The sequence below is a fragment of the Thunnus albacares genome, chromosome 5 (genome assembly GCF_914725855.1).
Source record: "Thunnus albacares chromosome 5, fThuAlb1.1, whole genome shotgun sequence".
Taxonomy (NCBI): domain Eukaryota; kingdom Metazoa; phylum Chordata; class Actinopteri; order Scombriformes; family Scombridae; genus Thunnus; species Thunnus albacares.
In genome coordinates this window covers 7,837,216-7,954,713 of record NC_058110.1, presented here as the reverse complement: position 1 = coordinate 7,954,713, position 117,498 = coordinate 7,837,216, and the positions used below count along the sequence as shown (strand labels likewise).

Genomic DNA, 117,498 nt, shown 5'->3' with positions numbered 1-117,498 from the left:
CACACACATCACACTGTGTAAATGTTGTAAATGTTTTATACTTGAAATTCAGTATGTTTTGTGTGTGTGTATTCATGTTCCTGGGAGGAAGCTGGTTTAAAACAGGAAACTTTGATTGATTTAGCTGCTGTTCGAGGCAGACGTTACACTGAAGATCAGATCAGATTAAAGTGAAATTTCCAAGTTTCATGAATATGTGTCATTCTGTCATCTTTCTCTTAAGCTTAAGAAGGTTTATAAGATGAATTTCACGATCATCTTAGCCTTAAGATGCTTTTGGGAAACGAGGCCCAGCTCTCCTTAACAGACATTGACTAGTAAACCAAAAGCTTCACTTTCAGGTTCATCACCATCTTTACCACAACATTACAGTGACACTGCGTCACTCTGGTTGCTTCACCAGTCCACCTGTCAATCTCACTCTCTCCATCTTAGTGTCACTAAGGGGGGGGGGCATGTTTCAGCCCATAAGTACTACTCAAACTACTACTTTTCAACAAATGTATACATGCTTTGTAGTAAAGGGGTTGGAACAAGTATTTGGTACAAGTCTTTATACCAGAATAATAACTAAATTATCTATCAAAATAAAAATAAAAAATCAAACATGGAGTGGTTACATAATTATTAATAATTCATAATTTATGGCTCAAAATACTGAGCCTTAAGCAAAAGGATCTCTTTTTTTTTATTTGACATAATTGTTGGCTTTATCAGAGAGGAGGGTCTATTCCAATGAGGAGTGACCATCAAGTAGTGTGTTGGTGTTGGATAGGTCACTATGACCTCACAGAGCGCTGGCCAGGATACTGATAGTCATCTGATTAAACGTGATCTGCATGCATGAGTGTGTACGTGTGTGTCTGTGACGGAGAAAGTGAAAGAGTGTCTCTGCATGACAAACTGAGCATGCACTTGTGTTTTAGTATCCTTGTACTGTGTGTGTGTCTGTGTGTGTGGTCCAGCTGGCAGGTTCAGCGGTGTTTTCCACCAGGTCAGTGACGTTGTCATCCAGCCAGGAACAGAGCAGGACTCAGGCAAGGGGAGATACGGCCAATGACTGATTAAAACAAAGACAACACATTCACATTTCCATTTAAAAAGTGTGCCAATACTCTCAGTGGACATATTAATCATATTTAAATATGGTACAGGAAGTTTCATGTCACGTAAAAGTGAATGTTTTAGCATTACTTTTCAGACTGCATCTTACCTCAACTCAGTTAATTCAGTCATCCCAGTAAATCTCACTTAACTCATCTCATAACATTTCCTTCATCTCAAAAATGAACAAATCTAAATCAACTGGATTTAAATTATCACATTATTTTGTCAAATCATTTTTGATTTTACCTCACTAGATTCAATTATTTCTTGTATCTAGTCTGATAAAATATCATCTAATTTCATCTCATCTGAGCAAATTATATCATGAATTTGTGTATTTTTTTCTGCACTTTGAGATTATTTCATCTACATTTTCTTTCCCACTTTTAGCATTCATGAGAAGTTATATTCAACACTGTGATTTTATGGAAACAGTGAGATATTAGCCGTGTTGTTTAGTCTAATAACTGAGCCTCAAAAGAAATGTATATTTATTCTTCTGTGTTTCCATCACACTGCTACAGGAAACACAGCACAGTAGGAGCATGGTATTCAGTGACACAGTAATTTAGTTTAGAAAGAAAAACAGTAACAATACAAGGACAAAGAGATGAAATCTTGGCGTACCAAAAAAATAATGTTTTAGGCTAATTAGCCTTGCTTTTTTTCCATGAGAGAAACTCTGCTGTCATTGTTGGTCTTAGGTCCTCTCATGTAGGATCTCTGAGCTCTGGTTAATGTGTGCATCTATACTTCTTTAGTGTGTGCATGTGGAGTTACATATTCTACCCTTATATGCACTGTGTAACGTCTTCAAACAGGGGCCTATATTACAAACCAGCCTCACTTTATTTACAGCTCTAGTTTAACAGCATTATTTGATTAGTACAATGGGTAATGCATGTGTACCAAAGTGCAAGATCCCTATAAAAACATGTTCTCAAGGATAGTACGGCTTAAAATAAGGTTAAGATAAATGAGACAGTAAATAGACAGCAGCACTGAATAACATTTTACTCGGAAGCTCTTTGGCTTTGGGTCCATCATCATAGGTTTTATTACAGCTGGGGGAGGTTTGAGGGTCTACTGTAAAACTCAAGGGTACACTCATTTATGATTACTGTCAAGTCTTTCTTTTGCAAGCGGTATATTTCACAGACAAGCATTGTGGCAGGACCTGCCAAAAATATTTTGTCATAATTCAGAGAAATTAGTTGTCTGTTTCAAATGGTGCTTAAGCAAAATAATGTTCTGTATTTTTACATATATTATGTACTTCGCAACTGACATGGATCATCTTGGTCTATAGTTGGAAAATTACTCTATGCATCAACATGCCTCAAGAAATAGTGTAGAAAACAATGAAACCAGTCCAGCAATTAGTTATTGGCACCACAAGCTGCTCCACTGTGGTGTGGTTATTTGGCTGTATCTGTATATGTACACAGAGCTACACACTACACAACATTACCTCCAACAATGTTATTGCACCCAAACCCTTACAAAAAACAAGCCTGTGGTATGTGGCAAATTAAGTCATAGTACTTTGTGGATTGTGGAAGCCTGTGACATTCTCTCTGTGTGCAGGGTTATGGCCGAATCATTTGCCCCCTTGTAAGGATCCAGCTCCCACAGTATCTGTCGCCATTGTCCCACCGAGTCCCATAAATCCCTAAACAGGATTTGGACTCTATTCTCTGCTTCAGGTTAATAGTTGACTTTTCGGTTTACAGCAGAGGGCCTCCCAGGTCCTAGATGGCCTTCCTGATATTAATAAACTGAATTTGATGTTTACCCTGCAGTTTGAGGCCATACCACACATGATGGCCAGAGAAAAGATGTGCAGTTTTGGTTTGATGCTATGATTGTTGTGCTTGGATGGTGCCTTTCCAAATACAGCTCATTACACTTTACTTACTCCATTACATGTGTTCCGTCATCACCGGTGCAATTTTCTCCACCGACCACTCCCCCTCCAACCACGCTCATTATTGGAGATTCAATCATGAGGAACGTTAAGAAAAAATTCTGTGCCAACTTTTTACTTTCCAAGCGCTAAGGTGACTGATATCCTGGAAAAGATTCCCAGCATCCTGGCAAAGTATCCCCTCACCCAGGATGTTATTGTTCATGTTGGTTGCAATGACATTCCAAGTCAGACCTCTGAAATACTAAAATGTGATTTCAGCTAACTCCTTGACTCTTTCACAGTCCACAGTAAACAGATCTTTATCTCTGGTCCCACCCCTCCACTCAACCGCAGTGTGGGTCGTTTTAGCTGGACTCTTAGCCTCCACGCCTGGCTGCAGTCAACCTGCACAATCCGCAAAGTAGCTTTTATCAAAAATTTTAACCTCTTCTGGAAACGCCTGTCCTTCTTCTGTCATGATAGCATCTACCCCAATGGCCTAGGCTCATGCACTTTCACTGACAATTTATTCTACGCAATTTGTAACTCTCTCTCAATCGGACTATCTCTCATCGAATGTCTTCATCCACTCCCAGTGATTCCCAGTCTCCACCAGCAAACCTCTCCCTCCTCTAAAAACCACACTAGCTCCCCCTTGTGGTTAGGAGCGCCTCCTACTGCCTCCCTAGGCATATGTAACTCTACACCACTTCACCCGTTTTTATCCACAATAATTGGGAATAGGCCTAGAAAATTCAATGCTAAGGTTGCCAGAAAACTCAGATACTTGCGTGCTATTCCGACCTCTTTGTCTATGTAGGCATCAACTCCAAGGAATCGTCCTTTAGAATCATTCTGCATTGGCCATTTAAATACACGCTCTATTAATAAGGGCACATTTCTTTGTGATGTTATCATAGACAGATCTTTTTATTTTTAAGTGAAACATGGCACCAACCAAACGACTTTTTAAATCTAAATCTGTGTTTTCCTTCTGGCTACAATTACATTCATAAACCCAGAGCCACTGACCTTGGTAGTGGTCTTGCTATCAACCACCACGCTACGTTTCCTGTGTCCGAAATTGCGGTACCAGATGTAACCTCTGGTTGGTTTACCTATATGTTTTAACAAGGTGAAAAATTTTAGTCATTGGACTTTTGGATCTTAAGTTAGCTGTAGCCTACTGGACTGCCTTGACTGCTGCTAGCTTAGCTAGGTTGTTTTTTGCCTGGTGGCTAGGCTAGCCAGTCACTTGTACTGAGGATTTTAAGGAATTTTACCTGTGGATTTTACTCCTCTATCCCTGGTTGAGGGGCTTGAGTGACATTGGTTGAGTATTGAAGATATGAGTGGTTTCTGCACTTTAAAAAAGCAACCTCTCCAGTTGTGGGTTTCCACTCGAGAAACAGGACTGCTATAGGCTTGTTGCGGGTCTCATCAATGATGGCTGTAGCAGATGAAACCTCCAATATTAAGACTGAGCCCCTCTTTGTGCTATATGGATCTGATGAAAGTGACATCATTGATGATCTACTATTCTCCAACTTCTATGCACCGCTCCAGGAGTTAGCGGATAGCATGCCCTCCTTACCTCTACCTAAGCTCACTACCCCAGAGAGACAGCATACGAGTCCTCGGTCCCACCCCAGGAAGTGCTCTGGCCCCGGCTCTTCATCCGGCCCCTCATCTGACTCCTTCACTTCCATCCCCAAAGCCCATTGTCCTTGGAGCAAGCAGCGTCGCCTGTCAACCCATGTAGCCAAGCTGGTTACCCCCTTAGCTGTTCTCAGTTTGCCTCCACCTGCAAGGACCACTGCCCCTAGTCAAGTGCCACCGCCCCCTGCCTCACTGAGGTTAGCTACTTCTGTCACCTGCCATCTTCCTTCCAACCTTGCACTTTACACCGACGGCGGTAACTGTGCCTGAAATCTTGGAATTCAACGACTCCATCATAAGATTTGTTAAACTCCTGTCCACCATCACATATTATCTTGGTGGAAAGGTTGAGGATTTAATTGAACTTGCTCCAATGCTTAGGGACCTTCACTGCTCAGTCCACACTGTAATAGTACACACTGAAACTAATTACGTCATGTCTAGACGTCATGTCAGCCAAGCTGCACCAGGACACTGAATCACTATATTGCACAATTGAGAGTCTGGGAAAAAGCTGTGTAATGCCTGGCCTACTCTTTCAAAGAGTGTTGGATGTTTTAGTCGCCTTTTTTAGTCTCCACCAGAGGCTGCTAAATATCTGTTTGGGAACAGGATATCATTTTATTAGCAATTTTGATTATTTCTGGACTAAGCAGGACTTCTACAAAATGGACAGGGTCCACCCAAATAAGAAAGGAACCAAGCAACTAGTCTCTAATTTTAACCATTTTTCCACACTTCACTTTCCACCCTTTAACTTCTCCTCAGAAATGCATGTTTTACAACAATGAGGATCCTGCTGGCCTTTTCTGTAAATTTAAAACTACCATTCCCGTTGTGACCAGCAATACAAGGAACAGGTGTTCAGCAAGCCATCTCTCTCCCTGTATGGCAACACCATCCAATCTCATTCACATTCCCTGTCGGCCTATGTGTCCTCCACTGCCCCATGCCGAAATATCAAATATACTCAAGACAGGGCTGCTCAATGTAAGATCGCTGTTAACAGATAACAGAATCATGGGTACAACCTGAGGATTTTACTCCTCTAATTGAAGCCTCTCCTCCTGGCTACTCATTTATTCACCAACCTTTACTTTTGGGAAAGTGGAGAGGGGTAGCTGTTTTCTTCAGAAATAATTTCAATCTTTCTTGTATTGACTTAGGTCCTTTGAGGTACTTCTATTTGAGGTGGAGGAAGCACCGGTTAGCCCCGGTTTCACTACAGGCACTACACTTGCTACAGTGGGTGAGGAAATAAAACCAATGAATCAATAAGTACAAACACTGTTGATTTCTTCCCGTGGAGAGAAACATGCAGACTATTTTGGTTCAGTAAATTTCAGCTGTCAGTCAGCCTAGTGAAGGCAGGTTGGCCTGTGAACCGAGATGCTCAACACCTGCACAGCTGTATAGGAAAGGGGTGTGCTAGATTTGTAACACAAGACAAAACAAGAGCATCATTATGAAATGGCAATAATCGTTTTATCTTGATTATCTGGTTTTCATAATCATTGGAAGCCAAAATTGTAATCGAAAATAAAATTTGATTAATCGCACAGCCCTACCAGGAGATACTGGAGTGACAGCACTCCAGTATCTCCATCCTCTCTCGTCTCAAACCTTGGTGTCATGTTTGACAGCTGGCTCTCATTTGTATCACATATCAATAACATCACTGAAACCTCATTCTTCCACCTCTGCAATATTGCGAAAATAAAACCTTTCTTTTCACCTCTTAATGCTAAAAAATTGGTACATGCCTTTGTTACCTCTAGATTAGATTGCTCTAATTTGGATAACTGTAATGCTCTGTTTCAAGGTCTCCCATCATTTATAAATAGTAAAGTTTAATATGTACATAACTGTGTTGCCCATATTCTCACACCCACCTCCTCAAATCAACATATAACTCTAATTTTATTTAACTTACACTGGCTTCCTGTTCACTCCCACATTGAGTACAAAATCCTCACGTTAACCTACAAAGCTGTTTATGGATCTGCGTCTCATTATCTATGTGACCTTATTCAAACGTACACACCCTCCCGCCTGCTTCGCTCTAGTAGCCTACCCATTCTCCACCAACCCCAGTCCAAAGTATGGGCGACAGAGCCTTCTGCTGCAGTGCCCCCTGACTCTGGAATACTGTGCCTGAAGAGCTCAGGATTGCACCCAGTCTTCTTAGCTTTACGAAACTTCTTAAAACACACCTTTTTAAGCATGCTTTTAACAACACCTGTTAGAAATCTTGTTACAGGAACTGTATGCCACCGTCTGTTCTTACAATGTTATGCGCTTTTATGCCAAATGTTTGTGGTGTTGTATCACTGTTTGTACTGTATTTGTATCTCTGTCTGTTGGCACTTTGGGTTTAGGAAAGCGATTTACAAAGAAAAAATTATTATTATTGTTGTTATTATTACTATTATTTTACTGTTTCAAGCACTGGAACAAACACAATTCTAAATGAATGCTAATGTTGCTCTGTGCCTGTTAGATGTGTAAATAAGCAATTGTATGCTAACACATTTATCATAACAACTTCATAAGGACATAATATGTCAGTGATGTGTTTCAGGCATGTTACACTGCCTCCAAGTGGCCAAAAAACAAACGAATAATGCAGGTTTTAGTGTATTGACAATAATATGAAATTAAATTATACGCATTATTTGTCTCTTCTCATATAAGTGTGCATTTAACAAATGTAATGATGCATTCAGAACTTGCGTTTCACTTGGCATAGCAAGCAGATTTTGTCCCACTACCAGCTGGAAATAGGTGCCAATGTCAGTAGTATGTTCGAGAGGTCAGTTCATCCATCCATCTAACACTTCCAGAGCTTTCAGAACGTACTGATGATGATTGTTGCCGTCATCAGATTACTTGATTTCTAGATTTCCATGTAGGTTACTGTTGACCTCAAATGGTTCTTTTTTCACCCCTGACATCTCTCTTAGTGCTGCCATGAGTTCAGAAATCCCACTTGTGTACAAGAAATATCACAATCTAATGGGCAAACTGCCATGAAACTCACTGAGTGCATTCCTGCTCCTCACAGAATGAACTCTCACAATTTTTGACACTCTGTAAGCTCTCCTCTTGTGCCATTGTCAAGCCAAAATGTCCATTTTACACACAAGACATCTCATAATCTAGTAGGCAGATTGCCAAGAAATGGCTGTTCATTCCACCAGATGTTTTCATGTTGTTGCATATAGGGAACATTGCATTGAGTGAGCACATAATGTCACAATTCCTGCCTCAGTCCTGTGTCTCCCTACATGTTGCCACTTCCCTAGTGGCTCTCTCCCTCTCGCTCCCTGTGTGTGTGATTGTGTGAGTAGAGACAGGTGTGCTGGAGTCAGAGGAGAGCCACACCAGCTGCAACCTGTTCCATAATCAAGACCTCTACTTATAATCAGCCCTGCCAGAGCCACACTGCAAGACTGTAGCCTCGGCTCAGTTGGTCTATGATTCCAGCTGTTTCTCCTGCATTTATCTTTTATCTTGTTGTTGTTGTTGCCTGCCTGTTTTCCTGGTCTAACCTTGTCTCCTGTTCCCCGCAGTCCCATCTGCTCTGACTCCTGTCCCTGTCTCCTGGTCCCCGCAATCCTGTCTGCTCCAGCTCCTGTCCCTGTCTACTGTTCCCTGCAGTCCTGTCTGCTCTAGCTCCTGTCCCTGTCTCTTGTTCCCTACAGTCTTGTGTACTCTGGCTTCTGTCCCTGTCTCCTTTTCCCCACAGTCCCGTCTGCTCTGTCTCCGGTCCCTGTCTCCTGCCCTGGACCCTTGTTCTACTTTGCTTTTCCCCCCACAGATTCCGCTCTGGACCTGCCCAGCTACCAATCCAACCTTCACTAGGTCTGCATCCCATTCCCCCCTTCTTGCAATAAATACCTTATCCAACCATGTCCCTGTCTCCTCACTTCTTAGTGTCTGCACTTGGGTTCACCTGCTCTGCCCCCATGTAACATATAAACATCCAGGCAACAAGCAAACATCCAGCTAAAATTAAAGTGCTGACTGGGACTGATCAGAAAGTCATCACCTCCTTGTCCTGAGAAGAGTTTGGGCTCAATGGCGACAGCACATAAGCCAAGTTACCCCAGTCATTAAAAATAAAGTAACAGTAAATAACATCCTGAATGGCTGCCATAGCTGCAACACACACACACAGTTTTCTCTTTCTGTTTTTTTTTTTTTTTTACAGAGATCCTGCCATTATTATGCCATATACATTCAGCATCTGGTTTCCATTTGGGTTGTATGGAGAAAATGGTGATTGTGGTTCTTGTCAGCCAAGCTTTTTCCTCCTTTGTTTCTGTATTTCTATGGTTTCTTTTCAATCCTCTACATAGCAGGATGAAGTGCGTGTGTGTGTGTGAGTATGTGTGTGTTCAGACTAGAAGAAGAATGACAACACTGTAATGCCTCTATCCTCTGTTGCATCCACCACAGAGATGAAGAAAAAGCTGAGGAAACTGTGGATAATTAATTCAGCAGAGAACAAAAGCTACTTTCATTATTAGATTTCTCTGCTTTTCTGTCTCCATCTGCTGATCTGTGCTGCTTTTGCCATATAAACCCACACTCTAACAGACACTCAACTGTGGGAGCATATTTCAGGGCTCTAACACAAACATGAGAAAGAGAAACAAATAATAAAGCAAGACATGAATCAAGAAGGAAAAGGAAATAAAAGACAGATTTACTCAGATTCATTTAATAATCTTTTGCCTTATGTAACTGTCCCACCTTAATTACCTGTCCAAGGTCATTTTACCCCAAATTGTTTTGCAGAGGAAGCAGAGAAAGAAGATCACAGTCCAATGCTTGATCCCCTCTGGCCAGCCTTGGATTATGAGGGCAGTCTGGCTGATTTCAACATTCAGCCATATCTGTTACAGTTTAACAGACCACATGCGCACTGAAACATACATTCATATGGGCCTGCATGAGCACACATAAGTGAAGGTGCACTGCTTCAGAGATGAACCTCCATCAGACAGATATTAAAATGTTATGAGTTATTGTATTACTGTTCTTCAAACCAGATAATATACTTTAAATATGTTGTTGTTCGCAGTTTGTGTTTGTATTTTTAAAAAAACTCATTGCCACTAAATATAATCAAGGCAGCAATTGTTTCTCATCAAAATGTAACTAGTTTATTATTTGGTAAAAGCAATTAGTAGTATTAAATGTATTTTGTAGACAGTGGAGACCCTGTTGTTAAATTTTATAGTAAAGCATGTAGCAGTAGCATTGTTGTGCAGTGACTCTTACCCTGCTTTCACCATTATTTTCAATGTAGAGTTCGGTGGCACTCTCACAACCTGCTTATTAAGCCATAGCTGCACACACTAAAGTTTTCAAGAGGTAGAAGGGTCGTCCGTTAATCACAGGATCAATGGTTCGATCTCCAGCTCCTCCTGTGCACATATTGAAGTGTCCTTGGGCAAGATAATGAATCCCAAATTGCTCCTGACAGTAAGGCTAGCACCTTGCATGGTAGCCTGCTGCCATCGGTGAATGGGCGACTGAGCGGAAAAGTCTAAAGAGCTTCAGATAAAAACTGAATATAAATGCTTTTTTTAAAAAATAAAAAAAAATGCTGCTAAGGCTCAAGGAAATTGCACATTGACACCAAATGCTGACATCTGCATTCCAGCATTGATAGGGGGTTATGATGGTGCCAATTTGATCAAGAGGAGAATGGAGGAGAACTTTGGGGTGTCCTGGTGAATGAAGCTGACCATGTAATCACACCACCTCGATTTGAGTCTACCTGTTGACCTTTGCTACATATCATGTTCCCATTCTATCTTTTTCCTCTCATATACTGCATCCTATCTAACAAAGGGCAAAATTCCCCTGAAAAACACTAAAACGTATGGAGATTCCTCGTGTCATTCGATCAGCGAAGAGAAGATGGGGATTAGATTAGAAAATAAATATTATGATTGTGTGCATTCCGATGTAGTGCGTAGCTTCCTAGTTAGCTGCTTTATAGGATAGTTTTATGTAACGCATTTCATCCTACACTCTGCCTCATGCAAACTATACAATACACATTTGGTATGAAAACGGCATTACAAAAGGGGTCAGGATGGACAAGTGGGTGAACAAAATATCTGACTTAAACATGAGAGAATAGTGTGTCTTTGTCACACTTCATTTCCTGCTTATTTGTACTGCATTTATCTAATAAGAGGGAAAAAAATTGGCTCCCAAATCACTCCCATCAGTCAGCAAAATACTCATATGGGCTGTTTTAAAATGCATGAAAAAGAACTGAAATGATCCACTGCTGCTCAGGAATTCCTTTGTTGCCATTTAAATCAGCTAATTTAGTGAAAACCTGTTTCTGCTTCCTGTTTTTCCCCAGCAAATGATATTACTTCTGCTTCCTATTTGTATAACTGAAGCTTCAATCTGTAGCCAGTATATCATGCTGACAGTGTTTGTCTAGACATGGCCTATCCAGAATGCTCACTGCCATTAATTGCTCTGAGAGAAGTTTCGAAATGCAGTCCGTTGGTTACTTTCTTTTGGTTAGCTTTTGTTTGTTCATACTGTTCCTGTGAGAATGAGATTTTATGCTTCACTAGTCGGGGTTTCATCAATCATTCATCAGCTCTGTATTTTGTAACAGACACCATAAATGCAACATCATGGCAGAGAGAAAATCAGAGAGACAGAGAGAATCATTTCTCTCCGTCGTCCAGTGATGACAGAGAAATGAGTGTTGGCTAACAACAAACATGGCAACAAATAGTCTCCCATTCAATTTCTATTTCACACACGTGCACACGTGTACACACACACACACACACACACACATACACACACACACACACACACACACACTCATACCCAGACAAATACACACTGTTAAGTTTCTATTTAGTTTTTCTTTTTCTTATCTTACCAGGCACCACATCATTTGTGCTGGAATCTGAAAATTGGACCTCTGAACATCTCTGACTCCTCTGAAGAGTAAACAAGCTTTTATTGTGGCTGTGGAGGAATGGCTGGAGGAGGAGGAGGCTAAACAAACAAAAGAAACAGCAAGGAAAAAAACATCTTCAGAGTGAGTGCTCATAAAGAAGAGCTTACATGAACTGCTGAGGAAACACTTTCATAAGACTGGCTACTGTTCTTTTGTATTCTCTGTGTGTGACTGCGTCTCTTTTCATGCGTCTACTTTTTTTTTTATTTTGGTGGAAATGCTTTGGGCTGATGGCATCTGCAGAATGTCCTGCAGGGAGGGAGCATCAGGAGTCCCATGAACCTTCAGACAAGGGAAGGTCAATAACTATCACAGAGAATCACAGGAATGAAACAAGAAATGAAACAAGAGATATATTTCTACAGGTGCACTCACAATTATTATATTAGGTTTCTGCTCCTTGCAGGTTATCTCCATATTTCTGTACACTTACTATTATGATTATTTATCCTACGTATCCAGCGTAAGTGGTACATTTTGTTGAGATAAAGGTGTCAGTAAGCTGCTTGTCAGTTGGTTGAACAGCTTCTGAAATCAACCAATCAACTTGCTGATGTGCAGGTCTGCATGACGTGTTGTTGAGATTTGGAAAGAGTGTGCGCTGGCTCCTCTGTGGGCCTCTGCGACTCATGGTTACCCACAATACCCTTCTCTGTTCCTCCTCTGTAACTTCACAGGGATGTTTACGAACCTTAAGTCCAGCTTCAAGCTCTCTTTTTTCTTTCTTTCATACAATTACTCCTGTCATTTATGTGTGTAAAAGCAAGTGCAACACTATGAATGAATGACTCATGGATGACGTGGATGTTTTCAATGCACACTTTCATGTTACCCCATTGGACTTATTTTAAACAATGTCGCCACTTTCTGAGATCTCAGCAATTACTTTAGTTTGTTCAGTGTTATCATACAATAAACCCTGGTTTTCCTTTACTTTCCGATGTTATTATAAGTTCCCATTTTTTGAAACTTTATCAGGAAATGTAACAAAAGATGTCATAAATATTTCAAGTTAAGAGCTCAACTTTATTAAACCATAAATCTGGTGATATTCTACATTTTTCTTATTGACAACAAATCCTATGAAAAAACCAAAACCAACAATTCACCTGACTAACAAGTATTATGTACGTATTCAAAGCCCAATATAGCTTATACCTCTGAGCTGTAGAGCTCCACTGTTATCCCAAAACGATTTAAAAACTAGTGCTGTTCCGATTCATTTGTGGGTTCGAGACATTATTGGGTCTGTACTAGTCCGTATTGCCTCCAAGAAGTAGCCTTACACTCACTCTAAAGTCTGACACTAATAAAAGCCCTCACATTCTCCCACATACTTCATTTTACGTCATCAAACTAGCTGCAATAAAAATAGAAGCATTACAACCTTAAACTATGTCAAAAAACTTACTTGAGTTCTGTCTGACAACGTTTAGCTTTCAGTAGTGCAGGTAGTGACTAACTGACATGTTTGTCATGCACTCACCTTGCTGCTGTGCTGAGACTGTTCAGAACTAAAAACCTGTAAACTCAACTCAACTGCTGCTGTGCTGAGACCGTTCAGTACTAAAAACCTGTAGGCCTATACTAGACTTGACTGCTGATACTGATACCAGCTTTCGCTTCTCCAACCACATCCCATACATGCTGATTTAATGCCGTATGCCGAATAATACCGAACACCGTTCAGCGCTCGGGAACTCGCCAGATTCGTTCATGTTCCAGACACAGTTTGTTAGCTTGTTAGCCCTTTGACAGTAGACTCAGTGCTTGTAAGTCTGTGGGTACTTTGCTGCTTGCGGACTGGAGATACTCTCTGCTGCAGTTTGGTTGATATAATAGTTATACTACTTTAGTGCCTGTTGATGATTGTTTTGCATTTTGATTGAAATGTCGTTATTTTCTCCAGGTCATTTCTTACTTTATCATGATACAAATACGAGTTAGTATTTTTCTTTATTTACTGTAAAAATCATACACATGTAGCATCAACACAATTATCACTGTAAATAAATTAAAAAAGAAATTGATTTAAGTAAATATAAGCTGTATTTAGCATATAGTCTAATATTTTGGGAAAATAATGAATCATAAATATATTTACTACTACTTGATGCACACACATCTGGTTGTTAGTGTGTCCTGCATTATAGTGTCCTGAGAGGTGTGCAACACTCAACACTTGATATATGTAAAGGTTTGGACTCGAGTGTATTGAGACAACCTAAACATTTCCCAGCACTATTAAAAACACAACAATGAGCCACACTGTTGACCTAGGTAACATGTTCCTTAAGTATTAGGATTTTCTAAAGCATTGTTGGTTTCAGCCTTTTCATGTGATTTGTGGACAATAACAAAAAGGTCCCTGTTGTTCTTGGTCAATTAAGATAAAATCAAAATAACATCATCATAAGTGAATCAACATAAAATCACAAGCATGAGGTAGACGTAACCAAATCTAATCTAATATAAACCTTTGCGTCATCATCATCTCATTTGTCAGGAACATCTGTGGAAAGTCTTGTAAGTTTCTTTTTTTGTTGTTTCAACATGTGACATAAAATAGACAACCCTCAGATGTGCTAATTGCTTCCACTTTTTAATACTGTACAATAAAATATTCACCAAACGCCCTGTTGTGTCTGATTGTTTCCACCATTTGACATATATAAATTGCTTTATTGTATCACTGAGATATTTTCTCTCTAGTAACAAGTTCCAGAAAGCCCTGCTGTGCTTTTTCGGATTTATTTTCCACAGAACCTGTTCTCAGAACATTTTCAAACATATCTTATACATTTCTGATTGCCTCTGCTCTCTTGCTGTTGGAGGCACCCTGCAGGGCATGTCTGAGGGTGTCTGGGACCAAGTGGTTGACCACAGCAGAGTCCTGCCAAGCCATTGTAATGTTAAAACAACCACTGCATTCCTTGCACTGCAGTATAAGCACTGAGCCAGGCTTGGAAAGTTACCGACTTGGGGCCCAAAATCTTCTTGGAACTCAGATAATAGCTGTTCTGTTGTAAGACTAATAGATAAAGATTACTTCTGAGTGAAAAGTGAACCCAGAGTTTTGTATTGGTGCAGAAATAGTATAGTATAATAACACTGGCAAGCATCAGATTGAGATGTGAAATACAGTTTTGACACTTGGATGTGACTCTGTACTGACTGATCATTTTAGACATTGTTTGCCAAAATCTCCATGCATTCTAGGAATGAGCATGACCGTCCAAATACCTAGTGTTCAATCATCTACTGTACCAGTGTGCCAAGACTGGGAAGTCAAAAACCAACAAGTCTTAGAAAAACCATCACCTCAAAGCCGTTCTCTAATTTTTCTCTGACCCAAGACTCTATGAATGCAGCCACATGAGGCAAAATTGTACATAAAATGTGTTAGAATTAAGTATTAGCTGGGGAGATGATCCCAGTGATGAAGAGAAGCCTCTAGTTCACCATGCTCACAATTTCTATAAAGTGCAAGCAAAGTCTGTTGAATTTTCAGGGCAGTAACTCACATCATTGCAATATCACATTGGAACATTCCCTTCCCACCCATCCTGATTTTGGGCGTGTGTATCACCAAAAAAAGAAAATAAATAATGAAATTTGAATAAACTGGTGTCAAAAATCAGGTTTTTTTCTCACTATAATAAGTGATTTATTAGACTAATTGTTACTTTGGTCGACCAACTCACATGGCATTGATTATCATGTGAATGTAGAATATGTACAGCTTCATTGTTTGGTGTCTAGGCTCCGACCTCATCACTTTCCACAAGGGATCACCAAGTTCAGCACAGCAGAGAGTGGGGAGGGATGATAAGTCTACAGGTGGATGCTGGGCTGGAGTCGGGGCTTATTCCCTGTGTTGATCCTGCACATTTTCTATCATATGTTGATGTATCAGTAAAAAAAACAAACAGTTTTTTGTCAATGACAGTGTCATTTTTCTGAATTAATCACACTATATGTATTTTCAAAATAAAGTGGGGACTTTAAATTGAATATGACTACTGTCACCAGTGGGGCACCATGGAAAATGATTCAGCACTAGAATATATGTGTACAGCAGTGTATTGCTGCCACCATAACAAAAATATTTTCACAGAAACTTATATATTCCATGTTATTATGACATATGTTTGTTATTATTGGATGCCAAATTATTCCATTTTTAATGGGAAAGTTGTCATGATACAACAAGATAAAGTGATCTTGTAAAAACTGAATGATCTCGTATTCATTTTTATTTTATTATGAAAAATATCTTGTTAAAATGATGCTGCCGTTAACATGTGTGGCCGCAGTCAGTCCTGTTTCGAGTACATGATGGTATAACATAATTTTAATAAATCTTTATTGTACAATTTTTTGTTTACAAAAATGCAATGCAAAATGATTATTTCAACACAGGTAAAATGGTCTGAAAATGACTTGAGCTGGCTGGGAACTTTTAAGGAAGCAAAAGTTGATAATATATGCCACTGAGCCAGGTACCTACTGTATCTTACTATTGAGCTGCTAGAAGGCTCACAAAACGTTGCCAATGGGTCATTTTTAAATAAAAAAAAAGACACACTGGCAAAAGAAAACCTTTTGCTGGCTGCATAACTGTGTGTGCGCGTGTGTTCTCCATCATACAAGTTCCTCATAAACCTGAGATCTGAACCTGTGACCTCTTCAGTCACATTTCCAGCCTGCTCTGCCAGCCCTCTCAGGTCAGTGCCCAGTTGACTAACAAACTCAAGCCAATTCATTATTTCTGCTGTTGGCAGCGGCTCAGTACCACGCAGGACCTGGAAACTAAATATCTAAACCTGAAGCTGTTTTACGTATATAGCAGCATTTATAAGCCACTAGTGGAGCTTTTACTGTAGTTTTTCTATTCTGTTTTGAATCACAGTTTCTGTAGTAGGCGATGTATTTTCCTGCAGTAAAAAGGTCTTTGTCAGGCCAGTGTGAATGTTCTCTGGCATGACACATTTTTGTACATTTTATCTCTCTTCATATCTTGCATATATAGTCATATGCAAACACTCATAATCACACACATTTGATTTGCATATAGCATGATCTGTAAACACATGATCTGAATGACTTACTTTGGATTTTAGATTGCACCAATCTTAGACTGTAATTGGACTTAATTTCCTGCACGTTGTCCAAATCAGATACTGCAAGTTTGACATTACACACACAGTCAGAAATCTGGCAAACACACAGTGGTACTTTGTGTCGGCTGTAAGCCTGGTACAAATCCCACTTCAGATATCAGTTTGGGGCTCCTGCTGTGTCAAACAGTGCATCTTTCAGGTGCAAAGACAAGAGGAGGATAAACCTATCTAATATCTTGACACATAAACAGACACACAGTCATCCCTCTCTCATTTTATCTCTCATTTCCCTTTTCTCTCGCAGCCATTATCTTCCCATCTATCTGGCATGTTAGCCAAGCCCTTCAGACTGGCCACACACTCACACACTCAGCCCATTCACCAGATCAAATTGAATCTTTTTCATGTAATTGCTGCAGCGTTGTGTACTGCCAAGTGTTTGTTTGAATTGGAGGGGCTTTTGGTGCGTTCACTGTAACAGATAGGAAATCTCATCATATCTCCTTCTCCCAACGTGCCTCCCTTCCCCTCCTCCAAAAAGGTCCAATCCCATACCCACTATGACCTACAATATAATATAAATAATAAGTTCTACCATACTAAATAAACTGTGCAGCTGACAGTGGCCTTACAATGTATTTTTACACAACTTAGATTTTTCATCGGTAAGCCCACTTATAAAAACACTCATTAATATCCATAAATACATCAAGGGAATTAGTCAAGATAAAAATACTGGGTGCTGAGTGTTAATGGAGGCTTTAGGGTTCTTAGCTCTGGGTGAAGTGGCTGGTTGTTCCCTTCTAGGGTTTGGCTTTTGGGGAAATCAGCCTGATTAAAGGGAGCAGGAATGAGCAGCCACACCGCCTCTCCTCCCTGCCTGCCTTCAAGCAGGGCTTTGAGAGCTTTGTCTGCACCATCAATCTGGGTCCATTAGCTGCTCCATCCTGCAGACAGACTGTTATTTAACTTTACTGGATGTCCATTTTAAAAAGAGTGTAGAGCTCTAAAATCTTTTCACAGTCTGGAGCCTGGATGAAAAATAGTCTAGTTTCTTACCACTGGACTCAAATATTTCAGTTCTCTTTCCATTGCTGGGCTTTCACCAGAAGCAGGCCTGCAACCCATCTTGCGTTCTGGGCAACAGCAGCAAGGATTTTAGCTGGTTAAAGAGAGTGTCACTGAAAACCTGGACTCAAGCTGCAGTGTCAGTAAACATTCAATTCGTTATCATTAGCAAAACACTTCAAAACATTTAAATGGAATTGCATGGCAAAGTAAATCCATGCTGATTTTTGGTGTCAAGTTCAATTTCGGTGAACTTTAACTTGCAAATTTGCACCGTTGACCAACAGCAAACAGTCTTGCCAGTGCTGACATTTGACATTAAGGAGAGCCGGAGAGTCCAAAATAGAGGAAGCTATCGAAGCTTATTAGCTGTGTTGCACCATTCACTTTTATTTACGGTTATAGTTAACGTGCAAAAGGCTGTAACTCACCTAAAAGCTTTAATTCATGTTTCAAAATTAAGTTATTGGGTCAATGAATAAGCCATTGCCACCAAAATGATGCATTCCTTTGACATTGTGTAGAACCAAGGTGGTCAAAATGTTTTGTCAGAATGACAGTGGACTCTGGAGGTTTGTTCCTCATCTCCTAATTTCCAATTTCTAAACAGTCTTGTCTTATATGTTTTCACTGACACTGAATGCCTACTGGACCAGTTATTTTTCTGAAGCTAGCTGACTGCTATTGTGCATCAAAGTGAAAACTCCTCAAACGCTCATTTGAACAAAACAAGATTTCACCTTCTACTTTGTAAAGCAAAAGATTACTTAGATTAGCATGTAATATGAGCAAAAATAACTTTATTTTCCTGCAATGGTCACATAACATTACAATACAGTAAACAGAAAAAAAAAAAACGAAAATTGAAACAAAACATATGCCGCAACCATAATCTGCACACTTCTGCTGTTATGTTGTCACAAGCAGCATCCATTGCAGCAAGCAAAGACATTTGATTTTGTGGTTGATGATCGTATACTTTACACCTCTGTTGCCCCCATCCAATGTTCATGAAACAGGCTCCTCCATGTTCAGAAACTGTAGTAATGCTGTTGCCCTTAAGCTCCATACTATACCTATACTCATGACTTAGGGAAGAAAAGGGTTGGTTGTCACATTCATTAGATGTCGGTCCTAGAAGGTGCTGTTAAAAAATGTTGGTACTGAAATTTTCAGAATTGGGGTCAGAGGTTACCTACAAGGTCACTTGACATTAAGGTGAGAGGACTTTTAGTGTTTTTCATGTCAAAATTTAAATATCCAGCTCTTTGGTGTTTCTTTTCTAGGCTTTTACACCATGGGTTTATAGTTTAGTTTAGTTCTGTAGTTTAGTTGTTTTTTTTTAGCTATGCTACAACATGTGGTTGTTAGCTTTGCCAGTAGCAAAAAATCCCAGTTGGGGATGCTTGTCACGTTCTCTTTGGGGTTGGTTATCATATGTAGGCATATACATGCATGCTGTGATATATCTAGTACTTTCTTTCTTTTTAGATAGAAAAATGGGCAGGAATTTTGTCAGAAAGACAAACAAGGGTCAGACTCCACCAGATGTAATGTTCAGGGCAGTCAGAGAAGTGAAGCTGCACAATATTGTTATATAAGGATAGAAAAATGCACTTATAGGAATGATTTTTCCCATTTATGTTCTCTTGATGCAGGAGATGTGTTAGATTGTTGCATTTCAATGAAATTAAACATTTTAAATTCATTTTTAAGATTGCCGCCATTTTTCATTTTTCCCCATTAAAATAACATAGGGACAACCAACCCCATGATGGGGATATTTGACACGAAGTGCACGAGACATATTTGACAGTCCACATCTTTTGAACAGAATCCCCTACACCTGTAGGGCTAACTGGAAGCATATGCCATTGGTTGATCTAAGATTTGAGAAACTCCCCATTTGTAAGTTCGAGTTTTACCTGACAACAAATGTATCAATTTAGCAGACTTTACAACCACTATATATCAATGATATTTATAAAACATGGGCTCAGTAAATTTTGACAATTAGATGGACTATTCTGCATGTGATGACTTACACAATGAAAGAATTCTAACATATTTTTGAGAGTAAAACTATTCAACTGAGAAGAAACAATCTATTTTGATCACAAAGACATTAACATAGCACAAAAAGTAAGGAAATTTGTGTTTGGTAGATTATTTCTTTGTTGTAACAATGCTTCTTGGCAATAAATCTTATACCGTTGGAAAGCCTGTTTATTTCCCTTTTAAATGGTGCCACATTTGTAAGGAACATGCATTTGTGGGATGAGCTGAGTATGTGGGTTGTGCCCATGAAAAATATGCCAAATTTTCTTTGCCAATGCCAAACAGCTTATTCTACCATTGACTCTTGTTTTGTGTTTGGTGGATTGGATGATTGAAGTTTGAAGAAACAAGACATATTGGCAATTTTAACAATTTATTCATTTAACATTCTTCAACCAGCATTTGTCAGTTTGTGGGGTTTATCAGAGACTACCTTCAGAATTTGTGAGTGGAGAGGATGGAATGGCTCTGAATGGATCTGCTTGGTCGTGCTGTTCGTGCCAGAGTGACCAACATAACCATGTTAGCTGACTTGCGACAAATGCTGGTTGAAGAATGGGATGCCATCCCACAGCAGTGTGTGACCAGGCTGGTGACCAGCATGAGGAGGAGGTGCCAGGCTGTTGTGGCTGTGTATGGTTCTTCCACATGCTACTGAGGTTCCTGTTTGTTAAATGAATTAATTGTTAAAATTGCCAATATGTCTTGTTTCTTCAAACTTCAATCATCCAATCCACCAAACACCAAACAAGAGTCAATGGCAGAATAAGCTGTTGGACAGAGAAGATTTGGCATATTTTTCATGGGCGCAACCCACATACTCAGCTGTGCTGCTCATCCCACAAATGCATGTTCCTTACAAATGTGGCACCATTTATCCAATGGTATAAGATTTATTGCCAAGAAGCATTGTTACAATGAAGAAATAATCTACCAAACGCAAATTTCCTTACTTTTTGTGCTATGTTTATATAACCAATAACTGTTCAAACTGTAGACAGTGATACTTCGTCATCTCCCTAAATTTACTAAAACATTTGCAAGTGGTAACAAAGAATGAGAAATGCTCTTTCTGTTGTGCACAAGTAACAGAATGTTGTGAAGAATGTCACATTGTTTTGACTACCTCAAAAGCCATTTGAGAATTGAGCCAAAGCAACTGAGAAAAACTGTAACCTCTACTGAAGTAAAACATTGTTCCACAAAAAAGCAATGGTTTGCAGACAGTTATGAGACAGAAGTCAATATATAGGCTATGTCTTTTGAATAAACAATGTGAGTTTTTGAGTAAATTATTGTCCCATTTTTGTCCCCAAGCTAAGCTAACAAACTAAAGAGTTTACAAACTGACTGTTAGCAAACTTGTTAGCTTGGAGAGCTTTATTTTCCCTCTTCAGTAACTTTGTCTTGAATGAAACTGTGTGCAGTAATGAACAAAATGCTATGGGGAAGAAAGAAGTAAACAGAACAGCACAGAGAAAAAAGAGAAAAGCTCCAGGAGCTATTATGACTTACTAGTTCAAGTCCAGCTGGGCCAGCTAGCGAGTTAACCGTTAACTCACCAGCTACAGCAGTTTCAGGATCCTGGTATTGTGCCTGCTCACTCACTGTCACAATGTCATGGCTTAGTGAGGCACTTGAATAGAAAGGAGCCATCGTTAATGTTATCACTAACACCTGTGCTTTTCATACTATAAGTCAAAACATCTGCTGTGAAAAAAGTCAGTACCAGGACCCTGAAACTGAAGCAGCTAAATGGAATTCAGCCATCTCACTCCTAATTAGCCACTGATGTGACACACCTGGTAGATGCCAGGAGAACAGTGAAGACATTGAAATTACTGAGTTGCACCACACTACAATGATTACACGAAGGTGAAGTGAAGGACACTTTTAAATTGTACAAACTGCTCCACAATGATTCATACATCAATGGTACAAATAAGTCTTTTCAATTAAAACATTGTCCTGAGAGCTATGGTGACTGACTAGCATTAGCATGTTCCTGGCTTGCTAGCTAGTGTGTTAGCAGTTAGCTCACCAGTTTCACTAATTCACCAGCGAGCCCTGTAGTCACTATGTCATTAGCTTCTAGCGGCAAACTACTCTCTACCAGACACTGAAAATGGGATCGCTGTTATTAGTCTTTGGAGATGTTTCTAAACAAATTACTGAGCTCAAACTCTTCACAGTGAAGAAACTTGTCACCCATTGCAGCAGTGTGACTCATTGATATGTTTTTAACAGTTTGTGGAGGAGGACAACAGCACAGAGGACTACAATATATCAGGCTTTGGATATACACACAATACTTGTTAATAGATCAGTTCATTGGTTTGGCTCTGTACATGAGATTTGTTGACAAAAAAAAATAAGAAGAAAATAAAATTGCCAGCCGTAACCCTTTAAGCTAAAACCAGACAATGAGCAGTATTTTCCTAGATAAGTGAGCTTCTGAATCATCAGCTGTCCTGAAGTGGAGAGCAAAAGTAGCTGTGGTTATGTTAGGTGAGCAGGAATGACAGTGGCTCTGGTCAAACAGCCAGAGTTTAAACAAAGATGCTCTATAACAAAAGATGACACATCACAAGCTGCACCAATGGTATGAAATGGTATAAACTTTCTGTCTCCTAAGTGGGCACAGTCACCTCTCCCCTCCATAGACACAACCCATGCTGACAGGCCTTTTCAGCCCCACAAGCTTAACCTGCCAGCACCCAGGCTACAACCACAGCCTCTGGTGGAGTTTAGATATTCAAAACAAGGTGTAATCAACCTTGGTGTTTAATCTTTATTTGAATTGCATTATGTTGATTATATGAAGTGTGAAGCATTTTGCATGTGAAGGTTGATTTTATTGTGACTTTGTTCAAGAATATCTCTGACTCAGTCAGTTTGTAAAGAGGAAATTTTATGATGCTCCATGGTGATTATATAGACTTAACGGAGGCCATGTCATTTGCATTGTCATTGTTCTCTACATATAGAGAGAGATAAAGGCTATTTTGATATCCATTGACAATAATAATGTATATTCTGGGTGACCAATCTGTGGTTTTTGTGACTTGTTCACACTGAGCAGGTATAGAGAAGACGGTAACCGAGTTAAAATTAAGATTATATGCCTATTCCCGTTTACTTTACGTCATGGTTAGGTAGTGTTACAGTTGCTTATATCTCGCAAAATCTTTTGCCCTGTTGCTGCTTTTGGGAGGGGACTGAGCTGAATCACCAGCTCTAATAGTCACAGTTTGCCACTGGTAGACTATATTGTGCCATTGACTCCATACCAGTGGTGGACTTGGACCTCTTATGTTTCAATAGTACTTCAACATCATCGCTAAAGATTCACTACTGAGTTCTGACAAATATGTTCACCAGACGTTAGTTTCAGTCCATTTCAAAATCACCTCCAAAAAGAGCAAACATTTGCTAGTGATAGCAGACTAAAAACATGGAAAGAATATCAAATAGTTCCAGTTTTTAAAAAAACAGATTGTAATTGATAGAATGGTGCCAATGGACACCAGAACATACTGTATAAAACCCCCTGTTCAAATGGCTTGAAACTCTAGTACTGGAGGACACAGATTTGATACACAGAAGCAGGAGAGGAAGGTTTCAACACTTCAGCCCCTGTGTATCACAGTATGTGTTAGTTTGCATAAGTATTTGCCTGCCATGCAGACGGCTCTTGCATCTGGGTTTATGTGGCTTTTTACTGGGAGCGGGTGCTTTAATATTGAGGCCTGGGATAGTGTTTGTTATAAAACAGTACCTCTCCTGGGATATCTGCTTTCTCTGTTACACAGGAATGTACAGAAATTGAGACCTTGCGAAGACTTCAGGGTAGGGCATCCAAGAGAGAAGAGAGAGGTAGAAACACACACAGAAAAAAGAGAGAGAGGGAGAGAGAGAGAGCTGTATGAGTGTGCCTGAGCTTTGTCTTGAAGACAGAGCTTTAAACACTACCACATGCTACGAATCCCGCAGCGAGAGAGACACACTGTGTGTTTCTGTGCACCACACATGGTTGCATCTGTGCATGGCAGAATGTGTGTTTGTGTATTTTATGCTCACTTATCTTTGTGTGTGTATGTGTGTATTAGAGTGTGAGAGAGAAAGAAAGAGTGGACTGTAGTTTTATTATCCACTGTTGATGGCTCAGACCAATTATAAGACTGATTAGGTTGTACTTGGCAGAAGACCATGTGCTTGCCTGCTTAAAGTCAATAAGAAACACAGCCAAAAAGTAAAAGCATTGTTTAACTCAGTCACTCACACATTCAATACAATGCATATTACAATGCACAATAGTTCTGTGGGAGAATTATGTAAGAGGATGCATGGCCACTCAGAAAATGTGTTTTCCAGAAACTGTCATCATCATCCCAACATTTCCTGGTTAGTGTTACAGTTTCTTCTGTGGTCGGCCTATTTTCTGCCCTTGTGTATGTGCATACATGTGTATGTCTGAGTGTGTTTTATCTGCTTAATTTTACCCTCTTTTATATGAATGTCAGACAGGCCCTTGACATTTCCAAGAGAAACCATTCATTCAGTGAAACGATCCCACATCACGCTCCAGAACCACAATGAGATGAGAAGATCACATCCAGCACATCTCACAGACAGATTTTGTCCAGGACAGTCAATAGAGAGCCCTTTATGTAAATGGAGTAAAAAAAAAAGAGTGTCTATTTGTTGGGGAACGTGTGCATGTGTTTATGTGTGTGTGTGTGTGTGTGTGTGTGTGTGTGGGAAGGCTCCCTCAAGTGTTGTATTTGACACGTCCTATTAAAACCAGCTGAAGAATTCATCTGATGTGCGGGGCAAGTTGACACAGACCAACATACTTGGATCCTTTCTTGTGAACTGTATTATAGGGCTTCACAAATATTACAGTTTTAAAGCAACATTATATTTGTATTATTATATCTTATTCAGGTGAAAATAATTCTCTCAAATCTCAAAATGGTCCAGAATTATTTCTCACAGCCAAACTTGAATTCAGGCTTGTTGACCATGTTTTTCAGTCATGCAGTACGGAAGTTAGTTTAAATTAAAAATATGTGGTTTCTCTTTTTCTATGGGGATATGTTAGAGAACATATATACTTCAAGCACGTGACAGCATAGACACCAAAATAGAAAGGGTTCTATGAGTAACAGACTTTGAGTCGCTAATATTTTTAGTGTAGCCACGTATAGAAAACAAAACAAAACAAAAAAAAGACCAGCCGTGTAAAAATAGAGATGAGGGATGCCCAGCTTCAGTAGCAGCTTCAGTTGATTATAATGGCCATGCGCTGCATCCACGTCTATTTCTGCCATAAGTGTAATGTGGAAGGTGTCGCTTGTAGTGACAAACCCACAGAGAAAATTACAGCATCACCCAACTCTGAAGTTCACCTCAGCTCTATGGAGCATTTTAGTGCTGCAACTTTACTGCTTTGTTTGACTCTCACCACTCTGATAGCGTTATTTCCAGATGCAGCAGGCAGCTGTTTTCACCAAAAAAAAAAAATCAGTTAAACCCACTGTACACTACCTGCCTAGCACCAAACAGCAGACAGACAACGTTAACAATTAGCTCGTGAACACAGTGGTGCATTTAGCAGTTCAAGATCCAGATAATCAGAAGTTGATGGAGACCAAAAACAGGGCTAGCAGGAGAGGGAGTATGGCAAAATTAAATTTGCCAGGTGTCCAGAAACACAACTGTCAAACTCTTGGATATTAGAGATTTTTTTACGTTGCCCCCAAGTCGCCAAAAGATAGGTATAGGTAGATAGATATTGACAGATATTATAGTCAGATTTGCTCTGCAGTTAAGTTTACTCGGTTTGAAGGGTCAGTTCTTGGTCGTAAGTCTTGATCTCGCTATTCCTGTTGCAAGTGCAAGTGTGAGTGCACTTCAATCTGCTCCCAGTGACTTTGTTCAAGCGTATGGGGTGTAGGAACGGAAATGGATATTAACCCTCATGATTCATAGTTAGCATTATTTTGATTATTTTATGACGTGTTTGTTCTACAAACTATGAATGGATGAATATAAAAAGGACTATTATGCATGCTGGGAAGTGTGCAAATAAACTAAACGTCGACAGTATCAACCCTGATTGATTTATATACAAAAAAAAGATAAGTTGTTTTCAATAAATCACAGTACAATGTTTAAAACTGTACAAAGCATTTAGGTGGTTACTTCGCATAAATTATATCATATTTCCCACATACATGGTACTGCTCAACATAGTTTTAATTTCATATTTGTTAACAGACCAGTGTTACAGTATTAAAAAAGCCACTGTACTAGCGTACTATGATCCTTTCCGCAGAGTCCCTCTCCATCTTTAAGAAAAGACTAAAGACCCAGCTCTTTTCACGAACACCTACGCACTTGATGGACTGAAAATAAATAAATAAATAAAATGAATCTGCTTCTATGCATTGCTTCTGTGCCATGCCTGTTGTCACCTACGTTCTATCGGACTTAAACTTAGCTTTATGGCACTTCCTCGTGTAGTTCTCTCTACAAGACTAGATCTTTGTTGTGTTGTAACAAACTCTCAGATGTACGTCATTTTTAATAAAAACGTCTGCTAAATGAAACTGTAATTGTAATTGTAATTACTACCACTAGTCTGAACTACAGTAATGTAAATGGTTGACGCAAGATGACAATGAGAAAATAGATGTGTTTGTGAGTGAAGTTTTTACAGACCAATTGTACAGATCTGGTTCTACCATATGAGTAAGAGAGTGTGTTTATGCAGCTTTTCTTTGCCAATGATTATATCAAGTAAGAGCCTAAGGTCCTGCTGGCACTCTGAATGCTACTTGGCGAAGAAAAGAGGAGGTTTCTCTGTTATACTCACAATAAATGGCTCTCTTTCTTTCTTCTCATCGGAAACATTCACTTTGATGGCTTCCCAAAGTGTGAGTCACCACAGACAGAAAATAAAAAGTGGTTCAGTGACAGTTCTTTTGCGTCATTTTGTGTACTTACGCTTGGACTCAAACAAGCAGATTTCCAAACAGAAACACCAGACGTGGTCAGGAAACCTCATTCAAGGTTGCACTTTCACACTCACAGCAAAGACACACACACACACAATACATTCACAAACAGCACTTATTCCTCACAGTTGGTAGGTCTTCAGAGTTTTCACTTTGAGAGCTGAGAATGCTGAAGCCCTGCACCCTCAGGGCCCACTACATTTCCTGGTGATCTGAGTGTTGGTCAGCTTGCTTGGCAAAATTTGTTTTGCCTATGTTTCGTGTACTCTCAGCAACTAAGGAAACAACCTAACAAACAACTCTTGCAAACACTATCGAATTTATTGATTCTTGATCTGTGGCCTTCGTTTTGAATGAAGATACAGGTAGGAAATGCATCATGTAATTGGTCAGTCATGGACTGAAGAAAACAGACTTTATGGTGAACTAATGTGGAGGTGAGTTCAGGATTATTTACAGGGAGAAAAGAGGTGTTAGACAGGCACCTAATAATATCAGGATGTATGGATAGTTTAATATGGTAATACTGACATTCCGACAACATAAAAATACAAATACTAACTGATATGCAGCTGTTGCACTGGATTGTTTTGTTAGGCCTCAGTGACAGCAGAGTCACAGAAGGCTGGTTGTAAATGTTTTTTCCTCTGCTCTGTTTTACAGCCTTCCCTGCTCTCTGGCCTGCGTCCCTTTGCTCACAGCAGGCTGCTGGGTCTGTGGGAGGAATCAAAGACTCTGCTCACTTCATTATATAAGAGCACTGCTGCTCGTTATCGACATTTCTGAACTGTCTCTCTGTCTCATTATAATCCACAAGTTGTCAAGTGCCAGCTAGGCACTTGACAGCATACAGACTGACCTTTATTATTTTTATTAGTAGTGCTGTTATTAGCAGCGTTGGCAATAGATGTAGTAACATTAGCTCCATTATTACAGGCAAGGTTGTAGTACTAACACCAGCGTTAATTTTGAGCTATATGACGAAAAATATTCACCCACGACCCTTTTTCATGTTGAAAACGAGACTAAAACTGAATTTTTTTTAAAAAAGCCATTTGACAGAGAAACCATGATAACATTTTTGTAAACATTTAAAATCTAAATGATAATGTTAAAAACTGAAGAATAGACAAATTAACTAATCACTGTTTTAATGCAAAGTTTATTTACCACATGCATCTGTGAAATCATGACCTGACTCCTGTCTGGTAAAACAGTATCCTCAGCCGCCCAAATCGCTTTCCAGAAATTGATTTAGCTGCTTTACTGGTTGCGCTATTAAGCAGCATCTTTCATTTTAGGAACCATATGTCTCTGCCAATAATGTTAAGCTAACGTTAACGGTTCTTGGAGGATAAAGTAATAGATTTATGGATTAAACTGATCTATAATCCCACTGACGGCAAGCAAACCAGAAAAACAGGCAGTCTCTCACTGTTTGTTTTTCAAACAAGAGGCTTTAACATGGTCTTCAGTGAAAAGTGATGACACAATACAATCAATCTTTTGTGTATTGTCTATTTAAAGAGTTTTAGCTGTTGTAGTTGTCAAAAATCAAAACAAACAGTAATCAGCAATTGTTTATGTATTATTTTAAATGAACTTCCTTAGTTCCAGTAATATTCTCAGTAATATTTATTAGACATTTAGTGTAACAAGAAAAGGAACAAGTAACATCCTTTTTATTCTCATGTTCATTGAGAGTAAAAACAAAGAAAGTGGTTATACATCTTGTGAAGAGGGTGCTGCAGAAATAAAGTAAAAATAGTGCAAGACTTAATAAGTAAATGCTGGAAAGGGACAGAGAGGAAGCAAAGGAAAGCAGTGAGTCAGCCAGTAGAGAAATGTGTGTGTGTGTGCGTGTTTTTATGGGTGGGCAGAGTAATCCTGATAAACTACCCTACGCTGGCTGCTTCCCTGCAGGCAGGACAAGTCAGTTGACCCTTCTCACACAACCCGGCTGACCCCGACACTTTGAGCCTCTCCACAGATGCTGGTGCAGCGAGCACCTCAAGACCCTTTTACTATCTCACAAGTTCCCAAAACGCCGAGCACAAGACTCTTTGACCCTGACGCTTGAACCCAACAACTTTACAGTGCCGAATTACGTCACTTGAACCCCTTTGCAGGAGAAGAGTTTAGGGAGAGGTAGAGTTATCTCTCCTATTGCCATTAGCTCATTCATACTCAGCTAGCCCTCCACTGATATCTTTGAATCTTACAAAGTTATTGTTACAAATTAAATTTCTTTTCATTAACTTTTTCTTTTTGACTGGGAAGTGACTCTTCATGACTCTTCAATTATATATTTTTTGTTCCAAACAAGGTCTTTCCAGGTAAAACTAAAACTGAAGTGGAAGTGATGCGTCCAGTTTATTTTCAAAAAAACACAAGAACAGGCTGGTTAGAATGGATGGTGATTGTCTGAACTGACAGGAGAGAGCACCACCTACAGAAACTCAAACTTCAGTGCCACAAAAAAATAATTATTATAAATTATAAATAATTATTTTAATAATAATTAATCAATCCCATCAAGTGAAAGGTGAAAGGTTCATTTAGTGTTGTGACATTATTCTCAAATAATTATTTATTACTTACATTATTTTCTCTCCAATCTGTTACAGTTGAAACTAGAGCCATTATGGGGCCTTTTTTGATTTTGAAGTTCCAGAACTTCCAGAACACTTCACTGTATTTTGAGCTCGTCAGAGAATGAGGAGTGTGTGATGAAATAATACTCTTGAGCAAAGGTGTTGGCACATACAGCAACTGTGTAAGGAGCTCCAATCATCCATCAAACTTCAGTCGGATTATGCAACATGTGCCTCTAGCGGTGTAGACACTCCACAGCAGTGGCTCAACAGATGGCCCATCTCAACTCATTCAGTGAAAGCTGACACACATGCCCACTACACATGCACACACATTCTGAATGCACCCACAGGCAGGCACATTGAGACAAGGACTGCTATATCCTGCCACTGATAGCCATGTGACAGCTGTTTCTAGGAGAGAGTCTGACAAAGTATAAATGAATCTGAGAGTAGCGGAAGAATGCTGAGGCAGTTACAAGGAACCAGTTCGCTTTGCTGATAACATATGAATTAGCATCAAAGATGGTGACTGACAAGACCCCATGGGCCAAAATGGGGCTTTTTGAGGCAAAAGTTTGCTCTTGGTCACCTATTGGCCCCCACACCTATCTACCACCCCCTGTGCATTGTGTATGTACCCTGTCAGCCCCAAGGTCCCATTGAAATGAGAAATTAGAATCAGAAATAGGTTTATTGCCAAATAGGTTTGCATTTTGGTGCATAACAATCAAAATATACACAAAAATCAAGTAATCATGAATAATATAAAATGGAAATTTACAATAGAATATGTAAAATACATTGTAAAAGAGCACACAAGTGCTGTTATAAATAGCAGCGTCATTATGGGCTCAGAGACCAACAGTACTCCTCTGCTAAAATAACACTATACCTTACTCCAAGGTTTCTGTCTGTCAAACAGTTTGCAGTAAGTTGATTAAACCCACTATGTGAGCATAACCTCCACTTAAGTAATGAAGGGATTAAGACTAAATTTTGACTCAGGGATGCTCTACAAGACTGGGCCACAAGATTAGCTAATGATGAAGATCCTGCCTTACTGAATATTATATGGGGATATTATTGTACCAATATTACATGCAAATGTGCGTGGAGAGTTGTGCAACTGTGTCTCAATCTGTCTGTACATAATCAGATTTGTAAATGTGTAAAAATCTGTAAATTCATGCTGAAATCTGTGAATGTGTACAGGATTCTGAAAATGTGTATTCTGATTTGCAAGTGTATTGAGACTTGTGAATGTGTATACATCGTGCCTATTTAACATGTATAATATTTAAGTTGGATGGCTTTAGAAATGGTTAAATTATTATTATTTTCACAATAAGTGTCTTTAATTAACTTTAATAATATAGTATATAAACAAAAATTGCTCTTCTTTATGTTTTTATTTGTATTTAACTCTGCCTGCTTGCTTTGCTTCTTTCCAGCTAGAAAGCACTATGTAGTAGCAGCAGAGCTAGGAAAGCCACTCAGCCGAAGCTATGGGAGTCGTGCAGAATTGTTGCAAATTATGGTTGTATTAACCGTAGAGGTATGAATAACCTTTCTCAGCTCACACTTAAAACAGTATGACTTGAGTAAATTAGTTAGAGCTTCAGAATTTCCTTGTTTGAAGTGACTTTAGCATCAGTGGATTTAACTATAACCCACAAACATTAGTGTTAGCTTGTTGTCCTTTGCTATTATTAGGAGCTAAATTATTGTTTTTGTCAAAACAAATTTGCAGCACTGAAATGTGTCCTACAAAACAGGATAGGCATAAAGATATATTTTACAGAGAAAAGAGCTAAAGAGTCCAAGTAGAATAGTAGCTACACGTTTGTGAGCTTTCCTTACTTAATGTCAACAGTGCTGGCTGAGACTGAGTTTAAAGCCTTACAGCTAACATTTTCTTGTTTATTGTTGCTATTAAATGCAGTACAGTGATATTAAGCGTTTTTCAATTATAGTTCTAGACAGTTACTTATAAGGGAGCGGTTCAGCAGATAATTACTGGTACAACTTGCTTTGTAACATATGCATCATCAAATTGTACCCCCTCAAATAAAATGTACCGCATGACACCCCTGGCTATACCTCTGCCATGCTTGAGATTTATAAATGTGTGTGGCAATTTGCCCGTAACTCCAGGTTTTCTTCGCCCTGTGCCAAGACTCAAAAGCTCACGCTGCCAGACTGTCCCTCCTCACTGCCAAAGGCCGCCAAGCGACCAAAGCAACAAGGCAGGTCCCAACTACAAGCAGAAACGGGCACACCTACGTTTCCACGAGATCTAGCGCTAACAGTGTAACCTGCCAACCTGTAAAGTTTTAGCAGCACTAGAAACTGCTTGCACATGCTAACGTTAGCTAACAGACTGAACAGTATTGTCACAGTTTTTCCCCTATAATATCATATATAAACTATTCAGTTTGTTGCTAACAGCATTACAACGGACAATGGTCTGTATTTTATTGCTAGGGGTTTGCTAACATTAGCGCCCAGCAAGTTTCTATAAACAAATGTCTGTCAACAAACTGTACAGGTCTTTATGTTTGTGACAGCTGCTTACATGTTTATCTATATTTTCAGTAAGCAACCTCTATCAGACTAATCCTCACTGAAGACATGCTGTGCCCCTCCCATGTTCCGTAGGTGCAGGTCGCTTACTGAAAATATGGTTAAATATGCAGGCTGCTGTGACTAACTGGGAATCCACATAGAAAGAGAGGTGTGAGCTGGACAAGAGCATGTTCTGTCCACACCAACTCAGACCTGTCTTCTGACGTCTCTGCCCACAGAACCAGCTGTCTGTCAGCAGCAGCCCATGGGGAGCGGAGAGGACAGCAGCTGGCCAAACTGTCTTCACCAGGCTGACTGACAGCAGAAATTTACTGAACCAAAATAGTTTTTGTGTCAGCTCCAATGGAAGAAATCAACAGTGTTTGTAATTGATTCACTGATTTTTTTTTCCACGTCCACTGTATCAGGCGAGGGGAATCTGCCTGTAGTGAAACAGGCAAGCTCACAGGCAGACTGGGAGCCTTAATTAATATATATACATACCGTTAATAAATTCAAAACATACTGTACAGCAGGAGACTTGTGTGATTTAATTTAAAGCTGTCTGTGCACTAAATGTGCCAGAGAAGAAAAAAATAGACTTGCAGTGTAAAATAACATGGGGCCCGTGAGATGCACATCACTTGTGCGTATAAGGTTCGTATAAGGACTCAAGAGGTTTTATGGCTTTTTCTCCAGTCTGCCTCCAACATGTGATGCAATAAGACATATGGGAAAGAATCATAACCTGCATAAATATCTTGGCTGCGTCCAAAGAGAGACAGTTTCTAATATGTCTATATGTTTTAACTGTCTTTTTAACATGTTTCTTAAAATTCAAATTTGGATCCAGTGTCACACCACTGTCTGTGTCTGTCATGTTATTAAATAGACTGTTTTCACAGCAGAAAGTCATTTTGACAAATAAAAATGCTGTGAAGATCCTTTTCTGCTGTGAAAAGGATCTGTTGGCTTACAGTGGGGGTTTGGGGTGTGTGTGTGTGTGTGTGTGTGCAGACTTACGATGGAGGAAGGGGAGGGGGGATGTTGTCAGCTCAGGTGTCTCGGTTGGATGCTTGCCGCTTCTTCCACCTTTTTGGTTTCCTCCCTCACCTGGGTGGCAGTCTTAGTGCTACTGAGAGTTTCCGTATCTATGTGCTTTTTCAGCATCTCTAGCTCTGGTCTTGTTTCTGTTTCTCTTTTGATGCACTTGTACTTTAGGCAATGCACATGTCATGGAGATATTTTTGTAAGCCAACTGTTTCTTTGAGTCATCCAACTCTTGGCCAAGTTGGATTCTCCTGTTTCTCTCACAGGAGTAGTTGGCCCTCTCTCTACACCACAGTTCACTGACCTTCTGAAATTTTTTATGAAGTGCATCACGGTCTAACAAGGCCTTCTGCAGAGTCCTGTTTAGTTCCTGTTCTCTTGCAGCAATCTTGGTTGCTTTGAGGGATTCCATGTCTATGTGTTTTTGCAACTTCTTCAGCTCTTTTCTTGTTTGTTTTTCTCTCTGTGTACTTGTCATGGAGATCTTTTTGGGAAGCCAACCGTTTTCTTGCTTCATCCAGCTCTTGGCCAAGTTGGATCCTCCCAGTTCTCTCACTGGAATAGTTGGCCCTCTCTCTACTCAATGGGTCATAGAGCATCTGAACCTCTTGATGAAGCTCATCGTGTTCCATCAAGGCCTCTCTCGCATAGTCTTGTCTGGTGCCTTTCCTCTGGGGGTCCCGTGGTTTTTGAACTTTGAAATCAAACTGGCCACTTGATTGCAGAGAGACTGACGTAGTTTTCTTTTTTTAGTTTTTTTTTAGTTTCTCCATCTTGGCGTCAAGTTCCTTGTTGTGACTCTCAGCACATTGGAGCAAAGGTAAATAATTCAATTTCTTCTTTTTCCCCTGTATGTTTAAATTCAAGTTTACAATGTGTGATTTAAATGTTAAAACAAGGGCTGCTACTACTGTCAACATTCAGGACAGGTTTAAAACCCTCTATTATTCCCAAACTGATTGACAGGCCAAACATAACTATTTCACACAGCAGAGATGTTGTCATTGATGATCAGTCGAGAATCACAAAATGTAGCTTTTCATCTATAAATTCTGCTCAGTAAATATCTTACAAAACTGGATAAAAAAACGTGTATGTGTATGCTTGTTTTTTATTTTATTTATAAAATGTTTGAACTTCCCTCTAATGCTAACTTAGAGGGAAGTTAGCATTAGACTTCCTTTGCTATATGATTAAGGGAAATGTTGAGGTAATGAATATGATTTCCACAGAGCATGCAGGTTCTCTGGTCACTGTCACAAAAAACCCCCAGTTAAACAATATAGAGGGTTTTAGTTATTGTATCGTATTATTGTACCATAGATTTTGTCACAATTTAATAATTGTACTATTTGTGTCAATAAAGACATTCTTGTCTTTTACTGTAGTTTTCATCAGTGAAGATTTGATTTAATTTAATATACTCTCCTTCATCATGAATGCGCTTGATAGGACAATAGCTGACATCTAACATGCTCACAATGACAATGCTAGCAAGTTGACATCAGGTGCAGTATATGAGATAATGTCATTTAGAAACAAAGAACTAATTCATGCTCTTGCTTTAATAATTTGCGCTTTCAGATGAGTAACTCATCCTCTTGGTTTAATAATTTGTGCGCTTAATTAAGATTACTTAATTAGTGCTCACAATTTGTTTTTGGCATGAGGCAGCCGCTTTCAAGTGCTGTCTTTCGTTCTCTCGCCACCCAAAAACAGCTTTGAAGCCCCTGATTAATGAAAAATACAGTAGCGGTATAGGTTAACTGCTCCTCAGCACACAGGACAACATCTGAACTTGAGGCTTTTTTTCACATTCCAGCTCTGAAACAAAAACCACAGTTTGTGTGGCTTTCATTGGAAGAGGCCCACACATGAACCTCTCCTATATCACCATACCTTTCATATATGTTGAGTTCAGTCACTTTCACTTCACTTCAGAGTCTGTAATGCATTAGAGTAATGAATGTTACTCATTATGTTCATGTTAATTGTTTTTTAAATAATTGTTAACAACTATTTTCATTGTTTAGCTCATATGTATTATTAAATACCTGTAGCCATCACACACCAGCAGGAATGATACAAGGGTCTCCAAATTAAGAATACTTTTTTTCATGCATGTGGGACAGCAGTGGCAACTGCATTAACTGTTCATGATTATTAATTATCCTGTCAAAGCAACAGGATCGGTCAGGATCTCCTATAATGCTAAACAACATTCTGTTCTTTTCTGCAGACAGTTGAGCTGTAACACAGAGATTCCACATTTATCCATGTGAAATCTTTTGGAATAAAGCAGCCATCTTCAGGATGAGCCCTGAATGCCATCAAATCTGTCAAAACAGTTTTATTTTACTGTTGGTAAAAGTCAAATATTACTAATGTGATCACTCTTGCATGTGCGTTTTTTTCAGTCCATGGGTGATCCCATGGATCCCATGTGTGTATATATATTCAAATTTGGTGAATGGCTTTGTGCAATTTGGAAGTGTCCTGTATATGATGATGTGATTGGGGAATGCCATCTACCAGTACCGTGATGCAAGTCGATGGAAGTGGAGCTGCACACATTTACAGTGACAGTGAGTGCAGAGATTTTGAGAGGGATATCTCTGCTGACTGGAGCCAGCTCCAAGTGTGTGGGGTAGCTCCAAATGAGTGAGAGATAGAGAAATTACAGTGTCCAATAATTCTAAGGCCTTTCTCAATCTTTGTTCTCGTCTGTACTTGTGTTCTTGTGGACTTATGAAACATCATCAGTCACAGCCCAAGTAGTATTCCAATTCAAAGTCCGCATTTAGCTAAGTACAGTCCAAATGACCAGTAGTGTTCTTGCTCTACCTGATTTATCGAATATACATTGGACATGGGATAGCCAGGTATCCCAGAATAGATTTCGTACCAACAGGCAGTAATGGCAGAGATTTTGAGGCTAAAGGCTGCTGTAATTTTTGTCCAGAACAGAATGTGACAGCATGTCATTTTATTATGTTTTGCTATTTTTTTACATGAGAAAGTCACTATTTAGATTTCCCATATTTGGTCAGGAATTTGGAATATTTGGAAATTTGATATTTGGAAATTTGCTCCAGTGTTTTCAGAGATGTGAGGACCCATTGGCTGGGTGAGAGCGGTTGGTTATCTCAGCCGCTAGCAGCCCAGCTCCTGAGATGATCAGCTAGTCAATATCCATCAGCATCCCAGGGAGAACAGTCTTATCTCTGCAGCCTCTTTGGTAATTTACTCCTGGCTCTGATGCTTCCGTAGCATTTGGATATATATAATAAGATTAATTATATATATATATATATATATATATATATATATATATATATATATATATATATATATATATATATATATATATATATATATATATATATATATATATATATACATATATGTACACACATTCTAATTATATCTTTTTGGAGGATACACTTTGATCTCACAGATGACATAATATTTGTTGCTGCCACATTAGTTTGTCTGATGGTGAAGTGAAGCTTCATGTTTTTCTTGGACAGTGCAATAGTGCTGCCTCTGTGGAATTTGGGGTCCTTGTATGTACAGATATCATCACATTTCAATACAAATCTATGTATAAAAACATTAAAATTAACAGATTGATCTATATTAAATTTCATTTTATTATTTATGTACATAACAGATTGGATTTTTATTATAGCAACATTACAGATTGGATAACATAATTGACTGCATCTCACTGTCAGTTAGGTTATTTTTTCTTCTGAAAAAGTCTTTTAGTGGTGACTAAATGACCCGGCTATTAGGCCACAACAAATAGGAGACACACCATGATAACGTTTAAACCGAAGATATTTTATCAAACCAGGCATAAGAATAACTTAAAACTGCATACTAAACCAAACAAACGGGTGTCTGAAGGGAAAAGGGAGAGAGAGTTGCTGCAGCAGCTGCATGGCAGAGAGAGAGATGCACTGCAGCCAGGCTTGAAAAACCTGGGAACACCCCAGGGCCCCCAGGTGTTCCATGTTCCTCAACAATCTAGCTGCAGGGTGAACAAAGAGACAGGTGAACCACACAGCAACGCAAAATGACTCAGCAGGGGTCATCACAGTGGACTTTTGAGATTAGATGATTTTGTGACAGTACAGTGACAAGAACACTGCAGTTCCAATTGCAAATGATGGTACTGTGTCCTTCTGTCCACCAGAGTTTGGATTTCTGAGTTGAGCCTGCCAAGTTCGAACTTCCAAGCAGACAAGTATGAACTTGACGTACTCTGTATGAGAAAGGCCTCTAGTCTCAAATCCTGGTTGAGCATTCATGTGGACTAATTACACAAACCGTCAGCAACAGATATACTGATGACACGGATTTGTGTGTGCATCATGTCTTAAAGCTAAAACCTGTTATTGTTAATCTTAGTTTGTCTGATAGTAAAGCTAGCTAAGGCATGCTGTGTAAATTAATGTGTAAGCTAGGTAACGTTAATGATTATTTAGACGTTTAATATGACTTTTGCAAAATAAAACAAGGTATTTAAGTTACTATAAAATGGGACTCATGCACTAACAACAGCATGATGTTGATGCAGCAGTTGGCTACAGCATACAAACAGCATAACGTGGCTGCAATAACAATTAGTAAAGTATACACTTTCATATAAAATTTCAACGTTTACATTAACACATCTCACAATGTAAATGTTGTTTTTAGTGACAGAAACCATTCTTATCCAAGTGGCTTTTCCTGTTTGCTGCATTTACCTATGCTCTTTATTTAACAGTTTACTGTGCATTTTTATACAGGTAATTGATAATTGTCATAACTGTGGAACTCATCTTCACAATGCACACACACAAATACGCACAGTGAGGATAATATCAGGAGATAGTCCTCATATTAGCTGTAATGACACAAGAAGGTGTTGCAAGAGTAAGTGAAATAGTTGGTATGTGTGGGGATGGGAGGGGAGTGGGGTGACTTAGCCTACTTTCAGGGACACACACCAGACTTAAGACCAGTTGATTTGGGACGGCTTGTTGAATTGGGGACAAAATCCGTGTCCCCAATTGGAAAAAATCTGGTTTTTGGGACAGTGGTTAATGTTAAGGCTATGTTAAGGTTAGGGTTAGGCAAGTACTGGTTATGGTTAGGGTTGGGGTAAGTCTCCAGGAAATGAATGTAAGTCTATGTAATGTCCCCATAAGTGACCTAGGTAAACGTGTGTGTGTGTGTGTGTGTGTGCGTGTGTTTGTAGACAGAGTGAGACGGGAAGATAAAGTGGGTGAAGTGGGAGTATCACAAGGCCAACAGCTGCTGGTGTGACCAACAACAGGTGCTCCAAGGTAAACCAGAGGTATACCAGACATATCTCTTTGCTCATGCAGCTACACTCTATCTGCGCACGTCAGATAAAGTGTGGGTCCCTCCAAAACAACTGTGAAGAAGTTCATCTTTGGTGGCAATCTGTAAAACTATTTGAAAGATATTTGGCATTAGCATAAAAACAGTTTCAACCTGCCTTAGCCTGACAGACAGCAGACAGACAAATGGATAGCCAACCTAGTAAATAGCGGGCCAGGACAGGTGTTTGACAACGTAAACAGATGGAAAGAAGACAGACAAGTAAGCAGTCAGATGGAAAGACAGAAACGCAGACAGACCTCTGACTAAAGGACTGCCATGATAGCGTGGCTGGCAACAGGGGACAGGGACATTTATTTATAGCAACATTACAAGTTTCCATGATAGTTTCCACCACGCAGGCCAGAGATTCTGGAAACACATGGCTATCTATCAACCACTGTGCTTATCATCACACAAGTACCAAAGCTACTCTGTCGGCAGCAGCTTATGAAATGCTGCATGGACCAAAACACCCACCGCCCTGAATGACATGCCAGTAATGAATTTTTTTCTTTATTTCATTACCAGTTGATGTAATCAGTGGTTTGGTGTAGGGTATGTAGAAGCATACATTACAGATTACTACCCTCTTTATGCATTCTGAAAAAAAGTCAAGCTTTTGGCAAACAATCCTGTCGGTAAAAGTTCTGGTTAAATTACTGAAAATAAATATCAAATTCTTCCATAGGTCACCCGAAGCTTATCATTTGCTTCTCCCAATTGCTTGACACAGTATACTAAACAGGGCCTACTCTTACTCACATGGCGCACTATAGCGTTGGCATGAGGCCCACAATATCACATAGCATAATACGTGATGGCAAGGAACACTTGAGCCAGCAATCTACCAGGAACACATACTGTAGGTGATCTTAGAGTCTAAACCCTAACCCTAACCCTCTTTTTATAATGTGCAATCAAAAAATTTTCAGAACCCTTAAATGTATGCAATAATTTTGACATGTCATAAGTATGGTTATTCTCATGGTTTTTTTGGTCTATGGATTTTACAAAAGTTCTAAATCTATAACCCATTTGCACACATGCTAGGATGCATATAGTTTCCTGTAGCCTCCATAAACAACATTAGCTTGTAGTAGGAGCCCAGTGTAGTTGGCTGTATTGTGAACTACTGTACAGTCTTTTGCACGGATTAACATACATTGTAAACTCAGTTCTTGGTTTGTGCCATCTGTATCTGTACCATCTTTCACACATAGTCCCCCATAAATTACTGGGATAACCTTCCAGGCACCACTAGTGATTTTCACTATTCACACATGCAGCTACATTCATAAACATTTCCGCCTTATCCCTTTTCACACATGCCATGGCAATGCCGGAATAGATGGGCTGCAACACTTATGGATGCCAACCGTCATAAAACTCAACAGAAGAAGAGGGCAAAGCTCACATAGCTCTGATCAAACTTTCAAACTAGGCAGTCCAGATTAAATGAATCAAGATTATGTTACTGCATTGCCTATTTCTCATCTCAAATGTTTCCAGAAACATATTTTAGCGTACTGTTTAGCTATAGTATGAGAAAGTTTGTGATGTGGCCACCATGTTGAAAACAGACGAGCCAAAACCAAGCACCACTGAACTCACAGTATGTCACCCACACATCAAGTCTTGTGATTGGTTCGCTCACTCCACGTGAAAGTGTCTTTCGTCAGATGCATGTAACCCTTTGCATGCTTATCCCTGCAATGTTACTGCTTTCATTCACAACACAGCTGTACCGGCATTTTCCCTGAAATGTTACTCGGTCTTGAGGTGGGAAAATGAAGGTACAGATTTCCCTGAATATTGACCCCTGCTCCCATTCACACATAACCCCATGCGGGAAATGTTCATGAACATTTCAGGGATAGACTGCATGTGTGAAAGGGGCTTGTATTTGAATGTCTGATAGCTTTGCTGGAGTTTTTTGAACCACTTGCTCACTGATCACTGGTAAACTGAACAATGCAAAGAAAACCTGCACCTGCACTCTAGACTTGATCTTCCATCATTTTTGTGCATTTCAGTTCTGTTTGGTCCTTTAACAGGTCACATAGCTGTATTGTGTTCCCCCACTCAATTACATTTTCTGAATTCACATCAACACCCAAAACCAGTTGGCACAGGCAATGAAGATGTCCTTGCACCAGTGCCATTTCAGTTGGGGTCATGTGACTACTTATGTATCTACTAAAATTGTATAAATGGATGAGGAAAAAGCAGAATATGTATTTGACCTGGAGAGAATCTGTATAGGATCGAAAGGTTTTCACATAAGAGTGGTTACCTCCTACATACATTAAACTGACAAATGTGACCATGGTCAAGCCCAACAATTTGAATAGAAGTAATATTACAGAATCACTATAAAACACAGCAACACTGGAGCTGGTGTTGCCTGTCTGTGATACTACAATATGTTTGAAAGAAATATGTCTTTTTATATGGTGTAACTTATACATGAAGTTCTGGCAAGTCTCTACTTTTTACCCACAGCACTTCTCCATAGTTCAGAGCAGCTCTGTGGTGCAAATAATGCCTTCTGTTGTGTGTGTGTGTGTGTGTGTGTGTGCGTGTGTGTGTGTGTGTGTGTGTGTGTGTTTGTTCATGCTAAATATGTATATGCTTGCACACCATCTCTGCATGAAGGCGTTAATGAGGTGCTGAAAATGTCAGTGTTCATACAGCCATGGTGATCTGAAGCCAAAGAACACCACATAACACATAAAGTACATATAAAAAAAACATAAAATAGAGAAATGTATAGGGAAACATATGGGAAGGCAATCTTAGTCTTTCCTGGTTTTGATTATAGTTAATATGAGTTAAAAATAAACAATGAGGGCCTGTAAAGCAGATTTCCATAACCTCCAGGGTCTTTCCACCTCTGAATAGAAGGATAAAGCAATCCTTAACTATAACATGGATCATGTTACTATAAACCTAAATAAGACCAGGACTTAAAGCCCGTTACAGATAGATCATCCTACAGACCACCATGTTGCTGATACCACCAAGACTCAGTGCACCTCAAAGTTTTTTTTTCTTCCTACTTTAAGATCTTGGAAAAATGCTCTTCATACTTGTCAACTCTAATATCGCGAACATTTTTACAAGCCTCTTTGTTTTAATTGCAGCAGTTTGGAGCAAGTCTAAACTGTCCACATGTGCTTAGAAAAACAAAGCCTCTCCACTGGGGTCTTTTTTTAGCTTCAGTATTATGTTGCAAGTGGGTGAGAATTTTGCCAGGCATTTGCCTATTTTAAAAAGTCCTAAAAGTAATAAAGACATGAGTTGAGCCTTTTGAGGGTTTTCTTTCTCTTTAGTCCATGCTACCACCTAGTGGTGAAATTGTAAACTGTCTTTGAGTCTTGACTTGAGTCTGATGAAATTGAAGTAACACAATGTACAGTCAAGTGTTGGAGGTGAAATAACTGTTTGCTAATTAGTGTCCTTGCTCAAGGACACCTCTGCAGCTTAACTAGCAAGGACTTGAATGCAGTTGTCAGATAGAAGATCTTGACAGTGTCAGTGACACCAGGGAGACTTGCAGAACCGACACAAAAAATGGAATCTATAGTTGTCAGGAAACTGCAGCAGTGTGGTCCAAATGATTACCATATGGTTTCCCACAAAACTATCTGGAAGTTGATTTATCTACAGCCAGTGCTATATTATGTTCAATGCCAGTAATTCCAAGATATTCTGTTAATTGATTCAATGCATTTTGGAGAGTTGAACTGTCCATATGGTCATCTCACCGCGGTAAATTCACATTATATCCAAGAGCATATTATGGCTTAGTGAGGCACATGTTCCACCCTCAGTGCTGTCAAGTATGCAGCAATGAGTACACTGATGTGTACATCTAAACATCTTATTTCTGTACTGAGTTTGGTGTTGGCTGCATTCACCCCTCTGCTGGATTTAGCTTCTCCACCTAATCACCAGGAATGGATAACAAGAGTGACAATTCATTTCAGGCTCCACATTGTCATTTTTTGTTGAACTTAGGGCAGTCAATCAATCAATTCAATCAATTTTATATTAACAATGGATGAAATTCCTATGTATTATTTGATAGGGATACTGGTAGTGATGAACCCACAGAGAATAATTACCAAACTCTGCAGCTCCTCTTAGTTCTATGGAGCGTTTTAGCATCTTTCAGCTCACTGTTTTGGTTTTACAGGCTGCAACTTTGCTGTTTTGAGTCTCACTCATTGCTCTCATCAGCATAGCTTCCAGACATATCAGCTGTTTTCAGCAAGAAGCTTTGATAAACCACTGTATTATCAGCACTAAATGTCAGACAAAGTTAATGATCTTAGTGGATAATTTGACAGTTGAGGAGCCAGATATTTCCTTCAGGTGTTGGAGGAGACCAAAATAGTGCAAAAAAGAGCATGAATGTCGGACTTACATTTACCAGGAGGCCAGAAACACAACTCCAAATGAATGCTAATGTTGCTCTGTGTCTGCTGAATGTGTAAACAAGCCACTGTTTCCTAACATACTCACCTTATCAACTTTATAAGGTGATAATACTGTAAATCAGTGCTTTCTTCACGGCTTACCAGACTTACCCCCTGAGTGGTCACAAAAATCAAATAATGCAGATTTAATAAGAACTTCATAACTTGAGTTGATGACACAATACTGATTATATTTAGGACAGTAGTGTGCATGTTAACACATTAAATGATTCATAATAGCTCATGCTGTAAAAGCACAAATATACATTTTAAAAAATATTTCTTATATTATTTTACATTAAGAAATTATTATGCTGTTATTATTGCTGTGTATTGCATTATTATTTATGTATAGCCACATAACAAGAGGCTGAATACAGCTATAGCACTTCAATGCAATAGCTGACACACTATGTTACACATTACTGGTACAGCAATGAGTTACAACCAGCAGTCAGCAGCTGGTATGTTTCAGTGTAGAAGTAAAAGAAGAAATTCTCACTCTGTCACCCACATGAGTCAAATACACAAGTGGGGTATTCTATTTAACCACAGACCACTAACGTCTTAACAAAATCACCATGACATAACTGTTAAATGTCACAGCATGCGCACGGTGTGGTGTCAGTATTATATTATAAATCAAGACAGGGCAATGAGTCATTTTTGAAGCCTGGTTTGGAAAAACTGATTCACATTTAGGCTGCATGATGCTCATCTGTAATGAATCTGGCTCCTGGAACTTAAGATTAACAAACTGATGTTCTTAGGAAGATTAAGAAATCTTGAGTGCCCCACCACTAACTGTGAATTTGGCAGGAATTCTCTAAATACCAACAAGCCTGTTGTAAAGTATATTCCTCCCATGAATGAAAATGTGAAAGTGCTGTAGCTGCCTGCTGCTGTCACCAGCCTACCAGAGATGGAAAATGACAGGAGGGATATCCTTATCTGCCAATGCCATGAAATTCAAGAGGGTGCCCCGTGATGCATGCGCACTAGCTCCTACATTGCACACATACACGCACACACTCACACTCACAGAGAGCTCAACGCACAAACATAGGTACAAAAATGCATGAGCAAACGGAAAGTGCAACATACACATAGCCTTAATATAGAGAGACACTTCCACTCAAATTCATACATACACACTGTTATTCTTGGGAGCTTGCTTCCGGCTCAGCTGTGCACACACTCATCCTGACAAGTTCTGGAGACAAAGGTAAGAGCAATAAATCAATCTCAGCCTCAAATACAGCAACTTACCTCCACTGTGTTTATTATTGGCTTACTTCAGTTGTGTTCAGTCTGAGGAGGACAGCAGATAATGTGCTTTTCAACCTTAGTGAGTGTATGTTGATTTATGTATGTGTATGTATGTGTATGTGTCTTCATTATCTATTCTCAGCTTTAGTTACAGGCCAGCAACCATGGCTGTGTACAGCTGCTTCATACACTACACACTACACTTAGGGGGAAGACAGTCATTGATTTCACTCATGTTTGCTCCCAAATAGGATCCTCACGTTTGTTAACAAAAACTGGAGTCCAGGGACTTCCAGGTGGTCCTGATCAAAATAAGAAGGAGCTGCTTCTAATATGTTCTTTTCCTATGACTTTGTTTCTTTTGATTGCCACTCATCTCACTGCAATACAGCCATGTTGATCTCAATAAGTTAGGTTTTGGGGTCTTTGACCTGAAAGATTTCGACCCCCTGCTCTGTGAGTTTCTATTGTTCAAGATTTTATGAGTCGAAGTGAGAAAATGCATCTATCTTATACTAAATTGTAATGAAACACAGTTGGTTATACAGTCTAGACTTGGTGTAACATTAGGATTCATGGACAGTCTATGAAACCTGACACAGTTTCAAAAATGTAAGTAGCTGCTCACTTTCTCCGCTGGGGGGCGGGGCTACACGCTGCTACAGTTTCACTCCAGTTTGTATCCAATCAGAAAGCGCCGAGTCGTGTAACCACGGTTACCCGAGCAGTGCTATTATGGGCTGTACACATGGCAGCCTCCGATGGAGGAATGCATGTCAACATTAGGGTTTTACACTTCTACTTTTCATGTTTCTGGTGCGCAACTAATGGACCGTCGGATGAAAGCGGATATATCTGGAGATTTCCGGGACTCTGTCGTCGATATTGTGTGTATTCATATTTTCATTCCAAGTTTGAAGCATCAGTAGTGTAATGTCAGTCTTTGTGGTTTGGATTGAATTGTGATTGATGGCTCATTAACGCTCCCCGGTGATGTAAACGGATGCATGAGTGCTGGCTGAGCTGCTATAAACAGCTACCCATCGAGTTTTACAGTCATTTACAGGAAGATTGTGTTGACTCAGCAGAGGTCCATTGTGCAATTTGCTGCACTCAAGAAAGTCTGCTCTGAATCTTCTTTAACATAAAAAAACACAGCTGCTGTCAAATGAGGCAAAAGATCATCCATCAGAGCTTCAAATCAGACCATAGAAATGTTATGTCTTCATTTTTAGATAATATTAATAGCAATGAGAAAAATACTTGCAATAGTGAAGTTGGTATTTTAAATGAGAGCAGGCTTTCTTTTGATATATGACTCTATTTATTTAACATGTTACTGTAGAGATGAACCACAATATATATCCACAGTGGAGTTGATACTGTAGATATAACATTAGATTGATTGATTTGATTTATTGATTGGGACAATGTGCAATTTTAAACATTAAAGATGCACTGTACCAGAGTTAGCTCAAAGCTAATTTGCATCCGTAGTCCCCCACAATCAAAACATACAACAGTACAAAGCAAAAAAACACACATAACACACCATACAAAATACAAAGCTACACACAATAGTACATCACATACACCCACAATGTCAATTAGAAATTAATAATGTAAACTTGTCAAATTAAAAGCAAGATTACCTGCGCTAATGAGAAGACCGTAGATGGAGTTTAGACTCAGCGGTCACACAGCTGATTGGTTTTTAGTAGATTTTTTAATTTGGCCTTGAATGTATTGATTGGACTACAGTTCTTCATATCATCAGGTAGGGCGTTCCACTGAGTTGTGACTTTCACAGAGAAAGCTGACTGCCCAAATGCAGTGCAACGAAATGGTGTGGTGCAATCTTGTATAGAGGATATTCTAGAGGATCTAACAGAACTTACTGAGAGACTGTACACAAAGTCACATAGTAGAGGAGGGACCAAACCATTAAAAATTTTACAAACTAGGCACAAATTGGAGAATATCATAGAAAATCATAGAGTTTGAATTGTGACATCCAAGGCAAAATGATAAATGTGATTGTTCATTAGATATTTTGATCACAAATATATATTATAAATACTGTGATGCTGTGATGTACAGCCATTGCCACAGTGTTTCTAAAAGCCTTTATGTAGTGAAACAGTGATTAGCAATTAAGTGTTAATGCTGTTCACCTTCTGTAGGCAATCTTGAAAAAGCAAGGAGACATGTTTTCATGAATATTTGTACACTTTGTGATAGGGCTGGGCAATATATCGATATTATATCTATATTGTGATATGAGACTAGATATTGTCTTAGATTTTGCATATTATGATGTTGCATAAGTGTTGTCTTTTCCTGGTTTTATAGACTGCATTACAGTAAATTGATTTAAAATTTTCAGAACTTATCAGATTGTTCCAGGTGTGCTATTGTTTGCGTTTACCCACTTAGTCATTATATCCACATTACTGATGATTATTTATCAAAAATCTCACTGTAAATATTTAGTGAAAGCCACAGTAGATATGAAATACCATAAGGTAAGAGGTAACTGTTACACACAACTTCAGGCTATGTTATGAACCAAACACATAGAACAGGAGGATCATAAATGGTTACATTGTTGAAAATATGACTGATGCAAGAAATTTATTTTTGGGCTGTGTACAGGGAAGACTTGCATGTTTCAAAGCTTTCACTGGCAAACACTGTACATTTTACCTCATATATGGAACCCCTAAACAAAAGGCAGTAATAACGTAATCAGATGAGTCAAACTCACATGGCTGAATACATTAATAGGTAAGTGGATAAACTCATGTGACAGTAGCTAAAGCATTTTTCATCAACTTATTGGAAGTAAAGGAAATAAAATGTTTGTACACTTTTATCAGCTGACTGGAGGTTCAAGGAAAAGTGTATACCATATATAGTTTTATTTTTGACTCTATTACTGCCTTTTGTCAGTTTCCAGGTTCTGTACTCATATAGAGTAGATTTGGTGGGATACACTTGAAACAATACCTGACCCCCCAAATGTCCCTTGTCCCTTTTCACTCTCTATGTATCCCCAGATTAAGCCACCAACGTCCCACTCATCACAACCAACACCGCCATCATGCCCACTGAGGAGATACCGTCACAACAGACCCGCAAGAGGAAAAAGAACAAAAAATCACGCTCCAAGGGGAAGAGCCCTGGTGGGAGTCCCAGTGCCTCCCTAGGAGGTACCTTAGAAGGACAGGATGACCTCCTCCTACCCCCGGTCCTCCAGCCGCCTCCTAAAAAGCCAGCAGAGCAGAGGCCAAAAATATCAGTGGCCAAAGTGGAGGAGGAGTCATCCATAGCTATCTGTCTACAGGTGCTTTTCCCCTACCTGCTGGCTGGGATGGGCATGGTGATGGCCGGCATGGTGCTGGACAATGTACAGGTGAGTGAATACCGTCCTGGGGCTGATTTTGAAACAGTGGAAGCACAGATTTCAAGGTTCATTCATGAACTGAGTACCAGCTTGACAGTGGATATTTGTTTTTACATCTTTTACATCAATAACTTGTAATGCAAAGTCGTCATAGTTCATTTTTACCCAGTAGTGATGCTCAGTTTGAGTGTTAGTGTGTGTTGTATCTGACTGCCATTGATAAGTTACCTGTTTATCAACCTTATGCGACCCATCCATTCTTTTCCATTCCATTTCTGCTTTCGTCTCTTCTTGTCTCTTGTCCCGCTATGGTAAACACAAGTCAAAAACCTCTGACCCACTTGGTTCACATAGCCTAACACACATCCACATTCACAATAAGGTTGTATGGCCACTGGCATGATAGCACCTATGTTTTGGTGCACATTCACCAGATAACCCTTGCTGATTCTACAAGGTCATATGGCCTGATGCCACCACAGATATTGGTTCAAAAAGATGGCACAAAATTATCAATATAGCTATCTTCAACTAGCTTACTTTGTGTTGTGGCAGCACAGTACAGCAATGATGCTAACAGTACAGTGATGTATGTTAAGTTATTTGCATTCTACACAAAGGAATGCAAAACCAGCTGATTTATGCTTTCTTTTCACTCAACTACTGAATAGAGCGAAAAGTTTTATTCTGAGTGAAAAGTTTTATTCTAATCAGTCACTGTGACTAGCTGATCCACTAATAGTGGCCAATGTTTATGACCGTAGAAGAAGGTCTCTCATTTTTGTCCTTAAAGCTAACAAATGCTAAGATGCAGGCACATGGTGATAACAAGCAGCAGATGTCAACCCACACAATACAACACACTCCCTTTTCCGGTGCAGTCAGAAAGTTAAAAGACAACATATTGCAGTGAAGCGCTTTCTTGTTGCTGGGACACATACAATAAGGTGAATTGTGCTTTGTGGTTTGAGTGTTATTTGAAATATTGGCACTGACTGGAATGCCTGTCAGCCAATAACGATCCATGGTAGGGACATTTGCAACCGGGAATATATTTGAATAATGTTTGTCAAGTTAGAAAACCAGCTGATCTCAGCCATTGTTAAAGGTATCAAAAGGTCCTTTGTTCTGTGCCACTGGAAAGCCCTCTCTAGTGTGCCACTGTGTTTGTGTGTCTAGTCGGCATTCTGCTTCTTCTCTTTTAATTGATGTGAAGTGGGTACCTGTGTGTGTGTGTGTGGTCCTGTTTTGTCTTTATCCTCTGCAAAGCGTCCCTGGTATTTGGTTTGTAGCCAGTTAGGCTCGGGGAAATCAGACACACTGCTGTCTGCTTTATGATGAGCTGGTACCTCTCTCCTTTTTCCTCCTTGTCCTCCACTGATTAATGCACACCTAACCTCATGTGGCTTATTCCCTTCACTCCATCTGGTGCTCATCAGTATTGCCTCCACCCTCTCCTCTTCCCCGATTAGTTTTGAATTTGGCTGGGTGCTGTGTCTCAAAGCGCAGGGCACGTAGAAGGACATTGAGAGTAGCCTATCTAATTGGAAGGGAGATAAAGACAGGAACACTACAATATCAGCAACTGGGCTTTTTATGGTAGCCTGTGGTGGTTGTGGATCTGTCCTATATGTTACGTCCTTCACCCAATGCCTGCCTATGGGCTTTTTCAGTTTTTGAACCCAGTGGTTTGTCATTACTTTCCAAGTTATGTCTCACTCAGCTTTACTGAACTTGGGTTACATAACTTAGTTATTCAAATATATTTCTGACGCTTCCATAACATTGTTTGTTTGTTTGTTTGAAATGGACACAGGGGCCTTGAATCAGTCGCTCCCAACTCTTTCAGACTGAACCACTAAACTATTGGTCATTGTCACTCCAAATAAATGACCGCACCAATGATATGTTCTGAAAATTAGGCATGTGGTGGTAAAATTAAACATAAAGATGTCCATAAATCGTCACCCTACCCCGAAGCCAGAGACGTTTTATGCTGTGAATTAGGGCTGTGCGATTAATCGAATTTTATTTTCGTTTACGATTTTGGCTTCCAACAATTATGAAAACAGGATAATCAAGATAAAATGATTATTGTTTATTATTGTCATTTCGTAATGATGCTCTCGTTTTGTCTTGTGTTATGAATCTAGCACACGCCTTTTCTTTACAGCTGTGCGCTTTAACGTCTCCGACAGGCATTCAGCGTCTCTGTCCACAGAACCGGACATATGTCAGAAGCAGCTGCTGACCAGTGGCCGGCTAACCTGCCTTCACCAGGCTGACTGAAAGCTGAAATTTATTGAACCAAAATAGTCTGCATGTGGGCTCCACGGGAAGAAATTAACAGTGTTTGCACTTACTGATTCATTGGTTTTATTTCCTCACCACAGAGAGCTGGGGCTAGCTGGGAGGCTACAGCATGACCGGAGGGAAGCAAAGCCAGTTAGCCTTCGCTAGCCTCCCAGCTAAAGTTAGCCCCGGCTCTCTGGAGCCTGCGGAGGAAACACCAGGACCGTCAGGATGTAATAGTCCGTGAAAGTGCTATGGTGTTCGGCTACACAGATAGGAAACTCCTTGGCTGACAGGATGTTTTGGTTCATAATAGTGGTTGGCAACCAGCGTATTAGGTGCATTACCGCCACCCTCTGCTTTGGACTGTGGACCAAAGATTAAATGTTACACATTAATCCTGTCAAATAAACTCAAAGACAACTACTGCTCCACTCACTTGGCAGGTTCATTAAAGTTTTAATGCTGAGCTCCTGAACTCCAGTCTTCCTAAGTTCTTCCCTCATACATTGTCTTTCTTGATTATTAGGAGAATCTATGATTGCATGTGTAATAGTCTCCTCAGCCAGGTGGAAAAAAATATGTGCATATATCAGCATCGGCAATTAGCAAAAATGAGAGTCAAAAACTAATCGTGTTAAATAATTGTGATCTCAATATTGACCAAAATAATCGTGATTATGATTTTTGCCATAATCAAGCAGCTCTACTGTGAATGTGGAGGAAACAAATGTTATGCCAAACTAGTGCATACAAATTAAACATGAGGAGACTGTGTAGATGAGAGAATGAAAGAAAAATTAACAGTTTGTGAGACTGTGCACTCGCTTTGGTTCAACTTTTTTCTACCTACCCGCTGTGGCTCATCGTATGACCATGGCAACCTCAGAAGCTAAAATATAACAACACAGGAGCTGAGTTTACTGGTTTCTGAATTGAATTATATCCTACATCTTTTCACCAGCAGACATATTGATAAGGACAAACAGTCTGGGAGCCATAAGGCTGGGCAGCAGCCTGTTGCCGCTGATTAAAAATACAGAACGTTGACGTTACTGGATGGCAGCTGCGGTGGTAACCACTAGCTGTCTGAAAGCACAACAACAGTAATATCAGTTCCACTTGCATCTTGAGTCTTGAGTGGAAATAGTTTTTGTCAAACTGCTATTTCTGAGGTCAAGAAGGAACTTTTATGCTTTTAGAAGTCCTAAAAGTGCTGTGGATTCAATCATAGCAGCTACCGAATCATCACCATGACATGACAAAAGTGAAATCAATAAATATGCTAAAGAGCATATGTGCATTATCACTCTGCTGTTAGTTTTTGTGCACATCTATGTATTTTATTTATTTATTTAGTACATCTTTCACTTTTTTGTCTTTGTGTGATCTGTTCATTTGATGGCTGTTGTTGACATGTTGTGTGGGGTTTGTCATGACTGATGTTAGCAGCTCTGTGTGCTTTCGTGGTCCAATGGACAAATTTCCTTTCAAGAACAATAAACGCTATCTTATCTTAAAAGGAATTTACTAGTGAATTGGAAATCAACTAAGTCTCAACAGTATGTGTTTATATGGTCTTACATGTGGAGTTAGATAATAAGGAGATGCAGTATAAGGGCCTGTGACAGGATCACACTGCAAATCTAGCAGGTGGAACGGAGGTAGAGATGGAGGGAATGGATTTAGAGAAAGAATGAGTCACGATACAGAGGAAGATTAAAAAAAGAGGGATGAGAGAGGAAGGAATGCACAGAGACCGGCGACGTAGAAAGAGGGATGTCACATGGCAAGAAGGAGGTAGGATGAGAGGCAGACACGCAGCAAGAAAAAGAGAGAGGGGGAGTGTTAGTGTGAGCCGGTAAGCCGGTCATTTCCCTCATGAGTTTGCATGTCAGGCAGTCCAGACAGCCCTGCCTCTTTCTATGCTACGTCACAGCAGAGCAGAGCGGAGGGAGCAGGACTACCCTGATGCTGACAGGAGGAAAGGAGCACTCCAGCCTGCTAGAAGCCGGCTGCTGCATCTTGTCAGCGGACCTTTTTTAGATCTTATTACATTACGGAGCTCTTTTTGTTGTAATCTTCAACCTTGCTGTGAGCCTTCCAAAAGAGAGGAGCTGGAATGACAAAGACCACATTATCACAACTAAAAGGATCCTTCTGCTTCTAACTCTCAAGACCTTTTGGACTATTCTTCATATCCTCGCCCCTACCGGTCATCCAGCTGTCACAGCGAGCACCACTATCATTTGCAGGATACAGCTGTGCCTTTACACAGGAGGTTAAGGAGATTTCAGATGGGATCAAATAGATTAAACCAGCAAACACTAAACTTCATTGAAAGGATTGTGAACTATATCAAATGGATACTGGAGTAGATCAAAGCAACTGTACTTGAAATCTGAACTCTTCATTGTCAGGTTCAATGTCTTTAACCTGTGTGTGGATGTCAAATCTGTCTTATTGACCTTTACTTTAAAAAAAAAGGTCAGTTAGAGATACTCTGACACTTGCATTAAAGGCTTGACTTTTGAACCTGTTCACCTGCAGACATGAAGAGAGTTTAACTGAAGATGTGGAGCATCTGTGCGTGTAGAGAACATTGTGACCTATGAATCAGAAATGGTGTTAATGATTGTGTTCCCCAGTGGAGCTGACAAATGGATACCTCATCACTGCTGACTCACCACTGGGCCAAAGATGCCATGCTCTGTTGCCCTCCAGTTTAAAGCCTTTAACTTTGATTTTGTCTGAGAAAAAAAAATAATTAATTGGAACAAACACATCATTAAGTGACAATCTCTTGCTTGTTTCACTTGATTTTTACACTCATTGAAGACATGGCAGTAGCTGATTACTTTCTTTCTCAGTTTTCTTCAGATGTCAAAAGGGTTAACGTAAGCTTTTACATCTGCATCATCAATAATGATTCAAGAAAAGCTTGCCTTTGAAACTAGAACAATGACGCATTCACCAATTCTGTCTCCCAGTTCTTCAAGAAAGGCCTTAGTGACTGCTTGAAACATTTGCCCTTGGCCTTTTTTTTTAACCAAAAATATTGATTGGTTTCTTGTTCAGCATTCACCTGGCTCACTTCTCAGTCCTGAAGACAGATGAAACTCAGACAAGTTTTTTGGACATATGAGAAGCGGATTTTTTGCGTCAACTAAACCCACATCCTTTACATTTGCAATGCAGTTACAATTACCATGGGATAACCATACATCGAACTTAGTACTCAATTAACCCTTCATTCAACATGGTGGTGACTCGACTGGAACTAGAGCTACGCTACCAGGGCAAGAAGTTACGTGGCGTGACGTGGAAGTTGACACGCTCAGAACATGGTTTCCTACCAGAGAGCTCCTGGCTCATTGCTGCCCAGGTCATAGTGCCATACCTGGTGTCAGGTCTGGGAATGGTCTCCGCTGGTATCGTCATGGACCTCATACAAGTATGAAAATCTAAGAAATATTATTTGTGAACTTTTTGAGAGATTGATAGATGATGATGGATGAATAGGGCTAAGTGTAAGAGTAAGATAACTCTAGTATTGTAGTGCAGTACTATAAATAAAATGTTATTTAAATATGATTTTTTTTATAACATAATCCTTTTTGAATGCTTACTGTACTATGTTTCACTTTAACAAGAGAAAAGTCTTTGAGGATGAAGACTATGGCCGTGTCCGAAATCACTCCCTAGTTGACTTATTCACTACTCTCTATATAATAGACAGTTAATAATGAGCTGTGAGATTTTGCTAATCATCATTTTGCATCATTACTGTCAGCTGTGGAGTTGCACAACGGTAATTTTCGCCTCTAAAGAATGCGGCGCATCACATTGAGGAGTGTTAGCAAAAAGTAGCGTACATGCCATGGACGCAACTTTTTTTGTTCCATTGGGGATTTGAATCCCTCTCTGAATTTGACTGGAGTTGCTGGACTGTAAACCTCAAGTCCATTTAAGAGCAGGGTAGAGCTGCTATCATTGCTCTAAACTCTGATTGAAAAGCATATTATTTCCCACACTATGGATGTTCCAGTCCTGAACAGGGATTTGTAACCTGTAAGTTAGTTAGCTAGTTAGCCTGGCATACTAATCTTTGCAGATTATTAGAAATAAGAGATAAATGCAGTGTTTAAACCAAGCTGCACACTTTTGCTTAAGTGTTTCAGGTTTAGGAAAGAGAAAAAAAGACAACACCCTCCAAACTCTTGAGATACTGCGTATCTCTCTTTCTAGAGCCCATTTCACACAACTTCAAAGAGCTGAGAAATCCAAAGCTTGACAGGTCAATCATGCCTAGTTACGTTTTCTAAGCTGCTATTGGACAATCGCTGCTTGAGGGAGAAGTTTAGTGAATGGTAATTTAGCAGAATTTTGATTTAAATCAGAAATTGATCAAAGAATAAGTAAAGAAGAGCATGAATCTGAACAAGCACATTTCCATACTTTATGGTTTTTGATACGGGTACATTTTAATCTGTACCAAAAACGTACTGAGGTTCAATACCCAGATGGATTGACTTTATCTAAAGAGTTTGGCATGAAGGAATGGATGGTACCTGATGGAGTGAATAAATGCAAGGTTAGGTTGGATATACAGTTGCTGCTGAGGTGAGAAAGGTCACAGTTAGCATAATTTCATATCTACAAGGACAAATTAGGGTCAGCTTGACATTGGCCTTTTATTAAATATCGTACATTTGCCAGTCAATCTCATCCACCCTGATTAAACCTTGGGCTGCTCTCTGACCACATATGCATGGGTCTTTCAAACACTTGCGGCTGTGGCTCAACAGGTAGAGTGAGCCATTGCCTTGGTGTGCTGGGGTAAATGGGTTTGCAAATTGTACAGCACTTTGGATGAAAATACAGCCAATTTATTATTTAGATTTTATTTGTGGGGAGAGTGATGAGTTAATGGTTGATGCTTTATTTGGTGGACAGCGGCAGTCAATAAGTGCACAAATGGACGGAAGATGGAACACAACAGACAGATTCCTGGATAGATAAGTGGATGTATCAGTGGATGGATGGTGGAAATATTGATTCCATTTACTGTATGTAGTGTATAGTAGTTTTAGCCCCTGCCCCATCCCTGTTGACAGTGCTGTTTCGTGTTCAACAGATGGAGCTTTGCTGAACATCTACCTCTCTAAGTTTTCTAAATCAGATTTAGATGTGGGAGAGAGAGAAGGGCCTTGGAATAAAAGTGAGCAGTTAATTTAATAAATGGTTGGAGGATGAGAGATAAAGAAAGACATGAGGCCAGAGAGAGGGAGAGGTTCAAGAAACTTTAATTTCGTGGTATCACATAGTGCAGTTGCAGGTGCACAAATAAGAGGGAAAGACGGTCCACATTACTTGCAGTTTTTTGAGTATTTCTCACATTTGTCTTAACTGTTACATTAACTGTTCTAAAAAATAATTGACTGCACATGCTGATGACATAGACTAATTATAATGTCTCTAATGATGACAAGTACTTAATGATATTGACAATAAAAGCAAACACATCATAAACATAGTTTTTTCTCCCTAGAGTAGCACTGTGTTTAGTTATCTTGGCTCCTAGCCCTTCAGACTTAGGCAGCAGCAGCAGTATTACAGCAGAAGTGGGCCATGTCCCATGATAACTTTCCAATATGACAGCTGTTAGCTAGACCTACCAGTCCACAGCCTTAGAGTGATGTATATAAATAGACCAACACAACCTCTACAATTCACCATCCCCCTTATTCAGCCCTCTATTCTCTCCCACGGACTTGTTTACCCCCCTCGAACCTCATCACTACCTCCACCACTTGGCCTTAAAGCATCAGTTATAAAAATAATTATCTCATTGGTTGAGTTAATTGTCAGTTGGTGGAGCCAAAGCACAAGTCCATATTAGATAACTGGCAAAGGCAAATGAGCAAGTGTAGTGAAAGATTTTTAAAAAATGATATACTGTATTATAAATGATATTCAATTAGGTCATGTATTTTTGAACATGGCTTTCAGTATTTTGGGTGAGGAAGCTAGCTAACTAGCATATTTAGTTGGCTGTAGCCTTGACTTGTCTCATTGTGCTTTAAACCTCATGCAATCTCTCATTAAGGGCGTCTTCCATGTCTTTCTAAAACATGTTTCTGGGACTTACTGTCCATATTGTAAGATCAATGAGTATCTACTACAGTACTTGCAATTAGTAGTTGAAACCTTCATGATCTCAACAAAGCTAAGCAAACTACACACCCATTTAACTTTATCAGCATGGGAACGAGCATACATACATCATCATAAAATGGTGTGTACGTAGCCCATTGACTTCACTATTTGAGCTGGTGTCATTTAACCCACAATGTTCTCGAGGCTTATGGAAAATGGTGTTCAATAAAGGCCACCAAAAACTACTCGCTTTGTCTAGGCAAATGGAGTGAACCACACTGAGTTTATGTTGCAAGACTGGATTTTTAGTCATCTCGATTACAAATGTCAGAACAGATTCACTTCATTGACTCTTAATAGAACAGATGACTGGTGAAGGACGAGCATGTATTATTGTGCAGGCTAGCTAAGAAGCTTATCTAGTTTGTTGTACACTTTTTTAATTGTGCTTTACTTTAAAGGCAGGCATATTTGCTGCGGAAAATGTCAAGTTCATACAAGGACACATTTGCAGAAAAAACAAAGCACTCTATGGGCTTTGGATTCTACATTGTGTGAAATGCAAATAATAAAATATAATAAAATGATGCATCATGTGTAGCTACTGTATGTTATGTATGCTTGTCCCGGTCAGTAATCGTTATGTTTCAATGATACTACATATTCAAGGGTGTTTCTATGTTGGTCATTTTCTGTCATTGTTATTTAAGGGTAACTGAATCACTAAAAATATTTCTGCTTCCAGGACATTGTTTCGACTGAAAAATGTTTTTATAACACAATTTCTTACTTCTCCTTCCCTTGTTCTGGCCTGCTCTGTCACTCCCTCCTCTCATCTATTCCCTCCCTTCTTCCCTCCCTGCCTCTGCTCCACATCACTCTGCTCTTGGCAGATGCGTTGTCCTTTTATATGTGCATCTATTTAAAGATCTAAACCATCTTGGACCTGCCAACTGGAGTTGTAGTCAGAAAATGTGAGGCAGCCTCTGAACTGTACGTCTTGTAAACCCGGTGAACCTGTGCAGTATGGTGTGGCATCAAAGATGCTGCTCAGAGATGTGGAAACAGGGAAAGTAGGCTACTGGGGTAGTCTAGAATATGTGATGTGCTTATTTCCAGGGCCGGCCCTAGCACATTTGGTTCCCTAGCTGAGCTTCATCCTGCCCCTCCCCCCGTTCACTTATTGAAGTAACTTGGTGTTCACTTTATCTGTTCTTTGAATTAATTATTAATGTAGCCTACTCTGATTTTGTGTCGAACATAGGACATGGTTTTATACTGGCAAAACATCCAGCGTATTTCATAAATTGTTAATGATTAACCGACAATCAATTGTTAACACAGCCAATCGACTGAAGAAACTGCTTAAAATTTGCATCCCTAGTTCAGAGTTTACATCTGTGGTGGTGGAAATGACTGATGTTTTTTTCAAATTGAAATATGTCATTATTAACAAGGAGGAACTGGGAGAATGGTGATGATTGGTGGTGATGGTGATTAAATGTAATTATGTCTGTGTGTGTTTGTTTTCTGTGTTTTTGAGCAATGCTCCGTAACTGTCTAAACAATGTTTAATTTTCCCCGTTTGTGTTCCAGCACTGGGAGGTGTTTAAGGTGATCACAGAAGTGTTCATCCTGGTGCCTGCGCTGGTCGGACTCAAAGGAAACTTGGAGATGACCCTGGCTGCTCGCCTCTCCACTGCTGTAAGAAGAGCTAGATGTTAAAGGATACTGTAGGTTCATATTATTTTAAGTCTGTCTTAAAACAATGTTCACATGCCCTTTACACTGAAACAGACATTACTCTTACATAACCTTTACAAAGATGGCCGTTTCTCTGCAATCCTTTATGGATCAGTAAATTCATACTGAAATCATAGTAAAATTATGCTCCTTATAACTTGAGATCTTTGTTCATAATCATCAGATTGAGGACTTTTTCTCCAATGAAAGTAACCCAGTTGATCTTTTTACAGCTATGTAAACTGGAAGAAGCAAACACTGCGTGTGATGTCATGGAGCAAAAAAATAATAACACTAATAGCCTTGCTGGCTGATACAGAGCAATTACAATTAGCAAAACAATCAGAGGGATAAAATCAATGAAAATGATGTTTGGCATTATCAATACATTTTTTGACTTAGTAAGGCTCAGAATGTCCAATCAACATGGTTCTTATATCCTTGGAACTCTGACAATCTCCTCTATTCATTCATATTTTGATCGTTGCACTTTCTGGACATAAAGATGAATAAAAAAAACAAATTTAAATTTTTAGTATTTAGTTAAGTTCTCTCATAGAGCATGCATACATGAAAAATTATGCATTTCTGAATAGTATAACTTGTCCTGAAAAAACAGTATATGGCATGCCTGGGTGACATGTATAGTAACTATGCCGTCAGCCTATAAGAAGGAAATTAAGAATGAGACAAAACACCCAGGATTCAAAGGGTTAAGTACAAAATGTAATCTTCATGTTACCATCCCTCCACTGCAACTTAGCAGGAACATATCCATTGGATTTGTCTAACTCAGTCTGCAGCTTCATGTAAGATTTTGTCTCCCCATCACTTAAATTGGAATCGTGTTAGGAAGTCATCTCTTCAGGGCCAAAAAGGACAGGAGAAACAATTATAGCAACCAGAAAGCATTTCGATGTACATATGGGCATGTGAGTATTTTTTGAAGACAGACTTGAAAAAATGTGAAACTATCCCTGTGCACTATCATAGTTGTTACACATCACAGCTTTCAAAGCCTTATGTTTGTTGAATGACAGTCTTTTTAGTATTTAAGAGAAGACCATTACTACCTACTAAACTTAGCACAAAAAGTAAGGAAATTTGTGTTTAGTAGACTATTTCTTTGTTGTTACAATGCTTCATGGCAATAAATCTTATACCTTTGGAAAGCCTGTTTATTTCCCTTTTAAATGGTGTCACATTTGTAAGGAACATGCATTTGTGGGATGAGCAGCAGAGCTGAGTATGTGGGTTGCGCCCATGAAAAATTTGCGAAATACTCTCTGCCAATGCCAAACAGATTATTCTGCCATTGACTCTTGTTTGGTGTTTGGTGGATTGGATGATTGAAGTTTGAAGAAACATGACATATTGGCAATTTAACAATTTATTCATTTAACAAACAGGAGCCTCAGTAGCGTATGGAAGAACTATACACAGCCACAACAGCCTGGCACCAGTGCCAAACAGCTTATTTTGCTGTTGCTATTGACTCTTGTTTTGAGCTTCTGGTACCCCCAGTGGTACCGCCTTGTGAGCATGGGCACTGCTACAGTGGTCAGTAGGTGAATCGGCATGCCACGATTGACTGATCTGGATAGGGCCCGTGTGATAGGGCAACTTCAAGCTGGTGTTCCGCAAAACCAAGTTGCAGCATTATTTGGAGTGAGCCCTAGTACCATCTCCAAAGTGAAGGCCAGTCTTCCACACGCTACTGAGGCTCCTGTTTGTTAAATGAATAAATTGTTAAATTGCCAATATGTCTTGTTTCTTCAAACTTCAATCATCCAATCCACCAAACACCAAACAAGAGTCAATGGCAGAATAAGCTGTTTGGCATTGGCAGAGAAGATTTGGCAAATTTTTCATGGGCGCAACCCACATACTCAGCTGTGCTGCTTATCCCACAAATGCATGTTCCTTACAAATGTGGCACCATTTAAAAGGGAAATAAACAGACTTTCCAAAGGTATAAGATTTATTGCCAAGAAGCATTGTTACAACAAAGAAATAATCTACCAAACACAAATTTCCTTACTTTTTGTGCTAAGTTTATATTACTCACATTAACTCACATAAGAGGAATGTATTTTTCAAGCCTGTTAATATCATGTAATACCATGGAAAACTAATTGGCAAAATGTTTGTTTTTCAGCTCAGTTTGAGTTGTACGTAGATCTGATTTCTACAGAGTAAATGTAAACTACTTTAACATTCAAATTGTCTCTGGAAGTAAGATTAGGCATGACCACCAGATGTTAAATCATTTAGAATGACAATGAGGTCTAGTTTTGGTACTTAGTCCTGTGCAGATGACACAGCACTTATTCAGTTTTGCATTTTTTTTCAACCTGTGTGGGTCTCATTTTCGCAGTGTTTGGTTGACCTACCCATAGGCTATGATAACATTTTACTCACCAACTTCATTGCTGAGTTCTGGGGGCATGGTGACTTTGCTATGATAGAGTCCAGCAGGGCAAGAAATACGGGCAGTCAAACAATCAGACAAACCCCAGGTTGTCAAAAAAAGAAAAAAAATCTTTGACTGCTCCAGTTTCAATTTTCTCTTCATCTTCAAGTCCTAACTCCTTGTAGCTCTTCATGTTTGCAAATGAGGAATGCATTATTCCATATATAACATGTTTGTCATTTCGTCAAACCTATATAACTTTAATGATTGAAAGTTGAAAGCCCTTTCACCCCACAATATGATTGAAGTGACTGGTGGTATCTCTGTGTCTTTAGGCCAACACAGGCCAAATGGATGACCCTGATAAACAGTGGACTATGGTGTGCAGCAATCTGGCCCTCATACAGGTAACATACTGGAAACTGGAAACTCTATTACTGTATGTGTTAACTTACAGGTAAAATGAGGACTCAAAATAACCAGTGAGCTATTTTATGTTTAGGTACCTGATGTCTAATTTATTGTGTTGTGTTTAGTGTCACAGGTGTTATAGGTAGTATCTCAGCTATACTCAAATAGTGTTAAGTATTACGTCACAAGAAATCTAATGACAGCTTTATATCATTGTAGGGCTGCAGCTAACCATTATTTTCTATTGTCAGTTAATCTGTTGATAATTTTCTTGATTAATTGATTAGTTGTTTGGTGTATAAAATGTCAGAAAATGGTGAAAAACGTTAATCATTTTCCCAAGATGATGTCATCCAATGTTATATGTTTTGGCCCGACCAACAGTCCACAACCCAAAGATATTTAGTTTACTGTCATAGAGGACTAAAGAAACAAGAAAATATTCACATTTGAGGAGCTGGAATCAGAGACTTTAGACATTTGAAATGATTTGAAACAATTGATTATCAAAATAGTTGCCAATTAATTTAATGTTATATTAAATAGATATGATACTTTTAAAAATAATACTTTTACTATTAATATAAGCTGCAGACTGGGCTAAAGTGCTCACATTAGATCTCTTGTGGTAATTAGAAATACAGTATAATTTGGCAAGAGAATAAAGGAACCAAATAGAGGTCAGCACTGTGTTATCAGGTTCCATTTTTGTGAAAATAATGGTGAAGTTTGAATGGTAACGTTAATATAGCTTAAACAATTATGGACAGAAAATTAATCGGCAACTATTTTAATAATCGATTTATCTTTTAAATAATTTTTCAAGCAAAAACAGACAATCATACTCTGGTTCCAACTTCACCAGTGTGAGTTTTTACTGCTTCTCCCTGTTTTATATAACTGTAAACCAAATATTTGGACTGTCGGATAATGGACAACATAAAATGTCACTTTTGACTCTGGGAAATTGTTATAGGCATTTTTCATTGTTTTCTGATGTTTTATTGACCAAATGATTAATTTATTAATCACTGTCACATTAATTGTTGTACTGTACAATTGTTGAATCTTATGATGTCCTCTTTTCATATTCTGCAGGTTCAAGCCACAGTTGTGGGCTTCCTTGCAGCAGTGGCAGCAGTGTGTTTAGGGGCAGTTTCCAGAGGGGGGGTTGAACTGGACCAGGCAGCTGTTCTGTGTGCCAGCAGCATCACCACGGCCTTTGTAGCTGCTCTCTCTTTAGGTTAGTGACCTGTTTTGCATCAGATTTGGAATAAAATGGTAAACGGACTGTACTTGTATAGCGCCTTTCTAGTCTTCCGACCACTCAAAGCGCTTTTACACTACGAATCACATTCACCCATTCACACACATTCATACGCTGAGTGGGTACAGGGGCTACCATGCAAGGTCCCAACCTGCCCATCAGAGGAAATCTAGTCATTCACACACATTCACACACTGATGGCACAACCATCAGGAGCAATTAGGGGTTAAGTATCTTGCTCAAAGGGCACATCGACATGCGAACTGGAGGAGCCGGGAATAGAACCGCCAATCTTCCGATTAGTGGACGACCCGGTCCACCTCCTGAGCCACAGCCGTCCCTAAAACTGAACATATATTAATTTTCCCAACAGAGTTTAGTTAGCAAAACTCTTAACACAAAATTCTGCACAATTATCAGTACACAAAATGGAAACATCTTCATCATATTAGCTAATACATCACGCAAAAGGTTCATCAGAGAAGCACAATAATTTATGTGATGATATTTACTTTTTCTGCTCTGCCCTGGCACCAATCCTTAAATATTTCCACTTGTAAGTTTAATCCTCTAAAATACAGTATGCTGGAAAGCATACAGCTATAAACCACAATTTACACTAATGTAAAAGACAATACATTGCAATATTTTTACAGTAATCAAAAGGAAATGGGGTAATGTTACAGTAAAATAAGGAGAAATGTTTGCAGACACGTGTTGCATTGATTCAGTTAAGTGCACACTTTGTAATTAAACACTGAAATTTGTACTACAATGAAGTGTCTGTATACTGGAGACTGAGTGTGCGTCAGTTTTGCTCTTTGCAGTGAGAAAACCGAGCCAAAGCAAATGTAATATACTATACTAATGCCAGCTGGCATTAATGTTCTCAGTTATCAGGAAATGCAGTGAGAAAAAAGTCTAAAATCAAGATGTAAGTGCACTTAATACCCAGTGAGGATCCAGTCACCCAGGATCCAGGGGTAGTATTGCAGCACACAACTGGCAGAAAATGGTTTTCAATGAAAAGATTTTTGGGATAGTCACTAATTGGAAACAAACACGAAGATTGGCATTTACATGCATGGCTCCTTTTAATTCATATTCAACTGCTTCTTAAGCAGACACAAAGACACACACAAGATGGTCTAACTAGACAAGACGCCTTTTAACCTCCTTCATAGCTGCCCTGTCTGTTGGTCAGTAAACTGCTCTTTAATGGATTAAATGGCTAGTTTGGCATTTTGCGAAAAATACACTTATTTGCTTTCTTGCAGAGAGTTAGATGAGAAGATCAATACCTCACTCATGTCTGTACAGTAAATATGAAGCTAGACCACAGATAGTTAGCGTAGCTTAGCATAAGGACTGGAAACAGTGGGAAACAGCTAGCCTGGCTTTGTCCAGAGTTTGCAAAATCGGTTGTTTGTACAAAACCCAAACTGTAAGACAAGACTCCAGGATTAGTCAGCTTTAGAGGTGCTTGGGGGCATTTTTTTTTAAACTTTAGGACAGACCCAGACTAGTTGATCCCCCTACTTCCAGTCTGTATGCTAAGCTAACTTCATATTTAGTATACAGACATGAGAGTGGTATCAGCCTTCTCATTTAACTCATGACAAGAAATCAAATAAACATCTTTCCCAAAAAGGACTGGTCTTTTTTACTCTTAATGTCAAACCAGACGTCAGTACATGGACCCAGCAGAGTTTGACTGTGCATCTATCCCCATATAACCCCTCCCCACATGTAGTTACTGCATAATCCATAATTCATCCACATCATTTATGTTCTAGCATTTAGCAGGCTTGATGAGTGAAGGAATTACATTTCCGGTTTCTGTTTTTGCTAATGTCTTGAGTCATGTCTCAGCAGGGAATAACCTCTTTTCAGTTTTCCTCCCCCTACTATTCAGTTTATAATATTTCTCTACAGTATTTTCCTACATTTCTTTTTTATTTGCTTAGTCCTATCCAGCTTGTTTAAGTCTTCTTTTTCCTTTCCCAGTAAGCTGTCACCCTGTGAGGCTGGGTGATGTCCTGAAAATTGTCTTTATTAATATAGAAATAGTAACACATCTCAGCTGAAAGCTTTCATCAGCATTGTTCTTTCTTTATTCATTTTTCCTTTTCATACATCTTGGTTAAATGTAATGACAGTTTTGCTTTTTCTCCATCGTCTTATTTTCTGTTTCTGTCTCTTACTCATTGCTGTCTTGCTTCTTTCTGTCTTCACTCTCACTCCTCCTTGGTCTGCCGCCACTCCTCCGCAGGTCTGGTGATGATTGGAGTGATTATCGGGTCCAGGAAGGTGGGGATCAACCCTGACAATGTGGCCACCCCCATCGCTGCCAGCCTGGGTGATTTGATCACCCTATCCCTGCTGGCCGGGGTCAGCAGCACGCTCTACGAGTACATAGGTGAGGAAATGCAGTTGGAATGCAAATGCTTGCGGTGGAGTCAGTGAGGGCAATGAAGTTTGACTCAGCTCTGATTTATGGCTCCATGTCACCCTTGTTTGAGCTGCTCTGCTGTGTTGTGGGTATCAGTAGCCACAGGAGTGCTTCCATGTAGATTTTGGCCGCCTTTTGAATATGACGACAACTTGTTGGTTTCTTTCATCTTGGCACATCTGGATTAATGGGTTTTCAACCCATAAGAGGACATTTTGAATGTCTGCTTCGTTGTAATAAAAACAATATAATGGTGTAAATGGTGTTTTATTATGGATATAGTGTCAAATAACTATGAGAGACTATTTGGACTTTTTTGAGTTCTTCTGTGTTCACAAGAACACAAGATGGCAGCAAAACTCAGGTTTATCATTTTTTCAGACAGCTCATCATGATGTATGTCTGTGAGGCTCTTGGCTATAATTTCACTGTGAAAGTGTTTCTGCGTTTATGATAAGGCGCATCATAAATGTTTATCTTGCAAGTAAAGTGTCTATATTTCACCTAAACCCACCTTTTTCAAGATGGCATTAGTATTTATTACTTGAAATTCATATAAAACTATAGTATACTCAGTATGGACAAAATAACTTTTATATCTTTTGTTTTGTACTGTATCAGAGAAGTGTTGATTTAACTTTACGATGCTGTTTGATATCACTACACAACAGTATTTTACAGTTTAATATAATTATAGTATAATATGACAGTAATATTTATAGCCAGTCTGTTATATTGCATTACATTGTCTTGTGTTTCTGTTACTGTGTTCTCACCTTTTATATCACTGTATAGCTAAGTGTCAGCTAACAATACTAGTATTGATAATAGCATAATCCATGGCTTGCTCAGTTTTTTTTTAAATTTTATTTACATTGATTTTTTAGTGACCATCAATATAAATAGCATATAAGAGGAGGTTTCTTTACCACCTCATACCTGTCTCTGTCCCACAGATATATGGTACCTGTCCCCCCTGGTGTGTCTGGTCTTCCTGGCTCTGATCCCACTGTGGGTGGTGGTGGCCCGACAGAGCCCTCAGATCAGGGAAGTTCTCCGCTCAGGATGGCAGCCTGTTATAGTAGCCATGTCCATTAGCAGGTATATACATACATACAGACACACAACACAAACTTATAAAAATGTTAATTTTATTATTAATTAATGATCATCACATCCATTTGTTCAGTTAAATTGTATACTGATGTTAAAGAAAAGAAGACCTCTAATCAAGCTGAGTGAAAAAACTGACAGACTTGAATAAAACTGATAAAACTGATTTTACACACCAAAGTCTGTTTACAGGTCTTGGGGAGTACTATTGCACATGTGAAATAACTTGTATAAAGCCTTTTGTGGCTCCACAGGGGGCTATGAATGTTTATGTGAATGAATAAATTTTGATAAATCAAAACATACACTGTAGATATCTACAGTGGGTCTCCTGTTAACCCTTTGCACTGACCATAAATCCTCAATAATGCAGCCGTCAGGCTGGGAAACCCTGGCAGTGATCGCATGTTGTTCTTATTCTTTCTTTCTTTGTGGTTTCCAGTTTTGGAGGTCTTATACTGGACAAGACAGTGAGTGATCCCAACTTTCAGGGCATGGCTGTCTTTACACCCGTCATTAACGGTAAGCTGATTGGTCTGAAAAGTTATATGATGAAGTAGTAATCAAACTGAAAAATTAAGTTAAATTAGCATTTTATCCACTTAGTGGATGTTGTTGTCCAGAGTGTGTATTAGTGTGCTACTTGTATGAATCCAAGATGAATCCTAAAGATTCTGCAGTGAGCACAGTAACCCCCAGTGAAATCTAACAAACACATATCACTGATATATATGGAGGGTACGTACTGAACATGGCAAGAGGTGCCATCACAGTTTTTTTTGATATTGATGTAAAACAGGAGTGGATGAGGTTGGGATGGTAAAGGAGAAGACAGCAGCAGATTGGAGTCATGCAGGGAAAAAGTACTTTGAATCTTAAATCAAAGAAAATAAAACACACACAATCACTGATTGGATAATCTTTTGTTCAGCTGATGTGTCATGTCTGCTGTGAGCAAACAAAATGTTCAAGTTGTTATGGAATTTTCCATCTTTAGGGTTGACAGATTGGGTTGCATTGGGTCAAGCCTGGGCCTTGAGGTCACACTGAAATTCTTAAGCAGGAAGGAGGTATTCACTCCTCTCCTTGAGACTGCAGCTGTCTGTGATGTTTTGGGGAAAGCAGAAACCTCCCTGATAGAGGGTAAATCAGCATTGCCATGGTCACCAAGGTTGGAGGCTTTCCTAGACAACACAGTTAGGTGGATGCGTAGATTCTATGGACACAGTCAGACATTCAAACCAAAATGTGCTGACAGTGACCTGAAGTTCCATGCAACGTGACCTGAACTGACACGGGTAAAATGCAGTTCCTTGTTTAGAAACTAGTGAACCAATTAGACAAATTTTTCATAGTGTGGGCTGATCTGCTGAGGTTAAAGACTTAGACTCAGACTTTCAGGGACAGAACGGAAAGAGACAGCATCCGCGTTGCAGATGACTTCAATGTTCGCTATTTCAGTTCTGCTTGATCAAGTACTTCAATAAACTTTTTCAGCTTTAAGACATCTAAGGCTTGTGTCCACTTTTCCCCACTGAGGTGCTGACCATCGGTCAAAATATCCACAACACAAGTCAAATACATTTGAACTCACATTTTCTGTTCTCTCGGGTGCTTCCTGTATGAAACAGAGCAGCATGTTAAAAACTGAGCTGACAGGAGTGAACAACAACAGAAAAAAATAGTAATGCTTCTCACTCAGATTTAACTGAGATTTGCTGCATTTAACAGCAACAAGGTAGACCTCAAGAAATTACTTTTGCGATTGATTTCCTTCCCCGCAGGTAGCCACTGACAGCTGATTGTTTTCATTTATTCCACAGTGTCATGAAAATCAGCTTGCAGCAAACTTTTATTTTGTACCCCTTTTTTTATCTTGTCAGAAAATCAATCCCAGAATACAATAATACAACTAAATACAACTGAATAATATAACTAAAAGGAAAATGTAAATTTGGTCATTTCTTGTACTGAAAAGTGTCCTGCCCAGTAAGTAACACTAAAGGCTTGGAGTGTGTATCTTAAAGTAGTGTTGGGTATTGATACCTTGGTTTGAGATATGTAAACATAGATTTCTAAACACAAGAATCTGTACAAGAACAAGTCAAAATAATACAGTTTCAAACTGGCCAAATTATAGTTAAAATCAGGAATTAAGTATTAAGTAAACATGAAACAGGATCTGGCATTCACTGCCAATCTCAGAACTTGACAGTTTTTGTCAAGTCCTACTGTACTGTACTGACCCATTTCATTCAGTACCAGAAAAGTACTATAATATGATACTCAGCCCTACCAACAAGAATGATCAGAACAGTTCCTCCCCAAACTGAATTACAATGCATGATTACCTTTCCTAAGCAATTCAGAATTTTGTGCAAGTTGATTTTATTGCCATTGCAAAATGCACTGAAACCAGTAGCAGTGTGGAAGGTAGGAAACCAGTCTAAATACATACGGGAAGCTTTGGAAAATATGAGGCTGTAATGAAAAGTGTACATGATTTGAAGTTAATGGGCTACCACATGCAGAACTGCCAAAATGTCCTGCAAAAGAAACCTTAAAACCTCTGGAACATTTGCAGCAGCTATTTCAAATGCACCAAGGCCAACATGTGGAGCATCAAACTGCTTTGATGCATCGCATCAATTTCAGAATGGTAATTCATTCAAAACTGTAAGAGTTGCATTAACGGTGCATGCAAAGGCACCGTTTATAGCTCATCAACTGAACCAGCTTAATTTACAAGTTTAAGGACTTAATTGACTGTTTGCTAAACTTCCCTGATGCTCCCCTGAAGCTTTGGATTTTTCCACATACTAAAGTGGTGCGCATGAGGTTGTAGGAAGAGCAATAATTAGTGTATAAAGAGCTTTGAGGCTATTTTTTGTCTTTCCAAAACCTAAAATATGAGCACAAAAGTGTAAGGAGTGGATTAAACAGTGTGTTCTGTGTATCTGCTGTAATATGAATACATCCAGTCTCTAGTATCTCCCCACTGTGTTGGAGCCGGTCCTGGTCAGTGGCTCTGCCCTGCTCTTCATTACATTTGAGGAAGTTTACACTGCAGCAGTCCCAGCCAAACGTGTTATTTGAGGTAGCATTATGTTTGCCAAACACATTAGTCTGACCTCTGTCTTGTCCAAGCTAAGCCAAATAGGGTTATGTCATAATAAAACATAAGTCTTATCTTACATCTGTCCTCATTATACTTCTAACACTAACTAGCCCTACGTTGCAATACAAGAACAATCCTGTTTCTTTATTCCTACATATACATAAACATTTAAAAGTCATTTGGAGACAGCATTTTCAACCAGCTCATGGATTAGCTCGCTAGTAACAGCTGATAAAATCTGCCAGCAACAGTTGACAAAATCTACCATCCCCAGCTAGAATTGAGAAGCCTGCTTTTGACTACTTTTTTCTGAACAAATTGAATTCTAAGTTATAAATCTGCCACCATTATCACTGTAAACTGCATATCGATGGCCGAAGAGCAAAACCTCCTATCTGAAAAATGAGAAAACTAAAAAAAACTTGTTTTCTTGCAGAATGCTGTTTGTTAAGGATACACAATACACAATACTTTTGGACTATATTATTATATTATGTGTTAACAATACCGACTAGATATTAATGCCTCGCAAAGTGCAGATAGGAGCTTTTGCACTTGGTGCAAGTTGGAAGAGGTTCTACAAAACGATGCTCTAAATTAAGTTAATTTTATTTTTAATTTAATTTTAATTATTAAGTTTGTTTTCAGGTAAAAAGATGTAGTAAATGTAATAGTTACTACACTGTAGTATAAAAGGGTCAGAATTCCTTAAGTGGGAAATTCCTTAAATTCAGTGCATTTGCTTCCTTGTCCAGACGGACGGGATTATCTTGCAGACAGACTGAATATCTGAATATGAGCAGCTTTCCTTGTTCTGCCAATTGACAAGTATAGCAACAGTTACTAAGGCTTAGCAAATGATTTAATGAATTTCATCAAATTTCATCACCCATCACAATGATGTAAAAGCAACTACAACACTGTGGTGGTGTTGCATATTACTCTGCTTGCAGTGAACTATAAAAGTTGATGATGAAAATATGATGCATGTCAAAGGTCACATTAAATCCATTTACGTCTCAAGGTAGAAACAGAGATCATATCACACTACAGATCCAGTACACGTCCTGGATGGAAAGATGGATAAAGTAGAACTAATCAGGAACAGAGAGAAAGCGAAAGGAGAGAAAACAATGTTTTGCAGTGTGTACTGAATTTGTAAACTGACCCATTTAATCCACATGCTGCTCTTTTCTCCATGAAAAAAGTCCCAATCAGCTGTAAAAATCGGAGACTGAAACTATGAAGATTTAGTTACTTTATACACATAGAAAACTGATTTTCACCTCTTAATGCTGTTGAAGAATGATGAAAAATGCATTGAGACAGAGAAGCGGAGGCAAAAGAGAAGCAGCCTCCGTGGTTTGGCTGTGAGGTGATGCATGCAGGGATCCACTGAGGATAGGAGAAAAGTCGATACAAACCACTAATGGTGCACACCCAGTGTCCTGGCACAGCTGACAGGGCCTTAAATAATCATCTAGTCTTGCTGTCACTGTTTCTCATTTTGTCTCTGCCCATCAGCCTGCTGTTTCTCAATCTCCTTCCTATTCTCTCTCTCTTTGCACCCCTCTCTGCTAAATTCTAAATTCGCCAATCTGGTTTGAATTTCCCATTTCCCCCACTGGCTTGCATATAAACCAGTATTATGTTATACTAAAGTTTCCCTCGAGTCTTTTCCATCTCACAAAAGAACATCTGTGCCGGTTTTTGGGGTAAATACTTGGATAGGTGTTTGATTTAACTGAATTAGGCACAGATAGCCTTGTCAACACCAAAATTAAAATGGACTTTGAAGACCGGTTGTATCTGGAAATATTGTTTTGCATTTAGCAGAACTGTTTTGAAGAAGGGAATAAAATGGATCAACTCACACCAGGATGAAAGGATGAAATCTTATCTTATAGCTCTAAGGTTTAAACCCAGTGAGCTTTTTTGTTGCACATAACATCTGGGAGAAGTTTAAAAATCTGAAAATGACTTATCAAACAGATCAGACATTTTTACACAAAGTTAGTTAGAAACAAGGTGTCTACCAGAATTAGAAAGACAGCATATAATGGTTTTTGTACATCCAGAGTCAGATTTCACTGTTGAAATCATACAGCTGCGTGCTTTTCATTTACTTTCCATACGTACGCGTTGCTGCTCTCATGTTTCTCTGACATATCGGATGGAGCTTTTGTTTGTTTTCATCTCTTTAATTTTGTCAAATGCTGTGTCTCCTCTGGCCAGGTTTTAGCTGTGCTTTGGCCTGTGTGGCTTGGTAAGATAGACTTCACTCTCTCTCTGGAAACTCTGTCCAGATCACAGCCGAGCTAAGCTTGCATCACTCTATATATAGATGGACATAGCAAGGCGTGATGTCACCCATTGTTTTGCATTGGAGCTAGTTTGAAGCCCAGAGTTGCTGCTTATAATCAGTGCCATCTTTTCTGTTTGGAACAAGGACCTTCCAAATGAGTGTAGGGTGTTGCCTTTCATGCTCTGGAAACATGCCCCGCTACCTCGCACTGAAGCTAATGCTAACTTACCGGGAACACTGAGCGGTGCACACTTGTGCTAACATTAGCTAACTAACATAGCAGGTATCAAGTAACATTAAATTTACCGAAATACCGTGACAATAGTCTGATTCAGTGCGAGTCCCGCAGCCAGTGAGCAAACTGTCAATCACAGCTGTCAATCAACACCCACACAGCAGACATTAAAGCTACTATTCATCTTTATGTTATTAACGGAGCAATAATTTCCAAAATGATCACCAACACATTTGTTAGAGGGCTCGAATTTAATAATTGAGACCATAATGACTCGTTGAAAAAAATGATTGACTCAGTATTTCATGAGAGAAGTGGATGCTTTTTGAATAGGAGTCTATTGGAGCCAAGGATTTTTTGGAGCCAACATCTATCAACCGTCAGTGGCATTGCACTTTTAAGGGATTTCCGTATTGGCTTCAATTTCAAGCTTGGTCATCACTTGGCTTAATTTGTGTTCAGGCAACAATGAAACAGATGAAAAGTGTTACTGATTGTAAAGCTTAGTTTACCGCTCCTTGTGGGAAAGAACTTTCTGTTTCAGTTGATAACGATGATTCAAAATCAATATCAGATTTTGAAATGAATCATTGGGGGAAAAGTAAGTCTTTGTTAGCATTTTTTTGATAGAATTAAAGTTGCAACCAATGGATACAAGTGGTTGCTCTGCTAATAAAGTAAAGCTCTACACAGCATCATCTGAATCCTCCATTCATACTCACTCAATCTGTCCTCTGTCCTTCTTTCCCCTGTGTAGGAGTGGGTGGTAACTTGGTGGCCATCCAGGCCAGCAGGATCTCAACTTACCTGCACTTCTGGAGCATCCCAGGGGTGCTGCCCTATAAGATGAGGCAGCACTGGCCTAATCCCTGCATCACTTTCTTTTCCTCAGGTAACACTGTCATGCTGGCTTGACAGCACAACATCCATATGTACTGAAAATCTTAGACCTTTAACCCAGGGTGACTTACAAGATTGAATTCCTAGATAGCCGTTGTTCAGTAAGTGGTTGAAATGTTACTTTGTATTACAGACTCGGACTAGGCTGACTCTTTGAACCTGCTCTAATCAATATTTTTACATTAACAATGAATCAAATGACTATGAGTGATATGAAAGTGACAAGCCCACAGAAAACGATCACATGACTCTGCAGGCCCATTCACAGAGCATTTTAGCATCTTTCACTTCATTGTTTTGGTTTTACTGTCCCTAACCTTACCGTACAGATTCACTCTTAACACTATCATGAGCAATGTTTTTTAGCAGCAGCAGCTGTACACTACCTCTCCAGCATCAAAAAGCAGACAGACGAAACTAGCAACTAGCAACTAAAGAGCCAGATGTTTTTCTCGGGAGCTTCACCAAAAAAGAGCTTAAAAGAGTGAAACATGACTACATCCTTTTTTTGGAGTTTCAGTCAGCACCATCAGACCTGTGGCAAACACTGTCACTACTGCTAGCTACAGGAGCGAGGAAGCTCATCCACTCACTATGGACAAGTCAAGATTTTAGTAAAAAATGTAAATTGATTATTTTGTAATTGGTTAATCAAACCACCAATTTGCTGCCACATATCTGGGTCCAGGTTAATTGATTAACTATATTAGTTCTGTAGGAATTATTCATATATTCAGCAGCGAAGCCAAAACAGTTATATAAATGTCAATAAATTAATGCACTTAATAAATCATTGTTGGACTTATTGTCCCTACTGGTTCATGCTCATTCGTTGAGCAATATGATTGTAAAAAAGTTGTTAAATTGCATCTCATATGGTGTTAAGAAGGTCTTAAAAAGTCTTAAATTTAATTTGGTGAACCCTGCAGAAACCTTGGTTAATGTTGTGTGAATTATCAAATCAATTAACAGCTTTAATATTATTATAGTTGATGATATGATCTTAATTAGTTTCGAAAAGGCAAACAGTATATCAGGGTTTATTCATCCTTGGAAGATAGCTATGAATCCCCCTGTTAGTGTCTAGACACTGGTGATGATGAAAGAATAATGGATTTAATTTCTTAATGGTATATTATGCAGGATTTTCCTAAAAAACAATGTATAAATCTGTACACAATGAAAAAACTGGATGGCAGATAAATTCTTACAGCTAAATGCAGACAAAACAGAAATGCTTATCCCTCCTAGTCCCTAAGATAAGGCATGGTCTTGAGTCTCGTCGGTTAAATCCTCCATAAGAAATCTAGGTGTCACTATGAATCAGGCTCTGACTCTGGACCAACATGTCAAGTGTCTGATTTGCTCTTGATTTTTTCAGCTCAGGCCCATTGTGTCTCAAGCGGAGATGGAAATGTTAATTTGTGCTTTTATATCTTCCTTCTGACTATTGTAACTCCCTTTTCACCTGCCTCAGCAAAACATCCCTGGATCGTTTACAAGTGGTCCAAAATGCTGCTGCTAAACTCTTGACCAGGTCCTCTAAAAGGCCTCATGTGACACTGATTCTGATTGCTCTTCACTGGCTCCCCATCAAATTCACAATCCAATTCAAAGTTCTTGTGATCACCGATAGAGCTCTACATGGTCTGAGATCTACTGCAGCCCTGAGTCACCAGCAGGTCTCTAAGGTCCTCTGATCAGGGTTTGCTGGTTGTTCCTCAAACTAGATTTAAAACTAAGCTTCTGGGCATCAGTGGGTGTGTAGCCCTCAGCCAGTAATAGTATGCAGGGTGTGAGGTCAGGACTTGTAGTGAAGCCACCAGGTTACATCGTTGTCTGCTCTCTGTCTGCTCTCTGTCTCTGTGTCATGGATGGGCATGGCTGAGCTGCACACACAGAGCAGAGAGGCCACAGCGGACAGGATGAAGCTCTGCATTCACACAAAATCTGGTAATGCAGCACCTTCCCGCAGGGTTGTACGGAGGTGTGGGCGTGTTTATTTGTGCTTTAGAACATAACCGCCATTAAACAATCAGGAAATAACGTTTTAGAGAGAGCGAGAACAAAGCCGTGAATCAAATAAGATTCACGGCTTTGTTCTTGCTCTCTTCATTCACTCTCAGGCTTGCTCAACTACCGCTTCTCTCTCTCTCTCTCTCTCTATCTCTCTCTCTCTCTCTTGCGCGCTAGTTGAGCCGGGAAGGAGGGGCCAACTTTGAATGCAGTGTGTTTACAAACACCAACCGACTGCATAGTATACATTTAAAGCCCTACTAGTGACACTATAGCCTAACCTGTCTAGTTACATGTCAGTAACAGAGATATGTGAAATCCATAGGTGAAAGCAGACAATGGCTTCTGTATTGATGGATCATCTGTCCTAAGCAATGACTTCTTGCTTGATTTTACAGTAAATACCCATAAATCTTCCTCCTCAGTGGCCAAGCCCAGTTCTACGAGGATGCAAAAGTATGCATAGCACCCTCAGTTGAAATTTGAATAATAAATGCCAGGCACAGAGGCGCATGGAGTGTGTGCATGTTCATGTGCACCTGCTATTTTGGTTCATAAGTGCAGCAGTGCGATGTGCAAAAGGGCTGAGTGAAGGTGAATATAGATCAACAGGTGTAGCGATTATAAATACTCTCTCAGCCAGTCACGTCACTGCTCTCATGGCTGTGAAACAGCTGTGCCAATCACAGTTAAATGTGATAACGACAGCTCAGCAAACGGAAAGCTTTTCTTCAGGAAATGTCTGGACAGTTCAGAGCATCACATCATGAACACACATCACCACAAATCTGCACCCATAGACAGATGGAGTAGTTTTTTCATCAGTTAGTTACTATAATAACAATAGAAATAAGAAATAAAGAAATTGATTTGGTAATGCAATGTGTTTCAAGGATAAAACATGAGGCACTATTTTGCTAAAAAGAAAGTTGGAAAAGAGGCTGATGAGCCCTTCATAAAAAAACCAAATACTGCGTTATAACCGACCAGTCTGATGTGTGTAGAAGTGTGTGGTTATACTGTAGCAGCCTGGTTACATCAGGCGATTTAATGAGGGTAAACAGTGAACAGTGGTGTGTAACGGCACTGTGCTCTGGCACAGCACTTCTCAGAGGCTGCGGATTTATCAACATATCAGTCCTGCTGCCTTCAGATGCTGCAGGAATTTAATGAACTGAAGGAGAAGGTCCTCATACAGTATAAACAGCTGTTGAAAAAACAAACACTGTAAGAATCACTCACTTTCATTTATAGAACAACGCAGACTGATTTACTGACTTTTCTGCTTTTGCTGATTTTGGTCAAAGTGTTTAATTTGAAAAGCATTAATCTGTTGTTGCAGCACATCTGCAGCAAGTATTTAGGTCGAAACACAGGCATCTGATACTGTATCTGTAGCTTATGTGACGCTCACAAAAAGAGCAGGATTTTATGAGGATGACATATGACTGCAGCGTTCTACTACAGTCATACGTCATTGTTCCATTTTAGCAACAGCTTAAATTTTTGAACTCTGAGCTCAAATTGAATTATTTGTCAAGAAATATTTGGCAACAGTGTGGCTAATCAACATTGACAGGAAATGACTCAGAAAAAATATGAAATATCTTAAAAATGCCAAAGTACACTGGAGGGAGGCTTTAAGAACTGGATGGATTTGACCTGGAGTAGAACATCCTGAGGGGCTTGTTTAACACGAGCTGTGCTGGTTCTCAACAACATGAAACACCTGAAATGGAACCATTTTTGAGCACCAACACATGCATAAATTTATCATGCTACCACAATATCGTAACCTTCCTGTTTACCAAACTGAATGAATACTTCTCTTCTCTATGTCACTCAGGGGTGAATTCCAAGTCAGCACGGGTGCTTCTGATGCTGGTCATCCCCGGTCATCTGGTCTTCCTCTACGCCATCTCTCTGCTGCAGGGGAAGGAGGCGCCTATCACTGTAGCCTTCACCATCTGCTACCTGTGTGCTGCTCTGCTACAGGTAAACTGATGCAGTTTCATGCACACACTTTGTGAGGTGTTTTCATGCCCCCCATTCACTACAAGAAATAAAAGAAAGGAAATCATTTTGATTTCCTTGTTAGTGGTTGTTAACACTGACCAGTTTCACATAGACTCACTGGCCTTGGAGCAGAGAATTTTCACACAACACTCTGATTCAAACTGTGGAAACCAGTCATCTGAAGGTACATTGTAAGGCTTTGTACAGTGTGATAAAAATGGCTGCTGCCACCTGATACCTAACTGTGAAATGACCTGTGCCAGGTGTTGGTGTTTCAGCGGCTTGGTGAGATTAAGATTTGCTCCAGGATAGAACCAAAAGTATTCTTCATGCCTGCCACGGTCCCCTTTCTGACCTCCTCAACATAATATCCGCTGTTAGTGTTTAACAGCCTGGCTGATTTAATAAAAGAACACACACAAAACAGAAAAACACACATATACCATATATATATCCATTATCAGCATTTGAGGGTACTAGTGCAGTGGTTCTCCAACCATTTTTGTCTGACATACCCCAACAACAGACACCCATCATGCTCCAAATACACTCTTTTGAATTGATTTTCAACTGGATGTTGTTTCTCACTAGTTTGTCATACAATTGAATTATCAATGCTTGGGCGGGTTGGTTTGGTCAAGTATTCCTTCTACATCCACTCGGAATGGCAGAAGCTGGATTTTACAGCCATTTATCCATTACTTTTAGACTTTTAACCGTCTATTCCAACCATTTCCAATTACTTTTAGTTCACTATTCCAACCATTTATCCTTTACTTTTAGCTATGTATTCCAACCATCTTTCAATTTCTTCTAGGTAACTTTTCCAACCATTTATCTTATTTTAAGCTAACTATTCCAGACATTTATCCATTCCTTTTAGCAAGTTAAAAGTAATGGATAAATATCTTTTTCAGCTGTTTAATCATTTTAGCCAACAGTTCCAACTTTAACTTTATCCATTAGTTATAATATCTATTTCAACAGTTTATCTATTATCTTTTACTAACTATTTCAACCATTTATCCATTTCTGTAAAATTTCAAGTATGTGTCAATTCAGCTATTTAATCATTACTTTTAGCTACACTGTTACATCCATTTCTTTTAACTATTGCAACTGTTGAATCCATTACTTTTAACAATCATTTTAACTATTTCTATCATAACTTTTAGCTAAATATTTTTTTTTCTCTTATCGCTGCCTTTCCTTCTCCGTCCAGGTGGCCATCCTCCTTTACGTTGCTGACCTCATCGTCCGTGTGATGTGGAGACGGAGTCTGGACCCTGACAACTTCTCCATTCCCTACCTGACAGCCCTGGGGGATCTGCTGGGCACTGGCTTTCTGGCCCTCTGCTTCCGCTGTGTTGCACTGGTTGGAAGCCTGGGTCTCTGAGTTTTTCCCCTTCGCCTCTTAACTCTTAGACAGCCACTGTCTTGTTGCACCCATTTTGTTTTATTTACACAGAGATGCTTTTGATTGGACAATAAGGCATTTTCTGATCTTTATCACTGGGCAGTTCATATGGCACAGGTGATAAATTTACACCCATCCATCTGACCTTACAGTATTCAGACATTTTGAGACATGATTTCTGGTCATCAGTGCATCTATTTTGAACTTAAGTTTACAATCATTCCTTTTCATCTCTGTCTGTCTTTTGGTTTAACTGCACTAACTAAATTTGTGGTTGGGGAGTGTGCTCTCCCTGTCTCTCATATCATCTCATCTCTTTGGCTTCATCAAAGGAATATGTAGCAAATTGACATCATAGCAGCAAGACAGCGTAACAGCATATCAATTGTGTAGTCCAGTAGAAATTTTTGTTCCAACAGCCTTGACTGTGAAAAATTGGTCTGTTTGTGGACTTTTATTTGAACAGACTGTACTATGCATTAATGCTGGAGGTTGTGGAGGTCGGTATGTGGTATGTGTTGGTAAGTGTCATACACTAACTGGAATCATCATTATTCATCAACGCTTAGAATGAGTGGGACGAATCAGGTTCAGTACCTGTAACACAGAGGAATGTTTCGTCATCACATGAAAAACTTGTATCTCAGTTATTATCCATTTAATGGACTTTATGTATTGTAACCCAAAGCTCCCCTTTTCATGAGGTTTTCTGCAAATTAATTTTTAAGAGGTAACAGAGACAGAACAGGGGTAATTGGTACATTTTAAGGACACAGACAAATGGCATGGCTTCACAGTGGAAACAGTTTGATTAGGATAGGAAGACAATATCAGTAGGTGAGGTGGAGGTTTGTGTCAATCATGAGCAATGGAATCACCTCTGCTCTGAGTTTCATGACATCAGTAAACATCAGACATGCAGATATCAGTGCAGACCAGATCCACATAAACACTGCTCATTCAGTGGATATGTGCAGATCTGTTGATATGCAGCACCTAAAAACTATCAGAGGAGATGGAGATGATTTTAGCAGCTCTGTTCACTGGATATCCATTTACCAGTGTTTCTGTGAAGTGAGATGAAGAGTCAAATATAATGGATCATAAAACTGAAAGAGGGACGGCATCCACTAGCAAGTTTCTGACGTTTCTAAATGATGTGTTTGTGTCCAGAATCCCTACTTGTCACACGTCATGGCACATAGTGGGATAAAATCTTAATTGTTAAGGTTTAAAGTATGATCCGGTGCTGACTTCCATGTTCACAAAACAGCCACGGCACAAAAATCCCTGCAACCCTCGACTTCTATTCCTTCTCCTGCTCTTTCCTTCCGCTGCGGAGAAGTCAACAAAACACCAAACAGGCACAGGTGGGAGATGAACCTTGTGCCCAGCGAAAACGCCACAAAATGAGCCCAGTGTCTCCAGAATATTCAATATGCAGATGATATATTGCTGTTTGTTGTACATACAGTAGATATATACATGGTTATTAAATTGACACTTGCGTTTAAAATAGTGATAGTTATAAGCAATGTTTTTTTCTTTTTCTTCAAAGGCCCAAATTGTGTTTCAATGCACTTTGAAGTTCTGCAAAATGTATCTACACCTCTCACAATGTGTATAGCAATCTCGGTATAAAAAAAGTTAGCGAAACAGCAGTGAACTGATGCAGATGACCTCTATAAGTTTGGGGTATTCATTTTCATCTGTCAGCCCAGGTTTATGTGTTTATATCTACTGTGTAGCAGCAGAGGATCTCACCTCACTACTTAGCAGTCCCTTTAAAAGAGGTTTCACAGAGCCTTACAGTTCATTATGATGGTATTCTGTTCGAACCATAAAACCTCATTATAGCAGTGAGTGCATATACATGCACACGTTACTCTTTAAAGTCATGTTTAAGCATCCTCATATTGCAGTTATGCACATTTACATTTACATAAATACTCAAAAGATAATCATTAGTATGGATTCAGAGATTACAGTGTGAAGTACACCTGGCTATCTCTAGATCCCTGCTATCATACTTACAGTTCTTAATACATATATGAGCTTCACATCAAAGATTTGTACAATATCTCAGTGCAGTACATACTGTATATGTGTGTAAATGCACTCATGAAGCCACATGGAACATTTTTTGTTGTTTGCTGTATACTCATTTTTAGAGACAAACCTCATAAACACTGAAATCAGAAACATTTCTCAGAAACAACCCGTCGTGTCAATAACTCATCTTCTATGTGAGGTATTTCAGTGTTAATAGTGCTTTGCTATAAGCTTTAATCGTGACACTGTTACACAGTACTTTCTACACTAGAAGGTAATGAACTATAGATGTGTACTATTTGAGTCACAGTTTATCTCACTCGAACTTACTCTATGAGATCTATGTGTTAACTGTGATACTGTGAGAATTAGACCACAGCTAAGGTTGTGTTGTACCAGCACATAAGTGTGTCTTAATCAGTAGGGCTGGACGATATGACCTACAATCTGTGTCATGATAAACTGTCACATTCACAGAGAGAGCAATGAATGTAATAATGCAGATGATGTATTGCTTTTTGTTGCACATACAGTAGATATACACTACAGTACAATATTATTAAAATGGTACATGCAAACACTAGTGGGTGCTGTAACTATTTTCAAAGAGTTTATTCATTATTTATTATTCATCCATTATTTCAGTTATTAAAAGGAATAGTTTGACATTTTGGGAATTGCACTCACTTGCTTTGTTGCCGCGAGTTAGATAAGAAGATTGATGCTACTCTCATGTTTGTGCGCTAAATATGAAGCTGGAGCCAGCAGGCAATTAGCTTAGCTTAGCATGAAGACTGGAAGCAGGGGGAAACAGCTAGTCTGAAACTGTCTGAAGCTGGAAAAATCTGCCTACCAGCAGCCCTAAAGCTGACTAATAAACAAGTTATGGTTTTATGGGGAATTTCCTTTTGTAACCAGTCTATTTCTTGGACAGGACAGTGACAGGCTAACAACCTCGTTATTACAATACTCCAGAAAGCCACTGCACCCAGCCAAGAAACAGATCCAGCTTCATATTTAGCGCACAGACATGAGATTGGTGTGTATCAATCTTCTCATCTAACTCATGAAGTGAAAAAGCGTATTTCGTAAAATGTCAATTTTTTGTTTATCATCCAGCCCTATTAATAGGTATGTAAAAGAGTTTGATGGCAAAATACCTGATTGCAAACTTGCACTTTTGTTTCAATAGTTGTTTAAAGTTGCCTTGAAAACAAATTAAATGTCAACTGTGTCTTATCCAACATCTCCCCATCTACAACCATGTCAGTGTTAAAGAAGTAGTTGCTTTATTTAAATGTTGCAACAGTCCTTCCTTTTTTGCTGTCAATAGGAAAAACTTTGTACTGTACTTCAATGTTGACACTGCCACGTTATGAATTTAGGGGCTTTTAAAATGCCTTTTTTTCTAATCTTGCTGTGTTCAGTGTCACTTGAGCTTCCACACCTGTGTTATGTCTTCTGTGTGCGCAAAGATGAAGTGCGGTTTCAAAAATGTGACAAATGTTTGGTGAGTGTTTATGTGATCTTGTGGCTATGAAGTTATATTTTAATAAAAACCAAACGTGTAATGAAAAATGTGTCACTTAAGCACCATGACTTTTGCCAAATCAACCAAAAAAAAAATGCTAAGTATTAGTAGGATTTTTAAAATAGGTGAAAGATTGTTTCATCATTTCATTTGATCATCAGAATAATTTGGAAGGTGCTTTAATCACTGAAAAATTTTACATAGTGACTTTACAAAAATGTTAAATTACAGATTTTGTCACTAGTATGTCTAGAAATCTAAAATTTTATTAGTTAATTTGTATTTTTCAGCTACATGACTCTTGAAATATCATTTGGGAATTTTTTTTTCTGTTTTCCAAGGATGGCTTGTTCATCCGGCACTGCAGCCATCCACAAGTAATGTGCCAAGGGGGAAAACAAGGTCATCTTTGTCCAGTACAACTAAATGGAAAGCTTCCCCTACTATCATACAAAAAAAACACCTTTGAGAGAGGATCTCTGAGTTTAATTTAACTGTGTTTGTGATGAGAAACAAAAAATGACCACACACACACTCAAGTGCTGCTGTTAAGGGATTGTATTTGTCAAAAACTTCAAGGTAACCAGCCAGTCAACTATCAGAAAGTGCACTTCAGTTATCACATTCACAGTTTTGTGGCACAAGTAAACTGGTGCATGAGAGATTCTTTGAGATTGTGCTTTGTTCACTTTTTCACAGTGACTCACCAAGTCACAGGTCTGACTAAAGGAACATTTCTACAGATGTGGCTGGAGGTGTCTGACTAGCCGTGTTCATACACAGCAGCGTCCGAGCATTTGAGATGAATATACAGTATGTTTGATCCCTTTCAAAGAACAAGCTACTTGTAAAACTTGGAAAAAAGTAAATTATATATATTTTGTGCAGCAAGTCATCAAGCCAATAAGAAGAAAACAACATGAAGGGTGTGATTGGATTTTGGCAAGTCACAGCTTCCTGCATATTATGGCTTAAATCACACACTGCTTCACAGCAGCGCATTAAAAATGAAAACCCTGTAATCCATGGCTGAAATCATAGCCGAAAGGAAAAATAAAATGTGGCATACAGTAAGCATGATGAAACAAATTTAAGGCTTGAATAAAAAGATGGAGTCACTTATAAAGACAGCTTTTAACAAATTACCCATACTCACTCACAGATATTGCACTTTTCAAAGCATGTCTACAGGCATAAAAAGGCAATGTTTCCAGATAATAATGTTCAGTATAATGAAATATTTTACAAAAGACATCTGGTAGATAAAGAGATTAAATTAAAGACAATTTCCTTTTAGCTCAACGCCAGCCTGTCTTGACATGCGCTAGCAAAATTGTGCACGCTTTTTCAGCAAAACTGGAACTAATATCCTGAGACTGCAGGAGACAGCCATTTCAATGGAAATGTTACATTTTGTTGTTTTGTGGTGAATTCTTGTTATTCTCAGAGACAACCAGCTAAACAAAAACATGTCAGGTCCAGATGAATCCCAGCACTTACCTAACACATGTTAGATTGGTATCTTGATAAACAGGCAATAATACCAGGAGGCCGCAAGATAGTCCAAGTAAGACTTTGTGTACACTGAAAAATCACTTGCTGTTGCTCTGGGAAATGTACGGAATCACAAATTGAGGATAGTAGATGTAGGTGAAAAGTGAAAGTGAATACTATGCGTCCTCACACACAGACACTGATCATCACAGATGTATGAGATAATAACTAGGTCTGAGCAGGGGATTTTACTGCAGCTTTTCTTATTACATGTTAATTATTTCCTAATGATTTCATACAAAATTTTCTGGAAAGAACAATGTAATTTGGTTGCAACAGAAGGCAAAAAAATATGGACTGACACTGTTATTTTAGTTTAATTAGTTTGTGTGTCGAGTACTACTACATTTAAACCTGAGTAAGTATTTATTCATATTTTATTTATAATCGGAAACTGTATTCTTCATGCTGTATGTGTTGACTAAAAGGCTTAAAAGTGTCAACTGAATCTGTTTGACCCAAAACTGATGTCAAATTCCAAAAGTCTTTACAGGAAACGTTCTAGTAAATTATCAGGAATTTAAGAATGTGGAAAAATACAGCAGTCGCATTATTACTTTAACAAATCATCTTCATCTCAAGTCAATCTCAATTTGACTTGTCATTCTCAATTTCTTTCATTCTGCCATTCACGGATACAGAAACAAGTGAAAGTATCCTCAAACTACATAAAAACAGTCACAGTAGATTACTCTACTAGTTTAAAAAAAGATGCTGGCTTCATAAATTCACTGGCAGATTTGACTGTTTCAAAATGATGTCATCCTAGTTAATGATACTGCCTCTAGTTTCAGAAAATAAGACTATTATTTAAGCCTGCATGAGGCATCTGTTAAAACTGATATTTTCGCAGTGCAAATCATTCATAAAAGTTGCTACCTTAAACTGTAAATTCACTAACATTTGCTGAGCAAGGACCTGCAGTGATGACTGTAGCTGGGTTAACCCCTTAATGTGTCTGCCTTCAACGCTAACAAGGGCAGCTCTGACCAGAGGTGTTGCTGGGCTGGACTCAGGCCCTGACCACAGCTATGTGGCTGTTTGTTCAGCATACCTGCCCAGAGCTAAATACAGACAGCGATAGAGGAGGGATGGCGAGCTTTTACTTGAATTACAAAGTGACTGTGAATTTTCCTGGAAGTGACTCATATGTATATGTATGATAGTGTGAACGAGTGCTGTGACGAGTTAGATAAAACAAGCGTCAGAAGCAGAGCTTAGATTAAAAAAAAAGTATATGATAGATAGATTTCTATTTGGCATCAGTTTATGTGCAAAAGCCGAGACAGCAAATAACTTGCTCCATGCAAGAAGTATTCACTCAGAAGAGAAACCCCTTATTCTTTCATATAAAATCCATTTTCACAAAATCATGAGCCCAAATCCATAACAATAAATACTTTATGCACTGACATACATAAATAAAGGCCTTCCAGAGATACTGTACTGTAGGTGCTTTGAAACAATCTGCAATGTTCAGCTTCACAGTCAGCACATTAACCTGTATGCCCGTGTAAGAGAAGAACCTGCTCCTCTGAAGTGTGACTTTAATTTGTGGCTCATTAGTTCTCAGAAAAAACAAGGCAAGAGAACTTTTACTGTAGTGGGCACCACAGGAATGCTGGTAAGGCATATTTCACTCAACTCAACAACTACGTATAAAAGACAGCAACAGAACTAAAACAGAAAAAGTCAGGGAGAGAAAGATTTGCTCCATCTGACAAAGCAGGTTCTTGGAGAGAAATGGAAATCGGGTGAGTAAAAATAATAAATACTGAATTCTTACTGAACTTAAAGGCCAAGACCCTTCAGCAATCTGTTCTGCTAAACATCTTTAAACTGGAAAGTAAACCAATAAACTATGAGTGAGTGTGACACACTGCATATAACATGCTATTAAGATAACAGCACATACAGTCTGTCCTTCTCAGGAAGAAATGTGGTTCCATTTAGTAAGTTCCCTTCACTGAAACCAGTTTTTTAGTTGTTGTTGGAGAGTCGTAGTGCCAAGTCTGTGCGTGTGATGGACCATTCCACGCAGGAATGAAAAGTCCATGGCAATGAAAAAAGTGCAAACGTACCATCACACATCCACTGTATGAAATGTGGACTATCACAAAAGCCTTCAGAGCTGCGCGATTGGCCAGTCCATCCGTGGCACTGATTTCAACCCTCTTTTCTCTGCCCCGCATCAAGTCCTGAGATACTCTGGTGTTGAGTAGTTAAAGAGCAGGAAATCCATTCGATACAGGTTGAATAGTTTCTTCTGGTAGAAAGGACTGATGTGCTTAAAGAAGCGTGCTGCCATGTTGCCGTCAGTCCGGGTGCTCTTACCAGACGTTGGAAATTGAAGTGTCCCATCCACTCCGGCCAATCTGAGCACAGCCTGCGCGTCTGGCTCCAGAGTCTCATACTTCCCCACCACGTCATAATGGATCAGACATGGGTGGCAGAGAGAGTGCACCCGCTCCCAGTGCTCATTGAAAGGTTCTTCCCGTTGGGTCCGAGGGTCCACAAGATACTGGACAAACTCGTGGAAAGAAACGTCATTCCCTTTCTCCAGTGCTTCACGCTGCGGGTTGGGCCGGTGCCGGCGGACGATCTTGGTTCCGTAGCGCTTGTGGAAAGCAGTGTTGTAGCTGCGCGTGAACTTGTTCCGGTAGGCGGACACCAGGCGCTCAAAGGGCTCCCGCACGAAGATGAACTTGAGGTAGCTGCGAAGGCGTTGGTTGATCTCAGGGACTGAGAACTCGGAGAGTGTGCGCAGGTTTCCCGCCACGTGGGCCTCATTGGCAGGGATGGCAAGAGGGTCAGTGTAGCGGCCGTCACTGGTGAGGACCATGAGGACACGCTTCCAGTTGGTGCAGGCTACCTGGAAGTGAGGACAGTCAAAAAACTTTTATACATATAAAAAAGTGAAAGCAGCAATGCTTTTACACACTGTAACAAACTATCATCTCAACAATCTGCACTATAAAAATAAGGCAACTGAATAAGATTATAATTTTATGTCATCTGGAACTTCAGCTGTGTTAATTACTCTCATGGTAACCAACCTTGGGTACATAGCAGTAAATAAGGCTGTGTTTATCATCCACAATGAGGTGTTTGAGATCCTCGGGCGAAAGCACCCGCCGCTTCCTCGTGTGGCTCAGGCACTCCTGCTCCAACAGCTCCCTGCGGCCTTGGAGGGACCTCTGAGCTGCTAAGAGCTCCAGCTGCTTGTAGAGAGGACGATGAGGACGATGCAGCACAGGTGAAAGAGAGACCAAGTGGGATGATTAAGGGTTAAAGAGAAACAGAAACACGTTTTAAAAATAGTTGCAGGCAGTTCACATATAAAATATATATATATATATACACATAAATAGATAGATAGATAGCGATGAGTGACAAATTAAAGGAATAAGTTCATCAAAACACAAAATGAGGGAATATCTTTTGGAAGAATGGTGTTCATCTCTCCAGAAGAGTTCAGAGACTTGCCAATGTGCATTGAGACTGTTCTGGCAGCATGTGGTGGTCCAAAACCTTACTAAGACACTTTAAGTTGTTTTTTCTTTTAATTTGTCACCTGTCTGTTAGGCTTGCCACAGTGGTCAATGTTACCGGTGTTACACAGTGTTTGGACATACATCGATTACATTACCTGCCCACCGCCCATACTGAAGTTTTGCTTTTTTCTATAGAAACAAACCCATTTATTTCATTTTTGCGTCAGTGACCATCAAATAAAAAAACAGATTAAATAAAAATCCAATTTGTAAAGTATCGAGCGTGTTATCAATACTTAGTCGGACGACAGATGCTACAATTATAAAGTGACAGGGTCAGCTCCAGAAGTGTCTGCAGCAGCAGCAGCAGCAGAAGCAGAGTCGCAGCAAAAAGTAGCGGAGTGAAACGTCTGTTCTCCGTCCTGCTGCTGTAAACTAAAGTAACACTAGCTGTTAGTGAGCAGCTGCTCTTATGTCTCCCTGGGTCTCGGTGCTTGTTTTCATCTCTCCGGATGACAGGCGAGTGCCATTTGTAAAATGTTCAGTGTAACCGGTAACCGGTGTTGTCAGTTTTTTAGTTGGTGGGAAAATTTCCTCACTGTGGCATCCCTACTGTCTGTGACAAATTAAAAGAACATATGTCATATGTCATCTTCACAAAAAAACTTTAAAAAACTATTTCAATAGTGGAAAATTTGCACTTATTGCAGCTGACAAAGTCAGTGCAATAAGTGCAATAAGTTTACCAACTAAACCTCTTCATCCTGCCACCTGGCTGTAGGAGGTCTGGTGTCTCTGCTGACTTGATATATTTGCTTCTAATACAGGGAAGCTTGTTACTGTGCGTTTGCGTGATGGCTACATGGCTTGCTAATTCAAAATGAATGAATACAATATGAACTGAGTTGATGGCCTTGAATCAGTTCTGGAAATCATTTCCAATCAGCTTTACACTGTATGTAACAACAAACATCATAAAGATGTTCAATGCTCAGCTTACTGTGACTCTCAAAGTTAATACCCTACAGCCCAACCTCCACTGAGATGCCAAAACTGTCATCAAATGATATTTTCAGAGAAATCTGGGCAACCTCACAGACACAACACGACTCCAGAAAATCACTGCGCAAAGCCAAGAAATAGTCCGAATCATTAACTACCGTAAAACCACAAAGTGTCAATTTTGTACAGATTAAAAAAAAACCCATTGTGTTAATCAGTGAGCTTTGGAGGTGGATTTTGTTTCCTTTGGACTGAGCCAAGCTAGCTGTTTCCCTCTTCTTGTAGTCTTTGCGCTAAGCTAAGCTATCCAGCTTCTGTCTGTTCTCACCTGATCTCCATTGTAGAGGCTCTGCAGTGGACTTCTGCTTTGCCCTGGTCTGCTGACAGTCTTCAAACCAGGTTCTACAGTAAGAGAGGGACAAATCAAAAAGCCATATGATTACAGCCATTCAACACATTCTTTTTCAATAAAAACACCATTTGACAGAAGAGTTGAACTTGTGTGTTATCTGAGTGAACTCATGTCCCAGTTCATTTCTTTTCATGAGATGTATGTGAAAATCTGATATGAATAACACCACATTAAATCTGTATTGTGTTATATGTCAACAGGAGAACACGTCTGGTTAATTTTCATTGCGTGTGTTTTGTTGACTTGGCAACACTGATGAAAGTCTGACCACATTATTGTTATTTTTAAATTAGCCTATATGACGGTCACAAATGAGAAACACTTTGTTTAACAATGTGTCATGTAATTGCAGAGAGGTTTAAATTACACTGTAAAGATGTCCGTCAGTCTGAGCCAACTTTCCAACCTTCCTCTGGTCTGTTTGTCATGACGTGATCCTTTTTTTAAAAAAAAATCCTCCCTCCTTTCTCCTTTCACTCATAGATTCAATAGGAACAGCTTGTTCCTTTCAAACTCTGTCTTACATTAGTTGCACTTCTCTTCTTACTCTTTGCTTTTGCTGCAACATTTTTTTTCGTAACCTGTCTTTTGTCATTTGACTTTTACATAAAATAAGTTGTTTATCCACAGCAGACTAACTGGAGGACACAGTACAAATCAGAACAGACTGTAAAGATTTCAGGAACACGCACTTCCAATTTACTAACATTACACAACCAAACAATGATGAATATGCATCAGTATTTGGCTGCATAACATGCATATATAATGAGGGACATGCAGGAGGCAGAAGATATCTGGATGGAGACCTTGTTATCGTCTCTCCTCCCTCCTCCAGTCTCTATAAACACATCTGTCTTCTCCTTCCATCCCCCCACTCCCATCCCCCTCCTCTCCAGCCCCCATCCAGACCTGATGGCAGTCAGAGTTGGGGTCTGCAGTTAATGGTGCTGAGCGAGAAAAGTGATTTGCTTTGCACATGTGGCTAAACAATGCCTCCGGTTGCTTTATGTCTTCACACAAAGTTGGAACGAGAAGGAGGTGGAGAGAGGTGGAGAATATGCTTCATATGTATAAGCATGAGGGGAAAGTACTTGGAGGAGGGCCCAACAGAGTGATGAGAAAACTCCATACCATCATATGGAAAGCATATCACTGAGTTAGCGCATAAAAAGGTTGGGAAGGCTTATGCTATGCAAGTATGCAGTCCAGAGGGAAGTTTTTCTCTCTGACTGTTTCTTTTCTTTCTGATGAGTTCACATCAAGCAAATAAAAGTTCCAACATTTTGAAAAATGTCATAAATCTGAGCGTCAGCTTGGGACTCGACTCATGAAAGACATATAAACCACTATTGTGCGCAAACTCATGATCAAGATTAAAATCAAGCTCTAAATCATGACTGTTTCCTGCAAATTTGAGGAAGCAGAAAACACAAAATGAATTACTGGTGACTAAGCGAACACAGTGAGGCATGCGCTATAAGAGGATCTGAGATAGACAGTGAGACAGAGAGACAGACTGTCGTGATGCAGCCTCTCCCTGTCCCTCCTCTCTGCGTGAGCTCACAGGAATCATCAAAATCCTCGACTTCCTCTGGGTGAACGCTCTGCCACATCATCTGAACACAAGAGATAGGCATCTAATTCTTGGACCGGGATGAAAGCTTTACTGGATACATTTCAAATCCACATCTTACACAAAATCAGAGTTCCATTTAACAAATATAGGCTTACTAACATATAAATGCTATGTATTTTATGTATATTTTGAGGTCTATGGATGTATGACAAAAACGTTTTGTTAAGGTTACAGTGGGTTTCCGCTAGGATGACAAGGAAGAGGTCACAGACACAGCATACTGCTATTCCAGAGGTCTGAAACATACAAGCCACCATACATAAAACTCAGACAGTCAAGGTTCCAGGTAGAACTGAATATAGATGTCTAAGCTCGCAGTCAACAGCGCCGTCGTTCACATTTTAAGCCACTGAGTCCTGCACAAACTCAGGACACTTCCTCAGGAAGCTGGAAAGTAGGTCAAGAGACACTTGTGGCGGCAGTAGTCACATTAATGGGTTATTGTGTGTTTTCAAGTTTAAACACTGCATGATGGAGAGGAAATATTTCATTAGGTCTTTCATTCATGATGTCACGTGGTTAAGACAGGAAAATGGGGAAAGTTAATGTCAAATGCAGAGCTCATTTAAAAATCGGCAAGAGTACATTCCTGTTTTGAATCCTAAAACTCATAACAGGAGACTGTACAGCAGAGCTGCAACTAATCGATTAGTTAAATTAATAACCAACTGTTTTGATAATCAATTAATCATTTTGAGTTATATTTTAAGAGGAAATTTTAAGAAAACTCCAGCTTCTCATATGTGAATATTTTCTGGTTTCTTTAGTCCTCTATGATAATAAACTAAGTAGTTTGGGTTGTGGACTGTTCAAACAAGACATCTGAGATGTCACCTGGGGCTTGTATGTGCTGTAAAATGTAACAGCTAAAAAGTGCTGGAGATCTCACATGACAAGGCCAGGAAGTAACTTACCAAACAACAACTTCTCATTTTTACATTTCAGTTGTGGTTTGGTTAATTAGTGAGCTTCAAAGGTGGTGGTGGGTGTATTTTTTCACCTTTAACCAGAGCCAGGCTAGCTGTTTCCCCTGCTTACAGTTTTTATGCTAAACTAAGCTGTCAGTCTCCTAACTGTAGTTTCATATTTGACAAACAAACATTAGAGTAGTATCAATCTTTATAACTCTTGGAGAAACTCTTGGAGAAAGTGATCAGATGCATTTTTCGAAACGTTGAACAGGTCATTTAAACACAGTACTGATCAAAGTTCTGTGTTGTATATTTCTCCAAAGAAGAAAGAAGTAATTTGTACTTTCCGAACAGGGGGTGGATTTCTGCAGAAATCCCATCACCCCATGATGCACTCTGAGTATGACTGCATGGGTACCTGAGTGAGTAAATCACTTTTTTCATACCTTCACATGGTATATGACCGTATTTGTGTTAAAAAAACAAACCTTAACAGCTGAGCTGCTGGTGATAGAAGTCATTGTAGCATGTATGACATTGTCTAGTGGTGATGCGCAGGTCAGGGTTTTTTAATACCTGCACCCACCCGACCCGTTAAGAGAGCCGATCTGTACCGCCTGACCCGCAAAAATATGTCAATCAACTACCCAAACCTGACCCCGCCTGCAAACGTTTACGTGGAACTACAGGGCAAAAATTCACAGATGAAACAATTAACACTGTCTTTTATCACTCATCAGGTTCCACAGCAGAGAAACAATGAATGAATAAATGTCAGGAACAAACTTACTGAAGGCCAACAAGTTTCATTCACCACAAACATAACAAGACATGATTATCTCATATTTTGGCTCAAGTTTTCAGCCAACTTATTAACTTTGAATCACTGCTTCTGCAGTCAGCGAGCAGAAATACAGACAGTGCCACTCTGCCATTGCAACCCATATTGTGGTCGGAGGGGGGGTTACATGCTGCCTTCAAGTGCTCCTCCTAAACTCCAGGTGTACTCAAGGTTTACTCTGAGTCTGTATTTTTGACAGTATTGAAAATCATATGTGTGGGATTTCTAAATAATAATATAATACTGTGATACCTACTGGGAAATTTCAAAAAGTTCAAAAGGTGACAGCTAAACATAGCCTCTACATGTGTAAGTGTACATGTACATAGGTGTGAATGTGTGAGCATGATGAGGGGAGGGAGGGTTGTGACCTATTCTGTTTTAAGAACATGTTCACTCTTCCTTCTTATCGCCACTGAAAACACTGCTTTCATATTATTTTTGTTGTACGTTCAAAGTTTAGCTCAAGAATGCTTTTTCTTATCTTTTATATTGCATCAAAGCTTTCAACTACAATAACACAGTCAATGTTTTTTTTTTTCTGTTACATGGAAATGTGCATTTCACAAGCGTCATAAACCATATCTTTTTCAGTGTCGTGTGTTCTATCACATTCACCAGAAAACCACCACTTCCTCTCAGATTCAGGAAGTGACAAAATACAGGCAGTTGAAGAAGAGCAGATGAGGGCCCCAGTCTTACTACACAGACAAACAGAACTGAACCTGGCTCTGTCTCGTCTGACAGTCTCGAGGGTGTGAAACGCCACTGATGTTATGTTCCCAGACGAACAAGGTTCCATTAAGCATGTACACCACTCTGGATCTTTGTAAACAGACACCGCTTGTTTATGTCTTATCAGCTGACAAGAGAGAGGGAGACAAATTTAAATAACAACATTAAGATCACTTTCACTGTGTGTGGAGGCCTAATACACCACAACCATTTTTATTGCTAATGGTTTTGTTTCTCGTTTTGTGAATCAAGTCTCTGCCCTGCTTCCTGGCAAATAAACTTCCTTTTTCATTTGAAAAACCTCATCCTCCCTCTGATCATGATAAAGAACAAAGAGGATTCTGTGGCATCAATAATGTAAATATTTACTTAAAGAGGTAAAACTGCACTTAATTGCACTTGAAATAAAGGCCTGTCTTTATGAGGGCCACGTAATGGAAGATTCCGTGAGTTGAGAGAAAACCACAGTGTAATTTGCTTTGATTGAGGTATATAAAAGTCTGTTTCACAATGTGACTGAAAGGGAAAATAGGATGTCACAAATGAAAATAACTGCAGGCAGGAAGAGACAATTGGGTTATCAGGAGTAACAGGCCGCCAGGCTTTATGTGTTTGTTTAGAGCATAGCTTGATTTGAAGGCGTCACACCATCCACACGCTAAAAGCAACAGATGGTGGTAATTAGAGCAACAAGATGAGGTGACTTTACAATCACTGCTGTTCTTTGTAGCCAGGCAGGCACTCCCTTTTCATGTTAGTCTTACCCTCTTGCTGTTCACCTTCATTCAAAAGGGTCAAAAACATTACTGTAAGAAATTCCTGGATTTCAGTTACAACCAGACAATTTCTCAATCCAAAAATTACGATGTCAGAGTTCAGGTTGATCTGAAATACTGTATATCTTTGAGTCCCTTTAATTCTCAAGAACGGTAAAAGTGAAACTGAAAGGGATAAAGTTACCTCGGTGCATAACGCTTTTAGATTTAATGCTGGGGCTGGCTGACATGACTTCTATTTTTCACATGATAATCTCTTTCATATTAGTCAATATCAATATAAATCACAAAGTGTAAATTCCCTAGTAGTTGATTCACAACCTGAGAAAAATCTATTTGAATTAAAAAACAAACAAAACAAAATAAACAATTTCAATCTTTCCAGTATGAATCCTCAAAAATCCTTCAGTATGAAATGTTTGCAGCCGGGGAGGTCACACATTTTCAACTGTGTGTAGTGAGACGTCTTTTGCCATTAAAGACCAACCACATGTGTTTAATAATGGTGGAAAAGCACTTATGGTTTGTTGCAGGGGTGTTTCTGGGGGATGGGTCTAATTGCTGGTGAGAGTGTGGATGTAAATGCTTGCACTCTTTATTGGAAGGTAAGCTTCAGGTAATAAACTTAATTTATCTCTAGTCTGTTTTACGTTAGACTTAAAGTAGCCTAGCTGCGTTTGGGACTGTCTCATCAACTGTATGGACAAACAGAGTTTTAAGTATGACCATATTAAGTAGAGTATGACCACACCACCAAGGTCTTATTACCCAATTTATCTACAACAGGACACTGTGACTGTTAAACTGTAGCTTCCTGATCCGCTGACACGTCAAAGTTTTCTCAGAGGGAGCGCTCATCCCTCCTGTCAGACTTTTGAAACCAAACAATAGCATCTGGTGTGTTCAACGATCCCTAATTGATATTAACATTTAACACAAGTATGTTTGGGCCTCGTGTCCCAAAAGTGCATTATGAGCACTGAACTTCTGCCTCTTAATGAAGTAGCAACAGTAGCTGTGGTTTGTTGATCCCAAAACTAAACTAATAAACGTTTTTATATCTGAAACGGAGAAATAGAGAGGCTAAAAAGGACACCTGCAACGGAAAACATGACAATCACTGTCAATGTTACTGGTTTCTAAAAGTGCAAGTAAGACCAGAGACAGAAAGTCTGAACTTGAGGCACTGAAACCACATCTTTTTCAAGTACGTTAGACACAGGCCTCTAGTTCTTGTTTTGGCATATAAATCCACTCATGCTTAATGCTTCCTCTTTTCAAAACACACTGTTAGTGGTTTGAATAAGGCTAACGCTAGAAGGCAACAGGCTTAACAATTTACAAGATAGAGCATGTTTGGAGTAATAACAAATATTTTTTAATACAGCTGAGAGAGTGAGGCAGAACAAACCACCAGCAAGTGTAGCATGTGGTGTGTTGCGCTCTGTAAAGGGCTGCCGGCGTTGTGGGGGACCTTAACGGCATCAAACAATGTTTGTTTCACAACAGCCTCATTGATATCAATGTCAGATGATAAGTGGCAGCATGCATACACATGAAGTAGCGTTCAATTATAGTATTGCGCTGTGTGAGAGTGTGTGTGTGTGTGTGTGTGTGTGTGTATAGGGGTGAATAAGTGTGTCTGTGGGTAAATACATGTTCAATGACAAAGATTACAGTGTGTGTTTGTGCCTACAGTAGGTTTAGGTAAAAAATGACAATGAATTGTGGACTGACTCTGTGTGCGGGCAACACACATCAGAGCAGGCCTTGATGTTGTCTCTGTTTAGAGCTGCAAGGAGGAATCCATCATTTTCGCAAGAACCAGCAGAGCTGGTTGGAGAATCAGTGATATGTGACAGATGCAAGTTTCAAAATCCTGTCATCCATGAGTTTAAGTTTTTATTAATTCAGCTCAGATTTGATTAGTATGTGTGACAACAGCTGTGACAGTTCTGCTTGTTGATCAGACAACGTTATTGTTTCCCATCGCTGGGAAAGACAGAGGAGTGTTTCCCCACCCTCTAGTATCTGAAGTCATGTACAGCTGCCAAGCAAATGAAGTGGAAACGTTGTAGAGGGTGAACGTAGAGCGAAAAGCAACAGAGGATCAGAAATGATTCTATCAAGAACAAACCTCAGACACATTTCAGTTCTGACTCTACTCCAAGGCAACACTTCTCTATTTAGTTTGACTTTTACCATGTGACCATGCCATGACGCAAACAAAAAATGACATACAGACATGTGATGTCACCTCTTTTAAGAATGGCAGCCATTATACTGAACCACATGCTGAGTGTAAGGATTGATTAACACAGTCAAAATTTAATCACGTTTTTGTCAAAATTTGAAATGTGATGCAATGAGTATGTTTAGATTTGTGTGTTCGGGGTGTTGACAGAAAATGGTTTCCTGTGTCAAACAGCAGGGCTAAAGACTCACGACCCTTGCTCTAAATGCTGACAAGTTCACGCTATCTTGAACAAGTGCACATACTGTATACCATCCTTCTACGCTGAGCTATGATACTTGGCAAAGTCACACATACTGTACTCGAACTACACACACAACGACACTGTGCCATAGCACTGCTGAGTCAATGCGACCACATAAGAGAAACTGGGTGTTCATCTCTATTTTTGTTCAAATTATGATGTATCTAATAAGAGAGGCTGACTGGAAAAAGTAAATGTCAGGAAAAAGTTTCTCAGTATGTTAAAACCGTTTTACACTGGCCTGAAGGAGGAGGAGCTTCTGGAGTAGCTCAGCAGGCCTTTTATTTGCATCACTGCACCAAGTTTGTATTTTTATATTTTAAAAAACTCTGACAAGAGCTTAATGAAACAAAATGTGAAATATCTTAACAGGGAAAGAGTTAGAGAATCACGTTTAGAGAATCATCATAATACAGAAAGGTCAATGTTTCTAGACTGTTTTCATGGCCGTTACATTTTCTCACCAGAATTATTATTTTTCTCACCAATTAGTATTTCTGGTAAGTTGCAGAATTGATCGTGTTCGAAAAGAGGGGCAGTGATTACAAGGATTTGATTTCCTCGGTCAGCTACAACTTTGTCAAAAACACACAGCACAAAGCATGACTCTGATCTACACTGATGACTTTAAATCTATGCATGAACAGATCGTGCTAAGATGCTGACAATCTCTCACTGGGTGATATGTTGTCAGTTTTGATGCTGACGCAGCCTGAGTCTTTCAAAAAAAAACAAACTCCATGCTTCAGTCCATTATTGCTGCAGCCGTTAATGGTTTTTGAAGTAGTTTTAATACACAGCAGTAGCCAGAGACAAAATTCAACAAATCCCAAGCACAGTTTTAAAACAAATTACATAATGATAACATTACATACAGGTGGAATGCTATGACTCGAAGTTGATTCACTGTACACTGTAAATTATACTGGTGTTTAATCATTTTGGACATGTGATTTATGCTAATGTACCAGCCAAAATGTTAATTAACATCAAACAACTTGCCGATCCCCATTGGTGAGCCATACACTCACACCTACATCATTCATTTGCTCATCAATGTGTGCAGTATCTTTAACACCACTGATGTAATCTTTACTACATTTGAACATTACTGAGGAAGTCTTGCATCATATTGCCAAACTCCAAGGTTTAAAATGACACTGTCCTACCCGCAAAGGAACTATGACTAAAGCTCGACTAAAGATAAAGCATATCTCAATCTCACAAACTCAAATTCCTAAATAAATGAACAGCTGATAGAGCTTCAAATCTGACATGGTCTAATGAGGTTTTTAACAGCACACTGGATAGGACTCGTATTTCTTTCTTATGTGCCAAACCCAGGGTGTTGGCACAGGAAGTCAGACAATGGAAGCACGACAATAATATACACTTGGCTTCCTGTCCACTATTACACAGTATGCTTAATTTGGAGATGTGGCTCTGCAAAGCAAGTGGATGTGTGTGCGTGTGTGTGTGTGTGCGTGTGTGTGTGAGAGAGCTTTCATATATAGCACATTCCTGTGTAAAACGAATCAGATATCCATCAACAATGTCTTTAAGTCTTCAACTTAAAGAAGTACAGAACATTCTTCATAGTGTATGATTTTTATAGTCATTAACTGTCTATGCAGTAAATGACTATACAGTTTGGAGAAGGATAGTTTAGATCAGTGTCAAATGAGAAAAACGAAATGAGAAGTATGAGTGTAAAACGTTCGCAGAATTACAACACAGAATTATTTTGTAAGTCCAGAGGCTGGGACAGTTTCCACGGTAATGCAGTAACACCAAAACATGGGATTAAACTTATTACCATCAGTGCTGTTTTTTTTTTCTTCCCTCAACCAAAAGACCACCTCTCTATCAACAATCGGGCTTTATTATTACTGGAAGCAAACTATTTTTCTTATCTGCTGATCTTGGTTAGTAGCGCGAACATCAAACCTCCGATACCTCACCAATGAAAACATTTAGGCCATACCACATCAAAGGCTCTGATCACAGTTTCTCAAGTTAGGCTAAGACGCAAGTATCTCAGCCAACTGCATCAAAATTTGGCGTAGGAGGCATACACATAATCAAACTAAATTAGAGCTGCAACGATAAGCCAATCAACAGAATATTAATCAGCAATAGGGCTGTCCCCGACTCAGGATTTTCACAATCAACTCAGATTCTGCATTTTAGACCAATGCATCAACTTGTACGGGAGGGGGAGGTGCTGTGTAGTCTCATATACTCATCTGTATTTCTCTATATTTATTTAATTACATATATTTTGTTCTTTTGGGTTCTACATACTAAACAACATTATTACTTTTTGTTTCTTTCTTCACTACAGCCTACAGAAATATCGTTCATGTCTCCACAAAATTACTGCAGTTACAGTACAATCACGCGCACCAGCAAAGCAACCACACAATAATCTGTTACAACAGCTGCATGAGTCTCGTGTTTTACTTGTAAAACTTGTGTTTTAAAGCTGTTGTTCATCATTGATGTGAAACGTGATGTGAAAATGTCAGATTACCACACAGCCGGAGAGATAAAAAGTCCCCCTGTTTCCATCACAGTTATGTATTAAGGTCATTTAGAGAGAAGAATCTGTAAAAGTTTACAGTCTGTCATGCTGTCGTGAAAAAAAGGCTGCAAATCATCTGACAAAATGCAAATGGACTCGGGGTTCTTGACTGATGCATCGACTCAGTAGGTTTTAGGGGGCAGCCCCAATCTGCAACTATTTTCATAATCAATTCATTGTTTTTTTCATTGTCAAATGTCAAACATTAGCTGAAATGTGATGTGAAGATTTCATGCTTTTCTTTGCCATATATGATAATAAACTGAATATCTTTTGGGTTTTAGACTTTTGGTTGGACTCTTATCAACAGGCAGTTTAACTGTTCTCTGACATTTTAAAGACCAAACTATTAATTGAGAAAATAATTGGCAGATTAATCAGTAATGAAAATAATCACCTAAACTACATTTTAGAAGTATTTTGCCCCCAAAACAAACATATTCCCGACTCTCTCTCTCACTTGAAATAACCATCCAGTTTGGGGTATAGTATTTCCAGCACACGTAGATTAAGTGTGACAGTGGAAATACTTTGGACACGTCTACAACATCAGTGGTGAATATCAGGTGTTGGTGTCAGGCTTCAAATTTCTTCTTTCAAGTCATCCTAGGATTTGTTATTGTTTGTTCTGTTAAGCATCTGCAGAAGAGGAATAAGCTGTTAAATAGATTTAATCACTTTACATATCCTTATACTGCATATACAGGAACTTTATAAAGGAGGTTTTAACATAAACTGATTTGGATTGAAATTTTGCATGAACCATCAAGTAAGTGGGTTTAGATGTTAAAAAAAAAAAAAAAGCAATATGCATTAGGCATAAAACATACATACTGCAACATACTGGAACAAAACAGAGCAGATGAGAGATATTAAAAGGAATGGAGAAGGCCAGGAGAATACAGAATTAAACAAGAAAATTGATGTTGGTTTTCAATCTGTCTCTGACTGGATACACGGTAATTAAGGACGCCTTGTGCTTTGTTGACATCCTGTGAATTAGTCCTGTCTAATGTGGTTCCACAACGCTTTTCATGTGGCCTGCATGGTTATTGGTGGAGCTGTAAAGCAGACAAGCCCAGACAGGGCACATAGTATGAGTATCCACCTACAACAGTCAGGTAGAGGAGGTGGGGGTGTCAATGGTAGTGCTAAAGTGTGTTGCTCGTAGGTTTGGCAACATGTGGTTTATTGTGTCTGCTTACAGACTGCTCTACATTTATTCAACATGTGGTGTTCTGTAAAAGCTGATTTATTTCTGTGGTTTTGAACTGTTCACTCATGTCGTGTGCACTGGAGACACACCAGGTGTGGTGCATCATATTTGTTTAATGCATCCCAAGTTCATTTCAAGCAAAGATAATTATTTTGATTGAAGTTACGGGTGTGATTATGTTTTTTAATTTTTTACTATTTCACCATCATTATCTTTTATATCTTATGACACGCACAGTGTGACAACTGGGGATGATTCAGTTCGTGCCTTGACAAGTGTCTCACCAAAGTTGCAAAACTTTGCAGACTTTATGTCAATACTTATTTCAGAGAAAACCCACAATGATTTTCAAAGCTCCTCTTGCCTGACAACATCACCAAAGACAGGGCATTGGCTTCTCCTCTCTACCCCAATTATCCTCATTCTCTCTTCTTTACTATCCACATGGAAAACAGCTCTTTTGTATCAAATGCTCTTTCTCCTTCTCCTCTTACCCAACTGCCATTTTGCTTCAGCATGTGTGGTAAGCGCAAATCAATCATCTGTACTTCTCCTTCTCTTTTATCTGAGATCTAACTCCTCTCCCTGGATGTCTGCAGTCGCCTGGGGCCCAAAGTCTGTCTTCCAATATCCAGGACGGGCTCAGTCAAGGAGACAAAAGGAGAGGAGAGGAAAGGAAGGCTGAAGCAGAGGAATGCAGGGGGTCTCTAGGAGGGGGGGTTTCAAAACATTCCACTGTTCACAGTGAGCTTATTCATACTTCATGTCACTCACATTTCATTATGTCTCAGCACATGCCCACTGCTTCACACATGCACACCAACACATACACACAGGTGTGCTGACTGTGTTAAAAGTTTTGTCAACCAAAGATGCTTGTATCAAAGCTAACGTTACGCCTAAATTAAGCTTAATATAATGCTGCCTTACGTGTATACTACATACAGTAACTTATGAGGTGATATTTGATCCTCTAACAACTATAAAGTTGTTTTACTTTTATGGTCACTGCACTAAATCTAATCTAAATTGCTGTTTTATTTACATATAAACGTGTTAATTAATAATACAAAATGGTAAGTGTAACGTTAGTTATTTTAGCCCAAAAGTACAGTATGTGCCCGGTCTTACCTGGCTTGGTGATGGTCTGGAAATAAAGCACGAGAACGAAGAGCGAGCCGAGGCACGTCGCCAGGAACAGGCGTCCTCCTCTGGGCATCTTCATCCTGAAACCCGGCTCTTCTGGCGGAGCCCCCGACCCCTCGTCGCTGCCTCGACACGGTTCATACGAAACCACCCGGCGGAGGATGAAAAGACTCTCGGAAGAATGAGACTATTTATTATTTGTGAGAAACGGGAAAAAAACCGTGTCGCCCATCCAAGAGTAACGTTAGCTTGGCTACTGAACGACACCGTAATTAGCCGTTAATTCTGATATGAGAGGGACCTGAATCCCCAACTGTCCGCTGTGTCTTTTGAGCGAACGTTACCTTAATAACGATAGTAAATGAAGGAAGGTCAACTAAGATAAGACATGAAATAATGTTATGTTGATATTACAGAAGTTTTAAATAAATAGTTTTTCTCTCTCCAGGGTCTGGTTGTTACCAAAGCCAAATGTGTCTAGACTTTGTCGAAGCTGCAAAAAAGTTCTCCGCCAAACATGGACGGGGCACCGTGCCATGACGTCACGCCCACCCCTCTCTCGCACGCTCTCCTCCTTTCATAGGCTGTATGGTGCCTTTAAGTAGTGCCGGAAATACTAAAACTACGCTGAGGAAGTCAAATTTTCCATATCATGCATGCTCAGCTGTCAGGTGTGGCGTATAGCATCTATAGTACAATAAAGATGTGGAATCACTTTGTGATAAAAATAAATAAATAAACGCAGTCAACATTTGGCCCTCAAAAGTTACTGTGCGGCCACCATATTTCCATTACGGTCAGTCTGCACAACATCGGTATCAGCCTGAATATCAGTCTCATAAGGGGAACACTTGAAGGCAGCAATACACTCGTGCACAGAGATTTCAACATGGACAGCGTGTCCTAGCTCATTCAACAACTGACAGCTATATTAATTGTAAATGGCGCTGACTGCAAGACGTTTTATGAAATAAATGACTGAAAAGTCGGAACCACATGAAACTTAACAGGCAGAAAATAAAACACACAGTATGGGAACCAATCTGAATAGCTTACCTGCCCTGAAATATGACTGAAATATCTGTTGCCCGAGTTTTATTGTCAGTCCCATTTCAAAATGCTGATTGCAAACCCAGAAGCCACACGCTTGTGTCACTGTTAGAAACTTAATATGGCTTCAGTAGCTACTGACAGTTTTTTCTTGCTTTGTGCAGCATCATGCAATATGGACAAACAATAATGTTTTCAGTTTGAACTGTTGTGGGTGAAGATAATTTCAATAAATATTACATTATGTAAAAAACAACTAGACTAAACTTAACAACTGTATTTTCCTTTATTCTTGGACTGTTTTATGCAAGTCTCCTACTTTAATGTATGTTGGAATTCCACTCTGCAAGACCTTCTAGATGTCCAATGAGTCCCATTAATTGCGTTTCTTTCCAGTCTTTTTCATACCAGAGTCAATATGGGAACACATTCCTACGCATGGCCTGACAGAGCAGTTAATGCTGCACTGAATTCTGGCAAAGCTTTAAATCACACATCATTCCTAGAGGGGAAACTTTTTCACATTTGTAACACCTGTCTGTTCAATCACAGAAAGACTCAGCATGCTTCACATGAAAGATGACACCACCATAAACAAACATACAGTAACATAAACATGCAGTAACTGTTGAGAACTGCACTAACACATGCATATCCAGATAGTAGGCTGTGCATGTGGATGTACTGTTGCTTTCACACAAAATGCCTATGAGAAACATTACTCCAAATTTTGAAATGCAGCTAAAATGTAATAATAATATTACATTTAAGGGGCCATTTTTCTGCAGAATTAGTACTTTTACTTTAATAATTTAAGTATATTTTGTATACTATAGGATTTTGATTGAAGGGCTTTAACTTGTAACAGAGTATTTTTACACAACTATTAGTAATTTTACTTGAGTAAAGGATCTGAATACTTCTTCCACTACTGCTGTAATATCACACTGTCTAGTGCAAACTCCTCAAAGAGCATTTTTGTGCCTGTAAATGAGGCAGGATTGAACCTGATCAAAGTTCAAAGATGTGGCAGAAACTAAGCCACTAAAGAATTGCCAGGTCAGTGTGTGAGCAATATAACCATCGATGCTGCCATATCTAAGAGTGGTGTAATTACCACATGCCCATCGTTAGACCTACAACACGCAATACCTCCCAGGTTTCTTGGAGACACTTTACAGATCTCAGACTTGAGAATGAAAGAGGCTTGGTTAGGGATGACTTGGCAAATGTTAGCTTTTACCACACAACTCTGACCAGGAGATGGTTGGTTGACCACCCACACAGATCTACTTGTCAGTGAAGAGTTCGCCAGACGAGATGGAGTATCATCACCAGCCCACTGACAAGCACTGTGGGCAATGGCTGCTGCTTGTGGAAAGGGGATGTTTGTGATTAATTCTTATACATTAATGTATATGGCAAAAATAGTTTAATTCACCGAGCTGCATGTTTTTGGACTGTAAGAAGAAACAAATGTAGGGAACTGTGTAATTTAGCTTTCATTGTATAATCTCTGACAGAAAAAACAGTAGTCAGGTTGTGGAGATTTGTTTTCTGTAAGTTACTTTATCAGTCCCGCCATGAAATGGAAATGGTTCTGAGACATACTGATGCTAACAGCCTAGTTAGCATTTTGCTTGTTTTGGTTTCAGCAGAGATCAGGGGAACCTCATTTTGATTAGATTTGTTGATTGATCGACTTCATTTTAAAACAGGAGTTTAACATTCTGAGGGAATTATGTGCTACATAGTATAAACCACTGCAGGTTTACACTTTCAGATGGGAATTATGTGAACTAAACTATCCATGTAGAAACTAAACATTTTGGGAAACATGCTCAATCGATTTATTGTGTCGAGTTCACATGAAAAGGTAGGTTCGAAATTTTTCATGTCTGTCTTAAAACACTGAAAACACTGAAAGTGGTTTTCCTCACTGTAATCATTCCTCCTGTTCATACTGGCTATTAAAAGATTCCCCTCTAATGTGCTTTCAATGTAACTGATGGGGGCCAAAATCCACAGTGTGTCCACACAGTCATTTTGTATATATACAAATGAATTTAAAAGTTTATCTGAAGCTTATATAAGGCTTATATAAGTCTTTTTAGCATAAAATTCCCTCTTTGTGTTTCCTCGGACAGTGTTTCCCTGTTGAGCTAAGGTGCAAGAATAGTAACAAAAAGAGGGACTTTGGCACTAGAAAGATTGTAATGTTGAAAGATATCTACTTGATTTGACTCATTTGTACAGCTAAAGCCTCATATTAGCTTGAGATAAACTTTTAAATACATTCTTGCACAGAAGGAGGACTGTGGATTTTGGCCCCCATCACTTACATTGTAAGTACATTATGAGGGGACTTTCTAATGGTTAGTATGAACAAGAGGAATGATTATGGCAGGAAAAATTTATTTCAAGGTTAATTTGGGCTCCTGACTGTTGTTTTAAAACAAACTTGAAAAATTGTGAATCTGTTCTTTAAAGGTTTAAGGAGTCTATTAGCCTAGCTTAGCATAAATATTGGACGCAGAGGGGAACAGCTATCTTGGCTCGTGAAAAATAAATAAATAAATATATATATATATATATATATATATATATATATATATATATATATATGGCACTATTGCAAAACTGGCCAAATGGGAAAAATGTTAAGTTGAATGAACACTTTTGACAGCAGACATTTTGACTTGCCAAACCCAGGAGTAACCAATAGCATTATTAATTGCTGCATTGCACTGCACTAATTGCTGGAATGCAGCCATCACTGATGTCATTAGTTTCACCAGTGCTTCTCCTGCTAAGACAAATCAAAATGTCTACTGTGAAAAAGATCCATGAATGTGATTCATTTGGTAAGGATAAAGGGACAACAGTCCTCTGACTCTGGCAGGCTAGCAAGATTTATTTTTGGCTTCCAAAGGAAAGCATGCCAGGCTTGCAATTATCTTGTCAGCGTGCCACTAAAACACATGATACTAACACTAATGATTATTCGTTTTGATTCAATTCAGTTTTTTCAATTCAATGTATTTTATTTGAAAAGGGACAATATACATTAATCAACATTCAACAAATGTAAATGTACCCAAGTTAGCCAAAAGGCTAGTTTTCACCAGCAGTCTGCAGATTGCAGTGTTGATGTGTGTATAAGTGCTCTGGGAAGATTTTGTCAACATACAGTCCATTTGATTCTCTTTGATGCATTTTCCTTAATCTTGTCCATGTGTTAATTATAATGTGAATAAATCTTCTCTCCTAAACAACTAATAACTTCCAGATAACCAACTATGACCTAGATTGTCTTTGGCACACATGTCCAATCAATAAAACTAATTTAAAAGAAGAAATCAAAGGAGGAGTCTTAAATATATGTATTTATGACTGATGGAACTGTAGAGAAGTAAATGTTTGCAGTTTTCCATCCAGCATGTGCAGGTCTTACATTGCAGTTAGCGGTTAACTTCATTACAACCCTTTGATCTCATATGGTTTTCTGTTTGTGGTCCTGGGATGGGCCGGGATGACTGGCCTAGTGTGGAGACATCCCCTGTAAAACTACAAGACAATAATAGGGCCTTAAAACATCTTGCACAACATGAAGGGCAATTTTCCTGGACATGAACTAGAGTCCATTTTTAAGTCTTAGAAAAGATTTAATCATAAGCCTGTGAATCCAGCCTATAATACACCGACTGTATAATATCGGCTTGTTTCAAACAACCCTGCACAAATGAACTGAGCCAGGTTAAAGGACATTTGTAGATTTGTCATCTCACTGTACACTGTCTGCTGACCATGCCTCTACATCTACATACATGCTGTTGCTTTCATTTGATACACACGGTGCACATTTCCAGCTTTAAAATTGCTTTAAATGATTCAAACAATAACTGAAAATGACCCTCCATTTATCAATCCTTCACCCCTTTGACGCAAAGTGAGAACAAGAAAAAACCCACAACAACCTCATGACATGAAGAACCTTGCTTTTACTTTAATGTTCCCTGTATAATGACTATGTGCCTTTAAAATGCACGCAACCCACTAATCTAGACAACATCAATACAACCAAAAGCTCCTGCCAATGTAAACATGTTACATGAAGTGGTGCCCTGCTGCACATGGAATCATGATGACCTGGGTTCAAACTCAACCAGAACCTTTGTTGTATGTCATTTGCCCCACTCCCAATGTTATTTGTCTACACTGTCTGATAAGGGTTAAGGTCCTACAAAGACTTTTAAAAACATGTCACATATACAGTGACAAGTCTATGCTTCACATTTGAATGTTCATATTCATGTCAAGCATATGTGCTTTTAATGATGTCTACTGAGATGACACTTTGTGATGGGTAACACTTATAGTATGTCTTTGGGTAGCCTCATTTGTGACTCGGCACTCTGTATGTTACTATGTGATTCGTTCACACAGAGGTTTTGCCCCTGGCAAACATTTCATCATTCTGGGCAGAAAGCAGACATCTGTGAAATCACAAAAATACCTTTGAAGACTCAACCTGTGGCTGGAAAACAGATAAAAAAATTAAGGTTTTGCTTTTCCTCTAAGGTTTGTGTAGAGAATGCTTTGTGACCAAATCATGGAGTAACATATGGAGTGCTGAGGTCACAAATGGAGCCAATGTTTGGGGTGCTTTGTCACAAGAGCTGACCACGTGTCCAGAATAACAGCTCAGTTGGTTCCTAAACTTTGTGCTTGTGACCCATTAATACAAAGAAATATATATATACTTGAGATCACTTATCAGGTTGTATGACTGCGAGTTGCAGGCAGTTCAATCAAAGAATGATTTTTTTCTCTCAGATTGTTTGATTTGTATAATTTTAGTGGAGCGCATTGCACTAGCTGTTTGTAAGTTCAAACTTAGAGTTATAACGTAAGTGTTAACTAAGTGAGGATTTGTGCGTCACAAAACACCACATAAAAAATGTAGATGAGTTGGTACTAAATATTTATACCCAGTATTTGCCAGATGTAACTGCTGCATACTGTAGATAACTGAACCAACTGACGAATGTGATGAAAGCTTGCTGATATCTGACCAGTTTTGACCTAACACTTAATCAAAATGCTGTTTAATAATGATGAAAACTTGGAAGATTTTGAATTACATTTTACAAATATAGTGCAGCCTACCTCAAATTATGAAACAATAAGCCAATAACAGATATAGAATATAGAATAGATGGAGTAATCAGACTAAAAGACTCAATAAGGTCGGTTACTCCAGTGTAATGTTTATGTACACATAAACTTAGAGATGGATTAATGAACATTTGGTGGAACCAATTCTGAAAAGATAAAACAATATTGCATATTGCAAGAAATAAAATACTCTGTGTTTGGAAACCATTGCTTTAGCTAACACTGCTGTGACATTGGATTTTTCCTTCTTTCTCTTCTATCTGATGAAGCTGTTTAGTCACCCTATAGGAGATTACTGGATTACTGGACTGCAAAAACACTTTTATTGAACCATTACAAGCACCATGGAAAGCATGAATCACTATGTGTATGTGTGTGGGTATGACTTAAGTCACTTTCAGGGACACACACCAGACTTAAGATCAGTTGATTCGGGTGCAATTGTAGACCAAAATGCCTGATTTTTGGGTCAGTGGTTAAGGTTAGGTTAAAGTGTGTGTGTGTGTGTGTGTGTGTGTGCGTACTCATTCCCTTCCAGCTGTGATGAGTGTAATGGTGTATGTTAAATGCTGAAGCAGAAGCTGAAGAAATTAAGCAAACAGATCCCAGGACACTCTTGCTAATGGTGCTTAGGAAATTTCTTTAGCTAGCCTCATAAACCTGTGTGTTTATAATCAAAATAAAACTGACTAGCATTACATGTGTTAATAGGGTGTCATATTATCAAAAGATGCCAAAACACCTTCACTATGACTTTCTTTAAGTGTCTAAAACACCAGCCCTCCACAAGCAATGACATCATCTGATGTTTTGTTGATGACGGTGGAAAATACCATCTATCACATGGAGCACTGGACTCTCTCTGAAGGGTTAAACTGGGCCATGTGTTATTTCGGTTTTGTTTTCATGGTCTTCAAACCATTAATAGACCATTTGTGGCCCCTGCAGATTAGGGGCAGAAGTTGACAACCATCAAGTCTCGCATCACTACTGAAGGTGTTTGGTGAGAACACAGACTGGTCCTGTGTTTTTTTTTTTGCCCTTTTAAGAACTGAGAACATGCATGTATTGGGGTTGTACAGGTGTAGTTCTGGTCAAGTAGACCTGACAGACTGGATATTTATTATTAACATGTGTAATACAGTAGCAGAGGCAAATTATTACATGAGAGATTTTACATAACAGCAGAACTGTGATTAGAGATGGCCAATTATCTGCCCTTGATGATAGACCTGATAGGTTATTTAGCCAAAAGCATGCTGTGTACTGTATACATGTAGCAGCATTGCATGTTTGTCAGAGCTGGGCAATACAACTTTTGTCACAGTATTATTCCCTGAGCCTGCTGTTTAGTTTCAGGGAAACTAAATGTTCTGTGAACACAAGCCCAGCACAGCCGAAGAGGCACTACAGTACAGTGAACCAGTGTTGAGTGTCATGGACAGTTTTGAACACAAGGAAATGAGGTCAGTAGGTCCATCTTGTCTGAAATGCAGGCAAAGTGCTCCCCAGCTCCCCCATAACAAACATGTCACCCTCCAGACCTCATTGAAGAGAAGATGAACGTTGCCTGTTGTTATTTTGTGCGTGGTTAAAGGGGTTTGGTAATTTTGCAACCCACACAGCCCTATGAATCTAAACTGAAGCAATTATCACCCACTAATCTTACCTATTAACTCCACTGCAGTCAGGAAATAAAAGAGAATGGCTGAGTTTAAGGAAGTTAAAAGTTTAATAAGCCAAATACCCTACATACTGCATTCTTCACAGACATTTCTGATGGTGACCTACTCCTGTTCTCTGCCACTGAATTTGATTTTGCTGAATGAGTTGGAGCTTACAGCCCCATCACCAGACATGGATATTAATACTGGACGCCTCTGCAAAACCCCAGATTATGTTCAGTGACATCATTTTTTAAAGTCTTGCTCACTATAATATCTGCACAGGACAACTATGGTGGTTAAAGTTAGGGAAACGTTACTGGTTTCAGGTCTGTGATGGGATGCAAAACCCAGACTCCTGCATTAAAGTCAAAACTCCACACCCTCACTTTCAGTTACACTGCTTCGAACGTTGCCATTGGACAGACATCATGTCATGAGAGGTGAAATTATCCAATATGAACGTAATCCTTAGAGATACTGGACCGCAGCTGCAGCTATGTATGCCAAGGCAACATAATTCTTGTGTATCGTTGTTCCCTTCTACACGATCAGCATCTGTTGCAGCCAAACTGAAATCACGTTTAGTCATCTCTTTTTGCTGTCAAAACCATTGACAATGTGTATCCTTTTAAATTATTGTCAATATTTTTTTATTAGATGGAAGAGAGAAAAGGGTCTTTGGGGAAAAATCTGAAATGCTCCTTTTCTTATCAGCCATGTCATGTCTGTGTTTGATTGGCAGCTGAGAGACAAATTAAACAAACTTGTATTGTAGCTTACTAGCCAATGTGTTGTAGCAGTGATATTGAAGAGTAAGGACCACACCAGCATCTTAATAAACTAAAGTGACATTTGCATGTATGTTTACATGCTGTATAATGTGCTGCAGCTGAGCAGCCTGCAGACTAACCTTAGCAGTGTGCTATGTCCTGGTGAATGTTTCAAACATGTATTCATGTTTTTTAGTTAGATAAGAAGGAAAATTTAGCAGGAAAGCTAATGTGGGTTGTTTAAAGTTTATTATGGAACACTGACATAACTGTTAAATGAAAATATGCTTTTAAAAGAGGCAATTTGATTGGCTTTGTGGAAACAAGCACCATCCAAATAGACTTAACTATTTTATATTAAATAGAATTAACTTTATTCTGAAAGATTGATGCAAAGATAGGGGTACCATCATGAAACCAAAAAATAGAAAACATACAGTACATTTCTCCCTTCTGGCCTCCAGAGTGGGTCTGGAATTAACCTTGCATTAAAAATCCAAGATACTGTATCTTCACCAACAGCAAAGAGCAACACAAGTGAAGTTAATCATGAACTTTCCAGCTGTGGTCTCTTCTACACTGTTCTTCCAAGACTGTGTGACGCCACTTGATCCCACCATCAGTCCATCCTGTGTTTTCCTTCGTCCTCTTCAAAGCTTAGCCCTCACAGTTGAGTTCAAGAGTATGGCATTTGAATTGGCATTTAGGAGAATGGTTGATCCTATTATTAAGGATAACTTTAAAGTTTGCTTTCCCTTCAAGGCCAAAAGGAGACTTGTTGCTGCCACCTTTATGTCTGTGCTGGACTACGGTGATGTTATATACATGCATGCATCTTCACAATGCCTACATGCGCTGGATACTGAGCACACAGCACTGAGGTTTATTACAAATTCTATAGCCCTAACTCACCATTACTCTTTGTATGCTCGAGTTGGATGGTCTGCCTTCTCCACCAGTAGACTTAACCATTGGCATGTTCTTATTTTTAAGGTAATGCTTGACCTGCTTCCATCTTACCTATGGACCTACATCCTTCAGAAAAGTATGGGAAATTATTGTCTTCACTCCCAGGACTTATTCCTGCTATCTGTCCCAAAAGCCTGTACTGAATTAGGAAAAGGGGCGTTTAAGCATGCTGCTCCCTCTGCTTGGAATCAGTTGCTTGGAATTACCTGAATTTTCAGGAGCTGGTCTCACTGGATGCACTTAAAGTCATTCTAAATGACTTGGAGGCAGGCACATCTGGCTGTATATGTTTTGACTGATTCATATTGCCCCTGTTTGATCCCTGATGTTGATGACCTGTGACAAATATTGATGAATATGTTTGATATTTTATGATTCTGTAATTTGTTCTTTATTTTCATTATAAATTTTTATATGTTTTTATATCTGAAACCCTGTTAATTGTGCTGCTGCCTGTCTTGGCAAGGATGCTCTTGTGAAAGACATTTTTAATCTCGGTGAGACTTTTCCTGGTTAAATAAAAAAGTGCAAACACAAAGTAAGCTATTATGAAAATGTGCAAAGGACAGAACAAGTTCTAAAGAGAAACTAAGGGGAAAAAAGCCAATGAAGGAGGCAATCCAGCAATAGATTGAGGACACACTCTCTTACACATAAATCAATGTAAGCCTGTAAATGACATGGATGTTTTTATTTGCCTGTTAAAATTGGAATGCCAAAAAAGTATTCTTGGACTTAGCCTGAATTCGTTTTCCTTTATATACCACTTGGCACTGGTTCTCTGGTGAAGACAGCAAGATTTGGTGACAACAGCTAAAAGCCAATAGAAACACACAATTACTGTTTAAATGCATAAACAGACAAATAGCCTATTTTACCTTTTCCATGGAGCATGATGATTTCTGTATTTACACTAGATTACGCTGTACTGTGGTTTTAAAGGAAACCATCATATCTAGCTTAGCTTAGCATAAATACTGGCGGAACAGGGGGAAACAACCTGGCTCTGTCCAAAGGTAATAAAAGTCAGCTTATACCAGTACCTCTAAAGCTCACTAACTAACATATTACAGTAGCCTGTATCTAGTTTTTAAAATCTTTACAAATACAGAAACATAAAAACAAGTCATTTTTACGCTTTGGCTTTATACTCAGCTAAGCTAAGCTAATCGTCTCTTGGCTGCAGCTTCATACTTATTGAACAAATGTGAGAGTGGTATCATTCCTCTCAACTAACTCTTGTAAGAAAGCAAGTAAGCATATTTCCTAAAATGACAAACTGTTCTTGGCTGTGTCTTATATGTAAGGCCATTTAATGTATTGGCCAGACGAGTAATCATTTCTTTGGATCAGAGCTTGCTTTCTCATCAGGACTTTGCTTGGCCAACTGTGCTAGAGGTTTGGCTTGAGGAAAACTTCTTGTAGACATCTTCTTCCCTATTTTGTCCTTCTAATGGTGGTGGAAAGACTGTATGGTCACAATCTATGTGTCTAGTGGTCCTATTAATGGCCTAATAGCCTTTCCGATATTGTCTCTGATGTATGGAAATATTTCAAAGCAACACACATTGAAACAGATCCGGTTCAACTTGCAGTAGATGCTTTGTACACCACAACCCTCTCAGTACATGTTATCATGATGATCTGTCCTGTGAAGGAGGAAAATTTGACCTATCACAAAAAGATGACTGCCTAAAAAAAAAAAAAAGTATATGTGCTGTACATAAAAAATTACATTTAAATGTACTAAATATTAGAATTCATGATTTGAAAGTGCTTTATGGATTTCAAGTCCATAAACTATAACTAACCATAACCATAACTAATGAAATCATGCATTTTACTATTCAATTTTAAGATTGTATTACACTTTGTCAGGGAAAACCTGCTATAATCCACAGATCCTCTGCTTCTGCAGTACCTCACCTCTAATGAATATTACCACAAAAAATAAATACAATTCCACAGACTGGCTAAGCATTTGGCCTTTAACAGTATTCTCAAACCAGGCAATAACTCATCTGCCAAATATGATCTCAACATTTTATAGGCCTGTGTTCGTGCAGCAAGACCGCCATGATGCTAGATTAAACTACAGTTCTTTACCAAAGATGTACTGTAGCTGACATCAGTGAAATAAATGCAGACACAGTGGGAACACCATGTAATACTGAGCAGTAACTAAGACAAACAGACAAACAGTAATACACCGAAGTAGTTGAATATCTTACACATCATGGACAACCCTTCTTTTATTTTCAAATAAGTTGTCAAAGTAAGCACTAACAAGTTAAATTTAAGAGATTTTTTAATAGCCAGTTAATTAAAATAAAAACAGTATTCAGTATTGCTATAGAAAGTTTTAAATTTAAAACTTAAAGCTGGAGTGTGGGTCTTTTGTCTTCCCCCTCAGGCAGTGAGAGTAAAGGTTGGCGCTTAGCTGTGATTGCCTGACACAGGCACACAGCATGTTCTCATGCACACCCCAAATGAAAGGCACACAGAAAGGGCCAGTAAAAATGGAAATGTTTTGACAGTCCACTGGCCCAAAAACATGTTTTTTGACAGTCCACCGGCTGACCGGGATTTGTCCCAACACAGTATACCCAATATCCAGTACACCACTGGTCATAATCTACTGTTGTAGCTGTAAAACGGTGGATGAATTGTTTTGAGTGTCACACAACCCCCGCGAAATGACTCATTTCACTGTCAGGATGTGATCCATTCTGATAACATTTGGAAAGCGTAGAGGAGCCACACAATTAATGGCCAAACAGCCGGCATGCCCCTGACATGAGATTTAAAAACTCCATATACTGTGTAATACAGAGAGATTTATCTGGTTGTGAAAGGCTTAATCAGCAATGTGTGAACTTGTTTGGCAAGGGCTTGAATGTGTAAAAGTTCTGCACTGCAGGTTTAAAGGCTAAACTGGAGATCACTATATTTTTTATTGTTCACAAATCCAGTGAAAATACCAGTACAAACAATGCATTTGTTAACTTCTGAATACTTTCCAGCTTCTCTATCCAGTCTGTGGTGCTCAGCCCCCAGCTCATTGGACATACAGTACATCTTTAAAAACATGTCACCAATATGTAGTTTTCATTTTTAGAATAAAAAGAAGAAATAATTTCCTAGAACAGCTGGGCACTGTCATTTTTTGGTAAATGTTACTCAAACAGGAGTAATCTGTGCATTGTTGTAGTGAGTATTTATGGCAGCAGGATTGGGTGCATGGGATTGACTTGAAATAAACTACAGTGGACATGTTCATCATGATGAAGGAACATGTCACCCAGTGCAACAGTTTGGATCATTAATGTGTTTTAATAGTATTGAACAACAACGGTGGTCTATGGCAAAGAGGAATATGATATATCAGGCTTTGTGGGATAGTTAGTGGGATCAATTCATTGATGGTTTTGTCATAGGATTTGTTAACAGTAATAAAAATATTGAATATCACCAGACTTATCCTTTTAAGGGCTTTCATTGATTGCCTTTAAGAAGTTTTAATGTGATGCCATTTGTGACCTAATGAATCTATAGTTTACATTATTTTACACTCAAACACATACACACACACACAAAAGGGCACAGATGTCCCATCGAGTAAATCTGCAATAACCCACGTACATGTAGCTCTGATTATCTCTTCTGCAGCAACTGCTGTTCTCCAGCAATGGTTAGGTGGTCTTCAGAGGGGAGTAGCCTTAACACAGCCTGAGTACTTCCACATGCTGCATCTTAGCTAATGGTTTGGCACACTGGCTTTAATGAGAACCCAAGTCTTGGCAATCATGTACTGGGTACTTTCTATGATGCCACATCAAAAGCAAGACACAGGGCTTGTCATTAAATTGATCTAATCAAGTTTGGAGAGATTACAGTAAAATATGAGTGTGGGCCTGTGATTTCTCTGCACACAGTCAGAGTGAAGGAGACGCGGTGCCGTGAGGAATGCCTGGTGACTGGGCCATTATCCATGCTGAGTGTGCAATTTACTGTAAAGCCCATACCTTTCCGAAGGTTTGGAGGAGCTCATGGCAGTGGAATGCCTCTGCATTTCATATATGAAGCCTCATACTTCTACTTCGCTCCAGCTGGAAGGTAAAACTGCACTGAATACTGTACATTGCAAATGGGTTGTCTAACCACAGTGAAACCACTTGAATGGTTCCCAAAGTATACAACTTGACTCATGTGGCACTCAGGCCCCAGAGGTCCCTCAGCACTCCAACTTAAGCTTAAGTTGAGGCATTTCAAACAGTATAGCTTCAGTAAATAAGAAATATTGATTTCTTTTCATATCTATCACGGAGGAAGTGACCACAAAGCATGGACTGATTACAAACTGACATTAATCTGCTGCGGTATTTGGTTAGAGGAATTAACTCCAGTAATGAAGGGGTTGTGTCAGACTCAGGGTTGAAGAAGGAGAGGCGCTAAAAAGCAAAGCTTTATATCCCTGATGATTCTGAGCTTCAGCTATGGTCACACCCTTTGGGTGGTGACTGAAAAAAAAGGATTTTGAATTAAAGAATCTGTGACAAAGAACAGAAGCGCAGGATATTGTTATCCCCCACCCACTTCCCCCCTCCAAAAACACAGGATCATACTTTTTCTCAGAGTGCACGTGTTGGCTGAAGTAGTTCAAGCAATTGGTAAGAATATAAAGGATGACCCCAGGTCAACCTGTGGAGGTGCTCTGATCCTGAGCAACTGTGAAAAGACCTCTGAACAGACCCAGAACATACTGGAGGGATTATAAATCCCCAGCTGGCCGGGGAGTATTTTGGGATTCCCCAGGAGAAGCCGGAGGAAGTTTTTTAGGGGGGGAGGCACGCTGCCAGGCTGCTCTGCTCTGCCTGTTGCCTCTCAGCCTTCATCTGGTTGAGACGCTGCAAAATTAATAGAGCAGCAGTTTCCCCATTACAATAAAATATCAGAGTATTTTGCACTGTGATTTTAAGATGAAATATTTTCCACCTAAAAAATATGCAATTTAAAAATACAATTTAGTGCAAAATTAAACTTGCACTTTGGTGAGTTTCAGCTATAGTTTCACAGCTGTAGCAGTGATGTATTTCCCTTTCTTAAACTAAAACTTAAATGTATAAATATCTATTTAACCATGGATTGGGTCATACAATCATGTTCTTTTTTCTTAAAATGTGATGAATATATTTTTGGTATAAACACAGTATGTGCACATGAGTCTCAATGAAGAGGTGAAGTTGGAAATCAGCAAACCTTGGACAGGAGTCCGACAGTACCACCAGGAGGCACTGTTGTTCCCCCTATAGACACATCACCATCAGATGGCAGGAGTGAGGTGAAGTGACAGAGAAGAAGGAGACAGAAAGAGTGACAGACACATAGAAATGACAAAGAAAACTGACTCGCAGTTTCCAAAGTGAATCTGCAGGCAGCACTGTCCCAATGTGTGCCAGCTTAGCATTTTCCTACTCCACCCACTGTCACACACACACACACACATTATTATCCATCCAACTTCAATTCTTATGACTCACAAATGCATTTTCATACTGTGTGGCTAATGTTTTAACACTGTGTAGCAAGTACTATACCTGTATAGTTTCTGCTATTATTACACAGTAACTGTACTTGCAAGATTACTTTATTTTAAAGGAAAAGGCTGCTGTTAGTTAACTCAGATGAGTGGCCAAAGTTACTATAACTATACAGTCTAGAACATGGACTCCATGTGGCCTCTTGCTGGTTGTGCCTTGAGGGTCTGGCTGGCAGATCAGTGATCTGTCTTCACCTCCATCTACCTCCTCCCACTGTTGGAAAGCTCACCATTTCCACTTTCTCTGTTTCAAAGGCCAAGAACAGCATAGAATCCAAACAACGTTCAAGAAAACAAACAAATTACAACTGGTGTACGCCTTCTGCTGCCTGGTTAGCATGAACAACAATAGTTGTCATGGCTGAAAAGGCAGCAGTATCACTAGACACATCTGTCCCAAGTTAAGACGACTCCATGGCCAGCACAGCTGTCAGTGGTCCATTACCTCCACACCTCCTGCAGGACAGTACAGTTAAACAATCACACGTACTTTTCTGATTTGTCACACTGCAGTAGCAACTTCCTCCCTTTTGCTTTTTTCAAATAAGTGGAAAAATAACCTGCTGGCACCTTTTATGCAGTTTGCATCTTACAAAACCTTCATCATTCATTTTTATTGAGCTGCAGATGGTCTGCCACATGGAAAAAGGACTTGACGACCAGGGGCATCGACTCAGGATATGACAGTGTGTCTCTGTATCTAGTGCCATTTGCAAGCTGCAATTCCAAATCTACTTATTTCAGGGAACAAAATGCAACAGAAACAAGAAGAAACTGATCTGTTACTGCGTGTTTAATATCAAACACCTGCAGATGTTAACAATAAAAATTAGCAGTTTTTCTATCATTGGTTGAAAGAAAGTTTTAAGATTTGTCATGATGGTATCGATACAGAGAAGGAGACGAAATTTTACAGTAAACCAGATTTACAGTAAGTGTCAGGAGACATGTGCTCCCATCATCTTTCTCCCAATTTTCATGAACTCAAATCTACATAAATGCATTGACAGTCTTCAAAGGCCCACATGTACTTCAGCTTAGTTGGAAATCTGCAGAAAACAATATAACAATAGTGGTAACAATAAAGGAAGCAGGTGACTATTTAATGGGTCCCTGTGGATTTACAGAACACAGTATTTTAGATGGTGGAAAACAATATTAATGGGCCGCTGTCTCCTGTAAGAGACAGCTGCAGAATAAAATCTGACAAGAGATGGTTTGATTTTTTAAATCTGGTCAAATATGACTGCAAGAGAAATGTCTTACTGGTGCAGAGAATGAACATGGGGCGCAGATGACATGTTTAGTGCAGAACTGAGTGAAATCAATCATAAATAGGTGTGACCACTTCAGAACACACAATGAGAACCAGAGCCTGTTTACATAAATTATCCTTCAGTTTGTGGAGCTGGTCTGAGGCCAGTTGATTTTACCAATCCCACTAAAGGAGGGTAAACTCTGACCTCTGCTGATCATAAGGAAAACAACCACCAATGTAAAAAAAAAAAAAAAAAAAAAAAAAAAAAAAAAAGAGAAGAGATTTAATTACATTTTGGAGTATTAGTATTCCTTAAAAAACTTCCGGGTTTTACCTCCACATACCTGATCACCTGAGAGTAGATCAGTCTTTTCGTTGAGAGTACATTCATTATACAGCAGAGCTTTGGAAGACAGTTTTTATTATTTTGAAGCTGATGTATGATCAGTTCAGTTATCTCAATGACATTCCCATTGATTTTGTGTTTGGCACACATTCTATGCTGAGAGACAATATACACAATGTGGTAGAATAAAACAGCGTTTTGATAGTGAAGGTTTAACTGAGAAGATGGATGGATGAAAATATGTAACTTCCTAGCTTGGCCAGCAGGGAGCGGCAGTCATCGCTCCTCATCAGCTCTGTTGGTTGTTTGTCTCAGATGAGCAAATTTGAAGAGAGAAGATGAACCTTATTTACATGAGTCAGTTTATGCATCTCTCTCTCATCAGTTCAGATACTATAGAAATCACTTCCCCAGTGGTTTCCCGTTAACAACATCACATCTGAATCCAGCTTATATACTTTTTGAAACATGCAACCCACATCTGTCACAACAAATACATGCATACCTATTTTGTTTCTCATTCTTAATTTATCAAAATAACTCAGTTATTGTTATTGGTGGATGGAGATCACAAATCACTTTGCTGATTCAAATTATTATGTTCAGTTGATTCTCACTGACTATGTTGTTTGTTAATTGTTTTTCCTAAGCTAAGCAATCATATTATTGTTCAAATGCATTTCA

The 117,498-nt window shown here is 39.2% G+C and overlaps 2 protein-coding genes across 8 annotated transcripts; one reads left to right on the top strand and one right to left on the bottom strand.

Annotated features, from left to right (window-relative positions):
• Nucleotides 1-33,414: 33,414 nt before the first annotated feature.
• LOC122982030 (solute carrier family 41 member 1-like) lies at nucleotides 33,415-81,216 on the top strand. Of its 4 annotated transcripts, XM_044350989.1 has the most exons (12): nucleotides 33,415-33,993; nucleotides 38,425-38,512; nucleotides 47,383-47,738; nucleotides 57,777-57,884; nucleotides 60,672-60,743; nucleotides 61,846-61,990; nucleotides 64,287-64,433; nucleotides 65,423-65,567; nucleotides 66,022-66,101; nucleotides 71,995-72,129; nucleotides 76,000-76,148; nucleotides 77,392-81,216. In XM_044350989.1, exons 3-12 carry the CDS (start codon nucleotides 47,427-47,429, stop codon nucleotides 77,563-77,565), a joined length of 1,467 nt encoding a protein of 488 aa, XP_044206924.1. In that variant the 5' UTR covers nucleotides 33,415-33,993; nucleotides 38,425-38,512; nucleotides 47,383-47,426; the 3' UTR covers nucleotides 77,566-81,216. The 4 variants fall into 4 exon arrangements, with proteins under 4 accessions (XP_044206924.1, XP_044206923.1, XP_044206921.1 ...); XM_044350988.1 differs by lacking the exon at nucleotides 38,425-38,512; XM_044350986.1 differs by lacking the exons at nucleotides 33,415-33,993; nucleotides 38,425-38,512 and adding an exon at nucleotides 44,071-44,279.
• Nucleotides 81,217-84,106: 2,890 nt separating this feature from the next.
• Nucleotides 84,107-100,538, bottom strand: LOC122982029 (carbohydrate sulfotransferase 11-like). Of its 4 annotated transcripts, none has more exons than XM_044350982.1 (5): nucleotides 100,322-100,538; nucleotides 99,963-100,147; nucleotides 87,548-87,621; nucleotides 85,780-85,944; nucleotides 84,107-85,595 (listed from the first exon to the last, which is right to left on the bottom strand). In XM_044350982.1, the coding sequence occupies exons 2-5, from the start codon at nucleotides 100,054-100,056 to the stop codon at nucleotides 84,915-84,917; spliced, it is 1,014 nt and encodes a 337-aa protein (XP_044206917.1). In that variant the 5' UTR covers nucleotides 100,057-100,147; nucleotides 100,322-100,538; the 3' UTR covers nucleotides 84,107-84,914. The 4 variants fall into 4 exon arrangements, with proteins under 4 accessions (XP_044206917.1, XP_044206918.1, XP_044206916.1 ...); XM_044350983.1 differs by having other exon boundaries at nucleotides 100,440-100,538; XM_044350981.1 differs by having other exon boundaries at nucleotides 99,963-100,538.
• Nucleotides 100,539-117,498: the final 16,960 nt, after the last annotated feature.

What these genes read in the sequence shown, in the direction of transcription:
- LOC122982030 (XM_044350988.1), top strand. Translation starts at nt 47,427, where the DNA reads ATGCCCACTGAGGAGATACCGTCACAACAGACCCGCAAGAGGAAAAAG. An exon ending in TGGTGCTGGACAATGTACAG is followed by an intron (nt 47,739 to 57,776) that starts GTGAGTGAATAC and finishes TTTGTGTTCCAG; the next exon opens with CACTGGGAGGTGTTTAAGGT. An exon ending in CACGCTCTACGAGTACATAG is followed by an intron (nt 64,434 to 65,422) that starts GTGAGGAAATGC and finishes TCTGTCCCACAG; the next exon opens with ATATATGGTACCTGTCCCCC.
- LOC122982029 (XM_044350981.1), bottom strand. Translation starts at nt 100,056, where the DNA reads ATGAAGATGCCCAGAGGAGGACGCCTGTTCCTGGCGACGTGCCTCGGC. An exon ending in GCCTCTACAATGGAGATCAG is followed by an intron (nt 85,945 to 87,547) that starts GTGAGAACAGAC and finishes CCTCTCTACAAG; the next exon opens with CAGCTGGAGCTCTTAGCAGC. An exon ending in TTTACTGCTATGTACCCAAG is followed by an intron (nt 85,596 to 85,779) that starts GTTGGTTACCAT and finishes CCTCACTTCCAG; the next exon opens with GTAGCCTGCACCAACTGGAA.